General features: G+C 33.4%; 13 protein-coding genes across 15 annotated transcripts; 4 read left to right on the top strand and 9 right to left on the bottom strand.

Annotated features, from left to right (window-relative positions):
* The first annotated feature begins 14615 nt into the window (after nt 1–14615).
* Nucleotides 14616–15474, top strand: LOC115957545 (zinc finger protein ZAT12-like). The gene has a single exon (XM_031075819.1). The coding sequence runs from the start codon at nt 14746–14748 to the stop codon at nt 15310–15312; it is 567 nt and encodes a 188-aa protein (XP_030931679.1). The 5' UTR covers nt 14616–14745; the 3' UTR covers nt 15313–15474.
* Nucleotides 15475–26558: 11084 nt separating this feature from the next.
* On the bottom strand, nt 26559–27226 carry LOC115957872. Its single transcript, XM_031076212.1, has 2 exons — nt 26951–27226; nt 26559–26821 (listed from the first exon to the last, which is right to left on the bottom strand). Exons 1-2 carry the CDS (start codon nt 27026–27028, stop codon nt 26735–26737), a joined length of 165 nt encoding a protein of 54 aa, XP_030932072.1. The 5' UTR covers nt 27029–27226; the 3' UTR covers nt 26559–26734.
* A 1918-nt stretch (nt 27227–29144) lies between these two features.
* Nucleotides 29145–31500, bottom strand: LOC115958084 (protein UPSTREAM OF FLC-like). The gene is made up of 3 exons (XM_031076446.1): nt 30817–31500; nt 30582–30651; nt 29145–30191 (listed from the first exon to the last, which is right to left on the bottom strand). Exons 1-3 carry the CDS (start codon nt 31034–31036, stop codon nt 29588–29590), a joined length of 894 nt encoding a protein of 297 aa, XP_030932306.1. The 5' UTR covers nt 31037–31500; the 3' UTR covers nt 29145–29587.
* Nucleotides 31501–32282: 782 nt separating this feature from the next.
* On the bottom strand, nt 32283–36046 carry LOC115958252 (protein gar2). The gene is made up of 4 exons (XM_031076657.1): nt 35338–36046; nt 34471–34642; nt 33295–33341; nt 32283–33199 (listed from the first exon to the last, which is right to left on the bottom strand). Exons 1-4 carry the CDS (start codon nt 35868–35870, stop codon nt 32623–32625), a joined length of 1329 nt encoding a protein of 442 aa, XP_030932517.1. The 5' UTR covers nt 35871–36046; the 3' UTR covers nt 32283–32622.
* A 14125-nt stretch (nt 36047–50171) lies between these two features.
* Nucleotides 50172–52339, top strand: LOC115958232 (F-box protein At2g39490). The gene is made up of 4 exons (XM_031076628.1): nt 50172–50244; nt 50326–51138; nt 51269–51427; nt 51936–52339. Exons 2-4 carry the CDS (start codon nt 50332–50334, stop codon nt 52272–52274), a joined length of 1305 nt encoding a protein of 434 aa, XP_030932488.1. The 5' UTR covers nt 50172–50244; nt 50326–50331; the 3' UTR covers nt 52275–52339.
* A 1995-nt stretch (nt 52340–54334) lies between these two features.
* LOC115954589 (aquaporin TIP1-3) lies at nt 54335–56385 on the bottom strand. Its single transcript, XM_031072496.1, has 3 exons — nt 56142–56385; nt 55575–55825; nt 54335–54985 (listed from the first exon to the last, which is right to left on the bottom strand). The coding sequence occupies exons 1-3, from the start codon at nt 56272–56274 to the stop codon at nt 54611–54613; spliced, it is 759 nt and encodes a 252-aa protein (XP_030928356.1). The 5' UTR covers nt 56275–56385; the 3' UTR covers nt 54335–54610.
* Nucleotides 56386–64130: 7745 nt separating this feature from the next.
* LOC115958582 (receptor-like protein kinase THESEUS 1) lies at nt 64131–69398 on the bottom strand. 2 transcript variants are annotated; one of them, XM_031077012.1, is made up of 2 exons: nt 66539–69398; nt 64131–64429 (listed from the first exon to the last, which is right to left on the bottom strand). In XM_031077012.1, the coding sequence occupies exon 1, from the start codon at nt 69076–69078 to the stop codon at nt 66550–66552; it is 2529 nt and encodes an 842-aa protein (XP_030932872.1). In that variant the 5' UTR covers nt 69079–69398; the 3' UTR covers nt 64131–64429; nt 66539–66549. The 2 variants fall into 2 exon arrangements, with proteins under 2 accessions (XP_030932872.1, XP_030932873.1); XM_031077013.1 differs by lacking the exon at nt 64131–64429 and adding an exon at nt 65807–65825.
* A 4081-nt stretch (nt 69399–73479) lies between these two features.
* LOC115954966 (photosynthetic NDH subunit of lumenal location 1, chloroplastic) lies at nt 73480–76398 on the top strand. Its single transcript, XM_031072979.1, has 8 exons — nt 73480–73662; nt 73774–73873; nt 74443–74526; nt 74626–74699; nt 74911–75033; nt 75112–75183; nt 75285–75381; nt 76135–76398. Exons 1-8 carry the CDS (start codon nt 73609–73611, stop codon nt 76236–76238), a joined length of 708 nt encoding a protein of 235 aa, XP_030928839.1. The 5' UTR covers nt 73480–73608; the 3' UTR covers nt 76239–76398.
* A 1937-nt stretch (nt 76399–78335) lies between these two features.
* Nucleotides 78336–90784, bottom strand: LOC115957870 (ABC transporter B family member 20). Its single transcript, XM_031076210.1, has 11 exons — nt 89970–90784; nt 87555–87609; nt 87290–87465; nt 86962–87162; nt 84037–84296; nt 83642–83952; nt 83219–83439; nt 82771–83111; nt 81756–82540; nt 81424–81665; nt 78336–80156 (listed from the first exon to the last, which is right to left on the bottom strand). The coding sequence occupies exons 1-11, from the start codon at nt 90354–90356 to the stop codon at nt 78927–78929; spliced, it is 4209 nt and encodes a 1402-aa protein (XP_030932070.1). The 5' UTR covers nt 90357–90784; the 3' UTR covers nt 78336–78926.
* Nucleotides 90785–94491: 3707 nt separating this feature from the next.
* LOC115958527 (psbP-like protein 1, chloroplastic) lies at nt 94492–97844 on the top strand. Of its 2 annotated transcripts, none has more exons than XM_031076938.1 (8): nt 94492–94700; nt 94802–94904; nt 95524–95604; nt 95814–95896; nt 96045–96167; nt 96288–96359; nt 97079–97175; nt 97529–97844. In XM_031076938.1, exons 1-8 carry the CDS (start codon nt 94635–94637, stop codon nt 97630–97632), a joined length of 729 nt encoding a protein of 242 aa, XP_030932798.1. In that variant the 5' UTR covers nt 94492–94634; the 3' UTR covers nt 97633–97844. The 2 variants fall into 2 exon arrangements, with proteins under 2 accessions (XP_030932798.1, XP_030932799.1); XM_031076939.1 differs by having other exon boundaries at nt 94533–94700; nt 94808–94904.
* Nucleotides 97845–100865: 3021 nt separating this feature from the next.
* On the bottom strand, nt 100866–103319 carry LOC115958229 (60S ribosomal protein L23a). The gene is made up of 4 exons (XM_031076626.1): nt 103260–103319; nt 103054–103108; nt 101548–101911; nt 100866–101189 (listed from the first exon to the last, which is right to left on the bottom strand). Exons 2-4 carry the CDS (start codon nt 103067–103069, stop codon nt 101105–101107), a joined length of 465 nt encoding a protein of 154 aa, XP_030932486.1. The 5' UTR covers nt 103070–103108; nt 103260–103319; the 3' UTR covers nt 100866–101104.
* A 2835-nt stretch (nt 103320–106154) lies between these two features.
* Nucleotides 106155–117210, bottom strand: LOC115957138. The gene is made up of 2 exons (XM_031075362.1): nt 116617–117210; nt 106155–106697 (listed from the first exon to the last, which is right to left on the bottom strand). Exons 1-2 carry the CDS (start codon nt 117208–117210, stop codon nt 106155–106157), a joined length of 1137 nt encoding a protein of 378 aa, XP_030931222.1.
* Nucleotides 117211–119228: 2018 nt separating this feature from the next.
* On the bottom strand, nt 119229–121235 carry LOC115957494. The gene is made up of 2 exons (XM_031075744.1): nt 120405–121235; nt 119229–119558 (listed from the first exon to the last, which is right to left on the bottom strand). Exons 1-2 carry the CDS (start codon nt 121089–121091, stop codon nt 119463–119465), a joined length of 783 nt encoding a protein of 260 aa, XP_030931604.1. The 5' UTR covers nt 121092–121235; the 3' UTR covers nt 119229–119462.
* Between the last annotated feature and the right edge of the window lie 11693 nt (nt 121236–132928).

Raw genomic sequence — 132928 nt, 5'->3', positions numbered from 1 at the left:
ACATAGTTTGTTAAATTGATTATTTAATGTCGTAAACTGCAAAAAGAAATTTATGAAACTTGTTCTTCATTATTCACTTCAAATTTTTTAAAACAATTTATTTTGATCATAAAGAAACCAAAAATTGATAATTTAATAAACAAGTTAAACACCAAGAGGAAGTATACAAGGATGTATATTTACTCCTACTGTTTGCTTCAATATTAACGTTTTTTTAGAAAATTGGTCATTTTCCAAAAAACATTTTTTAGAAAACTATCTCATTATCCGATGTTTAGTAACAACCTTAAAAATGAGCTTGATAACGTTTTCTAACAACCTTGAAAATGAGCTTGATAACATTTTCTAACAACCTTGAAAATAAGCTTGATAACGTTTTCTAGTGTTTGGTATGCACAATTATTTTTTTTTAATAATATTTCTTGTTTAATTTAAAACATGTATAACATATATATATTATGTAAACCCAACTAATGTACATAGTCAATATAAAAAATAAATATGAATTTAGTTTTCAAACTAAAATAGTTGTCCAATTTTAATGATCTCTACCACAATTTTGCTCATATATATGGACACAGGGCTCACAATTAGTTGTTCAATTTTCATTATCTCTATTTGCAATGCTTGTACATGCTGTCATGCTATTAAATTCTAAATATTTGGGTAGACTGATACGAAAGTACTTGATGAAACATTAATTCAATTCAAAATGAAGTTACTAATAAATCTAAAAGATAATGTGCAAAATATGATGATACATTGTCAATCACACCTCATAATGTTGTTCAAGCGGGTTTTTTTTTCCCAGTATTGGAACTACAATCTATGCAATTATACAAGTAATTAATTCTTATATAGTTTGCCAACTCCCTACAATCTATAATGACTCTTTCTTTTCTTTTTCTTTTTTTATTTTTTTTATTTTTTTATTTAGAAACAATAATGACTCTTTCTTATATAAGCATATTCATATGATTACTGGTATTGGATCGGCATTCATAGATAAAGCTCGAAGAAAGCCCCTATTATTGGTAGTGTAAAACATCGCCACTTGAAAGTTTTAATACTTTTAAAAGCTTCCTCTATGATTTTTAATAATTTTCACATGTAAATAGATCTTGTTTCAAGAACCAGGTTAAGGAATGTTACGTTTTTTTTTTTTTTTTTTTTGGTTCTTTTTTATTATTATTATTATTATTATTTTTTTTTTTTATGGATAGGAGTTTTGTGCCTTGGTAAATTCATCTCCACAAACCTTTCCCACAATTCCTCCTAACGATGTTTAAAACCCAAGCTCCAAATCAATGGAGCTTGCTGCTATGATTGTGAGCACAACTTAAAAGTATGAAGACAGAGCGATAGTGAGGGCCTAAGAAGATAGAAAAAGCAAAAGGAAGAGAAGAAGTGAGAGAGATTACCATAGAAAGACTTTGAAGGAATGAAAATAAAAATTGTTTACCGAAGTCAAAAAAAGATAATATTTACAGGAGTAATTATGCGTCGTGTGAAAAAGAGTTTTTTTTTCCGACCTTTTTGTGTGGAAAACAACCTATAGAAAATGAGTCTTGTTTTTGTTAGGCTTTTCAGTTAACTAAAAATAGTTTTCTGTTGATCAAATTTTTTTATGCTACCAAACACCAAAAATGTGAAAAACTATCTTTATAGAAGGTTTTCCAAGAGAAAAAAGAAAAAAGGAAAAAAAAAAAAAAAAAAAGAGCATTAATTCCATACCGAAAATATAAACTTAGACCCAATAATTAAGAAAGAAAGATATATAGAAAAAGGCATTAGTGTTAGAAATAAAGTTTGATTAGAATGTGTAAACTTTGGGGAATGAAAATGTTACTTGGGATATATAAACGGTGAAATATATTAAGCCTATAGGGGAGATGTATATCCATAAGTGTACTTATTATTACAATCTTATCCCATAAACTCTACAAGTATTCTAAGGTCTTATATATATGTGGGATTATTTTACTGTTATTGTACACACATCTAAGAGAGATCAAAAGAATTGTGGATGACCACTTGAATATAAGAGTTTATCAATATATATTTCTTATTTATTTTACTTTGTTTTATATATTTCTATCATTTCACAATAATTAAAGTTTTTGCTCATATTTTGGGCCTGAGTATTCCCAAAAGTTTATACTGGGCTAACCATAGCAAGAGAAGTACAACCCATTGTTATGGACTAAAAACAAAAGAATGGCCCATCGTAGAGAAGAAAAACTTAACCTCAAAAGCATGGGATGAGGTTTAGCAAAGCCCAAAGAAAAAACAAAAGGCCTAGTTTTTATTATATGAGACAGAATGACATATTTAATGAACTTATTTGTAAAGACCACTTCGTTGATAGGCCCACTTTTGAGCTTTACGTAAGTGATCATTATCCCCTATAGGCCCATACAAGGAGAAAAGGGCTAATTGCGTTGAGCATTTTTTTTTTTTTTTTGGAGAAACCCCTATCAACGGGGAGTATTATTAAGTACTAAAACAAAGGTCAAAATTGTAAGCGTCAATTGTATCTGGAAGAACAGATTCTATCCAAACATCCAATGGACTAGTTACAGCTCGTCTAGCTAGTCTTTGAGTCACACAATTACCTTGCCTCTTAATATGGCAAAAAGATACATGACTTAAAAAAGAACAAAGAAAAGTAATGTCTTGTAAGATATGTCCAAACTCAGATTGAGTCATATTGCCACAATTGATTGAGTTAATAATGACTTCTGAATCACCTTCAACTATCAATTTTCAAAAACCCAACTCCTTTGCAAACCAAAGAGCTCGGCGCGCTACTAACACTTCCACCATCTCTATCGAAGCAGGTAGTGGAATCTGTTGTGTTAAAGTAACCATAACCAATCCGTCATCATTATAGATTATAATACCAAGGCCAGCCTTGTTTTCTTTTGCAAAGAGTGCTTCGTCAAAGTTAACTTTTTTGAATTGACTAAATAAAATAAAAAGTAAGCATTGTATATTTATATATTTATATAATGCTTGATTCTAAAAAAATTTATATAATTATGCTTTTGTTGAAGAGTTAATTTCAGTAATAAGAGTGTTTCGAATGACATAGGTTTGAAATTTCATATATATATATATATATATATATATATTCATTCAAGTCATTCCACATAAGCTTTTATTAGTCACAATATTAATGATCTTTCATATGTCTTCGGTATCTATATACCAGATATAAAAGCACATTCTGTATTTCTTACTTTTTAAGTTGTTTTTTGGAAACTTAAATTTGGATTTGAATTTGAGTTCTAAATCAATATATTTGAAATGTCATGATTTCAAATCCATTGATTTTAGATATCATTTCAAATCTAAGGATTTTAAAGGTTTAAATTTTTTGGTGGATTTATCAAATCTAAATCCTTAATCTTTTTCAAAGCATTCAAACAAGATATTTGGATTTTAATACTCAAATCCAAATCCACATGTCCAAATCCTACCACCCAAACGCACGATTAAGTCATAAAAAAGCTACCAAAATACCTTTTGGTGGCATTTGGTACAGGGGAATCCACATTACTCTCATCATCTAAATTTCTTAGAATGTGATGTCTTGCAATTTGAATGCCTTGGAATGTAACTATTCCTATGTTTGGTTTATTCATAGCAATCTTAAATGAATTATTTATTTTTCTCATACTATCCTTAGATTTATAAACCCAATATTAATTTTTTTAATCTTCCTCTAAATAAATAATAACAAACAAAATATAAACTATAAATTAAGACAAATTCATTAAAATTATAGTCTAACATTTCAAAATGACATGTATAATACAAAATAACTATTTAAATTCTTGTTCTTTATGAAAATCACAACATCATGTTTTGTTAATAAAAATAAATATTTTATTTTATTTTAGCAAATGACCAATCCCAAATAGGAGATATAAATATTTTATTTTAATTTAGCATTTATATTGTCATGGCGGGAAGAGATAAAAATAAAGGAATAGATATTGATGATTTGTTTTATGTTTTATTTCCAATTTTTTTTTATAAGTATGCTTTATCTCCATTGGTTAAATGATAAGTGAAAAATGGTAAAATTGTTAATTTATAACAAATGTAATTTTTTTTAAGCTTGGGAATCTGGATACCCACTTGTTTTAGAGGGAATTTACATTCTTAAAGGAAGGGGGTTATGTGGGAATCTAGATACTCTTGGTATCTGATTTCTTTGTGTGATTTGCAACCAAATATAGGAATCTTTCAACATTCTTAGGAATCCTAAAACATTACCCTGTATAGTTGTTGTGAAATTTTAAAATACTCGCAAGTGTACAAACCGTACCGAAGTATAGTTGGACAAGAACGAGGTCGAACCCACAGGGACTTGTACGAATGTAGGAAAATTAATTAAACCTTAACCAAATTAATCCTAATCTAGTTTAAATAAAAATTGGTTGGTTGCAATAAAATAAACTAAGCAAATAATAAAATTAAGCAAATAGTTAAACTAAGCAAAAGATATAAAGCAATAAAAAGATGTAAACAATTAAGAGAAAGGAATTAAGGTTTTGGAATCCGCCTTGTAAATCATATCAGCATATATTTATTGTAAGGACGCAATTTGCAACGAACCGTAATAGTGTTGGGTTCGCAAGTAAAAAGACCCAGACAATATGATTTGTAGAGCGTGGGTGTAAAGAATTAGGTTAATTGTGGTCTCTTCAAAAGATTCACTCTCACGTATATTAAAGGTCTAAAGTTGGTACAACGATCGTGTTCTTTGATGATCAATACAATTATTTTTCTCTCCTTTTGCTCTCCTCCTTTTTGTCTGTGCTTTTTTCTCTTTTCTTTTTCTGTTTCGATCCCCCCTCTTGCATGTTCTTCTTTCAGTTTATATACCACCCTTTACCTTCCATCCTTACCGCACACGTGTAGGTTGGGTTCGGAGGATTTCTTTCTGTCCCATCCAGCACCTCCTAGAACTTCCTATGAGCAGCTGTAAGGCTGCCTCTTTACTGTTCAGGTATCACCTCCACATTAATGCGGCCAGAGAGTTGGTTGAAAAGTCATTAATGCGGAGGCAGCTGTGGTTACAGATATTTTGTTTGTCTTATCCCTTTTACCCTTGGTCTGTGATCCTATCTGTATTGGTGACATGATTCTGAGACCCGGCTGCCACAAGGCCGCGCCCTGTTCGTCCTCGGACGCACAGTGCCGAGGAGTATGGCGTCCTCGGTCGAATACAGCACCTCACTCTTGTGATATTGATTACCCCCCCTTCAGTAATTACCTTACGACTGGATTTGGCCTCCTCGGACGGGTGCGCATCCTCGGATGGGCCACAGGCCCAACAATCCTGACCTTAATGAGCCTATTGATCGAATTGCCTCCCACATTTATGATCATTAATTTTTCCCAACTCACTACATGATAATCTAGAAATCAATCTTGTCATCATGGAAAATATCATCATTAAAACTTATGTTTAAAAATCTAAAGCATGTTCTTCTTCGCTTCTTAAGTATAAAACCAAATCATCAATTGTATCCGTAGCCAAACAAATCACAAGATATATCCAATTCTAAAAATCAAATCATAAATTGTATCCATTGACAGACAAATCACAAGAGATATCTAATTTTATAATCAAGAATTAATAAACCAAGCATTCAATTAATTAAGACAAATCATAAATCATGAGAAAAACATGATTGAACTCATATCTAGAAGTCCATCTTAGTCAATTGATATGAAGCAAGAACAATTTAAATCATTAAAGAACAACTATTGTGGGAAAAATCAAATCACATAAATATTATTGATAATCCTTAACAAGGTTTCATCCTCAACCCTAATTATAAATTTAGCTACTCATAGTAATTGAAAGAAAACACAAAAATAAAATACTAAACATTAAACTAGAAAAATAAAATAAAACTAACTGTCATAGAAGAAAACCAAAGAAGTAGCCGCACTCTCTATACATTCAGCCCTCAGCCCTAGCACTAGCCTCTCTGAATTTTGCCCTAAAGAGCCTTTAAATAGGTTAAAGAATCCTATTACAAGTTGAATTTCCGTTTGGAGAAAATCCCAGATTTTTAGGTTTCACTTAACCGACTATTTTGGCCCATTTAACGTCAGAATTTGGACTTTTGGTAAACTACAAAGTTGTAGCCCTATAAGTTATCGTTCCAGCCCAACTTGAATCATCTCGATTGGACATCTGAGCCGAAAGTTATGCCAAAAATACTAACTGATGTACAGTCTGGAATCCTAATCCGAATTGGACTTGGATTTGGCGCAAATTTCCTTTGATTCCTTGCTCCAATTGGACTTAAATTTAATTGGGTTGGCCTTTTCTTGAATTCATGCCTGGCTGGATGTAAGTTGGCTTGATTCAATTGGCCTAACTCCATTTTGCATGTAAAGCCCTTCTTACCTACAACACAAAGATAATATATAGTCAGTCACAAAATAACATAAAAGTAAGGCTAAATATGTAGATATGTGAGTAAGGCTAAATATGTAGATATGTGAGTACTTTATTGTATATATTTCATGCACATCACTTGGGAATCTAGATACCCACTTGTTTCAGAGGGAATTTACATTCTTAAAGGAAGGGGGTTATGTGGGAATCTAGATACTCTTGGCATCTGATTTCTTTGTGTGATTTGCAACCAAATATAGGAATCTTTCAACATTCTTAGGAATCCTAAAATATTACCCTGTATCAAATGCCACCTTAAATAATTCCAAATGAGTTAAACTTTAAATGAGGATTGTTTTATAGGTAAGTAAAATAGGGTTCATTGTACCTTAAATGAGAGTATGGAAATTACTATACAACATCAAAAAAAAAAAAAAAAATTGCAAAATTTATGAATGGGCTAATCAAAATAAAACATATTGATAAAATTTCAGATGTGTGTTTTTATATACACACTTATGTGCATATATATATATATATATATATATATATTCCAGTTAGACTAGGTGTAACTTTTGGAAATATTACACCTCTTAATTTTTTTTATCAGATGTGTATTTTGGCAAATTTACTACTATTAGATTACATTTTTTTTTCTTATAATTATATGAAAGTAACATTTTAAGATAATCAAATATTAATAAAAATCTCATATATAAAATGCCTAAATTTTAAAGTTTTTATTTTAAAATTATACACAAAACATGAGTTCATTTATCAAAATAATAAATAATATCTAATTAAGATTAACACGAAATTTGATTCGAGTGTTAAAGATATTGAAAATGTGCAATTCAAAAATAGGATTTTTAAATTTAAATTCAATTAAAATCTAATGAGTGGTATAACATTCATGAAGAGTTACACTTTTTCTTTCTTGAGAATCATAAAGTTACACTAGTGTAACTTTACTATATACATATAAAGGTTCTCTATGTAAAGCATATGCTATATATCGTCATTATAAGACATTTGATATAGAGCAAGACTTAAGTACAGTACTTAAATTCTATTCTATAGATTCCTCTTTTAAGATTCTGTTATGTAGATTTTTTCTCATGGGATGAAAATGTATTTTTAATTAAATAATCACATAGTTGAATCTTAAGAAGGAAACTTAAGGAATAACGCCTAAAGTATTGTATCTAAATTTTGTTATTTGATACATTATATGAGAGTTGTGAAATTATATGATAATCGATCATTTAGAACTTAAGGAATATCGCTTAAAGTACTGTAACTAAATTTTGTCATTTGATACATTATATGAAAGTTGTGAAATTATATGATAATCTATCATTTAACAATTGTTGTCAAAGTATTTACAATAAAATAATAATGCGAGGTCTTATAAGCTATAATTACGTCAAGTTACCATCTTTTCTCTACGGCATGTGGTAACACGCTCCTTGCACCAAGTGGCCACCTTTTATTAAAAGTTCAAGTAAATTAAAGAACTCCCAGGTTTGGAGTGGTTCAATTAAACATTAACTTTTAGACGATTTCAATTAAAACCGTCAACTTTTTTATCGTTTCAATTCAGGTCTTCAATGAGTCATCACTTATTAAAAATATTAGAAATTCACATAAGTTATAACTAAAATCTATCTAAAAGAATATTTCATATGGAACTATAAGACCCATGACTATATGCGAGTTGTGAAATTATTTATTAAGTAGTCATTCAGTTATTAATTATCAACAAAATATTTACAATAAAATTAAATACTATATAAGCTAATGTTGAATTATATCAATATATATTATAAAAGTGGTATCCTACAGGATCTACACACTTTGATTGTACCAAGCGGACGCCCTCTCCTTTTTTATGATCTTATGTCATGTTGAGCAATATAAGCACATAATTAAAAATAAGTATCGCAGATGCTCCAAGTAAAATTCTACTACCAAAATTCTAAAATTTTTTTTAAATTATTACTTCAATCAAAAGTCTACTACCAAGAATTTCTAAAAATTAAAAACAAATTATATTATTTTAAGAATCTAACTTTTTTTAATAATAAAAGTTAGGTCTTACACGTTGTGATATAATTTCATTATATGACTAACTAGTCACTAACCCGTGCTATACACAGGAGCCTACTTATTTATGAAGTAGACTAAAATAATTTTATAAAATCTTAAATTGATTAAAAAATTACACCATTGCACGATTTGTTCTTGTATGACTTCAATTTTTGTTACAATTTGATAAAAAAGTTATTACTTGAACGTGCAATGACTTACAAAAAATTTGTCAGACAATTTCAAATACTGCAAAAAAAAAAAAAAAACTAAAAATTGTAGATATTAAAACTTCTAAAAGACCAAAAAATATTAAAGAATCGGATGATTCACTGCTTAAAAATTATTGAAACAAAACAAAACATATATGATTAAACAATAGAGAAATATAAAAGAAAGATGGGTTACATTCAAAAAAATAATTTCAATTATTGCAAGTTTTTTTATCTTTTAAAATATGGCTAAAGAGAGTTTGGTGGTTCATATACGAAAATTACTTTTTAAAAAATACATGAAATGCCATAAAATAATTTTTTTTAACAAAGTAGATGAAAAGAAAATAACATAAGAAGAGCTCATACCTCTACTCGGCTTTAAAAAAAAAAAAAAAATTGGGCTTTGCATTGCTTTTATAGTGTTCATAATTAATTTCGCAAATTTTGAGATAAATTATCAACGTTTGAGTTTGAGTTCAAGTTGGACTTTTTAGAGAGATAGAGTTTCACTCCTTGTTAAGTTTGAATTAAACAAAAATAATTTTGTTTTAAAAAATGATGAGTTTGAGTTTAAGTTGGACTTGTTAGAGAGATAAAGTTTCACTTCTTATTAAATTTAGACTAAAAAAAAATTATTTAAATAAAATGATAATTTTATTTAAATATTATGCTGACGTGGGTTGTTTAAAAAAAAAATGATGAGTTTGAGTTTAAGTTGGACTTGTTAGAGAGATAGAGTTTCACTCCTTGTTAAGTTTGGACTAAACAAAAATAATTTTATTTAAATATTGTGCTGTTGTGGAAAATTGTGAGAGTTTCAGAGGTTTTGGTTATATATATTATTTAAATATTGTGTTGACATAGGTTGTTTAAAAAAATGATAAGTTTGAGTCTAAATTAAACTTGCTAGAGAGATAGAGTTTCACTTTTTGTTAAGTTTGGACTAAACAAAATAATTTTATTTAAATAAAATGATAATTTTATTTAAATATTGTGCTGACGTGAAAAATTGTGAGAGTTTCAGATGTTTCGGTTATATATGTATATATATATACACACACACACACACATTAGTGCTACGTCCATAATATTTTTACAATATTTTCACAACAAATCATAGGTGCTTAATTGTTATTAGTTAATTTTTTTTTTTTTTTAGAAAGTTATTGGTTCAAATTTGAACCTACCACTAAGATTGTTTTTTTACCCTAACAATAACAATCAGTAACAACCTGTCACTTAGAATTTGTTTTGAAAATATTGTGGACATAGCATTTTTCTTAAAATTATTAACATAGTTTATTTTAAATAAAAATATATTACCAAATTCTTAAAAAAAATTAAAATACTACTCTAATAAATCTCAATTATTAAAAGTTTTAAGAAATTTAAATAAGATTTATTTATTTAAACTATTTTGTGCCTATTATAAATTTTTTCTTTTTTTGTTTTGGTTTTAGTAAAAAATTGGTATTACACCTTGTGTTTTCACCATTGTTATTTTATTTTTATTATTGAAATATTTTCTTAGATTGCATATAGTTTTTGATTAATCCATGAATCAAACGAGCATAATATATACTAATTTTACATGAAAGGAGGACATGGGTCTTTTTTTATTTGGATAGTAGAGGCCAAAGGACATGGATCATTATAGTAAAACAGTGTAAATTACACCTTAAAGTTTGTGGGATTTTGGATTTTATATATTGGAGTTTCAAAATTGTATTTTGCCTCTTGAAATTATATTTCATTTGCATCAAACAACTCCTCCATCCATATTTTTCACTAATTTCCATATAAACTTTCATGCATGTTTTGTTTGTCCAATAAAATAATGCCATGTGGCATAATGAAAATTACGTGACATTATTTTATTAAACAAATTAAACACACAGTACAAATTTGTGTAGCACTTAACAAAAAATATGGACATAGGAGTTGTTGATGGAAACAAAATATAATTTCAGTATTTATTTTATTGTTTGATTTCTATTGTATTTGTAGGGACACGGTTTACAGTCCAAGCCCGAAATGTGTGGGATCTTGACCCAATGAACTCAATACAATAAATTTGTAGAGAGTGGGTCGAAGAATTAGGCCCTAATGAATTTGACAACAGCTGGTATGAGTTTGGAAGATGATTAAGTAAGAACAAAGAAGGTAAAGCCGCGATTTCACCGTCCGAGGAGGTCCAACTTATATAAATTGGTTACAATTGAATACAAGAACAATTTAGATTGCTACAGTGTTCTCTCTCTCTCTATTTTCTGGTCCTCTTCTCATGGAGGGTCTTTCACATTATATATCTCCTTTTGGACCATCTTCATCCTACACTTATTGATCATTTGAGTCCTTATTTGAGTACCTATCCCATCAAACACCCTCTTTGGTTTTCTGTGAGTTGTGGTAGTTAAGGCAGCACTGTTCAGAAGTCTTCTTCACATAAATGCGGTAAAAAAAGTAGCTGTAGTGCATTTAATGAGGTGGTGGCAGCTTTCCCTTAGATATTTTTGGGTTCCCTTTCTTCTCGCATGTTCATGAGGCATGTCCCTATCATTGGAGCTTCTTGGAAGGTCACTCTAATTGCTGGAGTACATACTTGACCTGCATTCATCATATCCGAGGAGGAGTTCCTCCTTGGACCACCCCTTTTGTTCCTTACTTATGAGACTTTAAATTGGAATTTCTAATAACTATTTGTTCATTTTCGGACCATCCAACGTCCTCGGACAAAGCTCAAAGCCCAATATACGATTCCGGACACTTAACCCTACAGTATTAATGAAATTTTTTATTTAATTTATATATATATATATATATATATTTGATACTTGTATAATACAACTATATAAGCATTCTTATCAAACAAGAAAACCATTTAATATACATGTATATATAAGTATAAGACCAATGCTAGTTCCAATTAACATTAAGTGATAGGATTCAGGGGAAGTACTATTCGGATAAGGAGTGTACGGATCATCTATCTCTCAAAGAGATGTGTTACGTCTACAATATTTTCACAACAAATTATAAGTGGTTAGTTGTTATTATTTCTAATTTGAATTTACTACTGAAATTACTTTTCTACCCCACCAATAATAACCCATAACAACCTGTTACATAAAATTTGTTATGAAAATATTGTAAATTAAAATGTTGCGGACACAACATTTCTCATCTCTCAAAATCCAGCTACTTTTCTTTAGGTAGAAGATGCTACAATATTTCAAACTAATTTAAAGAAAAAAATCTCAAAGAATCTTCCTTTTTATTCCTTGGACATAGCATAAGAAAATTATATATTTGTGGATAAGCGATAAACTTTATTGAGGTTTCTTAAGGAAGTCAAGTTTAAAGCTATTTCAAATTTATTTAAATAAAAAAATCTCAAAGAATCTTCCTTTTTTTTCCTTGGACATAAAAGAAGAAAATTATATATTTGTGGATAAGTGATAAACTTTGTTGAGGTTTCTTATGGAAGTCATGTTTGGAAACAAAGAAGTTTGTGCAATGAAAGTTCCACAACTTAACAATGGTTGACTGACACATACATACATTAATAAAGTAGTATCAGTCTTTGTTGAACAACCTCGAAGTGAATTAGTTGAATAGCACCATTTATATACCTTATACAAAGAATCCAAATTCCAAAGGCACCCATTTCCAACTTGATGAAGCAAAGTCATTCTCTTCACTTTCACAGAAATTATCTAACAACCCACGATAGCAACTCCATTAAAGATTGCCGATTTGTTTGTTTTTCTTTCTTAAAGAGATAAACCAAATTATTTGTAGTGCAAATCTACAAGTTGTTCTTTGACACTCACTTAGGACCCATATGGATTTGGCTATGTATGGTTAACATCGATAGTCCACGTCATGAGGATGACACAGATACAATTAGGCAAGCAATATTAATGCCCTAAGATTGTTAGACACGGAACTAGAACAGTCTACACGGTACGCCAAACTTTCCAACTCAAGTTTACATAAAATTCAACATCAAAATTATGGGCGAAAACGTGGAGTGTGTGTGTGTGTGTGTGTGTTCCCTACACAAAAATGACTCACCACCTGCAAAAAGAGAACAGGAGTGTGTGTGTGTTCCCTCCACAAAAACAAAACAACGCAATAGAAAGATAATAACGTTTCACAACCTGCTGCGTGAAAATCATGAAAAATTGATAGTCTTTTTTTTTTTTAAAGAATCTCTAGAGGATTTGAAAGGCGCTATGGGATTAAGATTTCCAAGATTTAGTCAAGGTTTAGAAATTAGCACAAAACCCAACTACTTAGCAATCGTTTTTTTTTTTTTTTGGGGGGGGGGGGGGGTGCTATTATATGATTTTCCATGTGTTGGTTATTGATTAATTATTCAAATTTAACCTCTAAAAAATAAATTAAAAACTTTTTTTTTTTTTAAATTTGATAATTAGAATCTTTATCTCTATATATTAAGAGTAGCAGAAAGTTAGTTATGGCTTAAAAATGTCAAAAATACCCCTAATCTAATTAGATAATCTTTATTCTTTAAAAAAAAAAAAATTGGGTCAAAATTATAATTCAACAAAATTAAAAAAAAAAAACACCACCAGAAAAGCTTTTTTTCCTAAAAATTAGCATTCTCTATTTAAATATATCTCAAACATTTTTGATAGAATTTTTTTCGAGAGGTGCTATGTTCACAAAATTCTCACAACAAATCATAGGTGATTAGTTGTTATTGGTTCAAATTTGAACCTAACACTAAGATTATTTTTTTACTCCGACAATAACAACCAGTAACAACCTGCCACTTAGAATTTGTTGTAAAAATGTTGTGAAAATATTGTGGACATATCATTTTTCTTTTTTCTATAAAAACTAGCAAACATTAAACCAGCAATTTACTCCATTTCAAATCCTAAATTTTATTTTTTTATTTTTTTTTATAATTTTTTTTATACAAGATAGAAATTCTACTTGTATTTATGTGTGAAGCCCACTCTTAGAAACTTGAACTCTAACATTTACCCCCACACCCCATAAGTACTTATACTTATGGAGTGACTATCACACCAAAGGTGTGCAGTGGTTAAATTTTAGTTTCTTAAAAATTCCTTCTTGTATAACCTTTACTAACAATAGATAAGTTCAAATTGAAAAATTACATTAAACTAAAAAAAAAATCTCATTACACGTTCGGAGTGCGCGCGTGAAAAATACTCACAGATGGTTTTATTTATTTCCTCGAAATTGGTTTATGATAAATTATTACCCAATTGAAATTACTAGGAATAGGATAAAACGTATCCTTAACGATCAAGTATACAACAAAATTTGGGTCCCTTTTAAAGGAATTTAATTCATAGCAACCATTTTAATAATAAAGAATTTAATGGGTTTGTACAAATTTTTGTTGAGAACGCGGTTCTTGGTTCCTTTGATTAAGTCTGGCGACTCGTGCCCACAATTGGCACAATTTCCCTTCGCTGACTCACGTTGCTGCTTGCTTGTGCACTAGGCTGGGTGTTTCCTCTTTCATACTAGGGAATTAAGTTTGAGTACTAAGATTTGGATTCTTCTAGAAGTTGAAGATTCTCGGAAATGCTCACTTGAGGCTTTAACACTTAGAGACTTGTTCTCTGTTCATTATTAGCTCAGCCTTGTGCTCATGCTTACGTTTTTACATATGTCAGTTTGTTCACACACAATCCACCCCATATTTTACTTCCCCAAAATCCCCATTAGTCACCTTGTTTTATCATGCAATTAACGAGGTTATTAGTGTCATTCTGAAATGTCAACTTTATAAAAAAAGTCACACTCTTCAACTAACAAAAATTTATTGAAAAAAAAAAAAACCAGCCAACTCTATAAATATGAATTGCCCATAGACTAGTTAAGTTTCATTCAGTTCTTTATGTCAAACAAAAGCTACTTTTATTTTTCAAACCAAAAATCCTGAAACCTTTTCAAACGTAACTTGATTTCTCAAAAAACCCAGTTTTTGTTTTTGTTTTCTGAGCCATGATGAAGAGAGAGAGAGAGTTTGATCATAGTGTAACCGTGGCAAACTGCTTGATGCTACTCTCTCGTGGGAGTGAAATTGAAGCTTTCTCCAACTCTCCTAGCCGTGTTTTTGAATGCAAAACATGTAACCGGAAATTCCCATCGTTTCAAGCACTGGGTGGTCACCGGGCAAGCCACAAGAAGCCGAGGTTGATGGGAGGAGAGCATGGAAGCCTTGATTCCCAGTCACAAGGCTCACCAACCAAGCCCAAAACACACGAGTGCTCAGTCTGTGGCCTTGAGTTTGCAATAGGTCAGGCTTTGGGGGGTCACATGAGGAGGCATAGGACAGCCTTGAATGAAAGCCAAGTCCCTTTGAATCTTACGGAAAACATGCAAGGTCCTCTAAGTTTCACTTCCTCACAAGGCTCGGCGACTAGTCCTCTAAGTTTCGCTTCCTCACAAGGCTTGTCAACTATTAATAGTCGACGAGCCTTGTGTCTGGATCTGAACTTGACTCCTTTGGAGAATGACTTGGTGATTCTGAAGCTGAAGCCAGCACCCATGGTTGATTGTTTTTTGTAATTATCAGTTAAGCTAGCTTAATTAATTATGTAGTCATGATCAATGTCTCTTTTTTTTTTTCTTTTTTTTTGTTTGTATACGGAATGATCAATGTTTTATGCATGCTGTAGTTTACAATCTATACCTTTGTTCATTTATACAGAATAATCACACATCTGTATTTACATATATAATTTAGTCCAATTTTTAGAAATTAGTATATATATATATATATTTAAATTTGAGACAGAGAGAAGGAAGGCTGCCAAGTGTGGTTTACCCTAGAAAACACACACAAGAGCGATTGTAATACTTTGATGCAATACCCAGGTGCTAATATATTAGAAGTGTGCTGAAATTTTATTACAAATTCGTAGAAGAAAATATATTTGGATCATTCTATAACAACAAATAATGGTTGATTTCTCATTGTTATCAGCTATGTATCATATGGTATATTATGAATTATTACAAATACTTTTTTTTTTTATGAGAAAATATTACAACTACTTGATCAATGATAAAAATAATAATTAGAAAATAAAAGAAAAGCTTGATTGGTTGGTCTGTGGGTCAATAATAAAAAATAAAAAAAATTAAGTAAATTAGTTAAGTGCAAAATGTATGACTATAATATTCTTCAAGAAGAGAAAACAATCACTCCTTGCTTTAACTAATTGAAATATCATTTTCATTACAATTTAATCTGTCCAATGTGATCTAAAAAGATTGTGTAGTGTCGTTCTCGGGCTAATACTTTGATATTATCTCATACTATCAAAATGTCAATTCAAAATTTTGAATTAAAATATGACAATTTGTGTTTTACATATATATATATATATATATATAATATTTCGATAGTAATAAGGTGGATTTAAGCCATGGTTTTCCTTAGAATTTAACAATTTACCGAGTTGAGATTATCATTAATCACCCAATTAAAGTGTCATGGAAAAGAAAACTATATATATTATAGCTTGTTGTTGTAGTATATATCAATACTTCAATATAAAAACCAGGCCATTTAAATTTTTCCAGGTCATGGTGATCTAGAAGAAAACTGAATTTGAGTCTCCAAATCACAGTGCCGTGTGGTTCATAATACTGACTTGCCAAAATAAATAAATAAATGAAGAAGAAGAATAAATCGTATGGTACATGTTTCAGTCAGTATCATTAAAAGCTGGCGTAGACTATTTGATCTACTATAGGTGTAGTAAGCCCGAAGCACAAGTTTGTCATGTCCCATCCATGTGTGTCTCGCAAGTAAGAATTGTGCGTGTTGGGCACAAGCTTTGTCATGTCTCACACAAATATATTGAAACTTCACACCAATTGATCAGGATCAATGTGTTTTTGTTTTTATTGTTTTTTAAAAACAATATAGTGTTAGACTAAATAAACTATAAATTACATCCAGTACGGTTACGAACGAATAAAGGAATGTGCTAGTTTTTTTTTCCAAGAATTAGACAATGACTGCTATTCTTGGCTGTGGGCCTGTGGCTAAACCCATGCCTGCCTTGATATTCATAAATATATTTGAGTAGCATAGTTTTTTGGCTAACTAGCTGAGTTTACTTGCCTCATAAGATAATATAAATCGATAATTTAATCACTATTGACTTTGCTTTGGTATTATGAGAACATAAATAACAACATAATTGTCTTTATCACCATCATCAATCACTAATAGCCTCAGCTTCACCGTCCGCAGGCTCGTCATTGATTACTGAAAGCAAAGGAAAGAAATATATATATATATATATATATATACATACACATTTAAAATTGATAAATTAAATATTGCTAGTGGGTGAACAAGCTTAGCTCAAATCAAATAATCGAGTCTAAGGTCAAATTATTGGCTTGTGTCCAAAACTGCTAAACCACTTCTTAAATTCATTTAAAATATGGACAAAGGTCTTGCTCAAATAATTTACACAAAAAGTCACAAAATATTAAGTATCATTAATCAACCAAAATAAATAAATAAATAAAGGTATTTCCTTGTTATTTCTTAATTAATGCTTTGTCAAAATTTTCCTCCATTGTTATTGTTATAACGTTACTATAAACGAGCACCACTTTACACGATCAACAATTTTTTTCTCTTTTATTTTTGGTCCTAGCTAGCCAGATTGGTAAACATAAATATATACAGCCATTTAAAGTTATTTTGCACGCTACAACTTAGGCATTAATTAGTGCAAGACTGTACAATATGTTGTTCAAAGTTCAAACAGTTAGGCCGTAGAGATACACAGGTAGCTAGGTTATATACACAGTTGGTGCAACCGATTGTCGAATTTTTGACTAAATTCTGCTAACAACCATAGGTACCAGTTTGGACTTTATCTGAAGCATTCTTTGCTTCTTCTTCTTCTTCTTCTTTTTTTTTTTTTTTTTTTTTTTTTTTTTTTTTTTTTTTTTGATCTTATCACATTCTTTGCTTCTTAGTCAAGCTAAAAACAGAGTTGACTTTCTTAATTTCTGCCATTAGATTTTACACTAGTTGAGAATTCGTAACTGGTAGCAGTATTCAAATTGAATTGAGATTTTAGAGTGTATAAAATAATCAATGCGTACCTGTATCTATATCTATACAAACAGTAATTAATTAGAACACACAAGCATACGAATTTGCAGATGTATATATATATAGATGTATGTATGTATGTATGTCTACTATTTATGTACAAGCTTGGAAACTAATGGTTAGAAAGACTCAGAAGTAATATATATGGCACTGAATGAAAATCAAGTTATAATTTTTTTTTTTTTTTTGCTTCTGTTTTTTCTTTTTTCTTTAAGGGATTTTTTTTTTTTTTAATTTGTAGGTACATACAACCATTGGAATATCGGTATTTGGAAAATATATTAAAAATCGATCTTAGGTGCTATATAAATTTCCCTGGTACAAAACCCTAATGATGAAGTAAAAAATTTAGATTTCTTTGTGGTGAGCCGTGAAACCCTAGTAGGTTAAACACTTGTAGTTAGATCGTCCAATCACGTATATTCTTCTATTTTTTGTATTATGTTTGTTACGTTTTTGTTTGGATCATTATCCGTGAGTTGTATATTGCACATCAAAATGTATAAATATTGTTCGGCATCCACGGCAATTCCTGCAAAAACTTCTATATTTTATTTTATATAAAAACCTACTTTTTATATTTTACATAACTATTTTTCAAAAACACTCATATTAAATTATTTATTTTATATTATATTTCATTAAAATATTTCTTTATAAATTTTATATTAATCACTCAAATTAATCATCTCTCTATGTGTATATGAATAAAAAAGTATTAAAAACTAAATTTGCACATAAATAATAACAATGTATATTTACACGTATGATTATTATAGTAAAAAATGTAAATATACATATTTATAGATGGATTGAAGTAGGTAGCTTTTGAAGTTAAATTTGTAAATTTGATACAATTTTTCTATAATACATATACATATATGAGTGCTCTAAGGTACTGCCCGTGTTAATGTGTGTGGGAACTCAGAATTTCAGCAAATTAATATAGATATTAGTATTACATGTGCAAAGTGCATACCTTTGAAAAAGCCAAAAAACTGAAAAAGTCATACCCAAGAAATTAAGAAGACGTGTATATGAGTCAGTATTCACCTACCCTGAAAAGCATACAGGTACAACCAAAAGATGATAATCATGTAATTAAGTAAGTGGTGACGATAAGAGAAAAGAGAATTTCCTTTTGGTTGCAGGAATTAGAGTACAAGTTACATAGCTAAAGCTCAAGTTGTTTAAGTGTGAACCCGCAGCAGCAATCTCTCTCTTTCCTTGCATTGATCATTTCCATTCTATCATTTTCCAAAACGTAATTTCCTTTGAATTTCACATATCATGTGTAACAGAGTCTTTTTTTAACCACTTCACTTTTAAAGTCCTCGTCCTGTGTATCAAATTAATCCATTCCACGTACTCAAATGCTTTATATGACACAGAGAGAGATCTTAAGAACAAAGTCACAGAACGGACCATAAAAGTCAGTATTTTATGTCCACCATTAGTGCTATCAGATAATATATATGGTCCCGCAAGAAGCTGGTAGCTAGTGTGTCTTGACACTGCTGGTGATGAGGAATATAAATTGACTTGAAATTGTATGACCAAGACAGTTGCATGAACTAGGCCATGTCATTTGTAATTTCGTGTGAACATTTAGCCATATTACCAAGACACATATCTAGATATTGCAGTTTTGCCCCTAATTACCAATGCCAACTTATCAAACTCCGTTGATCTCAAAAATTAATTGGTGTCTTGATCTGATAATAAGGACAAAATTTGGCTCAATGACTAAATTAATATTGTTAGATACTTTGAAAATCTAACTGTTAAATTGCATATTCTTTATATTCCTAATGCTTATGTCAAATTTCATATCAATAAGATATTATTTACTATTCAATTCATAAACTTATTTTTTATGCATAATTTTAGACTACAAAAAACTAAAAAATTTAAATATTTAATTGATGACATAACTATTGATTTTTGATCTTCTGAAAATTTTGCAAGCATGTATAGTATAAGAAGATGATGCAATCAGTGCTAGATTTGTCAAAATTCACATTCAATAAAAAAATATTGAGTAAAGTTGTAGCCATTAGGTACAACTAAGTTTATAGCTAAACTTTGTCCTGATAATAAAGATTAATTATCACAGAACAGACATTATAAGTTGAAAATCTATTTTATTTATGTATAAAATAAATAAATAAATAAAAATTTCAGCTTATCAGATCGGGGCACTTTGTTATAAGACACGCTCAATATACAGTTTGAGGCCTAATGTGATTATTTTAAATTTTGATATTTAAGTATCACCTAAAATAATATTTAGTTAATGTTCTATATTATATATATTTTTAAAAATTAAATTATTCTTACTTTTTAATATGATTAATTTAGTTAATAGTGATTAGCTTGAATTTATATTAATCCATAATTTTTTTTGAGTATTCTAAAAAAATATACAATTCATATATATATATATATATTTAAAAATCACTTGTTATCCTTAGGTCAAAGTTTAGTAACAAAATTGGTTGTAACCTAAGGCTAAAACCATACTCAATAAAATAAATATTATTACATATTTTAAAAATCTAACCATGTCAAATTTTGTATTAGTTGGATATTATTAATTTACCATATAATCTATAAGTTTATATTTTATGCATAATTTTAAAAGACAGAAACTGGTAATTTAAACAATGTATTGATGACATAGCTATTGATTTTTAATTTTTTAGAAATTTTGCAACTATAAAGAATATAAAAAGAAGATTTTATTTAATGGTAGATTTATCAAAATTCACCTACAATAAAAAGATATTGAGTAAGGTTGTAGGTTAAGACTACAACCAATTTTGTAACTAAATTTTGTCCTTTTCCCTAGGCCAAGGCCTAGACCGACCTTGCTTTGTTAGTTTTATTATAATAAAAAATGACAATAGCATTAGAGGAATGCAACACATCATGAAAGGCTACAAAGACAACAAATGACATGATTAACACATGATGGATGAGATGCTACTCTCTCACTAAAAGTATTACGAGTAGAGCATGTTATAACACAATGGATAAGTATTCTAAAAGACTAAAAATGAGGTTACATGTGGCGCAAATAACACCAAAAAGACATCAAATATAGATAGAGACTCACATTCCAAGCAAGGGACACATTGCAGGACTAATCATCATTGTTATCATGCTTCGTTATTGTCAGTTTCAGGTTATTGTATATCTTAACACATTGATAAGAATAAGGTAAAATTTAACGAATATCCTAAGAACATTGATTTAAGATTTTTTTTTTTTTTAAAATTATGAAAAAAAAGTAACTGAATTTTTTGACTCATTTTTATTCACTATAGTTACTTTATCATATTGATATTTACTCTCTCAATATGCAATTACTTTAGTACCATAAGCATTATTCTAACTTTTTTTTGATAAGATATTCTAACTTTATCTTATGGTAAAACTTAGCATCAATGGGACAATATTGATGTTTTTTTTTTTGGTAGAAAAAAAGGGGTTTTTGGGGGGGGGGGGGGGTGTGGACGGGGGGCGATATTGATATGATATCTATAGATATTTATATATATTTTTAGAATAGATTACTTTTATTGCACTTTGACGTAGTTAAGCATTAAATTCCATCTTTTTCCATTGACATATTGCTACTTCATATTACTATCACAATCAATGTGGAGTAGTTAACTTAATTAGAAAATATAATTGCTTTAGATAAATAATAAAGTCTTACTTCTTTTTAACGAAGTTGGATTATGAAATTGAGATATATTGAGATCAATGTTGCAGTTTACTACCAAACCAACTCGCAAATTAAAAAGTAAGTGCAAATATGCATATCATTAAGTTATGATTAAGGAAAAATAATCGATGGTCGCCTATGTTAATTGGTTATATCATGAATTAGTATTATTCACAAGCTGCCAAAAATAAATATATATAAATTGGTTAGGGGATTTGTTGCAAAAAAAAGTAGAGGACGAAGAAGAAGAAGTGGGATTTGTTGATACATCAACTTACTAAGTTGGAGTTGAGGTATTTTTTAAATGACTTGGTATTTTACAATTGGTCCAGCTAATCACAATATTGTAGGGATTGCAACGCATATTTGCACCTGAGCAATTCTAGAACCACAAATTATTCCACAATTTTGACGTGACAAACTGTGAATAGTTTCTTATCACTTACATATGAACCCGCTATTTTTTCTTCACCACTCACTTTCTACCATATCATAATTGTGGCAAAAAAGTTAAATAATTATTTGAGGTTACGCTAGTACCATATAAAGTGGCATAACTTGTGCTACAACTCGCCCACATGGCGAGTTATAATTGGTAGAGGAGTGATGATGGGTCCATGTAGAGACACCACTCATAACTCACCACGTGGACGAGTTGTGACACAAGTTGTGCCACTTTATGTGGCACCAGTGTAACTCAATTATTTGTGTTACTAGATTTAAGAACCAAAATTATTCTTTCTTCTCTCTTTTCTTTTCTTTTTTTTTTTTTTTTTTTTTTTTTTTTTTTTTTTTTTTTTTTTTTTTTTTGTGGCTTTTTTAGGCTTTATCTGGGGGAAGGGAGGGTTTGTCGTTGTCTTCTTCTTCTTCTTTTTTTAATTTTTGGTATTCTCTTGAGTAACAACGGTTCAAAAAAGGTATGCTAATTAATTTCAAGTTCAATAAACGTTTCTTGAATGGATCTGGTAGCTAAACAATTGCTCAGCCGGTCTTATAAGTACCTTGGTCTGTTGGTCTAACTTGTCCTACCAAGAACTCCTAAACAGTACTTTTAAGTTTGAACTACTCTTTGCTTCCTGGTCAAGCTAATACACCACTTTGACTTCCTCACCATCGTTTTACCCTGGCTTAGAATTTGGATTTGGTGAAACCGTTCAACTTGGATCAATGATATTTTATATATATATATATATATATATATAAATATATATATATATATATATTCACACACTTAAAATACAAGTTGAAATACAATTACTTTGCTTGTATAAGACTAAAATCACTTTGCCTGCACTTCAAATGGAATTAGATATAATGAAGTTGGATTAGAGTTATTTAACAAATTTGGACTTTGAGCACTAATCAAGAGTCTTGTATTTTAGTACACATAACCTGTTTCTTTTTAGGAGAATTTTAGTATTCAAATCTCTCATTCTCCGTTAACGCACCTATCAAATGAAATTCGAAAACGAAAAAAATTGGACATTAATATATTTAAGCAAATCAAATATGAAGTAGGTAGTTTAGTTACCTTCTCTTTGAGTGAGTCCTCACTCACTGACGTAGAAAAGGAAAATGATAGGATAAACAACACGTACTAGATCATTGGTGACCATAAAGACTTAAAGAAGTAAGGATTACTCAACAATATTCAGGGAAAAACAAAAAATAACAAAAACAAAAAACAAAAACAAAAACTTGTAGACTACTCTGCAAGTCTTGTCGTGGAATCTTTATTAATGGTCGGCTCGATCGGTACTCGCTCAAAATACTATGTCTGAACTTGGTACTCGCTCAAAGTACTATGTCTGAACTTGTCTTCTTCTAACTTTTATCTATCATTGTCCTTTCATTACTTTCTTGAATTTCCGTATTCAATGTGTAACACCATCTTAATATGACTGCACCTTTAAAAGTCTACATGGATATGAAATATTTTAATACCAAGTATTTGAAATGCCTTGTTAAGTTTAACTTGTAAGAGAGAGAGAGAGAGAGAGCATTATTACTAATGAAGTCAAAGTCCATTGTTTGTATTATCAAATATGGTTGTGGGAGAGTTTGAAAATATCTTGCAAGCCATACTGAGTATTGACTTTAGCATTGACTATTGGGGTATAATCCCATGGATATTCCACTAAAAATGCTAATCTCTCTTGATCTTAAAAATATAGTACAAGAGTTCGTAAAATGTTACCTACTATAATGACACAACATAAATACAGTCTTTCTAAACTGTCCATTCAAATTAGGAACAATAAATTAGGGACAATAAATACACAATACATATATACCTATCTAATCTTAACTATTCTTATATTATTATAAGGGAAATGCTAACGAGTGTCCTTAAGATACTGGTTAAAAATCCAATTAAAGAAAGTTTTAACATCACTTTTATAGGAAATGAAAAAAGTTGTCAAAACATTAATTGTTTTTTTTTTTCTCATAAAGATTTTCTTTAACTGGATTCTTAATCAATGCCCTAAGAGCACTCGTTAACATGACCCTTATTATAAAATAATATCTTTTATATTTATGTTCAAAATTAAGTAGGCAGAAACATACAAACAAAAAGTACGTATCATACAATTTCTTGTAATCATTTTCCTTGGCGATGAATGAAGGTCTAACTATGGACATAGGAATAGGTTTTTACATAGCATTGCAATGTAAATTTAACAGACAGTTTACTAGGAGAAACTCAGAAAAGTGAAAACTGTTTTTTTTTTTTTTTTTTAAATTAGTAAGTTGTACAAGCACTATTTTGAACCATAACCTCTCCTTCTACCTAGCCTTTGTGTTTAGCATAAGCAGGTCTTCCAAATCCTCGTGTATGCATGCCTTGCACTTCTTCAACCCATCTAGTACTCACCGTACAATGTACATTTTTTTCAAATCCCATCTTACCCCACCTAGGGGGCATAAGAATTGAGATCCGGTGCTAGGGCTATTGCACCGTCCAATTACCTTTCAAGAGTTGAGATTGAAAGTTAAAAAGTGCACTTTTAATCTCAACCCCTGATCAGAAAATCTTTTAATCTTTTAACTTCTTATCTTTTGAACTTTTCTTTCTCACATTAGTGCAATTGTACACCAGATAATTTCATCTTGAGGCCATCGTCTTGAAGCAGAATTGCTATGTTAAGGGAAGAAACATAGAAAATACAAACAACAACATTACAAGGTTCATAGATTTGGACATGTAATTATGCCCTAGTGATAACAATCAAACATCTCCACTTCCAAGAGCAATTAGTACAAGGTATGCAAATCCATTGAAAGAATGAAGGGGAAATGAAGCTCGTCCACTACATTACATTATAATACCATACATCTCCACAATTGAAATGATACATACATCAAGCATCCCTGGGAAATTCTCTTGAAGATTTTAAGAATATTTCAAGAAAAAGAAAGAGACAACTGTAGGAAAATGACCAAAATGCTCACATCCTGGTCACTCTCAGTACTTAGCTCACCTTAAAATCAATTAGTTTCCAAATTATAACCCTCATATTCTCAATCTGTTCTTTGATAGAAAATTGAGTAGCAGCATGAGTTCCTTTTCTGTCACTAGTAGAAAGCAACAGCAAACATTTGTTCCTACACCAGCATTTCATCTAACTCATGTCAATGTTACGGATTCTACCTTTACAGTGGAATAATTTCAAGTGAAGACATTAGATGCATGTAGTAACAAGAATGCATTCTGATCATTGATGGAGAATTGAGTAGCAGCATGAGGTCCTTTTCTACCACTAATGGAAATCAACAATAAAAATTTGTCCCTATACCATCATTCCATCCAACCCATGTCAACAGACTCAACATTATAGGTGTGCATTTACACAATTTGCTACTGTGGCAAGTACTGGCAAGGTTATAAAAATTGTTTCTTCAAGCAGTGATGATACCCCCGTTGGGCTATTCTAGCGATCACCATTCACCAATTGCTACTACAAGTTGAATAACAAAATTTAGGGGCATTGAAGTTACAAGACATTGGAATTTTACTAATAAGAATTTCAAGGACACCCACCAGGGAATGAAAGAGGGGGGGCTACTCACATCTAATGTGGCAGTCAATTAGTGTTAACTAAATATCCCAAAAGATAATAACAATTTGTTATACATAAAAGCCGAGTAATACAAAGGCACATATATGTTAAGGCACCAATTTCTTTATTATTTAACGCTTGTGAAAGAACGTAGCAACATTGTTTATCCTATCATATTGTTTTGTTATAACATCATAAAATGGCCTTCATCCTATCCTACGCCATTATTTCTTGATGCCTGCATGTTAGAAGCTGCAGATGTACCAGGATAAAACGTCCCATGTTTACTGTCTTTCCATTTATTTTCCATATCTATCATACAATTGGTGTGAAGAAAATCTCAATGGTCAAGTAGATTGACAAGATATAAGCTACTCAAAGCATATATAACCTATTAGCAAGAGTGGTATTACTTACGAACAACTTCAACTAGTTTTATAACTTTAACTGATAGATGTATTTGCTATCAAATTTACATTTGTTTATGCTACTCATTTACGCAAAAATTATGTATGGATTCAACATGGTTTCCCACTGAACTTAGAATCTTCACCTAACCCTGATCATTACAAACTGTCCTACAAAACAACCGAACTCCATCCTAAGGAGTCTGAATTCAGCCTTTCAGTCAAGGAGTTATGCAAGTTTCTACAAGTTTCGTTCTAACACATAACCACTTTATTACCGCAATATCAAAAGCATTGTACAGCATCCACATCAAGCAAAGAACCATTTAAAATGCTTAAGGCTATCTTTCCCAATTCCCACTACTAAAACTTAGTGTATAACCGTGGTGCCGCCCATAAAATTAGATCCAAATCCACAACACTAATATCTTCAAGCAACATACTAGCAAGTAACCAAGCCAATCAGAGCAAAACTAGACAAGATTCAAAAATTAAGAAATGGGTCTTTTTATTTACATAAAGACTGTAAATTTGTGATCAGTTTCACAAGTATTCTCCAAAAAAGAAACAAGCCTTTTGACTTAAAAACTTTGCCCCCAAAATGTAGCTCTGCTTAAATCTAATCTAATATCAAAGTGACTCATTCTTCAGCATCACTAGTGTTTTGATCAATATTACCAAACTTCTGCTTGAATGAGTCTTGCCTCTGCAACCATATCATGTGCCCCTGCACCAAAACCCACAAAATTTTTTCCACAAATTCTATCACAAAATTGAATGAATGTAGTATTATATAATACAGTGTTGAGTGTACTACAACAGTGTGGGTTGGGGGATGTATAAGAATTTAGCTTACTTGGAGAGCAGCAGCCCAGGCAATGAGAAAAGAGGCGAACCAGAATTTCTTGTCCTTGAGCAGATTCTTCACTTCCATGTTCAAATTCAAAACCCTAACCCTTGAAATGCTCTGCCTTTGTTGCCTTTATTTTTGATCGGTAAAACAGAGCTTTTGAAAATAAAATTTTGTTTTTGGACCAGAGATTAGTAGATTTGGAAACAAAGCTTGCCTATATTGATGTAGCCCAAAACCTTTACAAAAGGTGGGTTAGGCTTGGCCCAGTTCATGCTGATACTACACTAACTCTGGTTATGTTTGGTTTGAAGGGAAAGGAAAGTAAATCCAGTGTTTGGTTTAGATGAATAGTGAAAAAAAAAAAAATGGAAAAGGGACCTATATATTTTCCACTCAGGCCCATCATTTCCTTTCCTTGAAAAGGAGAGAGAATAAATAGCTTTATGGGCAGAGCCCATTGATAAGCCATTTTCTTTTCTCTGGCCCTTTTTCTTTCTTTTCCATCTCCCTTGTGTTTTCCAAACATAGTGTAAGTCTTCTTACCAAAATTTTAAAATGGGTTATGATCCTCAATTGATTAAATGCCGGCATTCGGTCAACTTCGATTCATTTCAATTTCATTAGGTCAATTCGGTCCATTCGGTCTAATCAATCTATTTCGGTTCATTTCGGTCCACTTTGGTGTATTTTAGTTTATTTTGGTCTCACTAAGTTCGGTCCATTTGGTCCACTCTGATGCATTTCAGTCCATTTTAATACCATTAGGTAAGTTCTGTCTATTTTGGACCATTCAATTTATTTAATTTACTTAAATCTATTTTGGCCTACTTTGGTCTATTTCGGTGCACCTAACTTTTTTTTTTTTGAGAAATAAACTAACTGTTAAACACACACACTTAATTACACTCTCTCACCAAGTTCAAATACATTTGGGTTAAGAGTACTAATTAAGAATAGAAAAAAGACAAATTTGGGTTAATAGTACCTATTCTAAAATCTAAATCCGAATTTATTAAAAAATATAAATTTCAAACTCGTATTCATAATCAACGGCATTATTTACTCCCCATTATTAAGCGGTGCATGTGATCAAGCTCACGTGGTTGTTCTAGCTTAGATTCAAATTCACTGGAAGCTGAAAAAACTAATCAACATGGGCAAGAGAGTTTCAGTTTTTAAAGATTTTTTATTGGGATATTGCACATATATGTTGCATCTTGAATTAAAAAATGAAGAGAGATGCCATTTGGCTTTATGAGAGAAGAAGGAGCCAGAGATGTCATACAATTTAGTAAATATATTAAAAAATAATAATAGCCTAAACTTTGGGAGAAAAGTGCAAAAAGACATAGGGCTCCACTAGACAAAAGATCATTAAGAAACTGCAAAAATCATAATCGAACCCTTGCAGTTGGTTAATATTTTTGTTTTCTTTGGCAAGAAAGGAACAAGAACCATGGAGTTGGTCAACAGCAAATCTACTGATCTCTGCTTAAAATACTATTTTGTTTACAAGTGTACAGTTAGTTTACTTTTTTGTTTGCATGCAGTATGGAAAAAAAATACTAATCATTTCTAATATGAACATCCATATTTATAAATTCTGACAGTAGGGTCTAGGGAGAAGTTCTGCTATATACAATGTAGAATTATCAATTTAATTTCTTTTCAATACAGAAAAGTGAGTCATTCTATGATTAGTATAATTCAATTTCCATGTTGGTTATGGTACTTGTAAATTGGTAGTGTTACTTGGCTATCCCAGAAATGAAAAATTGGATTTGAATTCTCTAACCTTTCGTTAGTCCGTTAGTAGTTGTAAGGGGGAATAAACATTTTTTATATATATAATTACATGAATTTGGGAAATAAGAGTGGGGTTGACACTTATGTGAGACACAAATTATATGGAAATTATTCTCGAAGTGGATTTTCTCATAGTCCATCAATTTTATATGATGAGCTAACTGTCTCACTGTAGACATTTATCTGTTTCTAATGTACTTAAAGCTCAACCAAACAGAGAATCAAGTGATAGTATAGAATAATGACATTCTTTATTGTGTCTCATATTTGTGATTCAAATCCCATATTTCCTCCCCTCTCATTATCTACCTATAAAAAAGAAAAGAAAAGAAAAGTAAAGAAAAGAAGCTCAGCCACACAGATCAATCAAAAGGAAGCTAAGCAAGGAGTATAAGACAAAAGATACAAATACATTCCATAAGCAATGCTTTACAAGCGAAAAATACATCATGAATATGGACATCAAACATTCAATCCAATCATTGAAAACCGCATTGGCCCATGTCTTCAAATTTCAAAAGCAACAAAGAAATCCCAACTAATGACCTCATGAACAGTAGAACAAAATTCTTCTATCACAATAAGAGTGTTACACTTTATAGTGCACTGACTATAATGTGCATAGCTCATTTCTTGATAAATATATCCACAACTCATTTTTGTACTTCTTATGGTACTTGTCCTACTTTACACACTCTAGATTCTCTCTGTTTCATTTGAAATACACATGGCCCATTTTACGATTAAAAATTTATTTTGTAGAACTTACAGCCCTGAATGTCACTTTATTTAAAAGTTTAAATAACATGAAATGGATCCATTCTTGCTATTGACTCACAATCGATCTTTGATCCCTCTTGATCCACAACTGATCAACTGCATCAGAACCTTAGATGCCTTCTTCTTCTCACTGGGACAATCATTCTCCGCCAGCAGATTTCTAACACGAACCTCCTTAGACCCCTCCAAACTACCTAACCCTCCAAAACCATCCTTTGAAAATGCCAAGTGAACCTCTTCGTGACCCTTCATCTCAGTTACATCATTCCCTTCACACTCTTCAACTTTTTCACTATCCTTCCTTTTCTGCCTCCTCTTATCCTCAGTCTGTGTGGCTGCATTATTAGATGCTTTTGCAGCAAATTCCCCACCAGCTCTGGCCTTGTAAACTTCATATTCACGAAGGTCGTCAAATGAATTCCATGACTGATTCTTTTTCCTCACAATGACTGTAGGGATATTGGAGTCTATACTCGAAGTGCTTGTGTCGAAGGAATTGTTTGAGGTTGATGATATTGATGATACTGTTTCATAGGATCGAAAGCTTAAAGACGTTTCAAGGAGTTGTGAACCTTTGAAAACGTATTCTTGGCCGTGACAAGGGTATATGAAGTCATTGTCAGACAAGTCGTGCCACACAAATCCATTCTTGTAGCTCCTGAATGAAAAAATAATATATAAAAATTAAATGACACAATCTATTTGGTTGCTGAAAAATAATATGAAGAAAATTTCAAGATAGTATTAAAATTTTGACTCTTACGCTTAGTTGAGTAATTGTTTAGCTGAAAAGTTTTGGTTTATACCTAGGAAAAATTACAAATTTTAGTATTTTAGTCTTACAATTTGATGTATCACCAATCACAAAAAAGTAATTTAAACATTGATTTATTATATTGCTGAAGTGACATCAATCACATTCATTATTAGGATAGTTTGTAAGCCTTTGACAGTAAAATTGGTAGTGGCTTTAGCATTTTTCCAATTTCTTAAAACCGGCCAGCGTTTAAAGGAGCAAAATATGTGCAGGGAATATAATTAGATTTACCTTTTTGAAGACCAGGTATACATGTTGGCCATGCCTTGTCCCCGAAGAAAATTTAGTCTGTTCATCACATCTGAGAAACAGAAAATTTTAAACAAGAAGATACTACTAATATTGAATTTTCATACTGTGTTTAGTGCTCTTTTGGGTCTCTGACTCTTTAAGTATTCAGGCTTCATATTTGATCAAGTGATACTATTGAGTTTTACTGTGTTTTGTTTTGTTTTACGGAATTTACCTCTGAGATAGAGTCCTTTTGGTGAAGAGAGAGGGACCTCCATGAAATGAGGTTGCTCGAGCTGGCCATTGCGGGAGAGGTAGTAAATGACGGGAACTTTTTGCTCAGTTGTCTTCGACTTTGGCTCCATCCAAACCTTGGTTCTCTCAGGACTAGTGTCTCTCTCTTGCCATTGCCTTGGCATGCATAACACTTTCCTTCCTGCTGAATCGACTGCCATAATTATCTGAACAAAGTAAAGCAATTCATTACTTAAGGTACATAAAAGAAATGTAGTTGGGAAACGTGAAGTTATAAAGTTGTATATAGGTAGTCAGGTAAAGAGAGGAATAGAAGAAATGTTATTAGAGGGAAAGTGAGGGAGCTCATATTTATAAGAACATGGCTTGGGAAATGACGGAAGTAATATATAGTAATATAGAGCATGGCTGGTGGATTTGGTTAGTCAATAGAGGGAGCAAACCGACAGCTTTTATCAAACAAAGAAGTAAAACAATTGAAGTTTTGCCCATCAAATTTTGTCATTGCTGAAATTTGAATCAACATCAACCAATCTTAAGGTCATTTGCGTATAAGTTTATGCAGCAAATTTCTTATGAGGCAATAATTTAGAACGATCTCTGTAATGTTTGGTGCAAGTGTAGGGCCAAATGCCAACATGTTCCATAAAATGTATTGTCTATTATTAACAAGCTCACGGGTTAAAGTAGGCTTAAGACAAAACTTCCTTTTTCAATGCATCAGTAAAAGCCAAAGGCTAGTCCCGTGAAACCATGACGCTCTTGGAAGGCAAATTGGACCATATCCTATAGCTGCCAAACTGAAACCACGGAAGCTAATAGAGAATCTGCTGACTGAAGCTCCAAACAGAAGACCTATTACCGATTAAGGATAAAGCTTGATTTATCAAATACCATCTCCCGGCTATCCATTATGTGCTGCTGAGTGCAAGATACTCTTCCACTCCAGTTTTTCAAGTCACAATATAGGAGGAAATGTCCAAAATCATATTAAATGTTACGAGAGTCACGATCACTAACAATATTTTTGTCACATATTTGGCTAGCTAGTGCTAAGCTTCGTCTGAGATTTGGAAAATCAACCAATTTGTTTGACATTTGGTTTGTTTCAAGTATTTGGATAGAATAGAATCATGAATTACTATTTACTATTGAGTGCAAACAGAATCCTTTAAAGGGGATTGTGTCCTTCCTGGAATAAGCACAAGACCAACCTCAGAACGCAATTGAACACCATCCAGAGCTATCCTTAAACGTTGCTCATAAGAAGCCCGGATGTTGTGAACTTTGCTTGGCCAAAAGGGGTTGTGGAAGAAACCATAGGTGATAGCTGCTACAGAAAATGCTAAAGCTACTATCAATATTATTATAAAAAAGGTTTACAAACTAAGGAGATAACATGACAACGATTGCGATTAATACCAGTCTCACTAGATCAGACAGGGCAACAAAAAGTGTACCATCCAAATGATTGAAAATTAATGACCTAATGAAACAACAATAAGATTTACATCGTTTATATGAGTACTAATAGGAGAAAATAATCAAATATAATTTGCCTCACTGATTCCTTAGACTCTTTGCAGCAATCATTTTGAACAAAATTTGGAATACTAACTGTAACAGCAACTACACGTGGCTGTTCAGGCCGTTCCAACAAAGTTAAGCAAAAGTTGTTCCTAAAAAGAGAAATAAAATTAAACAAAAAGAAAACTATTTCACCTATCTATGAATATTGATAGATCAACAGAAACAAAGGATGACGATTCTGTAACTCCCTACATGCTTAACTAGCACCAGAATTTGTTGGATCAGCATTTTGCTTCTTTGGACAAGCTGATGATAGATGGCCCTTTTCACCACACTCATAGCATGTTCTCCTCCTTATCTTACCACTGACTGAACTCTGTTCAGCTTTATCAGCTACCTGATTTGCAGCATTATCAGCTATTTGATTTGTAGTATTATCAGCTCCTTGACTTGTAGCATTATCAGCTACTTCACTTGTATGCGCAGATCTTGACTTGATTCCCGCTCCTTTCATAGGGACTGCACAACTGATCTTGACAGGTCTTCCGCACACAATTTGTTGATCCAACTTTAATGCCATTGTCAGCGACAAACTGTCAGAGAAATCAACATGGGCATAGCCACGGAACTCCCCTGTTTCCTTGTCCTCACCAAAACGTATAGATGATATATTGCAGTCAGAAAAAAATTTCCGCAGTTCATCCTCCGTTATATCCCATGACAAATTTCCAACATAGATTCTATTGTATCCCTCAACAATTTTGGGGGCAAAATCAGGTAATTTGATGACTCTTGTTGCCTTATAAGGCTGGATTTTTAGATACAGTCCACCCCTGATACATTAGAAGCTACATAAGCATGATGTGGAATTACGCAAAAACAATATATATGGGTAATTGAAGGGAAATTTTGTGTATATGCTACTCACATGTCAGCTCCATCAAGGGCCAAGGCTCGTTTAGCTGCAGCTTCAGTCTGTAAAAATGTAAGAGTTAGATCAAGCAAAGCAGGAATTGAAAATTTAACAGTAAGATCAAGCAAACCAGGAATTAGGAAACAAGAACCATTCAGGATTCAGCAAATTTCAGGAAAAAATAAAGAATCTCAAACCCTTGGAAACTTTGCCTTTTTGTTTTTCAGCAAATTTAAGTTGCTCTATCCAATCTGCTAACCAGTTTATATGCCATCATGGTAGAAATTGGCCTCTCTGCTATTCCATAAAGATTTAGTTGACAATGAAAATAAGGAACTTTTATCCATGTATGCGGTGCATGCCTAAGGTAAAAATGAGCCTACATTTCAAGGCATGCTCCTAATATCTTACATGCATCACATACGAGGGAGCATGCATTTGAAAGGATAATGCCAAAGGTTGGGTATTAACATTGAAGTACAGCAAGAAACAAGAGGCTTGAAATTAGTTAAAAATTGAAACCCTTGTGATTCCTACAAGAAAGAAGCCACCTTCAACTAAGAATGGTCAGGAGGTATAGCAACATGTGCCTCTCCAAACTATGCCCAAAGAGGTTCTAGTCCAGCTCAATGGTCAAACCGGAAAAACAAACAGTCCAGGTAGGAACCATCTTGTTCCTTTTGTTCCTTCTTTCTCTGTCACCACCACCCCCAACCCCTACCCCTTTTCATTTTCTCTTGCAAACAAACACAGTTTTTTATTGGAAGTCATGGACTTAATGGTTTCAAACCCATGATGGCATGACCTCACATTCCACCCATACTTGTGGGAGGAGGAACTGCCATTTGCCAGAACTCATTGGCCACTTCCAAGCAGACACACACACGGCCACAACCTTTCTCAATTTTTTGAAAACAAGATCTCGTGATTTGGACCAATCTTGTGCTAGGTTGGCCAGTTAGGTTTTTAGATCACCTCAGTAATCTTAAAAAACAAGAGCATTGATGTGATATACTGATATCTTCATATTTATAAGTTTATTTTCACTTGTTTTCTATAGCAACCAATATCTAACTTTTAAGGGAGGAAAAAAGCCTCATCAAAGTTATGTTACAATTGTAATTATCAAAATAGAAAAACTTCCCAGTCTAAATGATCTAAATGCGGTAGACAATCTATGTAATTACTTACCTTGAAACTAATAATGGCAATTCCTCTGAACTTCCCACTCTCAGGAAACTTCATACAATCAATTTCAGTTATAGTACCACAGCTTTCAAAGAAACTTCGAATATCATCCTCCGTTGAGTAATATGGAATGCCTCCAACATAGATTTTTTTAGCAACCTCCTCATATGGTTGACTGTTAAACAATATAGAAAACATGCATAATGAGTGAAAAGCTACAAAACCATCATCATTCCCATAGAGAAAGTAGACACCATCAATTCAAACTAATATCCTTTTTTATATGAGAAGATGATTTTTTGTTTATTTAAGGAAAATGTAGGGGAGAGGACCTAAACCGATCTAATATCTTTAAACTTAGGTTTTGTCATTGTTATGGCCAATGTAAATCAAAATACAACTATTTGGCTTAGTGGCTGTGAGTTACACTATTCAGTTCTTATATTATAAACCAACATCAAGCATTAACTTAAAATTCGGAATATATATAGGAATACATGTTTTGTATGAAATCACTGCATCTACCCAAGTTAGTCTCTACAATCATTAGTAAAAGCATCATATTTAGAGTGGAAAAAGCAATGTCATGCTCAATATGTTGATTTCCTTCTCCTTTTGCCAGTTTCTCTAGCCAACCAAACAGAATAACAAATGCATTCAATATCAATACCACACAATCAACTTAAAACCACAATATATAAACAAATTTAGAACTCAATGAAGAAGAAATACTTTTCCTACTCTATACTAAGAAGAAGCTAAGACCTCATAACTTCCTATATGCCAAATAAACACAACATAATCATACAAACAAAGGTGAACAAAAATGACAAAACCCAAAATGGGCACGAGGGTATCTTCTCAAATTACCTCTCACCATTCTTATTGGTCTCCATGATCCCTTTCCCTTCTCTCCCAAGCTCAGCACCATTGTTCTCTTCCTCACTCTTACCCTCCTCCTCCTTCTTCTTAACCTTTTTCTTCTTCTTCTTCTTCTTCTTAGATTTCTTGGCCTCCTTCACAACCCCATTTTCCTCTGAATCCAAAGCTCCATCCTTTACCTCCTCCTCCTCTCTCTTCCTCTTCTTTTTCTTCTTCTTCTCAACCAAACTCTCAGACCCACCTTCTTTCTCTTCAGGGTCACCACCACCACCACTTCTCCTACTCTTCACAGCCTCTGGGTCCTCTAAAGATAACTTTTTTCTGCGTTTCTCTCTCTTTGTCAATCTGGGTTTTTGCGTCGCCGAGTCTATAAGCTCTTTCAGAGACAATTGGGGCTTTGCATTCGGGTCTGGTTTTGTCGGACCACCGTTATTCGGGTCTGATTCTGACACGGTTTTCGTTATTGTCTCGGCTAGCTCGGCTCTTAGCTTTCTCTTCAGCTTCTTGTTCGATAAAACCATCCTTACAATACTACAACAATGGCGGCTTGCTCTTCCACACAGAGAGAGACGAACCGTTTGGGGGGTTTTCTTTGTAAAGCTAAGAAGTAGTGAAACGCACCGTTTTTCTCGAACAGCGCAGCGGAGAAGATAGTAAACTACATGAGTTTGTTTTGCCGTTTTCACTTGGAGACTGTGGGTCGTTTAGTATCCACGTCAGCTAAATGGAAAAGAAAAAAAGAAAAAAAAACATTTTACCATCCTAAACTATACTCTGGATTACATTTTGTACTGTAAGTTTTTTAAATGCACGTTTTGCACTCTAAACAATGACTATTGCTACACTTTACATCCTAATATTAAGTTTACTGTTAACTTGAAGGGAAATAAAAAGTTTAGGATGCAAAGTGTAATTTTTTCCTTTATTTTTATAATGGATTGAGAAGATGAGAAATTGGTTCATTTCACATTATATCATACTTTTCCATCCAAGTTATTGGCAAACTTAATGTCGAGGTGCAAAGTATAACAAGGGTAATAGTTTAGGGTGCAAAATATGCATTCGAAAAATTTAAGGAGTAAAGTGTAATTTGGGGTATAGTTTAGAGTAGTAAAGTATGATTCAAAAAAAAAAAAAAAAAAAAAAAAACCCCTTTGATTGGATCACACCCTTTTATCCTATGACTAAAGTTTAGTTGCAAAATTATTAGATTATAATCTTACTCAATAAAATAAAATTATTATATATTTTGAAAATCTAACCTTAAATTACATGTTCTTTACACTCTTAATACATGTGTCAATTGGATATTATTTACCATATGACCTATAAGCTTATATTTTATGCATAATTTTAAACTACAAAAACTTCTAATTTAAACAATTTATTGATGATATAGTTATTAATTTTTAATTTTCTAAAAATTTTACAAGCATGGAAGATATAATAAGAAAATGTAATCCAATGGTAGATTTGTTAAAATTCACTTCCAATAAAAAAAATATTAAGTAAAGTTATAAACTGCGGCTATAACCAATTTTGTAAATAAACTTTGTCTATAAATCTATTTTGTCAAAATTCACCTTCAATTAAAAAAAATTGAGTAAAGTTGTAGACTAAAGCTCCAACCAATTTTGTAACTAAACTTTGTCCATAAATCTATTTATGAGAAAATATTTTTCAAATTTTGATTGAATTAGTGAAATAAAAGTAACATTTATTTTACTTTGGTGTGTGTGTGTGTGTATATATATAAGTTAGGCTTAGAAGTCGTGATTGTACCAAATGACTTCACTAAATTGTAGCGATTTTATTTCTCAAAAAAAAAAAAAATTGTAGCAAATTTTTCTAAGTTGCAGTTGCGCCAAATGGTTTCACAAAATTATTTTGAAAGGTTTGGCTTACTTCTAGTATTTTTTAAACTGGAATCTCCTTTGATTTTAATAAGAAACTGTCACATTACCCACTAACTAAATAAAATGTGGAGATTAAAACCCACTATCACTTGCTATTGTGTATTTAAAACAAAAGGACATCTCCAGTTAAAAAAGTACTAGAGGTAAGCCAAACCCTATTTTGAATGAAAACAATTTTTTAGATAGAGTCAACAACTTATTAGTTCTTATTAATTTTTTTAGATAAAATAACAATAAGTGTTTTAAGGAAACATGCAACATGCATTTTCTAGTTGATAAAAACAAATGTAGTTGTTTAAAGAAGTGATTGATTATTGTGGTTTTATGGATTTGGGTTATGAGGGTTCAAAATACACTTGGAGTAGGCATTTCGAGAATGGTAATTCAATTTGGGAACGACTTGATAGGTGCTTGGCCACTGGTAGTTGGTTTTTAAAATTCCCAGGTACAAAAGTTCATCTCTTGAGGTGTGATTCATCAGACCATATTCCTCTCCATATTATACTATCAAGATTGGACCCTCCTTTGCGGAAAAAATTATTCTGATTTAAGGAGATGTGGTTGTCAAATAGAGGGTGTGAGGAGGTAGTTTTTTCGGCATGGAAAGGTGATGGAGCTTTCAAGTTTAATGGAGATGTTTTGGCCAAAGTTGACAAATGTGGGAAGGATTTGACTTGGTGGGACAAAAACGTTTTTGGAAATGTGCGAAGAGAATTGGACTGATTGAAGAAGCTTCTACTAAAAGCCGAAGAAGCAACCATGGTCAATGGGAATAACTTTTGGGTGAGACAACTAAAGAAAGAGATTGATGTATTGCTGGATAGGGAGTCTACTATGTGGGCTCAAAGGTCAAGATTACTTTGGACAAGGAATGGGGATAGAAACACAAAATATTTCCACGCTTGTGCAACAAGAAGGTATAGAAGAAATAAGGTGGAGGGTATTAGAGATGAGGAATGTAATTGGCGTGTCCAGCAAAGTGATATTGCGAGAGTGTTGGTTGACTACTTCAAGCCCTTTTTTCTTCAAGTGAGTCAAATGGGTATTAGAAGGTGTTGTCATGTGTCCCTACAATTATTGATGAGAATATGAATAATATGTTAAGCCAAGAATTTAGTGAACAAGAAGTAGATACTGCCTTGAAGCAAATGACACCCCTCAAGGCTCCTAGGCCGGATGGAATGTCACCACTTTTTTACTAGCACTTTTGGGGCACAGTTGGTCAAGACATCACTTCTTCCATTTTAACATGACTAAATTCAGGTATCCTACCCATTCCTCTAAACCATACGTTTATTGCTCTCATTCCCAAAATTCATAATCTTGAACATGCTCACTGATATCGCCCCATTTGCCTTTGTAATGTTCTTTATAAGATCTATTCAAAAGTCCTTGCAAATCAGTTGAAAAAATTAATCCCACACATTATAACGGAACACCAAACTACCTTCATAAAAGATAGATTGATATCTGATAACATCCTAGTGGTTTTTGAGACCCTACATAGCCTACAAAATTATAAGTCTAGAATTCATGGTTTTATGGAAATTAAACTAGATAAAAGTAAGGCTTATGATTGGGTAGATTGGAATTTCCTTGAACAACTCATGAGGAAATTGGGGTTTAATGAAAGGTGGGTGCGGTTGATTATGGGGTGTGTGAAAACAATTTCCTACTCGGTCCTAGTAAATGGTGAACCATGAGGTTTGATTCAACCTACCCATGGGATTAGACAGGGTGATCCACTATTTCCTTTTCTATTTTTGCTTTGTATTGAAGGGTTGAATGGGCTTATAAAGAGAGCAGAAAGTAATGGTGACATACATGGTTTTTCTCTTTGTAGGAAAGGACCCAAACTAACCCATTTGCTCTTTGAAGACGATAGTCTTCTCTTTTGCAGGGCAATTATGGAAGAATGTGGCAAGGTGTTGGAGATTTTGGAGATGTATGAAGCAGTTTTGGGACAAAAGGTTAATAGGATCAAGACATCATTATTTTTCAGCAACTACACCTCCACTGAAGTGAAGCATGAGATTATGGTGGCCTTGGACGTTCTTGAAATTAAGCAATATGAGTGGTATTTGGGTCTTTCTTCCTTTGTGGGTAAAGGTAAAAAAAGCAAGATTTAACTACATCAAGGAGTGGGTGTGGAGAAAATTGCAAGGGTGGGAAGGAAAATTACTATCTCAAGCAGGTAAGGAAGTTTTGTTGAAGGCAGTTATTCAAGTTATTCCCACCTACATAATGGGATGTTTTAAACTACCCATTGGTTTGTGCAATGAAATCAAAGTTTTAATTAAGAAATTTTGGTGGAGACAACAAGGAGACCGGAGAAAAATTCATTGTGTGAGGTGGGAAGAAATGACAAAGTCCAAGACAATTGGTGGAATGGGGTTTAGAGATCTAGCCATGTTTAATGACTCATTACTAGCAAAACAGGCCTGGAAACTTTTGCACAATTAAACTTCTCTCTTTTACAAGGTGTTTAAGGCACGTTTTTCCCCAACACAACAATCATGGAAGCTTCAGATTCAAGGATGGGGTTGTATGCTTGGAAGAGCATTTTGGTAGGGAGGGATATCATCCAAAGGGGTTCAAGATGGAGGATTGGAAACGGTGAGAAAATAAACATATGGCAACACTGGTGGCTACCAAGAAAACATCTTCCTCTTTTGCCCATATGCCCTATTGAAGACTTTGAAAACAATATAGTGAGTTGCCTAATTGATCAAAACATAAGGCAGTGGCATACGGACTTGGTGGATGGGCTTTTTGTGGAGGAAGATGCTGAGTTGATAAAAAAATTCCACTAAGCCGAACAGTAAAGGAGGATGTCCTATACTGGCCTTATTCAAGTAATGGTGAGTATATCTATAAAACAGGCTATAGATTCCTTAAAGAAGAAGTAGAGTTGATGGACATAGACATGGTACCACCACTTAGGGACAAACAATTATGGAAGACCATTTGGGCTATGCGTGTGCCTTAGAAGGTAAAGACCTTTATATGGAGGGCTTGCCACAATGCAATGCCGACAAAGCAAGCTTTGGTGAGAAGAACCATCATCATTGACCCCATATGCGAACGGTGTAAAGATACTGTTGAGGATCCGTTGCATGCATTATGGTCCTATGTAGAAGTTGATATAGTTTGGGCAAATCGGACCTTATGGGATTTCCGTAGTTGGAGCTCTTCGCATTTATGGCTTGGTCAGTTTAGAACCAACGAAACCAAGTCTGTGTACGAGCACTTGCAATAGCACTTCACGACATGGCTGAGGTCTCAAAACTCTCCTTGAATGACTATCGCTCCAAGTTCCTGGACACCGAACCTCAAGTATAGAATCGAAGTCAAAGCTCTCGGTCTCATTGGACACCTCCTCTAGTGAATTTGGTCAAAATAAACTTCGACGATGCGGTATTTTCAAACGAAAACAAGTTAGGAATAGGTGTGGTGGTCTGGGATGAAAACGGATTGGTTTTAGGCTCATGCACCAAGTGTCTGCCCCAGGCTTACAGTGCAGTGGAAGTTGAAGCAATGGCGGCAGCGGCAGCTTTGGACTTCGCTAGTGAGATGGGTATGAGGCAGGCTATCCTTGAGGGGGACTCCCTGGCTGTTATAAAAGCTTTGATAGAGGTTGTACAATCATTATCTCCAACAGGTCTGCTACTGGAGGATGTGAGGTTATTTTCCCAAAGATTTGAAAAATTGCTTTACTCTCACACTAAAAGAGAAGGCAACTTTATTTTCTACCACGCATTTAGTCCTTTGTACAAGCTGATTTGGCTTGCTTGCATTAATAATATTTACACTTTTCACTCTCAAAAAAAAAAAAAAAATTATTTAGATTAGTAACAATAAGTGTTTTAACAAAACATGCAACATGCATTTTAGATAAAATAATAATAAATGTTTCAACAAAACATGCAACATCTATCTAAGTTTCAATTAATTGAGACAACAATTTATTTATTCTTAACAATTTCTTTAAATAAAGTAACAATTATAGTTTTTAGACCTGGACCATGCAACGAACCGTAAAAACAAAATGTTTAAGATTTTTGAGGTTTAATCAAAATTTGATTGAGGTTAGACCGTGATGAAATAAGAATTTATTAATATAAAAATAAAATAAAGTACCACAAAATTAAAAAATTTTAACTAAAATAATATTTAAAGAGGTTAAATATATCTTCTATAATCTATATAAAAAATAAGAGTTTTGGTGGTTTGTTTTGCATATAGATGGTGGTTTTGTAGAGCCTTTTGGTTTTGTTGCTTAGTCAATACCACTAACAAAAAAAGGAGAGTTTTGGTGGTTTGTTTTGCATATAGTTGGTTGTTTTGTAAAGTCTTCTGATTTTGCTACTTGGTCAATACCACTGACAAAAGTGTGTGATGCAATAGGCTATGTAGTCGCTTTTTGCCCCCTTTTTTTTTCCCAAATTTGGTAGGTTGTGGTTGGGAAGGATTATTGAGAGTTGAAGTTGTTTGGTTGTTGACGATAAATGGGTCATGCATGGTTTTAGGGTTTGACAAGTTAGTTGTCAGTTTGAGCTTGTGTGTGTTTTATTTTTATTTTTTTTATTATTTCACACTTTGTTATTGGAAAAGTTGTTATGTTGTAGGTATTGTATATATTTACCAATTATAGGAGATAAGGTCCCAAATTTTACAAAATTAATTTTTAACTTGTCCCAACAAAAAATTATGTATTTTTTAATAATTAAAGTACTATACAAAGGACAAACAAAGGGCTTATGATATTGTATGTATTTAAATTAGGGAAATGTTGAAACAATAAATGTTGTTAACAAAATGAGGGTTTAGGAACTATTTTTTGAAATATTTTATTGAGAGAATGATAAAACAATAAAAGTTATTGACAACTTTTTATAATTTCCTTGAAAATGATGTCAAAACTTTCCTATTATAATTTATTAACAATTGCCTTAAGGGCATCCATTAACATGACCCTTTAAATTATAGGTGGGCAATTTTATCCAAACAAAAAAACATGTCTCATTTATGGCTTTGTGCACAAAAAATGTAATGTATTCAATAAGTGTAGCAAATATGCTCTTGCAATCTTACTTTGTTTTTGAGTAGCTGCTTTTTTATTTTATTTTGGCCATTCGAGGAATGCACATTGCATCGAAGTGTGAATTGCCATTTGTTGTTGGACTAATATGTTTTCCGTATAAGGTTTTGTAGTTCTATTTTAAAGACCAATGAACACTAGCCTTTTTAGATATGGAATATAGACTTCCAAAGATATGCTTGCTACTTTTCTATTGAAATTTCCAATATTGTATGAAATTGGTACTTCTCTTTAAGGAGGTGAATGAACAACCAACTAAGAAAAGACAAAACTTGGTCTTAAGCAAGAGAAGATTGTTGAACCATTCAAAAGGAATTCATAAGGATAAATATTTAATACTCACAAATAAGGATAAATACAATATTAATAAATGCATTTATTTCATTCCATATATGAGCTCCTTAACATTTGGCACATACATTGTAGTTAATAGCACAAAAACTTAAAAAGTCTAATATCATAGATATTAGATTTATATTCGTAAAGAAAACAAAAATCTACTACAATTTTAAACTTATCTATAAATACTATGTTAGGAACCCATGAGAAGAACTCACATTTGAAAACCGGCTTGCAAGAGAAAAATGCCTAAGAGCTTATAAACACATGGTTAAGCTTATATTTAATCCATTTGGGACACTAAGATCATAACATACTATATAACCGAAGTCGTGGACTTTTTGTTAACTTCATGAGAATTTGGCACATCAATTTTTCATGTCTAACAAATTTACACCTTAATTATTTATTTAATTATTATTTTTAACGTTTATTTTCAGCTCCCTGTTGCCCTGTTTTTTTTTTTTTTTTTCCATCCCCAACCTACAAAATCGATCACTTCCCCTCCCTCAACTCAGCCAAAACCGACACTAAATTCATCATTCTCTCAAGACCCAACCAAAAGATGCAAAGAAAGATAAGTGAAAATCCAATATGGGTCTATCTCCTTTGTTGAAAACACACTCTATACCTCCTCTTCTGCTTCTTTTAAATCTCAAAGACTCTTCTTCTTCTTCTTCAAAAACAAAGTTAGGATTTTTTTTTAAGGTTGAGATCAATCAATTGTTAAGTCTGGTCATCTTTCTTTGTGAGCTTATTAGCAATGTCTCTAATATAGACCATTAATATAGATCTGCTATGTTGCTCAAACCTTGATTAAGTTTTATGCCTAAAACTATTTGGAAAATTAAAAGAAGAAGAAATTTAGTAGGTTTTTTTTTTTTTTTTTTTTTTAAACGTTCATATTTGTTTGATATGTTAGTAATTGTGGCCATTCCGGCCTATTTTGGCGAATTTTGGCCGAAATTAAATGAAGCTAGCTTTTAAGACAGAAAAAAAGAGTAGAAGAAAAAGAAGAAATTTGTAGTTATGAATTGTGGTGGACGAGGCTCCAGTAAATTTTCAAACCTTTTTACAAGATTACATATGAACCACACAGAAAGTTAAATTAATTGACAAAAAAAAAAAAAAAAAGATGAATACAAAGTTATTTGAACAACCATCTAAAAAAACTTTAGTTTTGCCTCTTCCTCATTAAAAAAAAATATAATAAATAACTTACATTGGAGGCTTGAAGGGTTTTTTTTTTTTTTTTTTTTTTTTTTTTTTTGAGAATCAAATCAGCACGTTGTATTAAAAAAGCTTAGCAAAACTAGCCAAAATCGGTTAAGAGAATAGAGTTTATGTGTCTTGGAACATTCTCCATCCACATCATAAGACATGACTGACATGTTTAATAAGGTTATGAACAACTAAGTTACCATGTCTATAAATATGAGAAAAGCAAACGGAAGAAAAAGAAGCCGACAAAATTTTGGCCTCAGCCTCATGTCACAACTAGGCTACTCCTTCCCACAAATCAATAACCCACTAAAACACATTTATTATTTTATTTGTTCATTTTACCATTTCATTAGTTCTAGTGGACAATGGCATTTTACTTGATGTGGTTCATATTTGTTTGCTAAAAAAATACTCCTTTTTTCTTTTATTTTTTAATTTTTTTTTTTATAAATGCTACGTTCACAATATTTTCTCAACGCTTTTTATAACAAAACATATGTGATATGTTTTTATGGGTTCTAATTTGAATCTATAACTTAAATTATGTTTTTGCCCACTCATAACAACCTACTACTTAGGATTTATTGTAAAAGTGTTGTGAAAATATTATGGACATAACATTTCTTTCTCTTTTTTTTTTTTTTTCCCCAGTGACAACTTATTCTTACCCCACTTATTACCAAAGTAACTTTAACTGTTTACTAGCCTAAAATATCTTTAAACTTTACAGTGCTAAAAAACAAAAGCTTAAATATTAAGTGAGCCCAACAATTGCAAATCTTGTTTCTCCTCATCTTAAAACTGGACATAGCACTTACCCTTTTTCAAAGCCACCTATTATGCAAGTTTTGGAATTATTTTTAGAGATAGTCATGATTCTCCTCTTATAGTCCATACTAAATTAATTTCTTGCCAAGGAAACCCATTGTGGATGGCTGTCATGCTCTATTGAGTGTTACACTCTTGTCACGAATTATGGATCAAGGATTTGATTGTGGAGCTTGCCAACTCAAAGTTGCTGGCATCAATTGGGTTGCATGAACTATGCTTGAATGAGATTTCGGATGTGTTAGAACAAATTCATGTTTTTTTTTTTTTTTGTGAAATAGGCAGGACATATATCCTGTAGGATAATTTCTAGACTGTGTAATAAGTAAGAGCAAATGTTGGAGTTCTATCACTTTTGAATTTTTTTATTAAAAAAGAATATTTAGAATATTTCATAAATATTTCATTTTTGGAATTTTCCCATGCATTGCACGGATTAGCGAATAGTCAATATATATATATATATATATATATATATATAAGTAGAGATCTCATGTGGGAAAGCACGATATTCTACCAAGTGGCACATTGTATGATATCCTTTTCATTTAGGCTTCCACCTCATCTAAATTTAGCATTTATGTCAAACTATTAAGTAATGACAAATGCATTTATTTCAATGTATTAATAAAATTCAAAAAATTTGTATACATTTATAACTTTACATGCTTTGAATTGATATGGATGGATTTAAAAAGTCATGGGAAAATGTAGGAATAAAATTCAAAGAATTTTTATATATTTATAACTTTACATGCTTTGAATTGATACAGATAGATCTAAAAAGTCATGAGTAAGGTAGGAATCAAAAAAAACTTTTCAATTTTCAATGTAAGACTAACTTCAATGCAGAATTGCAAGAGTCGAATTCAATGAATTGGGCAAATATTATTTGTCTCCACATCAATTCAATATCAATCAATCAATATATATATATATATATATATATAAGCAGAGACCTCACGTGAGAAAGCATGAGTTTTTGCCAAGTTGCACATTGTTGACATCCTTCTCATTTGGGCTTCCACCTTATCTAAATTTAACATTTATGTCAAACTATTAAGTAATGACAAATGCATTTATTTCAATGTATTAATAAAATTCAAAGAATTTGTATACATTTATAACTTTACATGCTTTGAATTGATACGGATGGATTTAAAAAGCCATGGGAAATATAGGAATAAAATTCAAAAGAACTTATATACATTAATAACTTTACATGCTTTGAATTGATACGGATGGATCTAAAAAGTCATGAGAAATGTAGGAATCAAAAAAAACTTTTCAATTTTCTACATAAGACTAATTTCAATGCAGAATTCCAAAAGTCGAATTTAATGAATTGGGCAAATATTAATTGTCTCCACATTTGTCCAGTATAAATCTCCATTTCCATTAGACTTAAAAATTAAATTTCCATAATTTTCTCACAATATCTTTGTATTTCTTTTTGAGAGGTATGTTAATTTTCAAAATATTACGTTCGTCTTAAATATTTTGTTTAAATTTTATGTATATGATTTTACTTATGTAGTATTGTAAATCTCCTAACCTTTCTTTGTTTTTAAAATGTCTCCTGTGTAAGGTGCGGGTTCAAAACTAGTAATTAAAAATAAGATGATATTTTTTGTAATTTATTAAGAACATTAAAAAATAAAGTATCTCTTATATTATTTAAAATATTTCTGAAAATTTAGACAAGATAATGAATTTTTTAACTTCTTTTTACTTGTCTTCACTCTTCATTCATTTTCTCTCTACTCGACCCCACTTCGCAATGCTTTTTCTTTTTTTTTGAGAAACCACCCTCGTAGAAAGAGGAGGTATTGTGCATAACATCATCCATCAGCCATTCAAAATAGTAAGTTAGGAACGTTTTAAAAGAATTAAGAAAACTAACATCTCGAGTTTTAGAAACTCGAGATCCATATTATAACTCGAGTCCAAAAGACTCGCGTGGCGAGTGTGAAAATGCCACATAGATCTCGAGTCTTTAAAACTCGATTTCCATGCAAAAAAATTTCACCTATAGTGGCGTTTTTAAGCCTTACAGTGACGTTTTAAAGCCATATAGCGGTGTTTTTCTGCAAAAATTTTTTATAAGTACAGGTTTAGGGGGTCCTATAGTGGCGTTTTTAAGCCCTATAGTGACGTTTTACAGACCTATAGCGGCGTTTTTACACAATTAATGGAAATCGAGTTTTTAAAACTCGATTTTCAACCTGATTTTTTTCGCACTTTAACTTAATCCACTTACAAATCGAGACTTAAAACTCGATTTTTATCTTGGAACTCGAGTTTTAGACACTCGAGATGCTAGTTTTCGAAATTGTTTTGAAACGTGACAATTAACTAAATTTTTTAATATTTATTGTTATTTAGAAAAAAAATTCTAGAAAGAGGGGGGCAATGCTTTTTCTTCTCTTTCTTATCTTTCTTACGTTTTCCCCTACCTTGTTTTATTCTCTCTAGTCTTATCTATAAACACCAATCCCAATGGGAAATGTTAATAGATAAATGATAGGAAAATATATAAAAGTAGTCCCACAACTTATTTAAATATTTGTTTTCCCTCTATGAAGTTGGTCAATACTAAAAAATGACATAAAATTGCAAAAAGATAAAAAGAAAAAAAAAAATTTGTTAATGAACACCTTACAATGCAATTGAATTATCTTTCTATCCTCTGATTCTCTCTTCTAGTCTTTTTTAAGGATTCGTTTTGTTGGAGGGGCAGAAAAGTAGGATGATAACAAATTGTGAGAGAATAGAAACATGGGAGAATAGAAAAGATTTTAATTTCTCTCATTTTTGTTTGGTTATGAGTGGAAAAGTAGAATGATAAAAAAAAATAAGTTTGTATAAATTTACTCATATACCATTGTTAAAAAATGATGGCCAATTAAAACAAAAAAGTGACAACAACCAAAAAAAAAAAAAGCAATCACCCAATGTATTAAAAAATAAAAATCATGTCAAAAAAACAAAAAACAAAAACATAAAAAAAACAAAACAACTATCACACCCACAACCCAGGAATTTACAAAAAAAAGAAAAGAAAAAGGCAAAGTCCAGGAAAGGAAGGGGGGGGGGGGGGACATTACCAAGAAAGCACAAAAAAAGTATATATATTTGTATGCCATTTTTGTCTATTAACCAGCCCAATTTTCTCCTTTAATTTTTTTCTCTATTTTGAATAAAAAACTTGTTGGTTGGCTCAGGAAGAAAACTTTTGGGCCTCACTATTTATTTTTCTTTCTCTTTATCTAAAATAATATGCTCCAAAAAAAATTTTCTTTCTAATTTCTCTCTTCTCTTTATTTGTTTTGGTCAGCTTCAAGAAAAGAATGCCTGCAAAATTTCTCTTTGAAAATGCATGATTCAACTTTCTATTCTAGAAACTCTCATGCCAACGTAAGTTCGCTCTCCGTTGTCCATTACTCTATTACTTTAGTCTCTCTAATCTCTATCACTCTCACCTCTCTCTCAGCCTTTCTTATAGAATGCATAAATTTCCTCATAGAATTTAGAGACTTTCCTATAAATACATAGAATTACCCAAAAAAATATACGGACTTTTTCATAAAATATACAGAACTTCCCACAAAATGCATAGACTTTCACATGAAACGTACAACTCTCACAAATTGTATAGACTTTCCTGCAAAATTTATAGACTTTCTCATAAAATATACAAACTTACACATAAAATGTATAGACTTTCCACAAAGTGTATAGATTTCCCACAAAATATACATTCCACCCGGCCGACTTATCATGTTATATTTTTTCAAAATTTTCATGTCGGCTTACTGTTTTCAAGATAAATGACTAAAGGCACAAAACAACCAAGGAGAAAGCACCAAATTACAAACGGCGTTCCTCCAGATGATTTCAACAAAAGCTACAGGCCCGATACTAAAATCAAATTATTAGATTTTGTTATTTTATTCAAACCCCACAAGCAGACAAGCACATGGTCTATTACTATAATCCTATAAATTTGTTCATAAATTCTTCGCTACACTTTTTTAAAGATACAATAACTTTATGGAAGAAGTGTAATTACACAATACTCTTAAAATAAGGATCTCCTCTCACGTCAAACAATTATGTTAGCATTGACAAGTTTCACTGACCAATCAATCGAACGTTTCCATGGAACTTTAATCAAACAAAGCAAAACCTGTTTTAGCGACAAATTCACCTACAATTTCACGATAATAAGTTATAATCCGTTGACTATTTCAAGTTTTCAACCGGCTTAAAATGCATGTTTCTTAAATCTCTCTTAATTTCTTGAACCAACTCATTTGTCATGTTCTATCAAATTGTGAAGGAAAAACAAAAACAAAAAAGACCTTCCATTTCTCATTTTCATGTTAACATTTTGCTTTTTAGACTTGTGAACAGCTCATTTAGCTGAAATTGAATATTTTTTGTTAAAAGCATAGAAAAAAAAGAAGTTAAAAACTAACTTAATAGTTACAAAAAGTGCAATAAAACTTATAAATAGTATAAAAAAGATGCTACAAAATCAAATAAGCTGAAAGTTTTCATCGCTGCCCAAATGAACTCTTAGGGTTTGTTTGGATACCGCTTATTGTTGAAAATTGAAAATATTGCAGTAAAATAATTTTTAAATGTGTGAATAGTGTCGTGGGATCAAAGTTAGAAGTTATATTTGTCAAAAGAGATACTTGTGGGTCTTGTGAACAGTGCACTTAACCCACCCAAGGAAACGTAGACGCAGATAGCAACGCGTTTGCGTTGTTATCCAAACCCACTCTTAATATAAAATTTCCCTTCTTTAAAAAAAAAAAGAAAAAAAAAAGACCATTTCTTGAGGAAACTCTTCATAATTGAATGACTATAATTACATATTGGTTTTTTTTTGGTTATTTTTGCCTAAAGTCCCTGATATCAAGCTAGACTGTGAAGTAACCAAAAAATTAAGAAGAAGAAAATGTGCAAGTGCAACTCTTGAAATGGACTTAGGGACCGCAATAGATGTCATGTGACAAATTTTATATTAGGATGCCGCCTATTTGACAAGTAAAATGCCTTTGCTTACAAAGACGACCATTTCATTATTCACACCCTAATTTATTTTCTAATTATCTTGAATCCAACACCTGGAGCAAAGCTATCTCATCCCATTGGTTGGCACTGTCCCTTGTTATTAAATAAAAGGCTAGTCTAAGCTTTGATCAACTGAGGCTAGTATTTCTTTTCCCCTAAGCCTCATCAATATCTATTACTAATTGAAAAAAGATTTATACGCTACTATGATATATATATTATAGTATGAAAGTCAAAAGGCTGAAAACCATAGAATTGGTCCTAATGCTACAGTCCCCTTTAAGGGTGGAGCTTAATTAGGATAAAAAGCCTTAGAGGATGAGAGGTATCAGGACTAAAAGCCCAATACAAACTTGGTTCTGAGTCTTCAAACACCTGAGACTGAGAGAGGCTATCAAAAAAGTAAGAACTATTATACTCTTTTTCTTTGATACAGCATAATTGTTCTGTTAGTCTACTAAGACCACTCTCATTTTGCAACAGGAATTCATGGAAGAAAATACAGTGGATTTGCTAAGCAGTTTACCAGATGAAATCCTCGGCCGGATCATTTCCTTTCTCCCTTCTGAATCTGCACTACAAACAAGCTTCCTTTCGACTAGATGGGCAAGCCTATGGAACACAGTTTTAGTGCAGCATGGAACTACAGAAGCTGCTGTCGCTGCAATTTCTGAATTCTTAACTCATTTTGATGAGCTTGATCCATTAAGGCAACCCCGGAGGCTTCAATACCACTTTGGCAAAGGTAGTACTAGTATCCTCTTAGCTACCATTGCGGCTAATAATAAACTTCACATGGAGTTATCGACTGGCAAGCAAGAGTTTCAAAAGCAGTTTGATTGGCAGTTGGGACTGAATCACCAAAGCCTTACTGACCAGCCGAGTTCATCTACCTTCTTTGTCAAAACCCTTTTTCTAAAATCTGTAGGCTTTCAATCCAAAGAGGCAGTGTCCTCTGTAGTTTCAAATTTTCAGTTTCTTGAAAGCTTGAAGATCATTGAGTGCAATGGATTACAAACTTTAGAAATTGACTCCAGTCCAAGGCTTAAAAGCTTAACCATCTTTGATTGTCCTCAACTGAAATCTCTCTTCATAAGGTCTTTGAAACTTAGATCTTTCCGGTATCGGGGTCTGCTCCCTTGGCTCTTGGCTGAAAATCATTTTAATCTGAAAGATGCAATGCTGGATTTCAGACAAGGGCCAGGCGACAGTAGCTTTGGCAGTTATGATTTTGACCCAAGTCTATTAACCATAAAGAATGCTGAAATTCTTACACTATGCAAATGGACTTTTGAGGTATGTTCTGCTAATTTCTGCATTATCTAGTACTGATTTCAAAGTTTTATGATGCTTGAAACACATGCCACTGATAGCCCATGTTGTCCCCTTATCTTACATAAATTAGTTCATATTGTTTATTTTGCAGAAGTTGATTTGGCCATCCATTTCCTATTTACATGGAAATTTCCAGTTCTACAGATTGAAAGAGTTATGGTGGATCGATAATTCCTCAGAAGGATATAACAGTGATGCCTTAATCTCATTCCTAAAACTGTGTCCTGCCTTGGAACAACTTTTTGTTACTGTAAGTTTCTTCAACAGGAAAAAAAATGGAACTCACATCATTTGCATTGTTCCACTGATCTGCTTAACCCTTCTTTTTCCTTTATTTATTATATTTATTATTTTTTAGAAGACTCAACCATTGTTATTGATAAACTGCCACTAATTCCAAAAGGCTTAATTTATTAGTTAATGGTTAATTTAATTATCTAAGGTTAAATAAATGGGAGTTTCCTTTAGTCCACAAGCATTTTTATTTTTTAATTCTTGAAATTTAAAATAATTGCTTTAAGTCCCTTAGTTAGATGACATGAGCAAATTAAAAACTAGCATGTTATTATTTCATTAGATACATGGATCACTTTAAGCTTTTTAGGAATTAAAAACGATTATTTTAAGTTTATTAAAGATTAAAGGCTATCACTTTAAATTTTAGAAACTAAAATTGCTCATGGACTAAGTAAAAAAAAACCAATGCCTTATTTTGGCAATCAATTAACCATTATTCTAACAGTTATGTTTTTCTGCAGGTTGACACTAAGAGTTACTCCATGCCGATCACTACTACATACTCAAAGAAAGTCGCTAGGCATTCAAAGCTTGAACATCTCAAAGTGGTCAAATTGGTGGGATTTACAAACGAAGAGGATGAACTCTCATTGGCAGAACATTTGACTAAGTTAGCTGTGAAAGAGCCATTAATTATAGCAACGGCAGATGGGATTTGCTTTCGGAGTTTAGTCAAGGTTCATTTGTATCAACCAAAGTTAAATCAAACGCACGTGAAGTATACACACAACTACAAGTTTGTCGAAGAAGATGGAGATATTAATGAGTTATGCGTAAATCATGCCCACATGGGGTTATAAATGTAACAAAGACATATACTGATATAATAATATAATATTGACAGCACTGTAGCTTCTGTAGCTTAATCAGCTTCAATCAGCTGTAGCTTCTGTTGTGTATTTTATTTAAAAAAAAAAAAAAAAATTGACATGTCAAAAGCTGCTGATTAAAAAATTGGTAACTTTTTTTTTTTTTTTTTTTTTTGCTGAAAAAAAAAAAACGGCAACTTGTAAATAAAAGTACCTCTACTGTTTGTGTTGCAACTTACACGAACAAATATATAATGGCCGTAGGCCTATAAATTCTTGCAAAGGTCCATACATAAACCCAATCAACAAAATGGCCCAAGTATGACAGAATGACTTTCGTACACACTTTGAGCCTAAAGGAAGAAGAAGCATGTGGACTTGGAGCACATACATTTGTGAGCCCAAAAGTGTCTCAGTGTAAGCCAAAAGTCAAGAAAAACTCCGCATATCTTTTATTTCACTCCATGTTTCATTTCATGGCTCATTTCACCTATTCACTCTCATTAAATGCTCACTGGCATAATCTCCTAAATTTAGCAGTCTCATTAGTCATTACGCTAGAAATCCTCAAAGAAAGCTGCCTAAGAAATTAGATTACCCAAAATCATTAGTCATATTAGGCTAGTATTTGTGTTCAGTTCTTGAGACAACGCAGCTAGCCTTCGCCACAACATGTGTTAACTAGAGTAGCAAACTCAACCCCCATCTTGAACCCGGGTCCAAAAGCGAAGCCAATCTAGACTTGAAACATGGCAACACAAAGAAAAGACCCCCAACAAGTTGTTCTTAAACTATTTCAGCCAAGCACAAAACAAAGCAAAGTTCTGGCCAAAAGATGAAACATAGATCTGAAAAAGAGTCAAGGAATCACCTTCTGTATTCATTTTGTATATCTCAAAATTTTACTTTGAAAAAAAGAATCATCTCAAACAGACAATTGAGCATACAGTTTTAGCCTTAAAAACTTAGAGGTCTTCAAATTTGTTGTTAAGGCGTTTTTAGCAATATGTCGACATTATATTTTACATGTTGCTCTAATTATAGTTTTTTGCAACAATGTGCAGCCCCTAGCTTGTCTGTTACTGAAGAGTGTCCTAAGGCTAAGGATTGCTACAATAAGTTGCACTTTCATCCTGTAACTATTTTTACATGAAATTGACATACGGGAAAGGAGCCTTTCAATTAAATTCTCTAATTCCTTCTCATTTTTAGCTGGATGTGAGATAAGTGAGATTTATTTAATTTATAAATGTTACGTGTCTTACATCTAAATAAAAGTTAGAGATTCAATGGGAGGAGATCTTATCTCACATATACTTATAAGTGCAGCTTTGATTGTGGTACATATTTTTTTCACTTTAAAAAAAAAAAAAAAAATTGAAAGGGTCCTTGAACCTTAGAAAATAAACTCTAACTCTAAGGATTTATGATTAATACATATTTTCATTTCTCTACTTGGTGTGCCATACAGAGGAATGTGCTGGGCTGCTGGCTGCCATGCATTTTTCATTCTAGTAGTTTCTTTATTAGAACTCCTGCTTTGCATCTCATCTTATTTTAATATTTCTTGAGATTGTAAAGCTTATTTAAAACGTGGAAGTAGTATTGTGTACTAATAATGTTCAAAAATGAGTGTGTAATAATCATTATCCTAAATGAAAATGGAAGAACTTGGAATCCCTATGATCTCCAATAATCCTGGAAGAAGTGGGGGGGGGGGGGGGTTTATTTGTGTTTTGGATTAATACATAACTGCCTTTATTATTATTATTATTATTATTATTATTATTATTATTATTATTATTTTGGATTGCTTACTTTCCCTTGTCTAACATTTGGTCATAAAAACTGCACGCTTTAGAGTGAAATTCATTTAAATGTTTAATTATTATGCAAATACCTTGTTGGGTTATAACCTCAAAGGGTCAAAGGTTTGGTTTCCCAATTTACACTACTAGACTATTAGTCATGCAATCCAAAAATTTTAGTGCTCCCCATGTCTCAACTAAATATGATCAGTACCAAATATGACTAATTTTGTCCAAGGTGAATAATCATGTGCAAAAGCTGCTCAACTAAATGATAGCAAAACAAAGAAGACATCCAAGAATATAGATTCTCAAAAACGAAAAAGAAAAAGACATCCAAGAAGCTCACTCATTCCTAAAACATAGATGAAACAACACCACCAAAACCTATAACAAGAGTACATGAAATCCAAAGTACACTCCCCAGCCCATTACAAGAATAATCACTTTTTTTTCCCCATTATTCTTCTCTCCATAACATGGAAGGAGAGGTTTAAATCTTAAGAAGATACAACATTTCTAAAAATCATTGGTGGGAAGTGGCTCATGTGTACTCTGCCCAATAAAGATGGTGTCATATACAATGGCTGCAATGGCAGCACCAACCATTGGGCCAAGCCAGTAGACCCAGTGGTTAGTCCATGACCAGCTAACCACAGCAGGACCAAAGGAGACTGCTGGGTTCATGGATGCACCATCAAAGGCACCACCAACTAATATATTAGCCCCCACAATGAGACCAATTGCAAGTGGTGCAACCATGCCTATGTTCCCCTTCTTTGGATCCACTGCTGTGGCATAGACTGTGTAGACAAGGCCAAAGGTCATCACAATCTCAAAAACTACAGCATTCCATACAGACACTCCAGATGATAGGGAGAATGCTGATGTTTCCTGCAAAATGGGTCAAGTACAAAGTCAAAAGTTAGGCATAAAAAACATTATATTTGATTTGAAAGTATACCTAATATAGAATAAATCATTGATTTGAAGTGTATGATTGGGGCTTATGAACCAAGGGAAAAGAGTCAAATAGACTCACTTTATGGACACAATAAATTTTAGAATTCTTTTTGATAATTTGTTGAGGCGACATACATTACTTTCACATGAGATTATCACTAACCTCTTTTATGTTGTATACCAATCACAACTTATCATCTCACCAATTATGAAAAATGTTATTAAATTTGTTGTGTCGTTAGATTTATTGTAACAAATATTGTCCTTATCAATAAAATATATATATATATATATATTGTCTTTAGGTAAAAAATTTCAAATCGTTCAATTTAATGTTAACTTAAATACTATTGCTTCAAAATTTAGACAATACTGATTTCTACAAACTACCTCAAAATTAAATTCACATAAATAAATGAGAAAACTGCATTAAATTAGTCAAGTTTTCAAATCTTACAATAGAAATATACTTGCATATTGTTCGTCTAAGATATAAAATTTCATTTCCAAAGTTTCTTACCAGTCCACCAGTGGCAAACTTGAGAAGCAAGCAAGCCACAACTGAACCGAGCAACTGTGCAATCCAATACAAAATGCTCCTCAACAAAGAAATGTTGCCTCCAATAAAAGCACCAAATGTCACAGCCGGATTTACGTGCCCTCCAGAAATGTTTGCACCAACCGAAACCGCCACAAAAAGTGCGAATGCATGAGCCAATGCAGCAGCTACAAGGCCAGATGGTGTGGTTGGTCCATCACCAGTAAGCTTGTCTGCAAAAATATCCACCAATAAGTCCTTGCCAATTATGAGAAAGTAACACTCATAAAATCCATTCGCGACACCAATTCCATGAGATAAGTTGTGTGTCCGTTTACTACTACTTATTTTTCAGTAGTTTAAAAATTAGGGTCTATTTAATAATGTTATTTTAATTAAAAAAGTGTTATGAAAATACGTACGGTTGTTTAACAATACAACCAAACAAACTCTAAATTTTTATGAAAAAACTCTATACAAAAAAGAAAAAGAAATTTAAACATGATTTGGTATTGCATGAAAAACTTATATTTGAAATGAAGATCTTACTGAAAGCCATGCCAGAGCCTTCTCCAGCAAAAACAAAAATAACCATAGAGAAAAACTCTGCAAATGCAGCTTTAATGGCATCGGGATGGCTTGCCTCTCCCGGTGAACCAATTGCAATTCTACTAATTGGCATTTTTGTTGAATTTCTTTTTAGCTCTTCTTCTTCTTTCTCTTGAGCTGGAGAGTTTTATTACTAGTTTCTTTGCTTCTTTCTCTCTTGTTTATGTACTAGTAATATCAGCTTATATTAGTAGAATTTAGTTAGGACAGTTCTTTATATACACCAGGATTAACGGCTAGGGAACCGGTCTAGCCGGTACGCGTTTAAAAAAACATACTTACGATCAATGATTAAGGGTTTTCTCGAAGCCCACGTGTCGGTCACTTTACAGCTAAAAGAGTTGGTCCTATGTCTGCCACGTGTGTGGTTGTGATTGAATTTAGGTTTTGATTGAATCGGCGATGTCCGTAATTGGATCTCCAACAAGTGACACGTGGTGGACCCCAACTGAAATTTTATCCAATAAACCTCGTGCGCGCGCGCGATTTGGTCGGCGAGTTTTTTTGGATTTAGACAAGAACCTCGAACCGACCTTTGAAAATTCCAAATCAAACGTGCGTTTGGTTTTTGTAAGTTTGGGGTGTTTGGTACATGTATTTAAAAATTAAAAATTGTTATTTAAAAACATGTGTGAAAATATATATGCGTAAAAAATGTGTAAAAATACGAATAATATTATTTAAAAACTGAAAATTATTGTTTGAAAACATTTACCAAACATCCCTTGAATTTTTGTAATGTGTTGGTGGGACCATTGAGGTTAGGTTGAGTCGGCTCTTAATGGGCCTACATGGGTCCCAATAGTTATTAATATCGACCGTCCAAAGTGGTGGGCCATTGTGGATGTATTTGGATCGTGTGGTGGAAGTAGGTAAAAGTTTGCAAAGACAAGCTTGATTATTTGTTTTGCATTAAATCCAAATAGACTACATAACTAATAAATTATCATTCCCCTCAAAAAAAAAAAAAAAAAAAAAAACTAATAAATTATCACTTACGACTTCATAGGAAATGATTGATCTCAGTTACTTTTTTTTTTTATGGGATTGATTTCAGTGACTTAATCTTTGTTTAATCACATTTCCCTTTATTGAGGAGCAAGTTAAACATGTGTAATAATAGAAACAGTTGGCTGCTTATATTTGATAGGAAATTTTCTGTAAAGATCTTTTTTTTTTTTTTTTATTTGATAGAATAAGAAAAATAATTTAAAGAAAAGCTATTTATAGTTAAAAGAAAACCCCTATTAAAGGTATGATTTATTTTCTAGAAGTTGTTTTCTACTAAAATTTTCTAAAAAACAACTCTATTACATATTAAGCTAAATTAGGGAAGTCAAGTGATAGTTTTCCAACTCATTTTTAAGATCACTACTAAACATAATAATAATAATAAATGAGATAGTATTTCACAAAAAGACGGGTTCAAGTTATACATAATGTAACTCCATAAGAGTTACACTTTTTATAAGCCATAGATTTCTAAGAGATCTAATGATTGAAAAAACATCATTAAATGTTAATATTTTTCATCTTACTACCTAATTAATATTAGTATTTTTTTCTCTCTCCTTATTTATTGTCTTCCAATTGATTAAAGGGCACTACCATTTTCAATAACTTGCAAACCTTACATATGCTTGAATGAGATTAGAATCTCACACTAAAGTCAACACAAAAGCTTATGCTTTCTTGGGTCCAAAATTATTTAGACAAATCCATAGCTATAAATATAATAAATAAAAACCAATGTCTTGATAATTAGTAATCATCTACCAAATCAAAATTTACCAATATGAAAATATAAATACTTCACAAACAAAAGACAAATTTATATAAGCAATTGTTTCTCAACATTAATGCTTATTATGTGGACCAATTACGAAAACAACTTTAGCACAATTTACTTACTCATCCCGCCATTATATTTATACTAGTATTATGCCCGTGCGATGCACGGCTTAATAAAAAATATTTTGATAATATAATTAAATTTAATAACAAATAAAATGAAAAAAGAATTAATTCAAAATTTAAGATTAAAAAATAAATTGTAATTGTACACTTAAAAGAAATTTAATTTTTATTTCTTATTTTGATATTTAAATCATTTGTTTTAGTGTTGATTTTCATTCAAATGGTTATAAGTTATATCAATTCTAAACCAGCATATATATCCACATATAACATTCAAAATTAATAATAAATAAAAATATAATACTCTAACTTAATATAACATTCTAACTTACTAATAAATAAATATAACACCCTAACTTAAAGAATGTTTGTAATTTTATTGTGTTTTAGCCTTTAAGAACACATATATTATTCTTTTATCATTAAAAAAAACACAGATATTAATATTACACATGAAAAAATAATTAATTCAATAATTGAAAAAATATCCAAAATTTTGAACTTAAAAAATAAAAAACGGAGTTAAGTAAAGATAGACTTACATAGAAATTTGGACAGATGGATTCTCTCGTATCCAATTTCATGTTTGACAGCAAATTTTGCTTTTAATTAAAAAATATAGATTACATAGAACAAAGCACCAAACAAAACCATAACAAATTAAATCCATTATAAAATATTGATGTCAACAACAAATAATCATGTAAAAAGAAATTAAAAATACAAATACATTGCTTGCTATATTGACTTTAAAAAAAAACACTAAAAGGTGTGATCAAACATAGAATTTCAGCCTATCTATAAAACTTGTTGGTAAAAATCATATAATATATAATATCAAGGCAACAAATACACAAAATCTATTCAATTTGATGAAAGAACAAAAAAAAAATTACCTGCAAGGTTGTAGGTAGGGTAGAGAGAAGAAAGGAAGAATATAGCAAATAATTGTAAAGTACGTAGTAGAAATAATGAAACACCAAAAAACTGTATGTATATATAGTGAGAATTTTTGGTTGTGAAGAAGATGATATGAACAAAAAGAAGTAATTTAGGTGAAACTCAAATACTTTTTTTTTTAACTTAATTATTAGGAAAAAGATGACATAAGATGAAAATTTATCCACCAAAAAAAAAAAAAAATGTAGGAAAAAAAAAATGCAAGTTCTATCTTTTTTTTTTTTCTTTTTTTCTTTTTTTTTAATTTTAAGAAACATATGCAAATTTGTATGTATGATTTCAATATACAACAGAAGCTCACAACAGAAGCTTTTTTTCCAATTGTGGGAGTTTCAATTTCTAAGTTGATGTATTAGACCTCTTTTATGCAAATTTGTATATATGCTTTCAATATACAATGGAAGCTCTTTTTCCAATAGTGGAATTTTCAATTTCTAAGTTGACGTACCTCTTTTTTTTTTAGGTAGTTTTATCTCTCTTTTTTATTTAAATTCTATCCTTAGATAATTCTATTCTATTGATTTTAGGCTTTTATTATATATAATATGATTTGTATATATGCTTTCAATATACAATGGAAGCTCTTTTTCCAATAGTGGAATTTTCAATTTCTAAGTGGACGTACCTCTTTTTTTTTTAGGTAGTTTTATCTCTCTTTTTTTTTATTTAAATTCTATCCTTAGATAATTCTATTCTATTGATTTTAGGCTTTGTTGATAAAATTTTAGATAGACACAACTGTTGTAGTTGTAAATTAAATACTACTTTCTTTCATTATTTGATTTATCATATTTATCCAAAAAATATGTATATATCTATTCTTAAAATCTAAAAATTTACTAAAATTTCTGCAATTTGGTGAAACCACGTGGCGCAATTACGGCGTCTAAGCCCAACTTTTATTATATATATAATATGATTTATATTTAAAGCTTATTTTGGTCCATATGTCAATTTGAGTGAAAAAAGGCATTTCTTTTGGTAAGTTTTATTAAGAGGTAATCTTGTAATGGTTTTGTTCTGCGTTAATATATAGTTGTTTTTCTCTTAAATAATTAGTTTTGATAATTGGGTGTAGTTTTAACTTTTGTTTCAATCACTGCTTCATATTCTTCCTTCTTCTTTAGTTGACTTTTGGGTTCCTTTTTTACTTTTCATTTTCTTCTGCTCTTTTTTCTTTTGGTGTTGAATCCTGTTTATTGCATTTGAACAGAGATTTTTTTTTGAAAAAAAAAATTCTTGGGTCTAGTGCTCTGTTTGGAAACTGAAAAAATGAGCAAGAATAAAGGTAAATTGCAAATCTGATTGATATTGAAAAAAACAATTTTGGACCCAAGAAAGCATAAGCTTTTGTGTTGTCTTTATCGTGAGATTCTAATCTCACTCAAGCATATGTAAGTTTTGCAGGTTATTGAAAATGGTAGTGCCCTTTAATCAAGTGGAAGGCAATAAATAAGGAGAGAGAAAAAAAATGCTAGTATTAATTAGGTAGTAAGATGGAAAGTATTAACATTTAATAATGTTTTTCAACCATTAAATCTCTTAGAAATCTATAGCTTATTAAAGGTATAATTTTTATGGAGTTATATTAGGTGTAACTTGAACTCATTTCTTTCACAAAATATTTTTTGAAAAATAAATCATTTTTCAAAAAAGCGTTAACCTTGAAACAAATGGAGCCTAAACTCACATGTATAGGCATATAGCAATATTTTGTGAAAGATCTCAAATGAGAGTTATACTGATATGTGCTCTAGCTTTTTTACTTTTCAAGAGAAATTGGGTTAAGGGGTATCATTGTTTAGGGTGTTTCAATACTTTTTTTTTTTTTTTTTAACATAGCATTCAACCAATTACAAAAATTTCAATATCAATCATATCATCCAAGATGTAAAAAAGAGTCAAGGTTTTTTCCACAAGTTAAATTCCAATTTGTTTTCAAAAAATTTAATAAAGCTATCAATAAAATCTCAAAATATAGATGTAGAAAGTAAAAGGTATATGGTGTTTCCGCCATATGCACATCATACTCATAGGTTACGAGTTTCACATGTGAATACTGAATAGTGCCCACAAATTGTGAATTATGTTGCATAACAAAAGGATACACTTTAATCAATGACATGTAAAAAGGATAAACTTTGTAAACTTAAATGAGTACAAATAAGGTAAACTTCAATCCCCAAAGTCAACACCTTTCCATTTTTACAGCATTCCTATTTTGGGATTCTATTTTCCGTAAAAATTTGGTTGGAAGATATACTAGCTTTTCTTGTAAAACAAGTTCTGTTTTTTAATAATTCAATTATTGCAATAATTTGGTTGCAAAATAATTCAATTGATGACATGTAAAAAACAAAAGGATAAACTTTTGAAAACTTAAATTAGTAAACAAAAATGGATAACTTCATCACGCAATGATTATTCATAGGAGTATATTCTAATCAACTTAGCACCAAAAACATGATTTTTTTTAATAATTCGTTTGTTGCAATAATTTGGTTGGAAGATAATTCAATTGATGACATACAAAAACAAAAGGATAAACTTTTGGAAACTTGAATTAGTAAACAAATCTATATATTACTAAAAGATGAAACGTAACGTTTAATACTGCTGCTCTCACATTACACTACATCAGCTGCCACGTCATTCTTTTAAAAAATATATATAAATATAATATGTCCTACAATTTTAAAATGATTTTTACAATATTCAGCCCTATAAATGCAACCCACTACTTATTTATTTACTTTCATTATCACCCTATAATAAATCTAGCCCACTACTTATTTATTTACTTTCACTATCACCCTATAATAAATCTGTATAATTAATCCAACTCACCTCTTATTTATTTAGTTCCACTATCAAGCCCAACCCAAAGATTTTTCAGTTCAATTTTAAGGTTTTGTGTGAGCCTTTTCAACTTAAAGGAAATAAAAAATAAAAAACAAACAAACAAACAAACAAAATAGGGATGGCAATGGGGCGGGGTGGGGCCGAAGGATGGGATCTTCGCCCCCACCCCGCATAGATTTTTCTTGCCACATCCCCGCCCCGCCCCGCATGACGGGGAAAATTTCTTGCCCCATCCCCGCCCCTTAAGGCCCTGCGAAGACCCGCGAAGCCCCGCCCTACACTATAAAACTTTATTTCATGTTAATTTTCCCTACAACTATTACCATTTTTTCAAATAAAATGACATGTTTCAATAATAAAAATATACTTGAAATTATAAATAAATTTATTCTATTGAATCAAACTAATTTTTAGCAAATACTAACTAATATTATCTAAATATTTAACAAGATAATATCACAACAAAAATCTCATAGTATGACACAATAAAATAATCCAAACTCCTAATACACAACAAAATAAAAATTGCCTAGTTCTTCAAAAAGAATCTCCACTTAAATAAAAAAAGATGATGATATTTTTGTTTAAATAGTAGGGTTTTAGGGTATAAAAAAATTACCTTTTAACCCTTATTAATGTGGGGCGGGGCGGGGATGGGGCGGGGTGGGTCTAAAAAATGTAAACCCATCCCCGCCCCGCCTCGTGGTGCGGGTTTAAAATCTCGCCCCATCCCCGCCCCACCACCTTTGCGGGGTGGGGAAAACCCGCACGGGGCGAAGCGGGGAGGGGCGGGTCAAGCGGGGCGGGGCAAAATTGCCATCCCTAAAACAAAACATTGAAGCCTTTCAAGCTTTAGGGTTTTTTTTTTTTTTTTTTTTTTTTTTTTTCAATTTTCTTATAATTGTTTTTAACATTTATTTTTTTAATATTTACACTTCTCCAACCTTTCTCTCTCCCTTGCCATTTCATCTCCCCACTACTTCTTCCATCTTTCTCCCTCCCTTACCTTTTCATCTTCCCATTACCCTCTACATTAATATCATTCTTCCTATTTCCCTTCATCTTCCTTTATTTTTGTCTCTTCTTATTCACACTCTCTTACTATAAATTTGTCACTATCTTTTCTATTCTATGCATAGTTTTCCCTAAAAAAAAAAAGGTTCCCTCTCTCTCTCTCTCTAAATTTTTTGGTGGATTTTTATTTTTTATTTTTCTTGCATCTCTACTTTAGGTTGATAATTTTTTATATTCTTTAAAACTCTATTTTGGGTTAATGCGATTTAATTTTGTTTTTTAAATTGTGATTTAGTTTTGTTTTTTAAATTGTTGTTTTTTTTTTTTTTAATTCTCTTTGATTGTTAAATATTATCCTATTGCATTCTAAAGAATTAAATATAGCATATAAAAATATAATATTATTCTATTACATAGCATGATTTGGATAATTTGGTATTTATTCTGTTACATAGCATGATTGTTTATAGTACTCAATTTAGATGTTAAACTATGAAAATTTACTAATTTTTGTTTATTTTCTAATCCTTTGTGGTGGACAAAGTACTCTTAATAGTTGTATTAGAAGTACTCTATAATGCCATTTATTTAAAGAAAAGCAAATGTTAGCCAAATGAAAATAACCGGATAGGTGACAAATTTTAACTTTTGCAATTTTATTTTTTTTATTATTATTTTGTAACCATGCATGTATAGAAATTTAATTCTTAGATTTTGCTAATAATTGTTTATTTGATAATATGTTTTGGGCAGCCGAAATTATAATTTCTACAATGAAAATAACCTTCATAGATTATCAAAAACAAAAATTTATCATAATATTGGTTCAATTAATCATTGTTAAGTTTTATTAATTTTTTTTTAATTTATGTTTTTTCGGTGTTTTGGATTGTTCCTATACTACATTTATGATTGTTCCTATAATAAATAAAAATATAATTATGAAATACATTACTCATTATTAGATTAGTTTAAATTGTAATTTTTTTTTTAATAAAACCACCATAAAATAATTATCACGCGCAACGCGCGGGTTCACGACTAGTAAGAATAAAATTCATCACTTAATGATTATTCATAGGAGTATATTGTAATCAGCTTAGCAACAAAAAAAAACTATATCCTCAAGCGTATCATATTTAGCTGTCAAGATCATAATACTGAAAGCTTATAAACAAGATATATCTCTAAGCAATCCTTCATACAACAACTCAGTGATCTCACCTATATTTGACGATTGCAAGCATCTGGCTTTGCAAATTCCCCAAGTTCGTATTAAACATATCTATCGAGAGGTTAATAAATGTGCGGATCGTTTAGCTAATTCAGGTCATTCACAACCTTTAGATTTTGTTGTCCATTCTGCTCCACCTGCGGACTTGATATCCTCTGTTGAGTCTGATTGTCATGGTGTATTTTGTAACAGGCTTTGCCCTGAGTTTTCTCTTTCTTGTTGGTTGAATAATATGTCCATTCTACCCAAAAAAAAAAATAAATAAATAAATAAACAAGATATAGAAAAATCATTCAAAAGTGAGAAACAGTGGGCCTGTTTGGCTATTACTCCGTGATGGAATGGTTTCTTGGGAAGTACTTAATCGAGATGGTGGTTTCACTGACCTATGCTCAAATTATTTTGGCAATTATGTCTCTTCTTTGTTGCCAATTTTAGTGGGAATTCTCTGCTCAAGTTCATCCAAAAGTCTTAGGAAAGAGAAATAAGCACGCGGGGTTTGTAGCTTTATATATATGGTCCAAAATAAAAGAAGAAAAGAGTAGTTGCACAATGTTAAAAAGTTGCTCTCAAAAAACATTGCTTTGGTGACAAATTATCTTTGAACATCATGCATATAAATTTCAAATGCCGACAAAAGGACTAGTATCTTTTTTATCTCTAGTGGACCGACCATGTTTTTGAATTGTTGCAAAAGGAGCTGAATTCTCGTGCATCAACCTGCATCATTTGCTATGATTGAGTTTGTTTTGTCCCATATAAGTCCAAGTTTGAGCAGATATTCCAGCTGACACTGATATACCAGAGAGTTGATAATCATGTCTGAGGTTGGAATAAAAATTTTGGGATCACATTTTGCAAGCAATACTGGTTTTTCTATGGTATGGTACTGATTAAATGGACTGACCTATGAAATTTCAAGAGCCTGACTGAAACAATACCTGGCTCACATCATGAGGAAGCTATAAAATTGGACCTAGACATTGGAAGCTAAAATTGGACTAAGCAGTCTGTGAGACTTAGACATCATTAACAAAAATATTCTGATTTATTTGACTCTAAAATTGGAATTTTTTTTCTATGGATCTAAAATTGGACCTTTGAAACTTATTTAGACTGTTAGAATTTAGTACTCAGTTGTCTTCCAAGGTCCTTGACCTTGAGGAAGCATCATCACCTTTCAATATGTTTTTACTTTTTAGTTTTTACTACTAGTAGTCTAATACTATTTTCTGAACCTTCACTAATTATACATTGAAATCCTCCTAAATAAATCCTAGTACTTCTATAGATGTCTCAGTACTAACAGACTGAAACATAGGCTTCCCCATTCACATGCTAAAAATGAAGGGACGGAAACAGAGATATAAATGGAAGATTTGAGGCAGAAATCTTCTGCAGGGTAATTTCTTGGTAGCTGGAGTTGCAAGACTCTGACTTTACATGTTCCATTTTGTTGTAACCTTTTACTTAACATCATATTTGCCAAAGATACAATCCGAAAAATTTATAATCTAAAACCAATTTGCACAAAGGGTTTGGTCCAAAAGTTGTTCAGCTGTGCTCACCATACATTGGCCTGTAAGAAAGAATTGTTGCCTTTGTCTACGGATTCAGAGGCTGTCCTTCACTAATGGCTGTTATGATCCAGACAATGTTATTGCAGATTCCACAGAAAAATCTTAGAAGTGAAGTATTAAAGATACTGTCGTTTATGGGTTACAAATGTAATGGCCAAAGAGGCCCAAATACATTTTAGGCCCAATTAGGGAGAACCTAACTCTTATATATACACTACTTATGGTTCATTGTATACACAGTTCATGATGGTAAATATGTAGCTGCTAGGGGCTTCCTCTGTGAACAAGGCTGTCAAGCAAAACCACGTAAATCCTTGTTTTTTTCTCTATTGCTTCTGCTTCATATCAACATCAATTATATATTCTATATCTTCAAAATTTAACTAGAAGTAACAAAGGATTCTCTAGAACATTAAAAAATTTTATCACGCAAGTGCAGTCCAAACACAAACCTTTGAAAATGTAATTAATAATTATGAGCACAAACAACAGAAAGATCAACTTGGGCAGATTAAAACTAAGCATGTGGCAACATAAACAGGAATCAGTCAGGGAAGCGAGCCATGTAAGTAAAGGAAGACGTTCATTGTCAGCGTTTCATTGCATTTATCTGAAAAGCTATGAAACTATCAGCTTCTAAGAGGTCAGCCTATTGGAAGTCATGATCAAGATTGACTACTTATACAAGACTCAATGTAAAAAGAAAATTTTCTGTTTTTGGTAAAATACAAGAACTAACATTTTCAACAAAAATTCATGTTAGAGGCTACCTCTTGCCAAACTATCTTCCACTTGGATCCCCCAACTGTGAGAATACTCCACTTGATGTTACTGTATCAGATTCTTTGTAGCTAACACTGTCAGCACCACCACCTTCAGCGGTTTCAATTTGGGGAACCCATTCTGGAATATCCGGAATATAATTTGCACTGTTCTCAGCCGAAACCATTTGTATAGAAGCGTCTTGAAGCTGAAGAGCATACTCCAAATTCCACAAGATGTCTCCCATTGTGGGCCTGTCAGTCCCATATTCAGCTAGGCACTTCTCTGCTGTTTCACCAAATTTTCGCAGGGATTCAAGATTAACAGATCCTACAAGATGGGGATCTATTATCTTCTCTAACTGCCCCCTCTTTTGCCAGTACATGGCCCATTCTGCTATGTTAACCTGTTCCCTTGGAAGAGAAGGGTTTATAGCTGGCCTAGCACATAGCACCTCCATTAGTACTACTCCAAAAGAATACACATCAGATTTTTCTGTGAGTTGTTGTCGACGAAAGTACTCAGGATCGAGGTAACCAAAGCTCCCCTTCACTGCTGTACTCACATGGGTTTGATCCAGAGTGGGGCCTAATTTAGACAATCCAAAATCTGCCACTTTTGCAGTGAGATTTTCATCAAGTAGTATGTTGGTTGTTTTAACATCACGGTGGATAATACTCTCTGCTGCTCCAGTATGAAGGTAGTGCAAACCTTTTGCAGCTCCAATGCAAATTTGAAGCCTTTGCTTCCAAGTTAATGGGGGAAGACCTGAGCCATACAAGTGCTTACGAAGGGGACCGCCAGCCATGAACTCATAGACAAGGATCATCTCATCAAGCTCTTCACAGTAGCCAATAAGAGAAACCAGGTGTCTGTGACGGAGCTTGGAAAGCATCTCTATTTCATTTCTGAATTCAGTAAATCCTTGCTGGGATCTTGGGTTTCCTCGCTTTACTGCAACCACATCCCCATTTTCTAGCACTGCCTTATAAACCTTCCCAAAACCCCCAACACCAAGAACCAAGTGTTCATCAAAGTTCTTTGTTGCTTCACGAACCTCAGAGAAAGCTAGAACACGGCTGAGACTACGAGAATGTGCTGTTGAAGCAAAGCTACCAATTGTAACTTTGCTATCAGAATTTCCTACGTGTGTAGCAAGTGGCAACCAAACTGAGCTCTGCCGCTTTGGCTTCTTTGGATGGCACAAATACAAGTAAAAAGCCGCTGAGATGAGCACCAAAAATGCAAAACCGATTGAAGAAGTAATTGCCAGCAGTACCCACTTTTTTCTCTTGGGGGTCTTGGAATCAATATAATCTGGTCTAAGATTTCTGACAAGGCCGTCGCTGGGATTGCTCATTTTCATTATCTCCAAACCATTTAGAATTGCATTGGTTGGGAAATACCTTAGATCAGGAGGACCTACTTGAACCAAAATCCGATTTGAGACCATTGAAACATTGGCAACAAAGTCTATGAAGTAAGCAGCTGACAATTCCATTGTTTTGCTTGAGATATCGAAAGAATCTAGAGCAGATTGATTGTTAATATACACATTGAAAACCAAATTATGAAGACTTGCGCTAACAATGTCACAAAAATGCATCCTAATAAGATAGGTGAACATGGGTTCAACTTCAAATGCCCATGAAATGTTAAACCTCTGATCAGTGACATTTGCATCCGCCATTTCTTGTGCCGTCGCATAAACCCAATTGGGTGCAATTTCTACTGATACCCCATCAAGGTATTTGACCAAACTGGGATTAGATACTACATTCCGAGCTGTAGCAGCATGAACAAGAAAAGATTGATCTGGTTCCCATATCCTCGATTGTGAATCATTCTTAGGAGTTAGAAGTGGACCTCCCATGTTAATTCTGTAAGCCGTCTCAAAAGCTACATGAGTGGGGATCTCAACTGCAGGCCCTAGTGGCACAGGCAATGCACTAGGAGGGAATTGCCCCTCAGGCATAGAAACTACCTCTATTCCACTAATAAATGCAATTGAACCATTGAAGGGAGACAGGGTTAGCACCAACTTTTCTGAACTTGAACCACCCACCTCAATTGCATATTCTTTAAAAAGACAGGACTGTTTGCCTGACTTGGAAAGAGAAAACCCATGAAGCAGCACAATTCCATTAGCCACAACTGAAAATACCGCAGATTTCAAATTATAATGTGGACTCTCCACTGGACAAAAATGCAACCTTAGCCAATGGCGGCCAATCTGCTTAGTATTGATAGTGTAGGTAGAAGTTTCTTTAAAAACCCGAGCAGAATTATAAAGAATTGAGTCATTTGACTTGCCTATTTTGTTTCCAGAAACCACAATGTGGGAATTTGGAGACAGCCCAACATACTGACTCCAAGAATCAGGCTCAAAAACTCGGCCATCATCGAGTTTCAACGCCTTACTTCCACCACAATCAATCAAAATACTATCTTTTGGAATAAAAGAAGCGCTTGTAATGAATGGAACATAAAGAACACATAAAATCCAGGTAAAGTACAAACAATTGGAATGACACATGTCTTCACACATAATATCTGCTCAAGCTAAACCAATATAGTGCAGAAAATGAAGATAGGAACGTACATTTGGATCACCCACCTCTGCATTCTCACTCAGTTCTTTATAATCATCCAGCTAGAACAATGTTGAAGAAGAGCAACTTGAATGAAAGAAGGCGTGCCTGTTTGTGTAAAAGAGACAGATAAAGAGAAAGCTTATCACTGAAAAAGGAAAAGGAAAAAGTAAGCACGTTTGGAGTTAGCTAGTGTGGGAGTGATAATGGTAATGCCCCTGTTTCCAAGATCTAGTTTGTGAGTCTCTAGGGACTCAAGAGTCCTGGCGAGAGCTTTAAATATTATCTTTGTTTTCTTAAAGAAAACGAAAAAGAAATAAAAGTAACATTAAAATTTGCGAAGTAAAGAACTGATTTAACTGTAACTTTATAGTTAGTTTGTTTCTTTCTATATTTCGCGGCAATATGATTGGGTGCTTGAACTTGATGTTCCAGCCAAAAAAATAAAAGTCAGGGAGTTATGATTAAACAGTTTATTAATAAAGAAAATTTAAAATCATTTTAGTTCTGCCAAAGGTTTTGTAGTTGAATTGGTACCTTCCCATGTACAAAGTGCTTGAGATCAAAAAGGAAAGAGTTCAAGTTGTGAGATTAGTAACATGTTGTAATTATTTCTCAAAAAAAAAAACTTAATTAATTTTAGTTCTAGTGGTGATCAGTGACCTCTTTTATAGGTCTGGCCAATGAGGAGAGATCAAGGAATTCTAGAGTAGTTGGATTGCATTCATTACATCTCCTCAACAAATTACATATTTATATCCCTTTGAAATAACATGACATGATATAATATTGATTGGTGCTAACATGATATAATATTGACTGGTGCATGTCCTTAATAATTTTACTTTATTCTTTTAGAGCAACCACACCAGCTCTTTTATAAATGTATAAAATACACATTTTGATTATTTTTACACATTTTGAATCAAAAAACGGTCTGCTTCAGATCATTTAAAATCGTCTAAAATCATGTAAAATTTTCAACGAGCTACAGTATCCGTGTAAATTTACACGGGCACTGTAGCCCAGTTATCCCTTAAAATAATGTTATCTATACAGTAAAATAAAAACCTCATTTTCGCTCTTTTTTTTCTCTCTCTTGTCTCTGCTCTCACTCTCACTCTCACTCTCTCTCAGGTGCACAGCACAGCTCTCTCTTTCTCTCATCTCATCAATTTTTCTTCCTCTAGCTGCCGCTGATCGCCATCACCGTTGATGAGAACGAGGTCGAGCAAGCCGAGTCGCCGGACGAGTCCGTCGCCTACAACACGAACGGAGTTCTCCGACGGGTCGTCGCCTAGAATCTCGTGGGTTTTGATCCATTTTTGGTTAAGCTTGAGGCCGGCGGTCATCGCGAGGAGGTGGCGGTGCTGCGAGGCATCGATCTTGCTCCTGCTGGAGGCCTCTATCTCGCTTCGATCTGTTGGTTGCTGGTTTTTTTTTCCTGGTTTTTTGGTTGATTGTGGGTGTGGGTCGGTGGGTTTTGATCTTGATCGGCTTGGCTTTCTAGTTCATTGGTGGGTTTTGATGATCTTGCCGCCGATTGGGTGATGATTTGGCTTGACTGGGTTTCGGTGAATCATTGTTGTGGAAGATCGATGAATCATTGTTGTTGTGATTGTTGTTGTGTCGTTGTTATTGTGGAAGATCGGTGAATCAATGGCCGGATTTTGTTGAAGGGTGGCTGGCTGGGGTGGGTGTGGACAGAGAAGACGAGGTGGTGAGTTTGTGCCAGAGAGGAGAGGGAAGGAAATAATAAAAAATGTAAAAAGAATGAATATTTTATTAAATAAATGTGTAGAATAGATAAACTGATGTGAGTGTTTTGTAAAAGTGGATGTGTAAAATAGAAAAAGTAGGTTTTTTCTTGTAAAATAGACAAAAAATTTGCACGAGTTGATGTGATTGCTCTTAGTAATGTTATCTGCACAACATTTATAGCAAACTTTAATACAATTGTAATTGATATAATATCACTTCACGTAATCACCAATTATATTATCTTTATTATACACTAGTATAATTCAGATAATAGTACTATTTACATATATAATTGATGTATATTTTAAATATAGAGTATAACAAAAGATGAATACTCATATTATATATATATATATATATATGATATTTCTCTTACTTTCCTCTTCCTTTTTATGCTAGTTGGTCTACACAAAAGTTTGCTTTATGGTAGATGTGCTCGAACTTTACGTGCCAGCCTCTAGCTAGGAGGTCCTTACAACTAGAAACAAATACAAATGGTTATGGTAAGACTGTTAGCTCATCATGTAAAATTGATGGACTAAGTGAAAATCCACTTCAAGAATAATGTTTACGTAATCCTTGTTTCACATAAGCGTCAACCCCACTCTTATTGCCCAAATTAATGTAATTACCTATATGAAAAATGTTTTTTTTTTCCTTTACAACAAGTAACGAAGAATTGAGAATTCAAATCTAAGTTCACCTTTATGAGATAACCAAGTAACACTACCAAGTTACAAGAAACTTAACTAACATGGAAATTGAATTGTACTAATCTTAGAATGACTCACTTATCTGTACTAAAAAGAAATTAAATTGATAATTTTTACATTAAGTATCGCAGAACTTCTCCCTAGACCCTAATGTTAGAATTTATAAATATGGATGTTAATATTAAAAAAGTGTTTAGTATTTTTCTTCCATAAACGCATGCAAACAAAAAGTTAACCAACTGTACACCTGTAAGTTGTAACTAATAAGAAATTCATTAAGGCCTTAAGGGTAGCGTGAAAAGTTTCCCTAGGGAATATAAAACCTCTAAAATATTCTTTACTAAAGCAATGATCAGTAGATTTTCTGTTGACCAACTCCATGGTTCTTGTTCCTTCCTAGCCAAAGAAAACAAAAATATTAACCAACTGCAAGGGTTCGATTATGATTTTTGCAGTTTCTTAATGATCTTTTGTCTAGTGGAGCCCTTTGTCTTTTGCACACTTCTCCCAAAGTTTAGGCTATTATTATTTTTTTAATATATTTACAAAATTTTATTACATCTCTGGCTCCTCTCAAAAGGGCAATTGGCATCTCTCTTGATTTGTGAATCCAAGATGCAACATATATGTGCAATATACCAATAAAAAATCTTTAAAATCTAGAACTCTATAGCCCATGTTGATTAGTTTTTTCAGCTTCCAGTGACTTTGAATCTAAGTTAGAACAACCCTGTGAGCTTAATCACATGCACCACTTAATAAATGGGGAGTGAATAATGCCTTTTATTATGAGTATGAGTTTGAGATCTATATTTTTTAATAAATTGGGATTTTAAATAGGTATTCTCAACCTAAATCTATTTTGAGATAAACTGAGATGGGCCAAACTGGACCAAATTAACCGAAAGGACCAAAATGGACTGATGTGGACTGAACTGGACCGAATGAGACAGAAATGACTGAAATGGACTGAGGTAGACTGAATGTACAGAATTAGACCGAAATTGACCAAATAGACCAAATTGGATGGAATAGACTGAAGTTGACCAAATAGACTGAAATGGACCAGGTCAACTAAAGTGAACTGAAATGTGACATTGATGTGGCTCAATGAAAGTGGAGCAATAATAAATACTACGTTGCATCTTTTAGATATTATATAGATATAAGTATAGATTGGAAATAAATTATTAAAAAAATTTGATTCCAAAATCTGCCTTACTGTGTGACATTGTACAAAATTAAAGTACAGAATTGTACACCAAGACCCAAAAATAAAAGTACAAAATTGTACACTTTTGGAATCCTAAGTCTGGAGAGATTTTTTATTGTGATCTTTCTTGTTTGATTTCATTTTTATATTGGTCATGTTGTGACCTAATAGTGTCACTTATTTGGAATTTAACTGTCAAATTACTAACAAAAACTGATGTCATGACCAATACAAAAATGGAATTAGACAAATTTTGAAATGAAAATGGTCAAGAACAAAATAGCCCAAACTCTAAAGACTAGAATTGAATTTTAGTCCTAGGTTCGAAATCCCTTGCTAGTTTTTTTATACCACATGGGATTTATTTCTATAATAACTTGGTGTGTGTGGAACAGTGAGCTATATACACTCGAGAGAGGAGTGAGATACTAAAAAAGGTTTGAATACCATCATTTGTTAAGCGGTTAAAAAAAAAAAAAAAAAATCTAGAGTAAAAGGGGGTAGATCCGGCAATTATACTGGGCTGGGCTAGGCTACGTTATGCATGCAGGACTTGGGCTTTTTTTTTTCCTTCTTTCTTCTTGGGCTAGAGCAGGCAGGACTCATGCGCTGCTAGCCCAATCTTGAGTCTGGCTTATCCCCCTAAAATTAAGCTCTCCCACTCATTAGGCTCTGTATCATCCACTAAGAAAAGGAAACACAAGTCCAACATCAAGCTCGTAACCATCACGAAAGGACAAGCTACACTATCCAATAGCCACTTTATGAGAAGCTAGAACTGCTTCTCTTACCAGTTGAATATGGCTGTGTCCTCACTCTCATTGAGCTGGGTTTCAACCACTTCATCCAACAAAGTCAGTGCATGAGCTTCTTCCTCTCTGGTCTCTTAACATTCTTTTATTCAGATTATATATGCATCTCTAACATAAAGTATTTGGTTTTGTGCAACATGCATCATTTTCCAGTTGAATTTGCCTTACTCCAACGACTTACCTAGAGATACCGCATTGTCTTCACGTAACAACACCATCACATGCTCAAGAGAGACAGCCTCCAGTGATGAAAGTAAGTGCACCCACCTGAATTCTATTCATACTTTTCAATCTTGTGCATGATTGCATATTATACTTCACAGACATGCCTATTTGGAAGATTGTTTTCTCATCAAAATTGCCTTTGATAACAAGGCGTTCTATGCTTAGTTATGGTGTTGTCCTAAATTGAACTTTACATGGCATGGTTCATTTGATGTTTCATCATAATCAGTAAGTAAACTATCAGTTTTATCTTGGAGAAATGGTAGACCCCTGGTTTTTTTTTTTCAACTAACCAGGGTTAGTGAGGATTGGGTAGGCCTTGTGTTCTGATCATCCAGAGGATTTTTTTTTTCATTAATAACAATAGAAATATTAATGACACTTGCTAGTATAATACCATTCCGTTTAGATGAATTGCACTATAATTGATGACAAGTGCTCTCCAATGCTTAGGTGAAACACATGATCACTTCAAAAAATTCTTTAATGGGTTGTTAAATTGTTATCATATCCTTGTTCTAGACTATGATTGGATTTCATAACATTATGAACTTCTATGTCTATCATGTCAATAGCCCTGATCCTGCTGAATTTTAGGTCACTGCAAGAGAAGGCTGCTATTATTGAAAGTTGGAGCACTGACTGCCAGTTTACTCCCTGCAAGTTCCCTTTTTGCTCAAGGTATCATGGTTGGTAGTTACTTTGTTTGACTTTATAACTCTATGTTAATATGAAGCGGTACTTGCAAATATTAACTTGATATTGTATCATGCTCTGCAGAAATACCAGCAAATTATCGAGCTTTTGTTGACTCTGAAGATGGGTATTCTTATGTTTACCCCTCAGAATGGAGGGTAAGAAAATTTCATTAGGGCAATGATACTCTCACATCTACTTTTATGTTTTAAATGTGGAAATTTTATTTTCGGCTTTTAAAATGTGTATATAAGCGTATTAATTGTAGATATTGTGTAAAATGAGTGTGAGAGAATACTTTCCCATTTCATTATGTAAGGAAGACTGAATTTTTTCTGTAGAGGTAATTTCTATTTGTCTCTTGTTCAGGAATTCGACTTCAGGGCTCATGATTCTGCATTTAAGGACAAATTTATGCAATTGCATAATGTTAGGGTGAGATTTATACCAACTGATAAAAAAGACATCCATGATATGGGCCCAATGGAAGAGGTAAGGAATTGCAATTTTTCTTAGTCCTTTTTTTTAGAGGACTCTAAATGGTCTTCACCAGTAACTATGTTTTAACAGGTAGTTTACTATTTGGTGAAACATGTGTATGCTGCACCTAATCAAGTAGCTGATATAATTAACATGCAAGAGGTTTGTACCTTCCTCTTCTCACTTCCTCTCTTAAGAAAAATTCCAGTGTCTATGACTCCAGAATGTCCAGGAAAGATATAATTTCTCTCCTCTGGATGCAGAAAACCGTTGATGGGAAAAATTATTACACCATTGAGTTCCAACTTACATCTCCAAATTTTTCTACTGTTTCTTTTGCAACCATAGCAATTGGAAATGGTAAGTATCCTACCATTTAGAAGTATCATAATCATAAATGTTTCCATTTCCGAACTAACATCATGCATCTTAACTCATTTGTCTCTAAGAAAGAAGCTCCCATTTAAAACATTTATCACGGATATAAAAAAGAACTTAAAATCAATTGAAACATTTAATTTTGTGTACAGACACATAAACACTGTTGGGGAGGTACGTGCATTGAGATAGGATTGTGAGAAGGAAGTTAGTTCTAGAGTTTTTAGATGGGGAAAAGTACCCCATGACCATCATGACATAAACAACCACTCAAAATAATACTGTATCTTTAATGTTCTGCTTCCCTGTTTTATTTGTGTTACTACATCATCATGCATCAATCGTATATGTTACCAGACCAGCGGGGTTATTGATCTTGCAGAAAGCTCACCAAAACTTGCATCTAGCTTTACTGGTCTGGGAAACTGAGAAATTCAAATTGTTAAAAACCTGTGTCATTAGAAAAGCAAGCCAGTGAATGATGTAGAAAGGAATATAGTCTTACATTTAACCTTAGGCTGTCACATTGGCATTGTAGATGTGTACCAGAAAAATCTGAGAACTTCCCCAAAAAACAATAAAAGGCAGCAGCTCCAGTTAGCCCCAACACAAGTGAATGATGAATAGCATTACTAGCGAATCACAACATAGCAATTCAACACCAATGGAAGTGGAAAAATCACTTCTGTAAAATGCTATCCTAAATAAATCATAAACAACTTTCTCTTTGTACAGGAAGATATTACACTATGATTGTCGTTGCAAATGAAAGGCGTTGGAGAAGATATCGCGATAGGCTTAAAGTGATAGCAGACTCTTTTAAGGTGCTTGACATCTGAAAACTGTTGGAGAGCTGGCAATCTCAGCATGTGAATGTTAATTTGTTTTTCCTTTTGCTTAATTGTTAATTTACGTTATGTATATATTAAAGAAAAAAAATTAGCTTCATACAACTATCATCATCTTCATCATATTTAAGTGATTAATTATTTCACTTGAGTTTCACTAAATAATGTCTTATTTTGCAACTGCCCCAATTATACATAACATGGTAAAGGTTCTCTGCAAAATTAAAGCTCCATTTATTGTGCAGATGGTGAGGGTTTTATTACCACAATTCTTTCAAGTTAAAGATTCAATCGAGCAAATCAATAGTTTGGACGGACATTGCAAATTGAATGGAAGATTAGGGTGGAAAATGTTATTTGCTCTTAAGTAAAAGACAAACAACTTCAAATTATAGTAAAAATGAGAAGATACATTACTTCATTTTTTATTTTGCTTGAAAACGTGGTCAAAATTTATAAAATATACACTAAAGATACTCTTTTACTTGTTTAGTGTCCTAAACTAGTTGATTTTTATAATATCTTATGAATTAAAAAAAAAAGAAAAAAGAAAAAAGAAAAAAGAAAGATAAGTATGCTTAAATTTGAATTATTATATAAGGTGAGATTTTTTTAGGAAATATAATGTATTTTATATTCAATTATTATATAAGGTAAAATATTTTGTAAATAATGTAATGTGTGATTAGAATTTGTTTCGTACTAATCCTTACAAATAGTTATTTGTCTTGAATAGCTTAAAAATGAAGTAAATATAAGTAAATTCATCACCTATATTAAAAAAAAAAAAATACAAGACTTTAATAACATATTAAAAAAATGTAATTTTATTAAAAATTTACCAACATTACATTGAGAATGTGACATTATTGTCAATAAAATTGCTCCTCTTTCTACACAAACCTCTCCTCCCAAAATATCATCAAAGTGGACTGAATAAACTGAAATGGACCTAGTAGACCAAATGACCTGAAATGGACTAAGTAAACCAAAATACTATGTTGATGTGGCTCAATAAAAGCATAACAACAATAAATAATACGTTTTAACTTTTAGATATTAATAATATATTATATAAATATAATCCAGTCACAGATTTTTTAAAATCGTGAAAATTTGTGTTGCAAGACATTTTGAAATTTTTAATTTTTGGATTTTAATTTCTAGGTTTGTGTTCTTAGATCTGGGTTTGTGTTCTTGATATTCTTATTCAAGACACATTTAAATTTTAATTCATGTGATTTTTGGTTTTTAATTTTTTTTTAATGTTTTTTAGTTAGTTAAAATTAATAAATTAATTTTTTTAATTCAGATACTGACGTGGCATTTTTTAATGCCAAAATAAATTTTTTTATTATTATTTTAATAGTTCTGTCTGCCACGTAGGACGGGGTTGTTAGGGTACTGATGGAAATGACTAAAACGAGATGCATTTTCCAAAATAGGGACTAAAAACAGTGAAAAAAAAAAGATAAGAACCAAAATGAAAATTGCGTGAAAATGTAAGGACGAAAATGAGTTTTTTGCCTAAAAAAAAAAGACCAGAAACGTAACTATAAGAGCGGGCTAGGGTGAACACACAACTAATGAGGGAAGACTGCAATATTGAGATTGTTGGAAGACATGCTAAACCTGAAGGATAAGAACCACCTTTGTGTAGCGTAAACCACACCTATTAGGTTTAAGGAAAGAATGATTATTGTTTCACACTCTCCTGTACACTCCGTACACACTTTCTCACCTGGTATCTACATTTTTCTAGAATGTTCACATTTATTGCATGATATGTATGTATCAAGAGTTTATAAAGAAAGTGTGAGACAATCAAATTCCTTGAGAAAATAAGACATGTCATAAAAGTAGATTTGATATAAAATTAGTCTTTATTATTTTCAATTTCAGCTATGAGGGGGAAAAAGCTATAGAATTCACTCCAAATCTGTACACAAAACTCTAGGAGTTTATGCCAAATTAGGCAGGACACCAAATGCCAAATTACATGCTCAATGCTCCAAGTACAGCACAAGTCAGCGAGTGATAATCAGCCAATTCACAATTACAGAATCTAACAACGGGAGCTTCATGGCATATTTTAACTCGTGGGATCAAACAGGCAAAACTGAATAGCTTGTAAATTATCAGTATTTATTTACAAAGGTTACAGCTTTTTTTCCTCCTGAACTTTCTACATTTTTCACAATGGAAGTAAAACTTATAAGAAAAATAAATACGTCATCATCGAAGCTAGAGAGAGAGTTTCACTAAAAATGTAAAAAGAAAACCACACCTCAGTAGAAAAACTAGAATTAATTCCAACCCACTTCCTGCTTGAAAAGCAAATCAATATACCATGGAGACAACCAATCTAGCGATGCCTGTCTCCAAAAGAATAAGCATCCAGCCCCGAGAGAACATCCTCCTCAAAGGCCAACCCACTCCAAAAACCCTACTTCTAAAACCTACTTTTGCACAACGTATCTAGCACTGCCGCCACTGCATTCTCACTGCCCCTGCCATATAAACAATGTTATCAGCCTCAGCAGTCTCATTCTCCCTGCCCACTCTGGAGACTCCACCATAATTCTCAAGGAAACAACCATCGGTATAGATATCACAGTGATTCAGATTGAGCAGAATGAGAAGATAAAGGGCCAAACCCAAACAATCACAAAACCCATTCTAAACGAGTCGGTGCTGACGCAAACCTTTTCCGAAATGAGGTTGCATCAAACGGACATAAAGACCATTCTTTGCCACCAAAGAATCATGGCTCCCTTCCTCTACAATTCGTCCCCCATTTAGAACTACAATATTGTCCACATGCCTCATCATTGCAGCCCTGTGGGCTATCAGAATGGTTGTTTTGTTCCCCATGATCAATGTATCTAGAGCCTCCTGCACCACCCGACTTGACTCAGACTCAATGGATGAGCTTGCTTCATCTAATAACAAGATGGGTGCATTCTTTAGCACTACCCGAGCAATTGCAATTCTCTGTTTCTGTCCTGGAGTCAGATCCACACCCCTCATTCCCACATGTGTGTCATAACCATGAGGCAAGCTGCTGATGAAATGGTGTGCATTTGCTATTCTCGCAGCCTCTTTCATCTCAGCTTCACTAGCATTGTGCCTAGCATATATAATATTTTCCCTAATGGTTGTTGAGAATATAATTGGTTCCTGCTGAACAAGACCCAGGTGGCTCCTCAACCATCTCAAATTATAAAGTTTCAAATCTCGTCCATCCAGTAGTACTTGACCAGCAACTGGATCATAAAATCTCTGAATCAAAGAGATTATGGTACTCTTTCCAGACCCTGAAACTCCCACAACAGCTACAGTTTGCCCCCCATTCACTTTAAGACTGAAATTGCTCAACACCAACATTTCTGGGCGAGTGGGATAACAGAAATCGATATTTTTCAACTCAATGCTTCCATAAACATTAGGTGGCTTTAATGCCGTGTTATCATCTGGTTCAATCTTAGGCACTCGATCTATGATCTCAAATACTGAAATAAGAGATTTACGTCGTTTAAGTATGTACGGAGCCAATCCAAAAGGCTCCACCAGTGCAAATGTAGCAAAAGAGAAAACCATATACTCCTTGAGAGCAGTAGGTAGGTCCATATAGTTGTACTTTACGGAGTATGCAGTGTACCAGAGGAGAAGGGCATTACAGGCAAAAAGTAAAAACTGTGAAAAGCCAAATGCAAAACCTATGGCCATTCCATGAAGGAAACTCTGCTTGAATATTTTCTTCAGTTGCAACCTGTAGAGCTCCATTACCTTGTTACCAGCACAGAATGCTACAACAGTGTATATGTTTCTAACTGCATCCTCAAGGACTAAAGATGCCTTCCTGTGCATCTCCTGGATACCCCTCGAAAATCCAGCAAGCCACAATTTCTGCATTATTTAAATAAGAAGCTATTAAGGATTTGGGCGCAAAATATTCAGATACATTAGTACTTCATTATCAAAAAATGAGTAAGTGAAAGCGAATCATATAAACGGAACTTTTGCATCTACAGAATACAAATATATTAGAGCAGCAGATATTTCATAAATCCAGGCACATCAGTAAGGTTAATAAATTGACTAAACGATCATAAAAAAGTAGATCCAAATATAAAGACAATATAGCTATTACCTAAACACAATATTGACCCTTTTTTGGGTCACCATAAAGCTATAGAGTTGGCAACTGTGTCTAAGACATGGAAAAAGCACCTCCTTATAGATCAAACAATGTATAAAATCAATTCTTTTTAATAGTAATTAGAAAAACAAATATAGTTTGCTGTGTGTTTGTGAAAATCAATTAATGAAATGATGCATACACCAATAGTTATTCAGCCCCGCACCGCTAGGGTGTGCATGCAAAAGCAAATACATGTGTGAGGTGCATACATTGTCTTTGTAGGATGGATTGGATAATATGGGACGAGAATTATTGTGGTCACTATTGGCTGATTACAATTAGCTAGCTGAGTGTGTGTGAAGTGGTTTTATGTGGATGAGTCAATGGAGTTGATGCACAGGCTTCTGTCATGGGACCCATAAGAACCAATTGGTTTTGGATTAAATAATGCAAAAGCCTAGTTTATTTTATTTTATTTTTTTTCAATAGATTCAATAGGATTTGGATCATTGGCATCCACTCCATGATCATTGCTCTTTATCATCAGATCAAGACACCAATTGGTCTTTTTGAGATCCCTTATTCAACGACAAGAGACTTAACTAGTAGACTGAAACCTACAAAAACTTTAAATGGGATTATTCTTAATGCCTATTCTGGAGTTTAGGTTTTAGTAATTTCCTTCCTAAGCATTTTAGGTATTTTGTAATCACCTTTATGTTCATGTCATGAACAAGTCATTACTTGTAGCCATTGAAGATAACGAAAATATGAGGTATTCCCATGCAAAACAAACAGAATTTCAGTGATTCAATATAACAGTGAAAAACATACCATTTTTAATGATAAAAATTTCAATTAAAATAAAAACTTTTTTGCATGTAGATCGTTTTCCACTAAAAAACAGAGCCTAAAAGTAAAGCTCCTCGAAGCTGATGAAAACAATAGATATATGCAACATGGACTGATTAATGAATTTATTATTTATCAGATATACAAATTTGGGATCACAACTGAACTATCAGTACAGACCTGTGCAATAGCGGAAAGAGTGAGAATTGGCAGGGTTGCCAACGCCACAAGTGCTAATCGCCATTGCAGCAACATCCCGATTAGAACAGCCACAAGAACAGCAGCACTGTCCTGTATAAATATGGAAAGCCTGTTGCTAAAAGCAGCTCGCACAAATGTAGCATCATTTGCCAAGCGCATGGATAAGGTGTCAGCACTATTTTCCTCTTCATCAAACCATCCAACTTCATTGCGCAACATTGCTGTCACATGGAATAGATAAGGTTATATGAATAAACACAATTCTGTTATCTAAAGAAAACTACTACAATAGTAAGGAAAGAGTCATGCACCTGAGAACATCATTCTACGCACTCGTTCAGTCATCTTCTCCCCCATTATACCAAAGTAGAAGTGCTGCAAGAAATTGGCAACCACTGTTACCACACCCATGCAGGCAATGATCAAACACAATTTGTTTACTTCACGTCCCAAGTGATGATGTTCTTCAACATAGTATGCTGTGACTATCAGTGCAATAACATAAGCAAGAAGGGGATTAAAAGATCCGAAGATAGCAGCACCAGTGCTTCCTAACACAGCATAAAGCCACTCTGCAAGACTAAGTTCTGCCAACCTCCAAAATGATGGTGCTTCCCGAATCCGTGTATTTTTTGCTTCCTTCACTTTCACTGGAGTATCACCAGCTTGACTATGCGGTCGACTAAAAGTCTGTGAATGGGAACGTTCATTTTTGGGATCAGATGTCAAAAGGGGTGAAACAGGGGATTCAGGATCTGAACCATTTGATGTTTGTCGATGTGCAGCCTGTACATCAATCTTGGGTAACTCTGGTAGTCTCATTTCAAAACTATCCTGCCTTCTGATTGAAGGTTCCTTATCTGCTGCATCCATAGGCTGACCATTTTCCAGCATCTTCTCTGGTGGTGGGCTCCTAGCTTTGGGTGATTCCTGTGAGTTAAAGGTGCTCTCTGAGGACCGGAACATGCCAGAAGCTCTTTGGAGAGAGGGTGATTTGACCATTTTAGGAGATGATGGTTCTTGGAAGCTATTACTTGCTGAAGAATCCTTTTCAATTTGGAAAGCTGCAGTCTCCTTGTAGTTTCTCAAGGGAATCCTGGATGTAGCGTACATAAACAGCACCTATTTAGATTGCAACTTAGAAAAAAAAAGGAAGTGGGAATTGGTTGGGGGGGGGGGGGCGGATTTAACATCCTGGCAAACAAGTTCAGAAGTAACAAAATATATATTTCCTCACAACGAAACAACATGCTTAAACAAATTATTGCTAGGTAGTCACCCAGAATGCTCCGTGCCAACAAATGCATATTTGCTTTTGTATTATACCTCCTAGGAATTTTCGCAGCCTCTTCGCATTTGAGAAGCTCTGCATAAAGGCCATCCAAGGTTAGTAATTCATCATGTGTACCCATTTCTACAAGTTGACCCTCTTCCATAACAGCTATGTAATCAGCATTCCTTATAAGACTAAGCCGCCGAGCTATTATTATTGTTGAGCGTCCCAACATGAGGAGATCTAGAGCCTCCTGAACAGCTTTTTCAGCTTCAAAATCAAGTCCACCAGTAACTTCATCAAGCAGAAGAATTGATGGATTTAGAAGCACTGCTCTAGCAATAGAAAGTTTTATTTTCTGCTCTTCTGTTAATGCTAATCCAGCCCTACCCACCTGAAAAGAAACTGAGTTATTTAATTTAATGAACAAAAAATGATCCAGAAAGTGCCAAGAAACATTGATTGGAGTTAATAAATGAATATTTTGTCTTTCAAATTCACCTGTGTATCATATCCTCTCCCAAGTGAACTAATAAAAGTATGTGCATGTGCTATTTTAGCAGCTTCTTCAATTTGATCGCAGGTAGCATCCCTCCCGTAAGCAATATTGTCTCTTATACTCAAACTTAGCAAAGCAGGTTCCTGGGTAACTAGTCCAATTTGGCTTCTTAGCCATTCCAGTTTCAGGTTCTTAATATTTTCCCCATCCAAGAGAACTTCTCCTGCACCACAGAATATTAAAACCATTGGAATCTGCAAGCATACTGTGGATTTCAATGGGACCTTGTTGAGATATCATACGCAACATTGTAAGAGGAGAGGTATGTGACCACTGTACCCCACACAAAACATGCACACACCCCAAATAAATACCAAAAAAAAAAAAAAAAAAGGAGAGGAAATTAAAAATTAAGACCATTGTACCTAATGTAGGATCATAAAACCGCTCCATAAGTGGGATAATACTGCTTTTTCCAGAGCCATTTCTGCCAACAAGTGCCACTGCTTTCTTAGCAGGTACAGTGAGGTAAAACCCACTCAAAATAGGGATTTCAGGACGAGACAGATAGCTGAAATATACATTCCTAAACTCGATATTTCCTTGCACTGAACCTGGGGTAGTTCCATCTTGATTAACTGCAGAGGATGATCGGCTTATCATCTCAAAAAGTCTATAAGCAGCAATTCGCCCTTGGTCAAATGAATAGAAGTTTGTTGCAGCTTGATTCAGCCCACTAAGAAAGACAGAAAAATGACATGTAACAAAAACAGTAGAAATGATCATCACAACCAAGGAAAAAAAATTGAGAAAGACTTACAGGCCACTTAAAATTATAGCAAATAGAGCTGTTATAATTTCACCACCATGAGCTTTTCCATGTGTAATTAGGAACCTTCCAACCCACAGTTGTAAGGCACAAGAACATATTGCAAGCCCATATGTGAATCCAAGACCAAGTCCTTGCACAAGGCTTATTAATATACCATATCTCAGAGTTGCTTGTAGTGACGTTGCATAAGAATACTTTGCCAATGTTTCATTTGTAAATGCATATAACGTTCTAATGTAGGAGACTGCCTGCATGATTTCAGAAATTACTTACGCTTCAGAATACTGGCATTAAATGCTTTACCAAAATGACTACAATTATAATTCAAAATTGTTCCTAAGTTGAACAAAATACCTGCCACTTCATAAAAGAAATTTAAAGAAGTAAGAAGTCTCACCAATTCAACAAACACATGCTGAAAGTACTGGCCAACAAAAGAATAGAAATGTGTTGCTTGTTATGTTCTTGGAAAATAATTTTCAGAAAACAGCTTTCGAAACGCAACAGTTGTGACTTTGAGCATTGATGTTAACAAGAATAAACTTCCAAAATCTGCTTTTGCAAACACATTCACAAATGTGCTTTCATACTGTTTATTTTTAAGAAGAGGCAACTGTTCTTGGAGAATAGAACCAAATAGGCCCTTTGCTTCTATAGGTAATTCCCAAATTGCTCATGAAAAGATGACCACACAAGTTGTTCCATCACCATCAGTCAATTATATGATCTACCCAATACAAATACATAGATGATGATGATGATGATGATAATAATAAACCTTAATAAATGCAGAAAATATTTATAGAAATAAGTTTGTAGAGATCATTTAATAATTATAGTACATACACAAAGTCTTATAAGCATTCAGTTTCTCCCCATCCATAGCTTTTTTTTTCAGACATTCCCTGAGAAGCAAAGGAGCTACACATAGCCAGCAACTCTTATAGGGTTTAAAAGGCAAAGAGAGCCTACTTTTTCTTCCTTTTTATTTTTTTAAAAAAATAAATAAAAAAAATCAACCTTTTAATAGTCAGATAAGAGCTGTGCAGAATTGGGAATTGGAATCTTTGTAGAATTTCATTGATATAGTTTATAGTGCATCAGTAAATGGCAGTGGGGAGGATAAACTGTGCTGGAAACCAGATAAGAACAAGGGATTTACAGCGAGCGGTTACTACAAGATTCTACTTGGCAATGGTGATCTTTCTTTCCCTTGGAAGAGCATATGGAAATCAAGGATTCCTTCTAGAGTTGCTTTCTTTATTTGGACTGCAGCTTTGGTGAAAATCTTGACAATTGACAATTTACAGAAAAAGAATATGTGGCTTTTAGATGGGTGTTATATGTATAAATGAAATAGGGAATCAGTTGGCCATCTCTTACTTCACTGAGAATTGTGGTCTATGGTGTTTGGTTTATTAGAGTTTGTTGGAAGTTTGCGGGTAGCTGCCCTGCATTGTTTGATGTGGTGTATATGGAGAACTGGAGTTTTAAGGACTCACAAAGAACTATGGCCAATCTCAAATTACTCCTCTTTAGAACTTTTTAGGATTGGATGTCAGCTTTGCACAGTCTGACTTTATGTTCTGTTTTTTATTTAATAAATTCATGTAATATCCGTGTTTGATTGTATGGTCCCTAGATGTATACTCCCTCCATACTTGCGCAACTCTTTTATTTTATTTTATATATATAAATATATATATCAATAAAATTGCATTACTTAACAAAAAAAGAGAGCCAGAAAGAGGCTCTATTAAGGACACCGTTGGTAAAAACACAGTAAAGCACCCCCACCCCCCCCAAAAAAAAAAAAAAAAACTAATTGCGGCAAACTTGATAAAGAGATAAAGTCAGTAATTTGTTTTCAGCTAATCTATAATTGTTGCAGAGGCAGGAGAGTGTATTGCCTGAGCCTTTCAGATGCTCGCATAGAGAGAGAAGGGGACTAGGGATATGAGATGTAGTGAAGTTTTCATCACTTGAGCAGAAAGCATGTCAGTTCAACAATGTTATCTGACAAGAATCATACATTGAAGAAGGTTCCTAGAGGTCTCTCAAAAGGATCTTAATATAAAATTTAAATATAAAAAAATAATAAAAAAATAAAAAAAGGGTTGGGGTTCAGAAGAGAAATCATCACCAGCAGAAGAGAACCCAAATCTGAAAATTTTACACATTGGTAATAGTGAGAGGTAAAAACAAAAGAATAACATGTTAGAGAAGAAAAGCAAGCGACAGAGAAAAGAGAAACTATCAAAGACTCATAAGAGAGGGTATTCTCAACCCCCACAAAATCTCTCATACTCAAGACAACCAGATTCAAAAGGAGGCGGGATATCAAGTTGGAAATAAGGTATTGTTTCCATCGAGCTTTGGGTGTTGACTTAGTTGCAACATCCACATATATTCTTCTTTCACAAGAGAGGGTATTCTCAGCCTCCACAAAATCTCTCTCATACTCAAAAGACCAGATTCAGGAGGTGACGGGATATCAAGCTGGAAAAATTTTCCATTGAACATTGGGTGCTGAGTTAGTTGCAACATCTATAAGTATTCTTCTTTTAATATATGTTTGATAAGTAGCCCTGGAAATTATATATATTTTTTACAAGATTCATGTGGCAAAGTGATTGGTATGATGGCATCTAATTTAAGAAACAGCTGCAGACACATTCAAACCAGTGGCTCCACAACTTTAACAGAATCTGCAATGGAGCAGATCTTATAATACAATGAGTAATCTGAACCAAAATTACAAAAAAAAACACAAAACACTACTCTTACTGCATACAAGTTATTATTATACTTTGAAAGGCCAGAAATGATACTTTCCTTATCTTTTTTGGGGTTTTTTTTTTAGGGGGGCTGGGGGGTTTTTAAGCGGGAAATAAAAGTAAAATATAAATAGACCTGTTCAGCAATGCTAGCTGCTTCAGCATATGCATCTTGAATATTCTCAGCAAGCCTGTGAAGAAATATATTTGATATTCCTCCAGCGGCTACAATGAATGGACCAGTGCCTAATGTTATAAGTGCAATCTGCCAACAGTTGACAAATCCAATAACAAGACCACTGAAAAATGTAGCCATATTATGAATATAATTTCCAACCTGTATCATCAGAGGCCAATAAACAGATTAGACAAAATAATGCATGCAGAGAAAATCATTATTGTAAAGAGAATTCACAAAACAGAACAAAAATACATGCAAGGCAATTTGTTAAATCTTAACTTACTTTTTCACTAAGAGCAGATTGAATAAGTAACACATCACTCAATACTTGACTCACAATGTCCCCGTTGTTCCCATAGGTATCAAAAAAACTCATGTCTTGGTTAAGTAATACTTGCACATACTTTGACCTGATGACAGCAGTCTGCCTTTCCCCAGTCAAAATCCAGCATGACACCTCTATTACACAGAACAAGTTAATATTGAAGGCAGCAAACATGATACAAAAGCAGGAATAACATAATGACTAATTCTGATAGATGATTTACCAATCCAACCAGCACCGAAAACACCCACAGCAATATACAGGATTGTTAAAGTAAGCTGCAGCAAAACAATAAAATAGTCCATGAAAATAAGCTCATATCTAGAATACTAGTTCACATATGAAAGAATCAATGTAAAATTCATATTGTCAACTTCTAAATCGCAAAGAGAACTAACCAAATAAGGATGGGAAAAACACAAAATATGCCAATGATAATAACAGACGGCTGTTACTTAAAACAGAAAGAACGGGAAAAGCATGGCAGGAGAATCTAAGCCCCAAAGAAAATCAAAAGCCAACTATTTGTTAATAGACTTTTCTGCCACGGAAATGATTTTTCATTTTTATGGCTAAAAAGTGATAATATGGTCAAATAAGATACTTTTTCTTTCAGATGGAAACTTCAGAACTAAAGGAACCTCACAAATCATAGACCTGAGTCATACTTAAAAATAAACAAAAAAAGGTCATGGACCTGAGTTGTATTTGCAGTTTACATGTATCTTAGTCATTGTTATAATGTTTTGACTGAATAATATTGCTAATTACTTTTAGGCCATCACTTCACAGGGAAATGAAAATCCATACTACATGGATTTTTTTATTAGACCTTTTCCCAATAATTAAATACAACTAAATCAATTTTATGTATCTTTCTTAGTTAAACCCTTATAATTTTCATTAAAAAGAGGAGGAGGGAGAAAAAATAATTATTATAATAACTTTATAAAGAAGAGAATAATTTAGGCAAAAAAGAAATAATATATGCGTTTACCCTGCTCCAGCCCCAAAATAAACAATAACAACAACAACAACAAAGCCTTAGTCTCAAATGTTTTGGGCTGTGGATCCTCAACAAGATGTCTAGCCCCAAAATAAAGATGCTACAACATATAGTACCCTAATTGACAAACAAACTCAAACAAGAAGCCATTAAGCGGTTAGCCAATTCCAGTAATGAACAAAGTACAAGTGTAACAAGATGTCACTCTCCAAGTAGATTTATGACCACCAATTCTGTCTCACATAAAATGCTATAGCACTATCATCATTATTTGAAAACCAATCAATATATCAGACTAGCACGACATCCTCCCTCTGGACTACCAGTTCCGTAAGCATGCTCTATTCTTCGTAGTGAAGAAATGTATTTGGAATCTGAATAAAAAAGAATGTTGAATTTTTCAAATAAGGTACAACTTTTAATGCCAAAAATGGTTCTTCAAATGGCAAAAGACCTTAGGCGCAAACCGCCAATGAGCTCTGGTTCAAACGGCATCTCCTCTCCTTGTAATGTGTAATTACCAATATTATAATAATAATTTAAAAAAAAAAAATCCCTAGGTGCAGACAAACAATAGCCCATCCAAATATCTGATAGTCACACCTTCTAGAGATTGTAGAAGACTAAACTGATAAATGATAATAATACAACAAAAATATTTGAGAACTAAGAACAATATTCAATATGATCAATATCTTTCTATTTCAGCTCACATAGCGGGCCTTCGATGCCAAATGAGTTCTTCAAGAACCTTTTTTTTTTTTTTGAAATAATACAAATTGAACTGAATAAAAAAGAACCCCTCACAGCCTCACTACACAAAATGTATACTAAGAGAGCGTCCTTCAAAAGCCTCTTGAAAGTCAAGTGCCAATTGCCATTATTAACCTCCAGCCCAAAATAAAATTGTAGTCTGATTAATTCTTTATAAAATTAGTCTAAGCATCTAGTAAGCTTGTTCTAGTCCATATTGATCTAGGCTTCCCTCTAAGTGCAACGTATATGTAGGAAATGGCAACTTTAGTATTTTAGAGCCAGCCAAAAAAAGTACCAACTACACTCATCTAAGCCCAGGTAAAACTATTCAGCTAAGTTGCCTTAACACTATTCAATTCTCGAAAACAAAACAGCGGGAACATGAGACTCAAAGAACAAACTTCAGCAGTCCTTTGTTCTCTTCGCTAACAAAAGAATGATATTAAAGCAGTGAAGTCACGCAAGCCCTTCGCTTTCCTTCATATATAAGGAATGAATTGTTGAGTTTCAGCCTAGCCACGTCTCGTAACGAAGTTCATAGAACCTTTTGCAATCGTAATCCATACCAAACCGATTCTTCGCAAAGTAATAGAACAGTATACAATACATTAAACTCAGCAACCAAAACTATGAACTTCATAGTTGCCAATCAAATAACATAAACAAATAAATAAAAAACCAAAATTTTGAATTTCTTATTCAATATTTCGTCAAGTTAGCTAAGCTAAACACAGTTAGTAAAGTTAAGCTTAATTAAACCTAATAAAGCTCAACAAAAACCCTAATTTTTTCTATATCACCAAAAAACTAATGTGTAGCACCAAAATTAGGGTTTCAGAAACTGTAAAAAAGAGCATAAAGAAAAAAAAAATTTACCTCCCCAAGCTTATCGAGCTGTAGTTGTTGATATCCATCATTGTTAGGACGGATACTGAGGACGTGGACGATCTTCGCGAAGTAGTGAAGGTAAACGACGAGGGCGGTGCCGTGAGCGGCGGCGGCGAAGGAGCCGACGAACATGAGCGCCCAGTCGAGGTTGTCGGCGCAAGCGAAGAGCCTGGAGAAAGGCACGGCGGCCGGAGGCGGCTCGATCTCCTCGGGCTCGTCGATCTCGTCCTCCTGCTCGAGCTGCTGAGCCGCCGTGTCCGCGCTCTGGTCGAGGTACGGCGACGGCGACTCGGGCGGCTCGGACACCTCGGACACGGGCGTTAACGGCTGTATGTGCGGCGGGGACCACCCGAACAGTCCCCTAGAGATCATCATCTTCCCCCCACACCCCTCCTAACACACACACACACACACACACACACTCACACACACACAAAAAAAAACGCACGCAGACACACACACACTATCTAACTCAGTAAATCTTATCTGAATCGCTTTCCCTCTAAATTTAGCAGATCTGCTAAATTTAGAGGACCGATTGATTTCTCGAACGCACAAATATTTTCTTTTCAAAAAAATTGAAAACTTCTTCGCGTTTTTTGCTTATTTTCTCTCTCCTAAAAGCAACAGCAACAACAACAACAACAACGAAGAACAGAGAGAAATGAGAGTCGTGACTCGTGGCGGGTGGGTTTGTGTGACTCAGTCAAAGAAAGAAAGCGGAGAGAGAGAAAAGATTTGAAAGGGTGGAATTTTTGACTCACCCATGGGGACACCAAAAAGTCTCTGAAACTCTCTCTCTCTCTCTGTTTTTTTTTTTAAATAAATAAATAAATAATAAATAAAATTATGGTTAACGGTCAAATGCCGGCGAAACGGTATTTGAGTTGGTTAACCTGAAAATGTTTGGTGGTGTTTTTGGTAAATTCGGTGACCAATGATGGGTGTTGGTAAATGTGTTCACAGCTGTATGAGGAAGTGGGTGTGAATCGTAATTTACGTTTAAGTCCTTTTTAGTTTGTGAGAGGTGGTGACACTTGGCGTTTTTTTAGTTGACCATTTTTATTAATTTATGGAAAATAAAAAATAAAAAATAAATATATAAATTGTTGTGTTTGACGCTAAATGATAAATATATATTTTTTTGTCATAATTTGCCTATGCAACAAATCGTAAGTGATGAAATAAAAGTAAGTCTATAATTTTACTGCTAACAACTTATTAGATAAATAAATTGTGACAAAAATTATGAAAAAATTATAATTCTAGCATTACGCACACCAGGAGCGAGAGAGGGAACATGGGGATGGAACTTTTTCTTTTCTTTTATTTTTTAATTGCCAGTCCATTTGCTCTGTTCCACGCCTTTCCTTTTTGGTTTTTTTGTTTTTTTATTCAATTTTTTATAATTTACCTTTTTTTGGATGTGGGTTGTGTTGTATCTGTTTATTTCATTCCTTTTCTTTCTTTTTATTTTGTTTTTTTGTTTTTATTTTTATTTTTTTTGTTTAATCAAATACGTTTTCATGCATACACAAACAAGACATGTAAATTGCTGAGTCTGTTTTTGTGTTTTTTTTTTCTCCTCTATGTAGGGATGTCCATTGGTTAGGTTATGAGGATTTTTTGACCCAATTCATCATGATGGGTTAAAAAAAATTCAACCCAACCCAACCTACATGGATCGGGTTAAATCCATGGGTTGGACAATTTTTTTATTACTATTATTATTAAATTAAGTAGAAAAAATATAAATATAAATATATTTAAAAAATTCAAAGATTAGTATCAATGTAACTCCTTAAAGGCAAACAATACTAATAACTAAACAATAATAGTAATTTACTAGGATTTGTGTGAACTAATTGGCTTTTATATAGAATATGAAGAGTTGGTTATTTTTAAAAAATTTATTAATTATATAATTATGGGGACCATGGCCCAAAATAATGTATTGGGCCGTGGCCCTTGTCCGAGGACACTAACAAGTCCAAGGAGAGAAACACGACTCAGATTATATACGTTACAAGCTTCTTTAGTGGGAGACAAGGAGAAGATAGTCCGAGGAGGAACTCCTCCTCGGACTTGGCAAATCCAGGCCAAGTGTATACTCAAGTAGTTGAAGTACGTCCCCTGAACACATGAAAGGGAATAAAACTCAAAATATCTAAGGAAAAGCTGTCACCACCACATTAAATGCACTGTAGCTACTTTTCTAGCCGCATTAATGTGGAGAAGACCCTTGAACAGTGTTGCCTTGGCTGCCACAACTCACAGCAGACTGAAAGGGGTGTCTGATGGGATGAGTGCTCAAGTGGGGGTCCAGGTGATCAACAAATGTGAGGTCCAGATGATCAGGAAGAGCCTATATAATATGGAAAAACCCCCATGAAGCGTGGAGAGCGAAAAAGAAGAAGATAATATAGTAGCATGTAAAAGAACCCTAATGTGGTAATCTGTATTCATAAGTAAAATTATAGTCTCCTCGGATAGAAGGTCCTTTGATCATAATAGTTTTTATTCTTGTCTGGTTGTTCCTTAATCCCATGCAAGCCATTGCTCAACTCATCTAAACTTAGTTTTTTGACCCATACTCTACAAAATTCATTGTATTGGGCTTTTTGGACTAGGATTTCATACAGTTCGAGCTTGAGCTCCAAACTTTGCCCCTACAATAATATATTTTAAATATATGGGTGGATCAGGTTGGGTTTGGCGGGTTTGGAATTTTATAACCTGAACCCACTATTAAAAAAAAATTTGTAACCCAACCCAACCCACCAAGTCCTAAAAACCGACCCAACCCAATGGGTTGGGTCAGTTTTGGTAGGTTGGCAAGTTGGCTGCACACCCCTACAGCTCTATGGGAGTATTACTCTTTCAAGACATGACTACATAAGAAAATGTGTTTGCAACAACTTTGAAAATGACATTTTCATTTGTCATATTTTAACCAATTAAGCTTTCGATTTATTTATCTAAAGTAAAAAAATAAAAAATAAAATTAGAATTAAAAAAAAAAAAAAAAAAAAACTTCCATGGATTTGCTAAAGCATTTCTATTTTCAATTGGGAAAATTCAAAAGATATTATGGCATGTAATGCCTATTGGAGAAGGATGAAATCTTATACCATGTTTAGTTTGTTAAATGTATAAAGCTGCTAATGAAATTGAGCTTTAGCTTTAATGTTTGTATCATTAGGAGCGGACGCCATAGATCGAATTTCTTTCTTTAAAAAAAAAAATATTTGTATTTAAAAGAGCATTTAATACTTACTCCTTCTTTGATGTTATTTGATTGAATTTGAGAATGAAAGATCTAAATCATCAAGGCTGTGTTTTAATTAACAATATCAACTAAGATGATCATCAACACGCATGATAGGTGTAAAATTTATTCTCATTTTCAATAAAAGTGATTAGTCTATTTTGGGTATAAAAAAAATTATATGATATTGCTCCACAAAATGTTACTTAGTTAACAACATTAGGGTTTGTTCATTTGAGATTATTTTCATCCTAAAAGAGAATATACAATTTTTTTTTTTAAAGTATCATACTTTTTAATGTACAATAGTACCTTTACATAATAAACATGAGAAAATTTACATTTTTTTTTTGATGCGAAGAAAATTTACATTTTAAACTCTATAATTTAGGAATGTAGTAAATTAAACCATGAAATTTTTAAAAGTAACAAAATAAACATCAACCCATTTTGTTTGAGGTTTAATATTAGTCGAGGGTTTAATTTTTTTTACTTTTGAAACTATAGGATTTAATTTTTTATTTTTTAAAACGTCAATGGTTTAAGTTATTGCTTTTGAAACTGCAAGAATATTTTTTTTTTTGAAACAGTAAGATTTATTTTGTTACACCTCTTAAACTGTATGGTTTGAAATTAAAATTCCCCAAGCTAAATAAATTGATGAAAAAAAATTCATCCGAAGTAGAGATAAAAATATTGTATATTCTTAAGTTAGTTAATAATAAATTAGGAGATAATGACAAAACAATGTCTTCACAAATTTATTTGAGAGATTACAACAAATTTTGGAATCAAGATACATAAAAAGAACATAAATTTAACATGACAATTCACAATAAACTATTCAATTCAAAAGCAACGATGTCTAATCTTATAAACAAGATTATGTATTCATGACCTTTTATGTTACCCAAAGAAAAGATACCAATCTTTTATAGTAACATAGGAATGGAGATTAAAAAAAGAAGAAGGCCTCAATTATTTTGCTTTTTATCAAAAAGGCCTCCATTATTTGTTGAACATAAAGATAACCATCCAACTAAAGATTCAAGGAACTAATAACCCTTTTTTCCCTTTTACATCAAATGAGAGAAAAGAATTTCTTTCCATGAAAAAGAAAGAACAAAAAGATAATATAAAAAAAAATTAAAAAAAAAAAAAAACCCCTTAATGATGTAGCCACCAGATGTGTCATATCTAGGAGGCCTATTGTCAGTGGGTCCAAAATGTTTGAAGCCAACTACCAAGTACCAAAACTATAACAGATAAGTAGACCAAGATAGAGAAAAATAGATAACATAAAGTCTCCACCACAAAGTCCATAGACACCCAAGATTTTCTAAGTCCTAAAAGGTTCACAAGCAAAAACCCCATCATCACCAACAATGGTGTCTCTGCAAAACTCACCCTCAGTCCACAGAACATCATTGTTCCTCAATTCTTTCCCTCAGGTTCTCACTCTCACTCTCTCTCTCATTATCTTTGTCTCTCAATTTTTGTTTATTTTTTCATAACATGTTTATTTGGTTATATTAATGTTATTATGGCTTAGTCACAGAAGCACAGCACGTTACCTTGTTGTAGAAGAGCTGGCATTTCTTTTCTCATTAAAGCTGAACAAGCAGCTAGTTCCTCAACTGGGTCTCTTTCTCAAGGTTGATTAATTTTTTCTTGAATTTAAATGTGCATTATTATAATTTATTGCTTTGTATTTAAAAATTAGACATGAAACCGTGGCTCAATTTGTTTTCTATTAGATATGCACGTGGAAATCCAGTACAAGTAATCAATATTTGCACTTTCTTTTTCTTTAATTTAATGCTAAAGAACCCCATAAATTCATTGAGTCCAACTGGAATTGTTAATTCTCTTGAGTTGTTTGAAACTTCTCCATCTTAAATTTAATTTAATTTAAAAGTGTCTTGGCTTTTACCTCGTCCCTAGGCCAATAGGTCAATTATTTATACAATTAGTTTATAGGTTATTGTTATGTCTCTAGCCTAGATGGCCTTTGGCTCATGAATGTAGTTGGTTGTCATGATTCTAGTTTGTTCTTTTGAGTATGTATATGTTATGTATGAGTGAGTGTATACAGAGGCAAGTACACACATTATACTTTGTTTAATAGTATAGTTTTTTTTTTAAGCATCTCTCTTTTTTCAATGAACAACTGTACTTTTGAATAATAATCAAAATAAGCTAATGAAAATAAGTTCATTCAAACATACAACATTGACTACATATCCTTTTAATTTGCATTTTAAATTTTGGCAGATAGACCCGGGAGACGCCAAGTGCTAGCTATTGGGGCAGTTGCCCCTGGGGTTTTTCTGGTCAATCAAAATTCCAAATCCTGTAAGAATTATTAATCTCAATATGCTGTGGATTTTACCTTCTTTCAAGCCTCCCTTTTAAAGTTTTCCTTTCAAGAAGTTTGGTTTTCCACATCTTTGTACTAATGTAGTGCTCATCCAGGAAAGCAATGCCTGCTATTTGTGCAGTGCATTGGTTTCCTTAAATAATGATGGCTGATATCCTAAGAGTACACCCTTGATATGGCTCAGTTGCTGCAGAAACTAAGAAGGGATATTTGTCAGTCACGGACAAGAAAGATGGATACTCTTTTGTTTATCCATTTGGGTGGCAGGTGTGCTTTGCCACATTTTATGTGCTTCTTTTTTGTTTATAATGTATGTATCTCATGTCAGCCTTTTTTGGTTGGTCTATCAGTAAACTACTAAATACCATAAGTTAAGAGTAGCTCCTCTATGTTCTGTTGTATTGGGAGTTGGCAGGAAGTAGTGGTTGAAGGTCAAGACAAGGTTTTTAAAGATGTCATTGAACCATTAGAAACTGTTAGTGTGAATGTGATCCCAACAAGCAAACAGGACATTCGAGAACTTGGGTCAGCACAAGAGGTTAGCCTTATAATCTGTAGAATTAACATCTTTAACCATTCTTACTTTGTCCATTCCTTAAATTGCTGTGTATATTGGTGTATGATAAGGTTTCGATTACTCATCATACTATTATCACAGATTGCTGAAACATTGATCAAAAAGGTCTTGGCCCCTCCTTCCCAAAAAACAAAGCTAGTTGAGGCAGCAGAGGTTTGACTCCCTTAATAAGCTTTGTTAATCAGAATTGTGCCTTACATAGTTTTGCTTATGGCTAATACACCGCAATGTATATATAATATTCCCTGTAATATGGAAATTCGTTATATTAGTCTCTTCTCTTTTTGAAACTTGATCATTTTTAAGTTTGGTGGCAAGTTATTCTCAAAAAAAAAAAAAAAAAAAAAATGTTTGGTGGCAAGTTTATTTCTACTACAGTTTGAATTTAGTCTCAGAGATTACTATACTTAGTTTGTCTTTAACTCCAATCCAAATTTATCTTCATAAGTCAATGATATGTCAATTTTCTTTCATCTTTTCTATTTTCTTCACTAAAAGAGTACACATATGTCAACAATAAAGTTATACTGTTGGTTGAAAAGAATTATGACCTTAAACCCCAATAAGTTAGGCCAAGTACAAATACATAAGGAAGAGATAATGAAATGTTTGTTTATGTAATAATTACTGATGCCAGTCTACTTTCATTCCGTTCTGACTCAATGAGGCTGCCCTCAATATTGCGTTTTTGGCTGCCATTTTATCATCTACTTGTAGATTTTACGGCTAAGGTCATTAGGGGAGGAAAATTCTACCATTCTGGAACCATACTTCTAAAATAAGAATAGAGCACACATAAGAATAGAGCAAGTTTTCAACTATTACTTCTAAAATTGTTGATTGATTGATTGATCATTCTTTGTATGTTACAGCATGACGTTGACGGGAAAGCATATTACACATTTGAGTTCATTGCTAAGGCTCCAAACTACACTCGCCATGCTCTCAGCACAGTCTCCATAGGCAATGGTATGGTGTGCTTACTATATTTGGATATGTTAAGATTTTTAGATGCATGAGAAAGCGTCACTGTAGAGATTAGTCATTGTCATTGCCACAGACCCTTGCCTGTTCCTAATAGATTTACTACTTATTTGGGAAAGAAAGGACTGATTGTGGATTAAGGACAGGTTCACATCCACATAATTATTCCCTCACAACATTATTGGGCCAGAACCACTACTCACTAGGATTTCAGACTATATCCCACATGAAACAACTTATTATACCATCAACTTAGGGTAGCACTGAAAAATTGAGTTTCTTTCTGGTAAAAAAGTCTGCTTTTCAGTTTTAATTGAGAATCACATTGATACTGGCAGGTAAGTTCTACACTTTGACCACAGGGGCCAATGAGAGGAGGTGGGAGAAGATGAAAGACAAATTGCACACGATCGTTGACTCCTTCCAACTTTTCAATGTTTGATGTTATCATTCAATTTTCTCATTTCCATTAGGAAGAAACCATTTTCTGAACTACGAGTGCATTTTCCTGAATTGTCCAAGAGCCAATACTAGTTAGTAACTAGTACTGTTCAATTTTTACATACCAAGAAGCAGTGCATTGATGAGGAATGGCTATAATGAAATTACATTGAAAATTATATAATCTATGTGCAAGAAAGCATTTTTGCCAAATGAGTGAACATTATGAATTTATGATGCACATAAATCTTTCATTCCTATTGAAGGCCAGGATGACTTTTTATTTTATTTTAATAATTGGTCAAGATGACTATATTAAATAACATTTCATTGAGTTGTTAAATCATTATTTAAACATGAGATCCTTTGTGGTCTATTTTATACACGGTACAAACTGGTATCTTTCATGTCTCAGTTCCCACTGGGGTTGGTATTCTGCAACCAAAGGAGTGCCGAAATTCAAATTTTAAATTTCAAAAATTCTGGTTATAATGGAGGAGAATCCCACAATCGCTGCTTTCTTATATTCTCAAGTTAGGCGCAAAGCTTTTCATGGCAACTAATATTTAATTTATTTTATTATCCAATGTTCAACAGATAAAATAGAAATAATATCACAAGATATATTCCCTTTTTTCTCTATAAAAAATTATTAATTTTTGTGGATATGTCAATTGATACATTTCTTTTTTTTCTCTATAAAAAATTTGTAATTTTTGTGGATATATCAATTGATACATTTATGCATGAATTTAAGATAATACTACAAATATCGTGAGTTTTTTTATACTATACCGAAATTCTTAGGTATACTATATAATAACTGCATTATAAAGAAATTGAGTTTTTATGCTATATTGAGATTCTTAGGTATACCATATACCCACTTTATAAAGAGATTGAGTGAATTTTTTATATAATACTAAGATTAAATATACCATGTACCTACTTTATAAAAAGTGATTGAGATCCGGTACAATAACTAACCCACTTTATAAAGAGATTGAGTGAGTTTTTTATACAGTACCGAAATTCTTAAGCATATCATATACCCACTTTATAAAGAGATTGAAATCTGGTACAATAACTAATTGAAGGTATTGCAGCATGCAACTACACTTTAATAATAAACCTTGCTAGATTACTGGAAGCTGATCAGGCCATACCTCATCCATTGACCAGTTAACTTTGTTATTTTGAGCACTAAAATGATAAACTCTGCTAAACATGCTTTGCAGACGTCACTGCGTTTCACAGCAAAAGCACGTCATCAGAAGTATATAACAAGCCAAGCCTGCCATGATAGAGGAGATGACCAAAATACAAATTACAAGTCCAAGTTTAAAGTTGGTATCAAACTGTCGAAATCAGCCGAGACATAAAATTGCTAGATAGTATTTTCTTTTTTTTAGAGATAATTACAATATGCTGCTAACCCCGCAACTCAAACTCTTTCCCTAAAGTGTATGAGGAAGTGTCAATTCAGTTACAAAGCCTTTGACAATTGCTAAATAGTAGATATAGTTCCTCAAGTACCGAAACTTTTTAGGTTCCTATTAGGTTATATCGAACAATAAGTCACATACTTAGAGTGTTTGAATACCGATTATTTTGCTAAAAATGAAAACTTATTGCTGAAAATATTGCAGATAAAAGTAAAAGTTAGTTGAAATAGTATATTGAGGCTCATGAATAGTACCAAAAAGTATATAAACAATAACATGAGACCCACAAAACTTTCAGCAAAACGTAAAAATCTTTTCTTCAAAACGCAATCCAAACGCCACTTTAGTATTTAATGGTCCTTAGAGAAACGTAACATTGTTTGTGTTGCATTGACTAATGCAACCATATGATTAAATTTTGAATTTAATTATCGAACCTAAGATATTGTCCTAAGTTCTCTGCTATTACCACCATGTATAATCGCATTCATTAGCAGAATACGTACAAATCATCACAAGCCTATGTATGAAATATCAACTGCCATTGCTCCCTTGTCTGTTGTATCAAATGGGGAACCATTTACAGAAAAATGCAAACAAGACTAAGGCTGCATTTGTTTCGCTTGAAATGCATTTCAAGAAATCATTTTATACCCTACTGTATGTTTGGTTGCGCATGGAAAATTTGGTCAAACAAAAAATCATTTCCATTGACTGTAAAATGTACCCACTTCAGTCGTGAAATGAATTACACTCTCATTTTACCTTCAAATGAATTCCAGAACTCACAGATAGAGAGATAGAAGGAGAGAGAGAGGAAGAGAAGAAAGAGCATAGGGGTTCGAAACCCATCTCCCCTTAGCTCTACCCCACACGCAGACGCTAGTCCGAGGTCCCCCACACTTTGATGAGCAGTGGCGTTGTACCCGATACACTCAACCTCACCTCCGCCCACTTTGAGCTCTGCATGTACCCGATTCACCAAGACAAAACTCTCCCTCACACCGGCAAAGCCCATCTCACCTCCAACATCTCCAATCTGTCGCTACCTCATGCCAACGAAACACTTTTGTCAAACCCACCCTCTACAATACCCGATCCACCCAACATTGATCTCAATCTTGACCCACCCAAGACTGATCTCGTTGCCACCTCTAAAGATCGTCACTGTCACTTAAGACCGATCTCGTTGATTTTGATTTTGTGAATAAAAGATGTTTTAATTTTAATTTTTGGTTGTATTAAGTGTATATTTTGAATTTTATAAAATTTGTTTAGGAGCTGAGAAAATGTAAAAAATTTGTAGAAAAATAACATTTTCAGAATATTACCAAACATCAAAAATTGTTTTCTAGACTATTTTTCATTGCATAACCAAACACCAAAATTTCATTTTCTTTACAAGAATTCACTTTCCCTTGTATTCACTTTACACTTGAAATTCGATTTACATTGAACCAAACACAACCTAAGTAAACATAAAAACAGTTAATCTAGTACCCATTTGGATACAACTAATTCTACGTCTATTTTATTTTATTTTATTTTTTTTGATAAGCGCATTTCAAATATGAGAAAATGGATCTTGTAAGTCCCGTGTACTATTTACAGGATCCACAAACTTCCCTTTTTAACAAAACTTTCATTAAAAATGAATCTTACGATACTATTCACACATTTAAAATTATTTTCCTATAGTAATTTCAGTTTTCAGAAGAATAAACAGTATCTAAACACACTCCTAATACACATCTGTTTTGCAGCAAAAATGGTTCTATGAAACAGAAGAAATGGCATTGCAAATAGAAAAGATAGGGTAACCAATGGAAAATCACCACCACAAATAACTCACATCATCCTAATCAGCATCCAATTGCAAAAGTTGTAAAAAAAATATAGATCCCAATACAAATTTAAATAACCAACTGATATTTGTAGTCCTAACAGAATGCCTCATTACTATCAAAACTGTCATAGCAAGGAAGGACAGAGTCACTTTGCTCAAGACACTGGATACAAAGTTATATCTTAGATGATGCCAATCTTGTTTGCCACGTCCAAGGCATCATAGTCTGGTGTCAACCTAACATACGCCTTCTTAGTTCCATCGGGCCTGCATCACAAAAATCAAAGTCTCTAAATTTTCCAACCTTGTCTATGCAAATAGAAAGCGGTGTAAAAGAACAATAAGAAGTGCCAGAATGAAGAAAGCTTCAAATGTTAGCTGTAGCACCACAGATTGTTCAATCTACAGCAGAATTATTAGTGGTTTATTAAGTTGTAGACAGTCCACTCTCTTTCCCATGTAACCCAACACCAAAAATCTTACTAATAAGATTCAAAAAAAGACAGTTTTATTACAAAACTATCCAGATTTCTTCTCTTATATATCATGTCAAACGTTTTAACAGAAAACAAGTAAACCAACTTAACTTGCTTGCTGATCTTAGGTGTGAATTACTGAAATTTACCTGATCAAAGTGTTCACTTTCTTGGCCTGAATATCATACATCTTCTTCACAGCATCCTTGATCTTCTTCTTGTCAGCACGGATATCAACAATGAAAACCAGGGTGTTGTTGTCTTCAATCTTCTTCATTGCAGACTCAGTAGTCAATGGAAACTTGAGAATCTGATAATGGTCCAACTTATTTCTAGGTGGAGCACTGATGCGAGGATACTTGGGGTTCCTTGCCTTCTTCAATGTCCTTGGCCGATGAAATGTGACGGATGTCCTGATCTTCTTAGTCTTCTTCTTAAAGGTTGCTCCAGACTTCACAGCCTTGGCAGCCTTCAAGGCTTGAGCCTTTGGATCAGACTTTTTTGTGCTGTCAGCTGTAGAAAATAAAGCTTTAAATCTCAAGTACAGCAAGAAGGTATAAACATGAATACTGTGAACATTTTCACTGTGTAACATGGTAGGAGTTATGCTCATGTGTGCTAAACAAATCAACAATACAGAAACACTTTACAGTAACAAATTTACAGAAACAATGATTAGTACATTAATCCCTATTAACAAAACTACTTTCCATACCCTGATGTTTAACAATTAACACAAATAATGAACGGGCAAAGTGTATATCAAAGAGAGAACTATCTCCATGAGATTTCCACACATTTTCTCTAAAGCATACCGTTGAAGTTGGAGTTTTAGCATCCTCATTTTTTTACAGTAAAGTTGCATTAATATCCAATGGGTCTTGAACCCATGACATCACCCTCCACCTAACACTAGCAAGGGGGAGGAGGTACTAATTGAGCTAGAGTGCATCGGCGAGTTTTGGATTCCTCATTTCCAAATGAAAATAAAAAATTAGGACCCCAAATGCTCTAGTCCATAATCCATATGGCACATAGATCCAACATGCCCGACTAAGTTGTTAAATGTAAGAAGAGGATTTTCAGAGCCCACCCCTTCACCCCACCTCATCGCCCACCCGACAATAGATAGACATAGCCAATGAACTTTAGGTAAAATGGCATTTCATAGTGTTTGCAACAGAGAAAGCAGGATTCATAACCTCCCTCCAAACTAATATATACGTATGCATTAGGAAATTATAATGCACCAAGTACCAATTTTACAGAAAAAACATTAATTTTATGGATCTCCAGCGTTGTGCTATCCTATAGCATAACCATAGGAACACCAGAGACTTATATACATAAAAAAAAAAAAAAAAAACATATATGTGCTATACACCCATTAAAAATTTATACTGCCAATTTGATTATAAGATTACATACACCCATCACCATTTTTTTTTTAATTAATACACAAATCATTCGCCTCAGAATCTAATATTTAGCACCTGTAAGATAATACAAACGTAGATTGCTCACCATAGTAAAAAGCAGAAACCAAAAAACTTAAACCTTATCTAGATTGAAAACTCAGCAAAACATACATAGATTAACATTGGAATAACCCAAAAACTAAAATAAAAAAGATCAAGTTGGAAGGAGAAATGTACCTTTAGCAGGAGCCATTGCAAATGAAGAAAACTCTACCCAAAATCACTTCCTTACCTAAAAAATACAAAAACCAAAGCAAAAACAAAAGCACGAAAAAAAGGGTTAGTCTTTGATATTGTCAAATACCCACTTCGATTTTTCAGATCTAGATGCAGGAAAATCGAAGTAAGAGCAAAGTGAAAATGGGGTTTAAGGAGATAGTAACCTGTGTGAGAGAGAGAGAGAGATAGTGCGGCTGAGTAGGGTTTTCAAGCGGAGACGATGAATGCTTTTTTATATAGATAAGAGAATTACCGATATAACCTTGTCGCGTTGAGCACTTAGAATAAGCCCTAGCTGCCGCTTTGGGATGGGCTTTGGATATTGTATAACGTATTTGGGCTTTGTTGGATAAATGTTGTCTTTTTGTGCCTATTTCTAGGCCCATGGAAGTGTTGTATTGTATGCTTTGCCTTTTAAGCAGTATTATTTTTTTATTAAAATTTTAACTGAAATCATTTATGTTATTTGCCATTTAATATGTTTGCTTATAAATATTTAAAAAATATTTTTCAAAAATTTTTAAAATGATTTCAATTTTTTTTTTTGTTTCTCAAAAAAGAAAAAAAGATTTGGATAGAATGATTAGATGAATTCGTTTTGAAAAAAATAAGTGACTAAATTGACAAAAATGAAAATTTAAGGCCTAATGTGACGATTGAAGTGAAGTTCAAAAGACTAAATTAAACTTTAACCTAAAATCAATGTTAGAGAGAGACGATGGAATATTACTATTTAATAAAGCTACTTTCCCATAATAAGAAATATAGGAATTCATGAACACTAATTGGTGTGTATATTAAAATTAACAAAAATATATAATTTAATTGTAGAATTTTCAAAATATTAAGAATAATAATGTAAAGAATTACATGAACATAATTACACAAGTGTACCACTCATGTTGCTAATGAAAAATTAGGAATTCTTGATACCACAAATAAGATAGGAGAGAATTTTTAAAAATTTCTTAAAATTTTGGTAATAGAGTTCCACTAATAGTTAATTATGTATTTATAATGCACCATATGAGAGAGAGAGAGAGAGAGAGAGAGAGAGAGAGAGAGAGATGACAGTATATATATATATATATATGATATATAGTATATGATAAAAATTAAGGGCTTAAGGTATAGATCTTTTTAGAATTTTGGGTTAGGAGATTTTAGAATTTTTTTTGTTGATAATTTGATAGTTGATATATAGTATATGATAAAAATGAAGGGCTTAAGGTATAGATCTTTTTAGAATTTTGGGTTAGGAGATTTTAGAATTTTTTTGTTGTTGATAATTTGATAGTTAGAGAATGGGAGATTTGAACTTTAGATGTTTTGATTGAAAACACTATAAAGTGTCAACTATACTACAAAGGCTCTTGGCTAAGACCTTACTTTATTTTAGATGAAAAAAATGTCATTGGACCAAAATAACATTCATCACCATATTGTTTTCTTTAAAAAAAAAAAAAGTAAAAAAAAAGACCTCCAAAACGCTTTAACTTTTTTTTTTTTTTAAATAATATTGCTGAATCATTTAAATTTTGTGTGTTAATTTTTTCTTATATTCTATCTATTATCAATGGTATTGCTAAGATATGAAATTTTCAACAAAACACAGATTGCTCCAGAATTCTTGATGTTGATAACATACAAGATTGAAATGCTTTTGAAGAAATTGTGGTTGAAATCTATGAAAAATATTTGGTATTTTTGGAATACAGTAGCATGGTACTTCATCGTCTCACATGAATGGTATATCTGATAATATATATAATCAATGAGACTTATTATTATCTGAAAAAAATGGAGTACCACGTCACATTATAACATGAGTACTAGAAAATTACTTGAAATCCACCAAATCAAATCTCATAACCTAATTGTGAGTTCTAGTTAGCTCAACTAGTAAAGTTTCTGATGATTGTATAAGAGATATGTGGTTTAATCCTCGCATACATAAAAAAACTAATTAGTGTCTTGGGAAACTCTCTAAAAAAAAAATCCCATAACCCAATTCTAATAATAAAATATTAAAATCCTCTCTCTTTGTATAGTAGGAGTTTTTTTTTTTTTTTTTTTCCTCTCAAGGAGGAAGAGGTTGCACTTTATTTAGTAAAGTGATGTAATACATTTTGTTTTTAGTTTTGTAAGGACACGATTTAGTACCGAACCAAAACAGTATCGGGTTCGTACGTAAAGGGCCCAGACAATATGATTTTTAGAGCGTGGGTGTAAAGAACTAGGCTAACTGTAATCTATCCTCCAAAGACTCAATTTCATGAACGTTCAGGGTTTTTCAGTTGATACTCTGGATATTCCTCCTTAGTGACTAGTCCCAATCCTTCTTTCTCTTCTCCCTTTTCTCTCTCTACTTTCCGTCTCCTCTTCTTTTTCTTTCTTTTTTTTTTTTTTCTGTCTTGATCCCCCCCCTTTTTTCATGTTCTTCTTTTAGTTTATATATCTCCCTTTGCGCTCCATCCTCGCCGCACACGTGTAGGTTGGGTTCGGAGGATTTCTTTCTGTCCCATCTGGCACCTCCTGGAACTTCCTATGGGCAGCTGTAAGGCTGCTTCCCCACTGTTCAGGTATCACCTCCACATTAATGCGGCCAGAGAGTTGGTTGAGAGGTCATTAATGCGGAGGTAGCTGTAGCTTCAGATATTTGTTTACCTTATCTCTTTCATCTTTAGTCGGCTACTCTACCCTTTGAGATGACTGAATTCTGAGATCTGATCGCAACGGGACCACGTCCTGATCGTCCTCGGACGCGATCGTCCTCGGACGCGTTCTGCCGAGGACCATGGTGTCCTCGGACGGGTATATGGCCTCCGATGGGCCACTGGCCCAACAATCCTGAACCCATTCTGAATCCTATGGGCCTATTAATCGAACGATCCCCACAAGTTTGATAGTTACAACTTACAACAATGGAATATAGAATTCAAACTATAATTCCCCTTATTAAAAAAAAATGTGAGTAATGATGATAAATTATTAGTTTCATGATTGTATGAGATTATTAAGGTTTAAACTTATCCTAAGTACGGGATTTGTAAAGATCTCTATATATAAAATATAAAAGGACTAAGACAATTGACACTAAACTTCTCGAGCAAAGCAATGCTGGATATAGTAGACATAGGCTTCACTACGAAGTCATCCATCACAATATAAGTCACCACCCCTTTCACATAGCCACCCTCATTATCGGAAGATGCCTCTTTTGCCAAAGCAATATATGGTATTTCAGTGTTCATATAGCAATTGCAATTTGGACAAGCGGCACGTGGATCATCAGCCACATTTCTGTGAAAACTTGGGCACATGTAAAACTTTTTTCGGATCATAGTTTCATCAGCCGAAAGCAAGAGAGGGAGATCAGAAGCACTGAGAGGAATTTTGGGCTTCAGTATGGCGTCCTTGCTCTGGTTTGGCTGCAAGTAAGTCTCGCTGAGAGTTTCTACGCTCTCATACAAATTTCCTAGGGAACCCACCATGCTATTCTTGGTCAGTAGACGAACTACAGTTCCAACTAGCAGAGAAAGAAGGTAAGAAAGGAAGTCTACAAAGTCCTTTCCAGCTTCTGCAAATAAGACTTTGTTTCCCTTTGTGTCAATTAGGAGCTTCAAACTCACTTAGAGCATTAGCATTGGAAAATTCCAATGCTATTCTATTTTACCATTCTAAAACACCACTTTATCAATATACCATACCATTTTACAATTCCTCTACATCCCAAAACTCTATTTTTATTAAAATATTATTTTTAACCCATTTTTTATTATTTCTTCCCAACCGTTCAGCTTATTTTCCTGGGCTTTTCAACAGCCATTTTTATTCCTCTCTCCCAGCACCGATTCAACACACAACACACACCCATTATACAACGATCAACCTATCCAAACCCATCATCACACCCACACACACACAAACACAAACATCAAACCAGCAACAAAGCCACGCATAAACATCAAACCAGCAACAAAGCCACGCACAAACACAAACCAGCAACAAAGCCAAGCCACGCACAAACAAACACAAACCCATTCAAAAATCGGGCCACCGATCAAAAACCCAGGCCAGGCCACCGATCCACGCCGCCGATCAACAAATCCACACCGCTGATTTGAAACCCAAGCCACCGATCAAAAACCGAAGCAAACCCATTAAAAAAAAAATCATCACCGGAGCAAACCCATTCAAACCCATTCAAAAAACATCATCACCGGAGTAAACCCATTCAAACCCATTCAAATAAAATCATTACCAGAGCAAACCCATTCAAAAAAACATCATCACCGGAGCCACCGGAGCAAACCCATCCAATAAAATCATCACCAAAGCCATCGGAGAAAATCCATTCAAAAAAATGAGAGAGATGAGAGAGCAGAGATGAGAGAGAAGATGGAGAGCAGAGATGAGAGAGCAAACCCATTCAAAAAACATCATCACCGGAGCCACCGGAGCAAACCCATTCCAAAAAAAACATCACTTGAGCCATCGGACCAAATCCATTAAAAAAAATGAGAGAGATGAGAGCGCAGAAATGAGAGAGAAGACGGAGAGCAGAGACGAGAGAGAGAGGGGCACAGACAAAATGAAAGAAATGAGAGACAGAGGAGAGAGAGTAGAGATAAAATACTATTTTTTTTTATACAATTCTGCTACAGTGCAATTCTAAAGATAGAATTGCACTGTAGCAAGTATTGTAAAAAATTTACAATACTTGCCTTTACCATTTTCTGATGTAGATGGTTTTAAGCTTATAAATGCTGTATTTCCTTTAGATATAGCATTAGCATTTTCCAATGCTAATGCTCTTAGGAGGATGCCATTGCTATTAAAACTGATCGAAATTAGTGGCTGTGCTTATAAGGACATGTAGATCTATTCTATATATAATATGGGTGTGGAAGAGAGGCTTTTATACATAGGGAAGAGAAAGAGTCGAAATAGATCGAGTATTGCAGCATGCATACCAATGTTGGATTTCCCATGAAAGTATTTAATGTTTTATTGGGCCAATTAAGGCCATGCCTAACAGAAAAGAAACGAAATGGAATTACTTAGCCAACTTTTTTTTTGGAAAAGTATGCTACTAGCTGGAAAATGATTGTTGTTGTCAGAATGTTTAGGGTTTTTAGGATAACTCGAGATTCAAAAATTCAATCAATTCATTGAGAAGCGAAAAATGGTCATATTCATTTGAAATGAATCCCTTTCACGATTTAGATAAAATAATACTACAGAAGAGTTGGTTGGACTTTGCAACATCATCACCATGCATATTAGAATTCCTGAATTCCCACTTAAATTAAATATAATGATTGACAATTTTTACTTTTATGTCAAATTTTGAAAAAATCTTGTGAGGATATTATTTATTAAATTATGCAAATTATTCATTCTTAATTTTTTTTTTAAATTTTAGAAAAAAATAGTTTGTTACTTATCTTAAATTAATTTCTTTATTTTGATAAAATAAATTTAAATCATGTTTATTTTCTTAAAATAAGTTTTGAAAATTGAGTTAATACAAAAATATATTGATAATGAATTTTTTTTAAAAAAATAATAAAAATTTTCAATTGAAATTTATATTTAAACTAATATTATATTTTAATAATAAATATTTGGAATAGATTTCCAAACCACCAAAAAAAATCTAAAAAAGAAGAAGCCAAACTAGATTAAAATCAAAACAAGCTGGCAAGAGAGGCAGCAATTGGTGGGGGAGGCATTTATCAATGGTGGTGCTTAAGATTGGCGGTGTAGCTTCAAATCGGCGGTGTGGCTTCAAATTGTAGCTAAGATCGGCGGTGTGGCTTTAAACATGGTTGAGATCAATGGTACGACTTCAAAATGTGGCTGAGATTGGTTCAAACCATGGCTTTGTGTGAGAGAGAGAGAGAGAGAGAGAGAGAGAGAGAGAGAGAGAGAGAGAGAATTAAAAAATAATAAAAATTTTTAGCATGTTGTAAAAATATTTGAGATTTGGCACATCTTATAAGGCAAGAATTTTGGTGTTTGGTGTGCCAAAACTCTAAGCAAACTAAAAATATATATATATATATATATATATATATAAAATCACATTTATGATATGTGTCAATAATAGCATTGTAGAGACTGATGAGTAATCATTCAAAATTTTCTCTCTCTTGATGACTATAGGGAACTTGGGGATTAATTAAGAGCAATGTTAGGGACAAAAAAAAAAATATCTCACAACTGTTGCCATAATCCACCACATGGTGAGTTATAAGTAGTGGAAGTATGAACCCACCATTTGACCTTCATCATTCATAGCTCGCCAAGTAGCGAGTTGTAATGAAATTTATTAAATTTTTTGTGTTTCTAGTATTTTCCTTTAATTAATAATATTCAAACATTCTCTCACCTTAATATCTCCACCGAAACAACAAAAAAGAAAGCATAAAAAAAGAATAAATAAAAAAATATTTAATTAAAATGATAAAATAATAAAATATATGATGTGTATTGTAAAGTTGTGTATTAAAATAAATAAAATAATGTTTTGTTGTGTCAAAATAACTTTTTAAATTAATTTTTTTTTTATAACATGGCTCTAAGAAAAAGCTGAAGCAAACGAGAGCTATTTCGCTGTTGCAAGAGATACACAGTGACAAAGAGAGCTTCAATGAATCACTCAAAAAGTCCACCAATCAATCCCTTGTCAAGATCGTCATTTTGTTTGGATTATGGTTTATTTGAGATCTGCTATTTTGCGAAAACTGAAAATATTTTGTTAAAAGTACTGTAAAAAAAGGTAAAAATTAATTAAAATAGTACAGTGAGACCCATGAATAGTACAAAAAAGTGCAATGAGACCTATAAATAATAGTAAAAATAAGCTGAATAGTAAAATAAGCTAACTTTTTAATTTGGAGCCAAACATACACTTGGCCTCCATTTGGATACCAATGAAAAATGAAAATTATTTCACTATTTAGCTTATTTATGTTATTATTTATACATCTTACTGTACTATTTCAGTTAACTTTTATTTTTATCTATAATACTTTCAACAATAAATTTTCAGTTTCAGCAAAATAAGCAGTATCCAAACATACCCTTAATGGAGTAATCCGATGTGGTTTTTTGAAACAGATGTCAGTCATTTGTTGGGTAAAAAACACCAGAATGAATGCTGAGTTGGTAATACTAAAGCATACTTTGTATATATATATATATATATTCACATTCACATTGCTAAATTGTAAGCCATCCCATCTAATCAACATAAAATCTTTACCTTTACTCCTCATAATTGACGGCATATGGTCAAGAATAATAGGACCTAAAGGCAATTATGTTGTTTTGTTGTGGCCTACATAGTTATAGACCCTTGATATAGATAGATGAATAAGTCTAGTGCCACAACTCACCCATGTGGTGAGTTGTGGCTAGTGGAGGGGTGTCCCCACATGATGGTACAACCAGCCACAACTCGCCAATTGAGCGAATTGTGGCACAAGTTGTGCACAAGTTATGGCACTAGATTTGTTCTAGATAGATAGATAACATTTGATTGAAAATCAAAAACCCTACCTGTCTTATTATGTCATGGTCCACTGTAAAAAGAAACCGTATTGCTTTCTCTCTCATTTTCTTTGAATTGTGTGTGAATTATTGCTAGCTAGTAGCCATATCTCATATTTGCCCATTTGCTTTTTCATTTCCCGAATTTCATTTCCCCTCAAAAGCCTTCTTCCTTACTTGTCATGTTTCTTGTTAGGTCATATGTGTTTCACATGTTAGGAACATATGTCACTATTTTATGTAATTGGCTAATACTTTGACAAAATGTACTTTACTTGTAATTGGGTAGATCTAGGATGTGTTTGATGCTTCAAGAAACCTTGTTTCAAGTTCAAATGTTAAAATCATACAAGTCTGTCTAAAATTCAAGTGTGAAAAATGCTGTTTATTAAAACTCGACAGTTAGCATCTATCGAGTTTTAAAGAGCTGTTCCAGTTTGCGGCTCAACAGCAGTTCGACAGATAGGGTATCTGTCGAGATTTATGAAATTCAGAATTTTTGGTTTGTTTTTCATCCCATTTGTGATTGGATGTTTGAACTTTTTTTCTCACAACTCTAGACATATAAAAAGATTATTTTAAAGGCCGTCAAAGGTGACACAAGTTGCACAAGTGTTGAGCAAAATTTGTTAAAGCAAATTGTGACAGGAGACAAAATTTGGCCCAGTTCATCTTTCGTGAGAAGAAGTTGCTGTGTTTGTACACAGTAAGGTTTTGTGACCAAGCATCTTCTTAATTTTCATCGTTTAGATGAGCTGAAGAATTTTGTAGCCAACAACCTTCTCTAGTTGGTGATTGAAGTCACGTACTGGGATCCGCGCAATTGGTTAGTCACGTATTAGGAGTTGTACATTATAAAGAGAGATTGTCACTACAGAATAAGTCTAATTAGGTATTCAACTGTAGGTTGGTATAAGGTATTGAGATTCATTTTCTTGTAACCGTTTGTTTTGATAATAGTGGATTCTCGGGAGTAGTGACCTTAAAATTACCCGGTGGAGTTTTACAACGTAGGTTTTCTCAATTCGTAAATAAATCACCGTATTAATTTATTTTCCTCTGTATACTTAGTTTAATTGGTGATTTGTTTGTGCTACCACGCGTTTGCATGTTAATTTGATTAATTAATAAACTTGGCTAATTAATCAATTAATTTATCATATGGGGTTAATACGTTTTTGGCCTATCACTTCTATTTGCAATAAGAACCCAAGGTTACGTACTGGCTACCACCTTTCTTTTTCTTTTTCTTTTCATAACCTTATATGTTTTTTTTAAAAAAATAATATTTTTAACTATATAATTTAAGAACTTAAATTTTTTTTAGTACTTAGGTGAGAAATTTGGACTTTTAATATTTAAAACTTCATAAATTAAAACTAAACCTTATCATTTTAAAAAGTACAATTTAAACTCTTGACGTTTTAAAAAAAAAAAAAAAATTTATAAGTGATGTTAATTAAGATACTATAAATTTGATATATAAATTTTATAAATTCACCAATAATTAAAAAAAAATTCGAACATATCCAACCATCACATACATCACATCAGTTTACTAACTTTGGGTGTCACACCATCTTCTCAAAAAAAAAAAAAAAACTTTGGGTGTCACACCTATAAGATCGAAAATAAGATCTAATAAGTACAATTTTAGTCTAATTTATGTCCAATTTAGATCTTGGAACAAAGATCCAGAATCCATGGTCTTTAGAAATTGGAGCTAGAGATCTATCTTTCTGCCCTTTTTTTTATAAGAGTGAGAGGTCTAATGCTATTGATGGTGCATGTCTCTTACCTAATACGAAATCATGGGGTGCCCTTCTAGACTATCATATTCATGGAGAACGCGCGAGCTAATAAGATGTTGCCTTCTTAGTTCTTATGTTAGATTATCCTGGAAACTCAATCTTATTTAACTGAGTTAGGTCCACGGTGCACCTCGCTAAGAGTTTAAACGCTCTCATACAAATTGCCCAGGGAACCCACCATGCTATTCTTGGTCAGTAGACGAATTACAGTTCCAACTGGCAGAGAAAGAAGGTTAAAAAGGAAGTCTAAAAGTCCTTTCCAGCTTCTGCAAATAGGACTTTGTTTCCCTCTGTGTCAATTAGGAGCTTCAAGCTCACTTTGGAGGATGCCATTGCTAATAACACTGATTGAAATTAGTGGCTGTGCTTTTAAGAACAGTAGCTAGCTCCATATATAATATGGCTGGAGAAAGAGTCGAAAGAGAGTTTTGTATTGCTGCATGCATGCCAATGTTGGCTTTCCCGTGAAAGTATTTAATGTTTTTGCTTTTGGGGGCCAATTATGGCCATGCCTAACGGGAAAGAGTGACTAGAATTACTTAGCCAACCTTTTTTTTGGAATAGTATACTACTAGCTGGAAGATGATTGTTGGTGACTCGGTGTCAGAATATTTAAGCTAACTACTCGAGATTCTAAAATTCAACCAATTCACTGATAAGTGGAAAACGGTCATATCTATTTGAAATGAATATTTCACAATTTAGATAAAATATTACCACAATTGAGTTGGTTTTTACACTGTTTAGGGTTTTTGGGTAACTCGAGTCAATCAGTTCATTGATAACTTAGTGGAAAATCATCCTATCCACTTTAAATGGATCAATTTACATGATTTAAATTAAATATTACAATTGCGTTAGTTTGAGTTTACAACATCATCACTACTTACACAAATATTAGTTGCTGCACCTATCCACTTGAATTGGTTTGAGTTTACGACATCAACCTATCCACTTGGTCATGTGCATTGCACATGATCCTTAAACATATGTCCATTTTTTTTTTTTTTTTTTGTTGCTGCCACGTACCTTCTTATATAGCAAATTCTTTCCTTAGTAACTAACATTATTTTTTATCTATTAAAAAATAGAATTTTGTTTTAATATTTAAAACATTGATGACGTAGTAAAAACAAAAGAGTAAAATCCAATATTACCCATTTATAACAAAAAATTTAAGATGAATAATAACATTATGAGAGAGAGAGATGGCTTAAGGTGTCATGAGAATCAAGATATATGTTAGGACATATGTGATTCACTTGTTAGAAACACATGCCACTATTTTATGTAATTGGTTTATCTTTTGACAAAACGCATTTTACTAGTATTTGGGTAGATTTAGGATGTGTTTAAATACTTCAAGAAACCATATTTCAAGATCAAGTGTTGAAGCCTTCAAGTCTGTCCAAGAAAACTAGCTGAAAGTGTAGAGTTACTAAAGCTCGACCGCTAGTTCGACAGCTAGCACGTGTCGAGGTTTAAGAAGTTGTTTCAACCCCGTGGCTCGACAGCTAGCTAGATAGATGCTGTCGAGATTTACAAAAACAAAATTTCTAATCTATTTTTCTTGGGATCCGTAGATGTGTCTTTGGTTCTTTTTTTCTCCTAACCCTAGACATATAAAAGGATTGTTTTAAGGGCCGTCAAACAGTTCACAAATTGCACAAGCATTGAGCAAACTCTGTTCAAGTAAATTGTGACCGGAGACGAAGTTCTTGCTCTAGTTCATCTCTTTCTCTTGAAGAAATTGCTGTGTATGTGCATCGTAGGGTTTTGTGACCAAGCATCTTCTTGATTTTCATCGTGTGGATGAACTGAAAAACTTTGCAGCCAACAACCTTCTTAGTTGGTGATTGAAGTCGCGTATTAGGATCCGTGCAATTGGTTAATCACGTACTTGGGAGCCGTGCATCGAAAGGAGGAACTGTTACTACAAAACAAGTTCAATTGGATATTGGGGTAAATGTTCAACTGTAGGTTGGTAAGGTACTTGAGATTTCTTTACTTGTAACTGCTTGTTGTGATAATAGTGGAGTTTCGGGAGTTGTGACCTGAAAATCATTCGGTGGGATTTTTGCCGTTAGGTTTTCCCCATTTGTAAACAAATCATCGTGTTATTTATTTTATACTACATAATTAGTTTTTTGGTGATTTGTTTGTGCTATCACGCATTTGCATATTAATTAACTTAATCAATTCACTTGGTTAAATTAATTGGTTAATTCATTATAAGAGGTCAATACGATTTTGGCCTATCAATATATATTAATTTCATAACCACACTAGTGATGCTTGCTCCACGTAAAAAAAATTTACTAGTATCCATATACTTTCCTAATCTCTTTTGGTTAGACAATAGAACATCGATATCCATTATCTCTTTTGGTTAAAAACGAGAGTTTAACCCATAGTCTGTGTGTATATATATATATATATATATATATATTTGATAGGTATAGTATATTTTTAATGTTTCACAAATTTAAAGGTATAATATATAAGGTTGACACAATATAATTTGAGACCTATTGTACTAATTTTAATTGATCTATTTTCTTATATTTAAATATCATTAATTTTTTCTAAGAATATTATAGTTTAAGTGTTTAATTAGTACTTTTTGATGTTTTCAACAAAAAAATCTAAGATTCTAATATTCTCTCTTCTACTATTATAATTGAGTTAACATGACGAAATTGAGTACTAAATAATAAAATACAATTTATCATTGAAGACTATGCATATATATCATGGAAATATATTCAAGATGAAGTTTTTTTTTTTTTTAGAAAATGAGAAAACTTTCAATTGAAATTTATATAAAATCTAATAGTAAAATTTCATTAAAAAAACATGGATTAATTTAAATGGAAATTGGAATTAATTTATAAATGTTTTTGTAAGTGAGATTTATTTTTATGGAAAAACATGTGATAAAAAATTAGAGATAAAATGACACTTGATACAAAATTTAAACATTTTTAATCTAAAAACACTTGATATCAAATACTAATAAGAGTAGAATTAGAAGAACACTTGGAACAAAATAATAGGAATATAATTATATAACTAAAATCTAATATAATTTTTTAGTTAGTTACAACTTAAAAATATTTTACTTGCAAGGGGTTTTTTTAACTTCCAGAGCTGATCTTATCGATAATTGTAGTAGTAAGTGTAAATTATTTTTTTAAAATAATATATTTTAGACACGATTTGAATATGTTGATCAAGATCATTCCCGAATGGCTTTCAAAATTGCATTTTTTCTTTAAAAGAAAAAATAGAGCAACATTTTTCACCAAAAGAAGTTGAGCAAATAAATTGGCTATAACAAACACAAGGGGAAGAGAGAGGAGCAAGAACATTGTCCATTACATTGCCAAACAAAATTCGACATTAAGATCATTTCTGCAACAAAACAAAACTACAAAAATTTGGCAATCCCACAGAATCGAGAAATTGATATTTAATTCTCCATCTTGACTTCCTTTCTCAACATCGGGAGGAAAACATCAGTCAGAACACTATTCGAATGCAAAGAAGTCTTGAGCAGTTTCAAACCCTAAAAATAAACCAGATGAACAAGCAAAATAGTTATTATATAAAGTAAGAAAAGTGACACCTTCACAATAAGGGATTTCAGTCTGTTTGTTATGAGTGAGTGGATCAAGACGAAAGAGAGTATATACGACAATATGTTTTTAAGTAAGAATGGTAGGTTTTGAACAATTTTGCCCAAAAGACATAGCAATATACAATATCAAAGCAACAAAAAATGAGAATTGACACACAAATCATGTGTACGTAACAGGTAGAATTAATGATCTTTTGTTAATTAAGTTTTTTGACATCTTGAAATAATGATGCACATCAATACCAAATTTGTCTATTCCATTGTTATTATTTTTTTTTGGCAAATAATTTGAGATGCAAAATTGAACAAGAAAAACTCCATTCCTAATATTTTGACTGAGAAAAAATGTCAATGCCCATGCCATAATTTTATTTTTATATCACTGTTAGTACCCTCATTCTCAATTATAAAGAGCGTGTTATAATTTTCAACAATGGAAAGAACATAATTATTACGTAAAAAGAATGGGTACTGTGATAAAAATTTAAGAAAAGAATGATTATAACATACCACATCCATGCTCAAATTGACCACGTTTTCCTCAAGAGACCCTATGTCCTTGACATTAAACTTGTTAAGCATAGTGCCGATAGACGCAATCGAGGACAACGGTTTCACCTCTAGATCATCCATCACCATGTACGTAACCAACTCTTTCACGTACCCTCCCTCTAGTATTGATGTGTCTACAATTTCAGCGTGGTAGTTCATAGGATTCCAGCATGAAGGACAGACTAAAATTTTATCGTTAGACACGTACCTGTGACTATTACCACACATAGAGAATTTCCTTGGTGTTGATAATTCCACGTTTGGCAAGTGGAGAAAGTCTGAACAACCACGAGGGACATAAACTTTGGGCTTCAGGAGAGTGTCTTTGATAAAATTTGGTTGGAGGTAAGCATCACCAAAATTTGGAATGCTCTGGTAAATGTTTTGGAAGCTGCCCAATACTTCTCGATTAAGAAGTGGAACGAGAGTTCCGACCGGCAGGGTGAGAAAGTTAAAGAGGAAGTCGATGAATTCCTTGCCTGCTTCGGCGAAGAGAACTCGGTTACTCCTCTTGTCTATGAAGAGCTTCAAGCTCACTTTGGAAGGTGCCATAGCTGTTTGCGTTTTCACTGATTATGGAAATTTGATGTGGCTGTGTTGATAAGGGCAATGACACATCACACATGGGGAAGAGGAATGGTCAAAATAATGGAAAATTGGGTAAAGTTCATTGAGATGAATGTGTAGGAAGGCAGCAACTAGGGGTCCATGTCTTGTTCCCTTTTATTTTTACTTGAATATAAGACACATAATATTTATTTGATCTTTAAATGTTACATGTCTTATATTTAAATCAAAATGTGAGGAAATTGAAAAATTCAATAAGAGAGGATTTTATTGCAATGCAATAGATGTAAGCTTTCTAATATGAACTATTGCTTTATTTTCCTTTTGACAAAGAGAAAAGAGTATTTCTGGTGCCACACCATTGGCCACAACTCGCCTAGCTATGTGGCGAGTTGTGGTTGGTGGAAGCACTCGGTGACTGTTATTGTCTATAAATAGTTTCAGGCTTACAGCCATGTTTGGTATATGTGAAGGGTTATGGAACTTTCAATGGATTGTCTATATTGTTTAGTGGCTTCTTTGGCTTGGCTGTTACCTTTTTTTATGGAATTCAGTCTGGGAGGTGCCTACTTTAGCTACCCTTTTCATTGGCACTCGTGATTCACGAACTTGCCTGGGCAACTGGAACGGTAAAATAATCATTTGCTGCATGCATGGACTTGACTTTCTCAATGAAAAATCCTTTCAATTTTGGCCACAAATTAACGAGAGTTATGAGTGGTAATAACTTCAAGCAAATGAGAAGCCAATTGGAGTTAGTGCTCAATATTTCCGAATGTATTTAGCCTATATCTTTAATGAGAGCAACATGACGGGAAAGAGATAGGATAAAGGATATCTTTAGAATGCTTTCATTCCATTGTCTTCAAGGTTCTACTATTGTGCTGTTATCAAACAAATGAATAGTAATAAATATTACATTATAATATCTTGTATTCCTTGTAATACCTATTCCTATGTAATTACCATTACAATCTACCAAACGTGTCCTAATATAATTCATACATTTTTAATTTTCATTGACTAGTAAGTCTTCTCCCTTTGGTGACAGGAAAAGGATCCTTTCCATTTTTAAGTAAAATAGAGAGTATTCAATTAAAGTCCATGATTTAAAATGGAGTAAATCTAAAGGTTTAGATTGTACCAATTCATCTAAAATTTAATTATGATTAAAATATGGTTAAATAAACTAGAGTTATAAATTTCTAAATGAGTTAGCATAATCTAGATCCTAAATTTACTCTACTTTAAATCATGGCCTACAAATGGACTATTCATTTCACTTGTAATGGAGAGGATCCATCTACATTGTTTGTCAACTCAAACATGAACATACTTGTCTAAAAATGGGTTGCATATAGATTTATTTTATGGCATTTAAATAAATTCTTCTAGGATCACATCATTTGTCATAACTTGATAAAGGTAGCGTTTGGATAGGACTTATTGCGCGTCTGCGTTTTCTATTTCACGTTTCCTTCCTTTTTTTTTTTTTTTTTTAGCGTGTATGAACAGTGTAGTTGGAGACAAATTGCACTGTTCACACATTGTTCATGGGACCCACAATCAATTTATTCAGAAAAAAATATTAAAAATGGGTCCCGCAGCACTCTTCACATATTTAAAAATTATTTTGCTACAGTGTTTTCAGTTTTCAGCAAAATAAATTGTATCCAAACGGACTCAAAGTCATCAATTATAAGTGGTGGACAATCACTTTTACATGAACTCATTACTCATAGTCAACAACTTCAAAATTATAATAAAAGTTCTTGCATAAAAGTTGTCCCTAAAATTTTACTTAAACAAATTGTAAGAGAATTTTTAGAGGGGGATTTCAAGGAGGAAAACGAAGAGAAGGAGGAAGGCGTAGTCACATTGGGACTGAAAGCGTAAGGTAAACAAAGTTGTGCCTTAATTAGGTCCTCTGTAATGCGTCCTCAATCTCCTTTTTTTTGAGAAGAATCCTCAATCATCTCATCATACTATCAATCAATCGATAATTAACAAAAGCTTACATATACTTTCATTTTTTTTTTTAATGATACATAATGCTTCTTAACCAAGCTTCCAACAAAACACACACACAAAAATAGAGATAGAGAGAGAGAGAGAGAGCATATTGCCCTTCACATTGCCACACCAGATTTGACCGACATTTAAAACATATATGCAACGAAAAAAAAAAGAAGAAAAATTAATTTTTGGCAATGGCATAGAACTCTTGCATTACCGTGTTACATTACACTTTCTATTTCAACTTTCAACATTGGGAGGAAGACATCAGTCAAAACATTCTTTGACTGCAGAGAAGCCTTGAGCAATTTCACTCCCTAAAAACAAACCACATGAATTAATTAGAGAAATAATAATTAATCACACTTAAATTTGCGAAATACCAAATCTTTACTTGAATTTGACACATTTCAAAGGCAGATGGAGAAGATCTTTTTCCAAAAAGAAGAAAAATGAATTACTTTCACGATATTAAATTTCTTTGTAACTTTTTTCTTTTCTTTGTCTTTTAAAAGATGAGCAAGTGACCCCAAAGAGAAAAATGTGGGGATACAATATTTTAATTTTCATATGTAAATTAGAGTTAAATGATTGCATTTGAATTTTGAATAGAATGACTCCATCGTAGCAATATACTATACCAAGTCGAGATGGAATGAGAATGACCCACAACACCTGTATGTATCAGCTGGAATATTTAACAACTTCTGATAATTAAGTACATGGTTCGTTAAATTGTCTATTCTTCCAAAAGTTTAAATTGTTAGGAGATTGTAAATTTACTCACCTTACCACATAATTCTAACAAACATCAGATATCATGAAACATTGAAGTATATGGACTTGGATTAAGATGGATCATCGATCAATTCCAAATTTCAGTCTCTTTCTCATATCTTGGTTTAGGAATTAGGACTTGGATAGCTTCAACTAATAGCTCAGTTTAACGTTATTTTGCAATAAATTTCACCATAAGGAAAGAACAAAAAGCGGTGATTATTACTACGTACTAGTGTGTGTAAGGTAATTTTGAAATCGTGTTTTGAGCATACGATTTTAAACGTGGTGTGTATGGATGTATGTAACAAACATTAACTAAGAAAAAAATAAACAAAACAGAAGTAATGGACTCTTGCACAAAAATAAAAGAATGATTGGCATACCTCATCGATGCCCAAATGGACCACTTTCTCCTCAAGAGCTCCTACATCCTTGACATTAAACCTGTTAAGCAAAGTGATACTAGAGATGGTGGACATGGGTTTCACCACTAGATCATCCATCACCATGTATGTAACCACTCCTTTCACGTATCCTCCCTCACTGGAGGAAGAGCCCGCATTCGTTGCGCTTGGTGAGTGTACGAAATTTAGCTCGTGGTTCATAACGTTCTTGCACGAAGGACAGATTGCGCGGTTGTCGTTAGCCACATAATTGATACAGTCGCCGCCTCGTACAGTTTGCACTCCACCAAAAGGGGACGAAATAACGGACCTGTTGTTTCCAGCACATTTATAAAATTTCAGAGATGTTGATGATGACGATTCAACGTTTGGCAATAGGAGAGGGACTCCAGTACCACCACCAGAGATGTGTACTTTGGGCTTCAGGAGAGTCTCTTTGTTCAAGTTTGGTTGAAGGTAAGTGATATTTAAATTTTCAATGCTCTCGTAAATGTTCCCCAAGCTGCCCACCATTCCCTGCTTTGTGAGAAGCGCAATGAAAGTTCCGACGGGCAGGGCCAGAATGTGAAAGAGGAAGTCGATGAAGTTCTTGTCCGCTTCAGCAAAAAGCACTCTTTGGCTTTCTGTGTCTATCAGAAGTTTCAAACTCACATTGGCTTCTTCCATGGACTCTGTCTAACCTTATTTTTTACGAAGATTTTTGGACAAACGATATGGCATCACTATGATGCAATGGACAACTTATGTACATGTTGCTTGGCGGACCATACTTAGAACTTAAGAAATCCTGAATAGTCCTATTGGTGAACCACAGTTCAATGTCTGCCACGAAATGAGGACTTAATGGAAAAGTTCATTGTGATTATCTCTTAGCTTTTCTTTTTCTTCTTTTACCTTTATTTTAAAGCATGGACACCTATACTCTGACACCTCAGTTCTTTCTTTTGTATCAGCACGTACCAATTTGAAACCTTCCTTTAGTCTCTACTCAATTCTAGTGGGGATGCCTTTTCTTTTTTCTCTTTGTCAAAAGGCAAATAAAGCAATAATTCATATGAAAAAGCCTATATCTATTGGTGTAAAATCCTCTCCCACAATGAACCTTTCAATTTCTGCACATTTTTATTTTGATATAAGGCTTTTGAATTTATATTTACGTTCAGTACATTTACAGATGGTACAAATTGAATTTGAATAATAAGAGGATAAATATAACTAGATAAATGAAAATAAATTCTCCTAAGATTTTGCTGGAATTATCTTAATCTCTCTCTTCTTTGATTTTGGAATTTGAGTATGAGTCAGTTGTGTTGGATTGTCTAGTCTATTATCCGTAACACTTTCAATGGAAAATAAATTCTCCTAAGATTTTGCTGGAATTATCCTAATCTAATTCTCCTAAAATTCTCTAGTCAATTATCCGTAACACATTCAATGGACCGTCGAGTTTGGTGGCTACTTTGACTTGGCTGTTATAATAATTTAGTGAATCATTTCAGTATGAATTGACTTTTGAGTCCATATCTTTATATATATATATATATATATATATATATATATATATATAGGACAAAATGGGCTTCTGCCATTTTCGGGCAAATTAATTAGCCTTTTGCCCTTCTTCCCAAACTAAATAGGGAAATGTCTCTCTTTTGGAAATCGAGTTTCTCAAAATCGAGTTAAAAAAAAAATAAAATAAAATTCTAGAGCCCTATAGTAACGTTTTTAAGGACCTATAGTAACGTTTTATAACTTGATATCTATGAAATCGAGTTATAGGCAATAAATAGGCAATATCCATGAAATCGAGTTATAGGCAATTTTATTACCTATAACAAAATTGCCTATAACTCGATTTCATGGATATCAAGTTATAAAACGCTACTATAAGTCTTTAAAAATGTCACTATAGGTCCTTGAAAACGTCACTATAGGGCTTAAATCGATTTTGAAAAACTTGATTTTCAAAAGAGGGGCATTTTCCTATTTAGTTTGGGAAGAAGGGCAAAATGCTAATTAATTTGTCCGAAAAGGGCAGAAGCCCATTTTGTCCTATATATATATATATATATATATATGAAATTAGTTATGGGGAGATGGAAATTGAATTTTGAATGTCTCCAAAAAAACACAAAAAAAAAAAATGTTAATTAAGCTACAAAATTCCTAATTATTTCTTTATTCCAAGGAAATAGTGAAACCATTCCTAATACTACCTTCATCCCATATTATTAGTTTGCAGACTTGCATCGTAAAGTAACTCTTTTCACACCATATGTATATGATGTGCAATTCTTACATCTTTGATTCCCATTACCGACAGGTAAGGCCTCTTTGGTGACATAAGTTGTTTGTCAACTAAAACATGGACTGTTTAAAAATTGGTTGGATATAGATTTATTTTGAGGTATTAGAAAAAGTTTTTATAAGATCATACCATTTGTTATAATTTTTTTGCCATAATTGACGAAGTGAAGTGATAGACAATCATTTTCACATGAACTCATAACTAAAAGTCAACCATTTTAAAGTTATGGTAAGAGACGTTGAGCCATAAATTTCCTAAAGAAATCTGAAGAGAGTTGTTGGAGGGTTGGGGGCGCTTCAAGGAGGCAAGTGAAGAAAAGGAAGAAGGGGGTAGCCTTAGGATGGGCATTGGTCACAGTGTAAGGTAAACAAAGTTGTATGTGCCTTAGGTCCTCAATGGAGTCGCTGGCTCAACGGCTTTTTTGGTTTGGCTGTTACTACATTTTAGATGGAATTCACTCTAGGAAGTGCCTTCTTTAGCTACCTTTTTCATCGGCACTCAAGATTCCTGGGCATTGGGGGATTGGAACAGTAAGTAATATACTCAATTGTTGCATGCATGGACTGTAACAAGACTAGTTTAGCTTGGAAATTGTTCGGTAAAAATGAAAAATGCATTTTATTGTTTCAAATAAATTAGTTTTAATTTGGATGAGTGAGATTTTTTTGAATTAGGATAAGTTTTATTGATAAATTATAGGAATTTTATACGTATTTGTATTTATTTTGAAAAAATTAGGTCCATATCATGGACACCTATACTCTCTCAAAGGAAAATCCTTTTGATTAGGCCACTAATTAATGAGGGGGCTATGTGTAGTAATGACTTCAAGAAAATGGAGTCCATATATTTCTTGCCGCAATCGGCGCCAAGAAACGAAAGGATAAAAGGAAAATAAGGAATCATGGAACCATCCTTGATACTAGTAATTTTATGTTTGCCAATTTGCATAGTAAAGTAACACTTTTTAAATCACATTATTTTTTTATTCTTAATTATTATTATTATTATTATTATTTAAGATTAAAGACATGTGGAAACTAAATAATCCAAAGGTTAGAACATAGACACATCAAATACAATTTTCATCTAATTATTTCTATCTGTCTTCTTCACCCCTCTCTCCTTCTCTTCCATTGTCTCTCTTTCATGAGTCACCAAACTACTGTACACACGAAGGCAAAGAAGAAGACAAAGGAGAGGAAGAAGAACTGAGATCAATCTAATGGCTTTTTGAGTTAAACGAATCAGCCAGGATTTAGGCAAAGAAGAAGAGGAAGAAGGCAGAGAAGGAGAGGAAGAAGAATTGAGATCAATTGGCCTCTCTTCTGTGTGGTTTTGATCTTCTCCACCATGATTGGGACTCTTGCTAGCTAAAGTTTTGATTTAGGCTTTAATTTTTTTTATTGTTCTCTTTTTGAAGGAAAAAAGAAAAAAAGAAAAGAAAAAAAATCTAATTCTAGGGTTAGTGGGGGATTTAGAGAAAAATTTGCAAAAATTCCAATGTGTAGAAATTCCAAAGATTCTCTCCACAATTGCTAGTGCCAAGGAATTTACCTAGCACAGTAACTTGGTGACTCAGTGAGAGAGATAGAGGAAGAGAGGGGGGCAAAAAAGAGAGAAAGAAAGAAAAATAATGCAATGAAATTGTTTAGACCCTTAGATTGTTTAGTTTCCACATGTCTTTAATTTGAAAAAAAAAAAAAACAAACAAACAAACGAGAGAGAGAATTGGAGACTCTGAAATAAGAGACGAGCTGCTCCCTTCTTTCTTCTTTTTTTTTTTTTTTTTTAGAAGATGAGAAGATATATCATATACCACAACATTAACTGAGTATTTATTAAACCTTAACTTATGCCATTTTTGGGATAAAAGCGAAGAGCTAGCCAACATCACTGCTAAAAAATAAAATTAATCATAATTTTATTTTATATTTAAAAAATATGATAATGCGGTGAAATTCAACCCATATATTCTAGTACATTGAAATAACCAAAAACTACAAACTTGATAGCATCATGCTTGAGAGCTTTGGTTAAATTGAGGGATCACAGCAACATTGAGAAGATGAAATTGGTAAAAACACTCTTCGATTGCATAGAGGCCTTGAGCAATTTTACACACTAACAATAAACAAGATAAGAGAACCAAATAGTTAATTAACGTAATAAAAAAAAGAGCACTTTCACAATATTGAGCATTAGGACTCGTAAAGTTACTATTAACTAACGCTCTGTTTGTTTCGATAGAAAACTTTTTGTAAAGATAGTTTTTCACATTTTTCAGTATTTGGTAGCAAAAAAAAAAACTGGTTAATAGAAAACCCTAATAAAAATAAGGCTTATTTTCTATAGTTTGTTTTCCAAAAAAATATTTTGGAAAACAATCTCTCTCTCACAAGTTGTATCTCCTATAAATATTATATTATTTTGTAACTATGGGAAACATAATTTTTTGGTGTATTCTCTCTCATGGTAAGTTCACTCACTTTTTCTTTAATTATATATATTTTTTATTTGAACTTCAAGCTTGATTTTTTTTTTTCTCTAAGGAATTTTTGGTTTGATGGATTCCAGGCAAAAGTTACTTCTTTTTGCATATAAAAGAGCAAAAACTTTTTCTTTTTTTTTTTTAAATATAAGAAGAAGAAATAATGAATGAAGTAAAAGATGGAAACTTTAAACATAGTGCTTATATTTCTCTAAATTGCTTTTATATGGGGAAATCTTTACAGTAAATTAATAATATTGTTATATAATGAATGTTAATTAGGAGAGTTGCATTTGTTGGTAAATACATTATGCAGATACTATGCAGTGATGAAATATTATGTAGATACATTATACATTAAGCAAATACATAATTAAGAGTAATATTGAAGACTTGTGGTTGACCATAGAACACAATTAGTGTACCGGCAAAAAGGGTAGACAATTAAAAGTTACTGATAACTAATTTCGATTGTATCTATTGTCAAAAATTTTAGTATGAAAACCAAATTCATTCTTGTTTTCATTTTATATATATATATATATATATATTTTGATAGGAAAACTAATACTTTATTTCAAAAGATTAGAAACCACATACATCTTGGGCACACACAGAATCAATATGGCTAGGACATTCCTCTAGCCAAGTGACATAGTTTTCAACTTTGCCTGCATACTGGGCCAGTACATGGGTTGGGACATTCCCCTGCCATTTAACATGTGAGAAAGTGAACTTTCTAAAGCCTTGAGCTTGATGGAGTATACCGGTGACGATATTCTGGATCGCCGTAGACATCGAGCCTGAACCGTGCACTGTGTTGTACACAGCAAGTGAATCTCCTTCAAAGATTGCATCCTGTATTCCCACGTCTGCAGTGAAACGAACTCTCGTCTCCATCGCTTTCGCTTCCGTCTCCAACGCTCCTAACGGGACTACCATTTTCTTGCTCATCGCGGCGACCACTGCCCCTATGTCATCTCTAATAATAACTCCGATCCCCATTTGCTTCCGTTTGGTGAACACGACGCCATCAACGTTGACCTTGTACCATCCCTACGGCAATGGGCTCTACTTTACTATCACAAGTGTACACTCCTGAGCAGCTTTGGGACTTTCATTTACACTCTGATATTCATCCAGGAGCATTAAAGCACTCCGTACCACAGCTTTCCCAGGCCTATCCTTTCCTCCATGATATATCTCATTCAGATCTTTCCATATACCCTAGCAAATCATTACAGTCCGCTCCACCAAACCAGGCAACAAGTCACTCCACTTTTGCGCCTGACACATTAACTCCATGAAATCCCATGATGGCAGCACCTCAAAAGGTAAGGACAATTTACTTGAAGACCAAATATCTTTGGCATGTACACAGTGCCATAAAAGGTGGTTGACTGTCTCTGCTTAGGCCCCACAATAGTCACAATATTTCTCTTACATAAATTTTCTTTAGTAGCCAAAATGTTTCTACATGCTTTCCATGCAAAGTGTTTTACTTTGTTTGGTATATTCATTCCCCATAAACCTTTCCACACTCTCCTTAACTCGGATGGATTAGAGCAACTCATTACCTCACCATCAAAACCATCCTCCCTAGCCATCTTGTATGCGCTCCTTACTGAGAACCTCCCATTTCTATTCTCTGCCCACACTATTTTATCACGAGCTCCATTAACACTTAACGGAATACTTAAAATCGCCTCAACATCCTGAGCTAAGAAATTTTGGCGCACCACGTTCGACCTTCCACTCCTTGCTTTCATTGTCTATTAACTGTGTGTTACCTCTATCGGGTGTTACTACTTTGTACGTTTTTGGTGTAGGAAGCCATTTATCCCTCCATATTCTGATATTTTCCCCATTACCCACCTGCCACCTCAGACCCCTTCGCACCAATGCTTGGGCTGCATGAATGCTCCTCCAGGCATAAGATTGGGCTGCATGAATACTCCTCTAGGCATAAGATGGTTGTCCATCCAATTGTGCATCCATAAAATCACAACTAGGAAAATACTTGTCTTTATACACACGGTAAAATAGTGAAGATGAGTTTGTTTGTAACCGCCACCCTTGCTTTGCTAAGAGCGCAAGATTAAACTTTTTTAGATCTCTAAAACCCAGCCCACCTCTCTCCTTAGGTAAGCACATCTTTTCCCAGCTCATCCAAGCGAGCTTCTTTAAATCCCTCACCTGTCCCTACCAGAATTGTCTCACTAGACCTGTCAGTTCATTACACAGCTTATTTGGGAGCTTAAAACAGCTCATGGTGTATGATGACACCGCTTGAGCCACTGCCTTGATCAGTACTTCCTTCCCGGCACTAGAAAGAAGTTTTTCCTTCCAGCTCGAGACCTTATTTGCTACCCTTTGTTTCAACTGAGCAAATGTATTTCTTTTCAACTTGCCTACCAATGACGGGAGACCTAGGTAGGATTCATATGCTCGAATAACCTATGTGCCAAACATGGCTTTAATTGATTCCTTCGTGCTCATTTCCGTGTTGGGGCTAAAAAACAACAATGTCTTACTACGATTCAGTTGCTATCCAGATGGTGTCTCGTAAACTTGTAGTATCCTCTGTATCTCATTACACTCCATTGTAGTGGCTCTTCCAAAAATGAGGCTATCGTTAGCGAAGAATAAGTGTGATATTCTTGGGCCCCTTGCTAAAGCTACAACACCCCTCAGTTTCTTTTCTTAGACGCCTTTGTGTAGTAATGTAGACAGACCTTCGACAACAATAAGAAACAAGTAGGGTGACAATGGATCCCCTTGACGCAGTCCACATGTAGGTGAAATTTGTCCATAGGGAACTACATTGACCTGCACCGCATATGTTACCGAAGATACACAACTCATGACCAACCTAATCCATTTATCATGAAAACCAAGCTTTCTTATTATTTGTTGCAGGCACTCCCACTCCACCCGATCATATGCTTTACTCATGTCTAGTTTCAGCGCCATCTCACCTATCTTCCCTTTCCTTTTCCTGTTGACATGGTTCATTAGTTCATAAGCTACCAACACATTGTTTGTGATAAGTCTCTCCGCAACGAAAGCACTTTGGTTCTCACCTACAATCTCCTGTAAGACAAACTTTAACCTATTGGCCACTGCCTTGGATGCTAACTTATAGACCACGTTACACAAACTTATCGGTCTGTAGTCAGTAACACTTGCTAGGTCCTTGGTCTTTGGTATAAGCACAATGTGCGTTTCATGAAATTTAGGAGGTGCTATTCCATGGTTAAGGAAACCAAGAACAAATTGAATAACAATAGAGTTTACAGTAAGCCAAAAATACTGATAAAATAATGGAGCCATACCGTCGAGTCTTGGCGCCTTCATTGGATGCATCTGTTTTAATGCTTTCTCTATTTCATGGGCTTGAAAGTCTTGGATGAGCATGGAGTTCATTCTATTAGTCACCTTGGTATGTAGAGCATCAAGCATCTCATTGCTCACCACCTGTTGCGACGACGTGAAGAGCTTCTTAAAATACTCCACAAAAATACTGCCTATCTTCACTTCTTCATCTTGCCAAGCACCATTAGAGTCCATGATTTTTGAGATCATGTTTCTTTGATTTCTATTCGATGCTTTGGTGTGAAAAAAGGATGTATTACGGTCCCCTGACTTCAACCAGCAATTTCTCACCCTTTGGTTCCACATGTACTCCTTTGCCATTAGCATTTTGTTCAACTCCATCTTTGTCCCTTGGATTTCCTCCACGACCGCATTGTTGCTTCTCCTTTCCTCCAGGTATTGAAGCCTTTTCTGTAAAGAGGATATTTTCCTCCCTACATGCCCAAACTTGTTTTTGTTCCAAGACAATAAGGAACTGCGACACTCCTCTATGTAGTTCGAAAACGGCGATTTCGACCCCTCATGCATCCCTCTCTCCCAAGCAGTTGTTACTATCTCATCACACCTATCATCCCTCAGCCACATCGATTCAAACCTGAAGAGTTTTGGTCATCGAACATTGTGCCGATCGGTACTGTCTGTCTTGAGGACTAGCATGCAATGGTCCAATGCCAATGTTGCTATGTAGAGAGGCCTTGTTTGTGGAAAACACGAAGCCCAATTTGTGAAAACAAAAGCTTTGTTAAGCCTTTCCCGAACCCAACCTCATGATCCCAACCGCCTGCTCCACATAATATTTGGACCGATATATCCCAGGTCCCTCAACTTACACCTATTTATTACCTCACAAAAGTTTCTCATCTGCCCACCTGGAGGTGCACCACCACCTTCTTTTTCACCGGAGTGCATTATCTCATTGAAGTCCCCCATGCATACCCATGGAAGAACACAAGACTTGCTCAGTTGTTCCAATAGTTTCCACGACTCCTCTCTTTTGCTTGTTTCCAAATTGCCATAGAACCCCATGAATCACCACTTCTTATTTCCCTGTTCTTCAATTACATTGGCGTCAATATGGCTTGGAGAGTATGTCTGAACGTCAACCCTCGTAAAGCTTTTCCATGAAAGTGCCAAGCCACCCCCGTGTCTAACACTTGGCACTACTAAACCCTGTTGTCGCTCCAATTTCCTTTTAATACTTGCCATCTTCGATACTTAAAATTTGGTCTCAATTATAAAGACCAAAATGGGATCTTCCTCTAAAACTTTTTTCTGGAGAGTGTTAACTGTACAGGGGTTCCTAAGCCCCTGACAGTTTCAACATATCAAACTCATGGCTCTCGGCGGGGCTACCCAATAGCCTCCATCGCTCCAAGTTGTTGTGCCATTAGCTTGCTGAGAGTCAAAACCTCTCCTTCTACCCTTGATCGTTTCCCTGTCATCTCATTGTCTAGTATTTCGTTCAACAGTGTCCTTACCCTTCTTTTCATTCCTACTCCATCATCTTTAATCCCCATCACGACCTCCATTTCCGTTGCCTCCCCCTGTATGCCGTTGCCACCCTCCTTATTATTTTCCTTGTCAAGTTTAATTTGTTTCTGAGCCGAAACTTTGCTTTTTTCTTGTTTTAATTTCTCCATTGGGCCTTTGTGTACACAAGCCCATAATGAATATATCGCCATACTTAATGGAACCCCAGTCTGATCCTCCCTTCCTAGGTGCTTGGTTTGTTTGGTCTGAAGACTCCTCACGTTGGCCCTTATTACAAATGGGCTTTAAAAGCAGCCCATTGTCATCTGCCTTATCCACATTACGGCTGGCATTTGTAACATCTAGCTGGCTTATCTCCTTCAATGCTTCCTTCTCTCCCGCCACCTTTTTCGTACTTGTTTCCTTTGTTAAAACTTCTCCAAATATTGCATCATCAATCTCCTTTAACTGCTCCTCAAATCTTGGACATTACGGATTGCACAAAATCCTCATTATCTTATGCCCTTCTGGCTCGTCGAATGAAGCCACCTTTGCCCTACATGTTGCCATGTCATCATCCTCATGTGCAATCTGTATGGCAGCCGCCGTCAACTCCCTTCCTGTGTTAACCAACTGCTCCGCCGTCGTGGACACTCCATCTGCTGCTACCTTTTGTTCCTTCCTTCCTTCATTCTTTGATGCAACCACCAGTTGAGGCCGCTGAACATGCTCCGACGTTGCTTGTAGCCATGGTCCATATTACTTGTCTTCTGCCTTAAGCTATTCTGTACTATGCATCCACTGCATGCAATCTTTTTTATCATGATCAATCATGCCGCACCAATAGCAAAAGATAGGTAATCTTTCATATCTAGAATCCATACATGACGGTGATGAACCTCCCATTCGAACCAATCGACCTCGACATAGCGGCAATGATATATCTATTGACACCTGAATCTGGAGATAATTCCCCAGAAAAAAACCTTTGTTTTCCACATCCACCTTCTCCACTCTTCCCAAAGATTCACCGATGCGAAGACCGACCTCTTTTGTTTGGCCCATGGTGGGTAAGCCATGGATTTGGACCCAGAAGGACGCTTTGTTAAATTTGAGTTGGCTTACCACTTCCCCAGCTTCTAGCTTGTGTAGTACTAGGAGGTATTTGTCAAAAGACCATGGAATAAGCATGAGAACTCTGTCCAAGTCCTCCTCTTGCTAAAAAAGGAACAAGACCTTATTTTCACCCACATCGCTAACTTCGAAATTCTTCTCTGTCCTCCATACTGTTCGCAAAACCCTCACCACTGATTCTAAGTTCACCCTCCTCTTTGTACAAAACTTTCCTGCGAGGACAAAACCCGCTACATTCTCTGGTGGATTAAGGTCCACCTCACTCCCTTCTCTTCCTGATAGTCGTAACCCTGCGCACTTCTTCATGATATCCTCCATAACGCCCCAATTAATACCGAGAAACCAGTTTCCACCGTTAGAAATGGAGAGAAAAACTTTGCCATGCGGCAAGCCTATTTTTCACCTCTAGGGCTTTGTAGAAGACCTAGAGAGCAAACATTACAATTCTTAGAACACATGTTTTAAATTATTCAAGAAATTAAAAAAAAAAAAAAAATTGCATACCAAACACCAAAAAACATTCTCAAACTCATTTTTAAGGTCGTTACCAGATATCGGAAAATGAGATAGTTAGTTTTCCAAAAAATGCTCTTTAAAAAATGAACCATTTTCTAGAAAATATTACTGCTAAAACAAACATAACGTAAGTAAAAAGTTAATAGATGCTCTAAGGATATTGATTTAAAAAATAATTCAAAAACTTTTTATAAGGAACAAAAAAAGCAATTGACTTCTTTTCTTTGACACTTTTTAAATTTTTTTTTTTTTTTTCCATAAAAGTGGTATATATTAAAAGTTTCCTAAAATGATTTATTAGCAAATAAGTTAAGGGTGCCGGACTCATTAATTTTAATGAGCTTATTTTGCAACAATTTTGCCCATAATGAAACTAGAACAGAAAGTAAAAAGAAGAAACAAATATAAGTCATGCGCATGAAGAAAGCAAAGAATGACTGACATACCACATTGCCTAAATTGACCACTTTCATTTCCTCCTCAATAGCCCCAACTTCATTGACACCAATCTGATTAAGCAGAGTTATCATCGAAAATTTGGACAGGGGTTTCACCTTCCAGATCAACCGTCACTATGTACGTAGCCCCTTCCACCCCAACATATGATGGGAGGGAGTATAAGACTCAGGTCGAAGAACATAGCATTCTTACACAAAGGACAGGGATCGCCACAGACATCGGACATGTAATCATGACTTCTACACTTAATAGAATTTCCAATATTTTGATGATTGAACGTTTGGCAATTGGAGAGGAAATCCAGTACTACTAGAGAAGTACACTTCTGGCCTCAGGAGAGACTCTTGCGCTTTTGGTTTAAGGTCAGTAATACTTAAACTGTTAATGCTGTTGTAAATGTTTCCCAAGCTGCCAACCATTTCTTGTTTGAGAAGTGGAATGGAAGTTCCAATTGTAAGAATGAGAATGTTGAAGAGGAAGTCGATGAATTCCTTGCCTAGCTACTTCAGCGAAGAGCACTCGGTTACTCTTTTTGTCTATAAATAGCTTCAAGCTAACCTTAGTGTCAACCATGTTTGGTTTGTGAATGATTATAGGACTTGGAATGGATTCTCTATGTCAAGTAGCTTCTTTGCCTTGGTTGTTAGCTTTATATATGGAATTCACTCTGGAATTCTTTAGATACCCTTTTCATTGGTACTCGTGATTCATGTACTGTGTACAATTAGGAATTGGAACCGGTAAATTAAT

The sequence above is a fragment of the Quercus lobata genome, chromosome 8, assembly GCF_001633185.2.
Source record: "Quercus lobata isolate SW786 chromosome 8, ValleyOak3.0 Primary Assembly, whole genome shotgun sequence".
Lineage (NCBI taxonomy): Eukaryota > Viridiplantae > Streptophyta > Magnoliopsida > Fagales > Fagaceae > Quercus > Quercus lobata.
This window is presented reverse-complemented; position numbering and strand designations above follow the sequence as displayed.

Excerpts from the sequence above, each read along its gene's own strand:
- LOC115957872 (XM_031076212.1), bottom strand. The coding sequence starts at position 27,028 with ATGGAAGTGAAGAATCTGCTCAAGGACAAGAAATTCTGGTTCGCCTCT. Across the intron at positions 26,822-26,950 it reads CCTGGGCTGCTGCTCTCCAA|GGGCACATGATATGGTTGCA; the intron begins GTAAGCTAAATT and ends GTTTTGGTGCAG.
- LOC115958582 (XM_031077012.1), bottom strand. The coding sequence starts at position 69,078 with ATGTGTGAAGACATGTGTCATTCCAATTGTTTGTACTTTACCTGGATT.
- LOC115958232 (XM_031076628.1), top strand. The coding sequence starts at position 50,332 with ATGGAAGAAAATACAGTGGATTTGCTAAGCAGTTTACCAGATGAAATC. Across the intron at positions 51,139-51,268 it reads TATGCAAATGGACTTTTGAG|AAGTTGATTTGGCCATCCAT; the intron begins GTATGTTCTGCT and ends TTTATTTTGCAG. Across the intron at positions 51,428-51,935 it reads TGGAACAACTTTTTGTTACT|GTTGACACTAAGAGTTACTC; the intron begins GTAAGTTTCTTC and ends GTTTTTCTGCAG.
- LOC115958229 (XM_031076626.1), bottom strand. Across the intron at positions 101,190-101,547 it reads AAAGTGAACACTTTGATCAG|GCCCGATGGAACTAAGAAGG; the intron begins GTAAATTTCAGT and ends TTTGTGATGCAG.
- LOC115958084 (XM_031076446.1), bottom strand. The coding sequence starts at position 31,036 with ATGGCAGTCGATTCAGCAGGAAGGAAAGTGTTATGCATGCCAAGGCAA. Across the intron at positions 30,652-30,816 it reads AAAAGGACTCTATCTCAGAG|ATGTGATGAACAGACTAAAT; the intron begins GTAAATTCCGTA and ends TCTGTTTCTCAG. Across the intron at positions 30,192-30,581 it reads TATACCTGGTCTTCAAAAAG|GAGCTACAAGAATGGATTTG; the intron begins GTAAATCTAATT and ends TTTTTCATTCAG.
- LOC115957138 (XM_031075362.1), bottom strand. The coding sequence starts at position 117,210 with ATGGCACCTTCCAAAGTGAGCTTGAAGCTCTTCATAGACAAGAGGAGT. Across the intron at positions 106,698-116,616 it reads TCAATTTGAGCATGGATGTG|GGAAACAAAGTCTTATTTGC; the intron begins GTATGTTATAAT and ends ATTGACACAAAG.
- LOC115954589 (XM_031072496.1), bottom strand. The coding sequence starts at position 56,274 with ATGCCAATTAGTAGAATTGCAATTGGTTCACCGGGAGAGGCAAGCCAT. Across the intron at positions 55,826-56,141 it reads AGGCTCTGGCATGGCTTTCA|ACAAGCTTACTGGTGATGGA; the intron begins GTAAGATCTTCA and ends ATATTTTTGCAG. Across the intron at positions 54,986-55,574 it reads AGTTTGCCACTGGTGGACTG|GAAACATCAGCATTCTCCCT; the intron begins GTAAGAAACTTT and ends CCCATTTTGCAG.
- LOC115958527 (XM_031076938.1), top strand. The coding sequence starts at position 94,635 with ATGGTGTCTCTGCAAAACTCACCCTCAGTCCACAGAACATCATTGTTC. Across the intron at positions 94,701-94,801 it reads TCCTCAATTCTTTCCCTCAG|TCACAGAAGCACAGCACGTT; the intron begins GTTCTCACTCTC and ends ATTATGGCTTAG. Across the intron at positions 96,168-96,287 it reads AACTTGGGTCAGCACAAGAG|ATTGCTGAAACATTGATCAA; the intron begins GTTAGCCTTATA and ends CTATTATCACAG.
- LOC115958252 (XM_031076657.1), bottom strand. The coding sequence starts at position 35,870 with ATGGTTTTATCGAACAAGAAGCTGAAGAGAAAGCTAAGAGCCGAGCTA. Across the intron at positions 34,643-35,337 it reads ACCAATAAGAATGGTGAGAG|TCAACCATATGAGGAGGTTG; the intron begins GTAATTTGAGAA and ends ATTGTTTAACAG. Across the intron at positions 33,342-34,470 it reads TTGCCATTATTAGTTTCAAG|ACTGAAGCTGCAGCTAAACG; the intron begins GTAAGTAATTAC and ends ACATTTTTACAG.
- LOC115957545 (XM_031075819.1), top strand. The coding sequence starts at position 14,746 with ATGATGAAGAGAGAGAGAGAGTTTGATCATAGTGTAACCGTGGCAAAC.
- LOC115957494 (XM_031075744.1), bottom strand. The coding sequence starts at position 121,091 with ATGGAAGAAGCCAATGTGAGTTTGAAACTTCTGATAGACACAGAAAGC. Across the intron at positions 119,559-120,404 it reads TCCATTTGGGCATCGATGAG|GGAGTGAAATTGCTCAAGGC; the intron begins GTATGCCAATCA and ends GTTTGTTTTTAG.
- LOC115954966 (XM_031072979.1), top strand. The coding sequence starts at position 73,609 with ATGGCTGTGTCCTCACTCTCATTGAGCTGGGTTTCAACCACTTCATCC. Across the intron at positions 73,874-74,442 it reads GACAGCCTCCAGTGATGAAA|GTCACTGCAAGAGAAGGCTG; the intron begins GTAAGTGCACCC and ends GCTGAATTTTAG. Across the intron at positions 74,527-74,625 it reads AAGTTCCCTTTTTGCTCAAG|AAATACCAGCAAATTATCGA; the intron begins GTATCATGGTTG and ends CATGCTCTGCAG.
- LOC115957870 (XM_031076210.1), bottom strand. The coding sequence starts at position 90,356 with ATGATGATCTCTAGGGGACTGTTCGGGTGGTCCCCGCCGCACATACAG. Across the intron at positions 87,610-89,969 it reads AGCTCGATAAGCTTGGGGAG|CTTACTTTAACAATCCTGTA; the intron begins GTAAATTTTTTT and ends GTTTTGCTGCAG. Across the intron at positions 87,163-87,289 it reads AATCTGCTCTTAGTGAAAAA|GTTGGAAATTATATTCATAA; the intron begins GTAAGTTAAGAT and ends CTGATGATACAG.